This window comes from Oncorhynchus clarkii, chromosome 12 (genome assembly GCF_045791955.1).
Source record: "Oncorhynchus clarkii lewisi isolate Uvic-CL-2024 chromosome 12, UVic_Ocla_1.0, whole genome shotgun sequence".
Classification (NCBI taxonomy): Eukaryota; Metazoa; Chordata; class Actinopteri; order Salmoniformes; family Salmonidae; genus Oncorhynchus; species Oncorhynchus clarkii.
In genome coordinates, this window is record NC_092158.1 from 27,053,556 (window position 1) to 27,155,547 (window position 101,992).

At 40.4% G+C, this 101,992-nt stretch overlaps 2 protein-coding genes across 2 annotated transcripts; both read right to left on the minus strand.

Annotated features, from left to right (window-relative positions):
- Positions 1 to 19,044: 19,044 nt before the first annotated feature.
- Positions 19,045 to 20,743, minus strand: LOC139421952 (wnt 11, family member 2). The gene is made up of 5 exons (XM_071173090.1): positions 20,670 to 20,743; positions 20,258 to 20,493; positions 19,862 to 20,139; positions 19,364 to 19,656; positions 19,045 to 19,219 (listed from the first exon to the last, which is right to left on the minus strand). The coding sequence occupies exons 1-5, from the start codon at positions 20,741 to 20,743 to the stop codon at positions 19,045 to 19,047; spliced, it is 1,056 nt and encodes a 351-aa protein (XP_071029191.1).
- Positions 20,744 to 28,411: 7,668 nt separating this feature from the next.
- Positions 28,412 to 96,406, minus strand: LOC139422954 (ectodysplasin-A-like). Its single transcript, XM_071174468.1, has 8 exons — positions 96,005 to 96,406; positions 54,012 to 54,120; positions 35,340 to 35,375; positions 30,640 to 30,825; positions 30,514 to 30,536; positions 30,379 to 30,430; positions 29,987 to 30,117; positions 28,412 to 29,428 (listed from the first exon to the last, which is right to left on the minus strand). The coding sequence occupies exons 1-8, from the start codon at positions 96,302 to 96,304 to the stop codon at positions 29,168 to 29,170; spliced, it is 1,098 nt and encodes a 365-aa protein (XP_071030569.1). The 5' UTR covers positions 96,305 to 96,406; the 3' UTR covers positions 28,412 to 29,167.
- Between the last annotated feature and the right edge of the window lie 5,586 nt (positions 96,407 to 101,992).

The window sequence follows — 101,992 nt, forward strand, 5'->3', positions numbered from 1 at the left end:
TGCGCATGCTCTGAGGGCGCGGCTGGGGATGCCATCTGGGCCTGCAGCCCTGCAGCCTTGCGAGGGTTAACACGTTTAAATGTCTTACTCACCCCGGCTGCAGTGAAGGAGAAGGAGAAGTGGAAACGTCTAGGAGCAACAACAGTGGTAGGCCACACAAGCTCACAGAACGGGACCGAGTGCTGAAGCGCGTAGTGCGTAAAAAAAAATGCCTGTCTTCGGTTGAAACACTCACTACAGAGTTCCAAACTGCCTCTGGAAGCAACTTCAGCACAAGAGCTGTCCGCAGGGAGCTCCATAAAATGGGTTTTCATGGCCGAGCAGCCACACACAAGCCTAAGACCACCATGCACAATGCCAAGCGTCCGGTAGAGTAATGCAAAGCTCGCCGCCATTGGACTCTGGAGCAGTGGAAACGCGTTCTCTGGAGTGATGAATCACACTTTGCCATCTGGCAGTCCAACGGACTAATTTGTGTTTGGCAGAGGCCAGGACAATGCTACCTGCCCGAATGCATAGTGTCAAATGTAACGTTTGGTGGATGAGAAATCTTTACAGCATACAATAATATTCTAGACGATTTTGTGCTTCAAACTTTCTGCCAACAGTTTGGGGAATGCTCTTTCCTGTTTCAGCATGACAATGCCCCTGTGCACAAAGCGAGGTCCATACAGAAATGGCTTGTTGAAGTCGGTGTGGAAGAACTTGACTGGCCTGCACAGAGCCCTGACCTCAACCCCATCAAACACCGTTGGGATGAATTGGAACGATGACTGCGAGCCAGGCCTAATCGCCCAACATCAGTGCCTAACCTCACTAATGCTCTTGTGGCTGCATGGAACCAAATCCCTGCAGAAATGTTCCAACATCTAATGAAAAAGCTTTCCCAGAAGAGTGCAGGCTGTTATAGCAGCAAATGGGGGACCAACTCAATAATGCCCATGATTCTGGAATGAGATGTTCGAAGAGCAGGTGTCCGCATACTTTTGTTCATGTAGCGTATTTTGCATGATGCTTCCTTGACTAAACTACTGACGTTACACGAAATTCAAAGCCAGTGAGGCACATTTCAGGCTATGACAAAATTCAACGTTTTTGCTTATCGTTTCATACACATCTATGTGCTTTTACGAGAAAAAAATAAACATGAAGGCTATGAGGATTATATGTTTATATATGCATCGTAACAAGAAATCGATGACAATGGTGGTCCTGTCAACTTGTTGTATTTTTTTCCCTACCACTGACTTATTGGTGGCTTGTCTGCTAAAACAGTTGTCTCATAGATCAATGGTGGTGACTTCTAATCCCATTCGGGCAGAAATCAATTTTTTAAATTCTTTATTTACAATATTCATCCCGTGCCCACACACACGTCTAATTTGGAAGTGAAAGCATACCTACCTATCTTGATTATTGTCCAGTTATATGGTCAAGTGCTGCAAAGAAGGACTTAGTTAAGCTGCAGCTGGCATTAACAGTGGAACATTTTGCTCTTCATCGTAATCAGAGTGCTAACATCAGTACTATGCATCCCAGTCTTTCTTGGCTAAGAGACTGCCTCGCTTGTTTTTGTAAGAAACATTAAACGTGTTGGAAATTCCAAATTGTTTGCATAGTCAACTTACACGCATCAGTGACACACACACTTACTCCAACAGACATTCCACCAGGGGTATATAATAATAATACAGGGACATGAATGCATGGAACTACCTTCCATTGCATTCAGCAAATCTGATTCCAAAAAGAAATAAAGCAACACCTCATGGCCTCTTCCCCATGTGACCTACTTTTTGTGTGTATGTATTGACATGTATGTGAAACTGATAGATGTGCACACACACACTACATGTTAATGTTTTTACATTTGTAAAGTAATGTATTTTTCATTATGTGTCGGACCCCGGGAGACTAGCTATTGGCGTCGTCTAAGGGGGATTCTAGTAAGTCAAATCAAATTAGAGCAATGAGAAAAATGATGGATGTGGTTGAGTGTTTTACTCAACACAGAGTAAAAATGACAATCATACTAAACTCTGGATATTAACACCAACACTGGGGTTCTTGTAAAAAAATATTTAACTAAGCAAGTCAATTAAGAGCAAATTCTTATTTACAATGACAGTCTACTGGAGATTATCTGCCTTGTTCAGGGGAAGAACGACAGATTTTCACCTTGTCAGCTTGGGGATACAATCCAGCAATCTTTTGGTTACTGGCCCAATGCTTTAACCACTAGGCTACCTGCCACCCCCACTGAGTGTTAGTTTTTTCAATCGCTTTGGTGCCATTTCACAAGTATGTGGTGAATTTAGTACAAAACTCGAAACAGGTAACACTTGTAATACAGCAAGTTTTACGTTCAAAACCTTTTATTGGGCATTAAATTTTGTTGAGACATCTTTCACCAAACAACCTGTTACGAACCCCTTTGGCCCTGCAGTCTAGGGGGGATGGAAACGAGACCCGTAACATATTTAATGCAAATCATAAGTGAAAAGGAACAGTGAGAACTAAAATAAATCCAGACAACTTCAACCTACCGTCAAACACTTCAGGTTTATTTTAAACACAGGGTAATGGGGTGTGGGAAAAAAGGGTCTGAGCTGGACCCAAGGAAATAAATAATAAATATCCAAAAACCCCTAAGCTAGTCTAGCCTGCTTCACGAACAGCTCGCTAACTAGCCAATAAAATACAGTGGGTGGGCCACCCAGTTCTAACTAGGGTACTTAGACAAAGTCTTCCTACGGGTAATGTATGCCCATGGGCAACTTGGCTTTGCACCCCCTTTTCCCACCAATAAACAAACAGTCATACACCACAACAATACCTACTCACAGGATAAAGGACAAAGTGAGATGTATCAATCCAGAGAGACGAGAGAGATGTATCTCGAGAGAGAACGTTTGGGAAAACAACTGACTGGGTTTTTAAACCAAGGAAAATGGGATGTGATTGGGTAAGGGAAAAAGGAGCAGGTGTGTCTTCTGATTGGCGACTGCCACCTGTGACTAGGGCAGAAGGAGAGAAAACAAATAAACACAGCATACCTGTATCTGTAAGACTCCCACCCTTAAAAGAGCAACCCTATAAGGATTGCGACCAAAGTATTTACAACAAATCCCAACAAGATTAACAAGCAAAGTCAACCTTACGAAACATACAAAAATAATTTTTAAACACGAGACAAAGCATCTGCCAATACATTTTCAGAACCCTCTTTGTGGCGGATCTCCAAATTATAATTTTGCACAATTATGCGTTGTGCACAATTTTGCACAACGCATAAGGCGCTGGTTCTGGTTGTACATACCCTTAGAAACACTAAAGGGTTATGGTCAGTGTATACTATCATTGGTAGGGCACCGGAACCAATATATACTTCAAAGTATTGCCGATCTAACAACAAAGCTAGAGCTTCTTGTTCGATGGTTGCATAGTTAGCCTGACATTTGTTACACTTTCGAGAAAAATAACAAACAGGATGATCCACTCCACTCTTGTCCTGCTGCAGTAGAACAGCACCAGCACCTCTGGCACTAGCATATACCTCAAGTTTAAACGGTCATTCAAAATCCGGAGCAGCAAGTACAGGGGTATTACATAAGAGGACCACTCAAAGGATCTAGCTGGACTGAGCAAATCGGTCAATGGAGCAACTACCGCAGATACATTTTTACAGAAACTACTGTAGTAGCCAACCATCCCTAAAAAGCGGCGTAGCTCTCGTTTGGTGGTAGGTGCGGAGAATGCAGTTATAGCCAAGACCTTGGCATCAACAGGGCGCACCTGTCCATGGCCAACCTTTTTGCCGAGATAGGTAACAGTGGCCTTCCCAAACTCGCACTTTGCCAAGTGCAGGATTAGAGAAGCAGCTGCCAAACGTTCACATACTACCCTTAGAGAGTTAACATGATCTGACCACTCAGACGAATAAATCACTAGATCATCAAGATAGGCACTATAATCGGGAACGCCAGCTAATACGGAGTTAACCAGTCGTTGCAAAGTGGCTGGTGCATTCCACATCCCAAAAGCCATGACAGAGTATTGTAGGAAGTTGTCTGGGGTAACAAAGGCAGAAATCTCAGAAGCACGTGAGGTTAACGGAACCTGCCAGTAACCTTTTAAAAGATCTAACTTAGTTACATACTTAACAGCACCAACAGTGTCGATACTGTTGTCCAGTCTGGGTAACGGGAACGAATCTGGCATTGTGACAGAATTTACCTTTCGATAATCCGTACATAACCTGGATGTACCATCAGGTTTAGGAACCAGAATGCAAGGAGAACTCCAAGGGCTTGAACTTGGCGTAGCCAGGTCATTCTCCAACAAATATCTTACCTCATCCCTCATTATCTTCCTCTTAGAAGCGTTGACACGATATGGTTGTTGCTTGATAGGGGCAGCATTTCCAACATTAATGTCATGTTCCAACACGTTTGTGCGAGTAGGAACGTCATTAAAGAGACATGGAAAACTGTGTAGAAGCCTCACAATATCGTCGGCCTGTCCATCCGTTAAATGAACCAGACCTGACCGGAGAGACAGCAGCATTTCTGAGTTGGGCAATCTAACGTACTGCTGCTGAGTATTGCGCAACTCTAATCCATCTCCATCAACATCATTAATATGACAGCCCACTATCATAGCAGCAAAAGCAGAGGAGACAGTAGTACCTGCCGCTGTTTTTGAACTATCTAACTGGGTGATGGGTCGGGTCTGGTATGCTTTCAACATGTTAATGTGGCAAAAACTAGATTGGCGTTTTCTATCAGGAGTTTGAAGCACAATCAGTTTCACGTAATTTATTTTCAATTAAATAAGGACCAGAGAAAGGAGCTGACAGTGAAGATCCTGGAACAGACAATAACACCAGCACTTGGTCACCCGGCTGTAGTCGACGAGAAACAGCCTGTTTATCATAGTGTCTTTTCATACTCCTCAGCGAGGAAGACAGAGCTTCCTTTGCGAGAGCACAGGCTTGGTGTAGGCGCTCACGAAAGCGACTAACGTAGTCCAACACATTCTAATCTCCCACACACACACAACTATTGGGACAAAAACTGTTCCTTAAGGACTTTCATTGGTTCTTTCACTGTGTGACCAAACACTAATTCAGCCGGACTGAACCCTAGGGACTCCTGCACAGTTTCACGAGCAGCAAACAAAACTAGAGGAACTCCCTCATCCCAATCTTTCTCAGATTCCAAACAATATTTACGTAGCATAGACTTCAGTGTCTGATGCCAACGTTCAAGCATTGAGACTCTGGGTGATATGCGCTTGCCACACGGTGCGTAACACCTGCTTGAAGAGCTTTGATAGGAAATTGGTACCCTAATCAGTGTGTACCACCTTAGGTAACCCGAATGTCGTGAAGAATTTAATTAAGGCTTTACTCACTACCGGAGCTGTAGTCCTTCGCAGAGGAATGGCCTCGGGGTATCTTGTTGCCATACACATAACCATTAACAGAAACTGGTTACCCGATTTTGTCTTCGGTAATGGTCCAACACAAGCTCATTGGAGAGAGAGTGGTCACTTTTGTCCAATACGGGTACCACCTTTCCTCCGGCAATATCGTTACCCATTATAAAGGTCACACCTTTTACTGGCAACATAGGACGTACCCCCACTCTGAATATTCCACTGATTAACTCAGAGTGTACATTCAAAGTTCAATGGCACTGGGACAAAACCCATTTCAATACCCTGTACTAACACACTGGAACCACAGTAGGTATTGTCGGAGAAGGGTAACTGTCACGTTTCTTCAAAATCGAACCCAGAAGCAGACCAGGACAAGGAGAGTAGGAAGAAGGTGAGTATTTATTTACAAGTGAATGTGAATGGGTAGATATATCCAGGTGGCGTAGCGGGCAGCGGTGGTGAGTTGATGGGAGTAAATAGGTGGATCCAATGGGGAAGCGGAATCCTCCGACGACCAGGCGGGAATGGGGTAAATGATCCGGGTGAGTAACTGAAGACAGAACAAACGGAGGTAAGTTTAAGGCAAGCAATACGTAAAAAACAACAAAACAAATTCTATCCAACTTGAGGCTGATACTATGGCACAACATACTGTTCATGGCTAACGATCCGGCAGGGAATGGATGTCAGGTCCGGGCTTATGAAGAGGAGAGATGATGATCAGGACCAGGTGTGCAGATAGCTGATGGGATACAGGTGCGGGTAATCAGAACTCCCAACTGGCTACATTGCCCGGCAACCAGACAGGGTGTGTTCCAGGATGCCGGAAAAAACACTCCAGGACAGAACACAGGCAAAAAACAGACTCAGGAAACGGGATTCGTGACAGTAACACATCAGACAATGTAAACGACTGCGCCGCACCAGTATCTCTAAGAATTTTAACCGGACTCTGTAACGCTTAGTGGATCAAAACGGGGCCATGTGGCTGGAGCTTTAGCCCCTCCCTCGTTCTACATGGGTAGTAGGCTCAGGCAGCTGTAACACAAGCGCTTGCTCTTCCAACAAAACATTTAACACCAGTTGTTTAACCTCAGCTTTAACTAAACTCTGCGGAATAGATACAGAATAATGGTCGGCCAAGGTCAGTAAATCAACTCTACGACATTTGTCAAAACCCTCCCACATAGGGTTATCCAAAAAGGATTTCAAATCAAAAGTAGCCATTTTGAACTACCACTAAAACACAAGAGCCAACAAATAGCAAACGCGAATGCTACATCAGCTATTCCCAGCTGTGACGCTCAACACTGAACTAGACCACCACAATAATTTGCACGAGCGGCATGGGTATCTGTAAAGCCAGATCCCGGATGAGCCCCCAGTTCTGTTACGAACCCCTTTGGCCCTGCAGTCTAGGGGGGATGGAAACGAGACCCATAACATATCTCATGCAAATCATAACAGTGAAAAGGAACAGTGAGAACTAAAATAAATCCACAGACAACTTAAACCTACCGTCAAACACTTCAGGTTTATTTTAAACACACGGTAATGGGGTGTGGGAAAAAGGGGCTGAGCTGGACCCAAGGATAGAAATAATACATATCCAAAAAACACCCCAAGCTAGTCTAGCCTGCTTCACGAACAGCTAGCTAACTAGCCACTAAAATATAGTGGGTGGTCCGCCCAGTTCTAGTGGGTGGTCCGCCCAGGGTCTTCCTACGGGTAATGTATGCCCATGGGCAACTTGGCTTTGTACCCCCTTTTCCCACCAACAAACAAACAGTCATACACCACAACACATACTCACAGGATAACAGACAAAGTGAAATGTAGGCACAGAGAGAGAGAGAGAGAGAGAGAGAGAGATAATTTACTGTGACATCTTTCACAATCATTAATACAAAATATAGATGTATTGTTGTTTAGATATAATTGCAACATAGGTGTACTTTAAACAAATTAATTGAATGAAAGAAACATAATGTTTAGCAGGCACTAGTTTGCATCAAGCCTGTCTTGAGCATTTGGCCATAGTTTCTCAATAACATTGAAGTAAATGTCCTCATTGTTGCATTTGAGGATATTTTTGTTGCATTGTGAATCTAAGCCTGACGTCGCATACTTCATTCATGTCCTAAGAGGGGGTTGCAAGCTCATGGGGATGGAAATCATACACCTTCCACCTGTATTGTAATCATGTATTGTATTTAAACGTATTGTACTGTACTTATTTATTGTAGTGGTTCTGGGTGGCACAGTTAGTAAGTATATGGCACTAGTGACACTGGAATTGTGGGTTCAATTCCCACTGTGGTAACATATGAAAATTTATTGACTTACTTTGGATAAATGGTATATGTTACTGTGCTGACAAATTACATTTTAGTAAAGTAGTGTGAAACCCCCCATCAAAAAGACAGCAGCAAATTCATTTTGGATACATGTTTACTGTATATTAGGGATGCATTTGTTACATACAGTACATCTCTGATCTTGTCAATGTCAGATTTTTCAAAACTTACTTTGGCGTAAAATCATAATAGTACATTTAAGCAATAAGGCCCTAGGGACACTTCTTACGCACGGCGCAACGAGGGGTTCCTAGATATAGCCCTTAGCCGTGGTATATTGGCAATATACCACAAACACCCGAGGTGCCTTATTGATATTATAAACTGGTTACCAACGTAATTAGAGTAGTAAAAATAATGCTTTGTCATACCAGTGACATGGTCTGATAAACCACGGCTTCCAGTCATTCACCATTCAGGGCTCAAACCACTCAGCTGATGATGTCTGATATACCAAGGCTATCAGCCAATCAGCATTCAGGGCTCGAATCACTCGGTTTATAATACAGTATATATCATACTTCATATGTTTATACTTTACAAACATACATTTTCATTACAGTTTCTTTCAATCACTATGGTGCAATTTTCACAACAAGTATGTGTTACATTTTCAATACTCTAAGCACATAAATCAAAATAGATAATCAAAATGGCTCATGTTTCAAAACTCTTAGCACATTTTCAATTGACTGAGTACAACAAACAAATTCACAAAGTTAGTTGTTCACTGCACCAAATCACTCTTTCAATTTGGATACATTTTCAATCTAAGTATCTGCTTTTCAAAATGCAATATTCACTTTACTTTTGATATGATCTTCTTGTCATTTGTAAAAAATACAATTAACTATCATTTTTTTAAACTGCTCAAAACGGATAACTACTGAACCAAAACTATGTAGTGCCTCGTTAACTTATAGGTTTGATCATTTCCGAACAACGTAAAATTCAATATTTTAACTCATAAATATATACATTTAACATCCATTTATGTTGGAAGGTAAAACCAAATCATATATGGATGTGGCTGTAAATACTACATCATCATTTTCCATCAGCCAGTGTGCTTCAATAGGACAAAGTGGAAAGAGACTCTATGTGCTACCTTTTGGAATTGTAGTGTAGTGTACAATGCACTGCTGAAATACCTGGGTTGTATTTAAGCAATAAGGCCCGAGGGGGTGTGGTATATGGCCGATATGCCACGGCTAAGTGCTGGACGCAACGCAGAGTGCCTGGACACATGCCTAGGCCGTGGTATATTAGCCATATACCACAAACCCCTGAGGTGCCTTATGCTATTATAAACTGACTATACTGACTTAATTAGAGCAATAAATATACACGTTTTGTCATACACGTGATATACGGTCTGATACAGCCAATCAGCATTCAGGACTCGAACCACCCAGTTTATAAATAACAATATATTCCACTTATTATCTGAATTTCAAGTGAGACAGGCGATACTTTAGAAAAGGTGATCTTGTACGATGTTGGATTGGCAGAAATGGAAAACAACACTGTGCCACATTTTTACAGTTGCCAACTGTTTTACAATACACCTATTTCTGATGATTTCTCCTACATATGTACTGTAAAAGGTTAATGAAACTGTAAGACTGACATACAGTGCATTCGGATCAATTGAATTTACCACAGGTGGACTCCAATCAAGTTGTAGAAACATCTCAAGGATGATCAATGGATCAATTTTGAGTCTCATAGCCAAGGGTCTAATATTTATAATATTTATTTAAATAAGGTATTTCTGTCTTTAAAAACCTGTTTTCACTTTGTCATTATGGGGTATTGCATGTAGTTTGGTGATCATTTAATTAAATTTTTTATTGAAACCATTTTCGAATAAGGCTGTAACGTAACAAAAAGTGTAAAAAGGGGAGGGGTCTGAATACTTTCCGAACGCACTGTATTTCTCAACATGCTCACAACCTGACATTAGATACAAATTAAAGAAAATTGTGCATGTCAAGTTATAGTCAAATACCGTATGGAAAATAATATTTATCATATACTATTCTTTCAATTCACCACTTAAAACAGTTGACATTTGTATCTTGTATTTTTTGCTATTGAATTAAATGGTAGTTTTAGCCCTAGAGTTGATCTAAGTCAAATAATAAAAAATCCCCATCAAAATCCGTCAGTTTACAGTTGTTAAATCGATTTGGTACTATTTTCACAAGTATGTGGTACAATTTCACAACTCAAAACAGATAATCAAAATGCTGTTTTTTCAAAACTTTAAGGCACATTTTCAATTGACTAAGTACAACACACAAAATCACACAGTAACTTTTTCACAAAACCTAATCATTGTTTCATCTAGAAATACCTTCATATAAAGTAATTGCCTTCCACAATGACAATGTAAAAATCTGTTGTTCTGCCCAAGAACAAGGCAGTTAACCCACTGTTTCTAGGCTGTCGTTGAAATGTGTTCTTAACTGACTTGACTAGTTACAAATGAAACCACATTTGGTCACCATATACTGTAAAAGGGTGTCTGTGAACTCTTGCAATTAATTTCAACATGGAGAAAGAAATCAAAGAGCTTGTAGACAAGGGGCCTGTCAGAGAGGGAGGTAGATGGCAAGGAACTGTTGTGTCTAATGAGGTACTGGCAATTGTTGTTGACCATGTGGTTAACAAAGGCCTTACCATGGTAGAGTAGTTCACTCCAATCTGAAAATATCAACTGAAAAAATAACTTACCAAAATATATTTTAGAGGGTGATGCTGCTGTGAACCATACAGTGGTGATAAATCTTGGTGGGCCAAACAAAATATTTTTTTTAGATGCATGCCGGCAAAGACACTACACAACATAACACAACACAATACTAAAAAATACATGAATTGCACTATAACGGTGACAAACGGTGCTGTAAGAATATTTAAAAGATAAATACACAACACAGAGGACGTGAGGTCAAGAGTACTAAATGTCAATAGAGTACTAACGGTCAATAGGGAATTATCAATGGAAATCATTTTCAGTTCAACATCTGTTAGGAATGTCAGTCCTGAACTCATGTGTGGCATGTTCTCATTGGTCCAACCTGAAATAGGATACTTGTTATTTAGCCATTGGCCCAATTATTCTAATTGGTCAACCATAGGCTAGGGCTGGGTTATAAACTACATCCTGTCCCTTTGTTCACTGGAGAGAATCACTGAAGACAGGGGAGCATGAACATCTACCATCTACCTACCTGCATGATTTGTCCTCTTTGAATAAACCAATTTTCCTTCCCCTGATTTGCTTTGGGGTCTGTGTTATTGAAGAGTAACATCAACTGCTGACAGTGCCCACAAACTGTTAGGGCCTACATAGAGCTGTCCCATCAGCAGATATTTATTTTCAGCACCATGGAGGGAATCCTTACCACCGCTACACCTGGCTATCAGGAGAGCCTTGTCTGGCAGCGAAACTGTTCATTCAGCCTCATTTACTGCCTTTAAAAAACATAGCTGATATGTATGACTTGCTTAAACAAATGTGGTTTTTCACTGACAATTGAGATGTACAAACTATGGCATAAGGGAACGATGAGTGGATAAGAGACAATCCATAATTTCGATTAAGACAATAATGAGCGAGCTAAGACAGTCATAGTCAATATAACTATCTGTTCAGCACTTCTTAATTGTACAGTGACAGAATTCAGAACATGGGCCGTTCCCTCAGTATTCTCCCTGTACACCAACTCACAACAGTAGAATAAATAAAGGGGGCATATAAGCAGACAATGAAAACTCTTACAATATTCAATGATGAGATTTCTCTAAAACAGGCTATAGGCTACATGTGCACCACCAAGTCAGAACAGTAGGCTAAGTTATGAGGGGGAAAGGGACCAAATTATTAGGGTGATCACATGGGCTACTAACAGCTTACTACACAACATACACTTAGTATTACTTTCTTAGCTCCCTGGCATTTTTTGACTCCTTGTTGTGCTGTGCTCACTTGAACAGGAAGGTGGCGCGGCGATCTTTTGTGGGCAAATTTTGTCATCAAACTTTGTCCTCACAGCCTGTCATTCTCTGGATATATGGTGCTTTCAAGACAACTGGTAACTCGGAAAAGAACCAGGTCAAATCATGACGTCAGTAATCTTCAGGTTGGAGCTCTAGAATGAGCCCCGAGTTCACGACTTGGAATTCCAAGTTGGATGACCGTTCAAAACGTATTTTCCCAGTCGGAGCTAGTTTTTTTTCTAGAGTTCCCAGTTGTCTTGAACTCACAGAAGTCTGAGATTACCCAGTTCCAAGTATCCAGTTGTTTTGAATGTGGCAGAAGTCATGCTGGATAGACAGCATGGCCAATATATTCAACCTTTCTTGGCCCATGTGAATGTTCATCCATTTAAGCTTGGAAAAGAGACCCTTAAACCCAAACTTGGACCACATACCCTCTCCACCAAATAGCAGGCAGGGGAAGCAAAATAGTGATTGCTTTGCAACGCTTTCAGTTAGCCACTGATTCCTTCCAAACCACTCATTGTTTAATTTCCAACCATTTATCTATAATTTCTCTTCATATGATAGGGATTGAAATTAATTTGCAGGTAGTTTGTTGATGTGATTCATGATGATGTTCGCTTGTTTGGCTTGCTAGCTAAGATTTTAAAAGTTTGAAGTTGACATGATCAGTCCAATGTAAGCTACGGTAGATATAACATGATTTGACATCATTTTATCTGTGGACAGTGACCTTGAGCCTTCTTGAAGCGGCTTCTATCTGTCCGAAACTCGGCGCCGTCCAAGTGCCTGGACAACGTGCAGCTATCTCTGAAGATAGTGTGGTAGGATGTAGGCCATTACTTGGATCCTACAACGCTGCACACCTCATTGTGTTTCTTAATGAAATTGAGTTGGCCTGTTGAGTATTTATTTTCAGCATGCAGGTGGAAGGTGTACAATCACCATCCCCATGAGCGTGCCACCTTCCTTCTGGCCATGGATGAGGCATGCGACAACATCAATGCAGACCAATGTCAAGCTTGGATTCGCCATGCGGAAAGGTTTTTCCCGCGGTGCATGAACAATGAGGACATTCACTGTGATGTGGATGAGAATTTATGGGTGAATGCTCAAGACAGGCTGGATGCAAACCTGTGCTAAATGTTATGTTTTATTTTCATTCATTTAATTTCTTGCATTTGATTACAGACAGTACACCTTTGTTTTTTTTGCATGAATAATTGTAAAGGATGTCTTCATTGATCACACCTTTGACTACACATTGGATAGATATTACAGATATCATACATTTTCTGTCAGTTTTGTTGGGTAATGTAAGTGTATTGCCTAATGTGAAAACTGTGTAATCTATTGTAATTGACTGCACTGTAGCAAATTACTTCCAGCACTTCGAAGGGCGATTTGAAACACGTATCTTGCATTGTTTGCTATTGGATTAACTTAAAGGAGGATTATTTAAGATACTGTTTGAAGAGTTAGGGTTTTAGATGTTTTCGGGAGATGGACAGGGGCTCTGCTGTCATAGCTTCAGAGGGAATCTGGTTCCACCATTTGGGTGCCAGGACAGAAAAGAGCTTGGACAGGGATGAGTGGGGGGTGGGAGGGCCATGAGACTTGAGGTGGCAGAACGGAGTGCTCGGGTTGGGGTGTAGGGTTTAAGCATAGCCTGAAGGTAGGGAAGGGCAGTTCATCTTGCTATTCCGTAGGTAAGCACCATGGTCTTGTAGAGGATGCGAGCTTTGACTTGAGGCCAGTTGAGTTTGCGGAGGAGCGGGGTGACATGAGAAAACTTGGGAAGGTTGAAAACCAGACGGGCTGCTGCATTCTGGATAAGTTGCAGGGGTTTAATGGCACAAGCGGGGAGCCCAGCCAACAGCGAGTTGCAGTGGTCCGTCTTGTCGAGGTTGAGCTTGAGGTGGTAGGCTGACATCCAAGTAGAGATATCTGCCAGGCACGCAGAAATACGTGTTGCCATCTGGGAAGGAGAAAAGTAGGTAATTTGTGCCTACCCAAAAAAGGGGTTAAATATGTGTATAAAAAACAAATAATTTTTCCTGAGCTTTCTTATATCTCCTAGATATAGGACAAACACTTCAAAACCTTGTTTCTTATGATATTTCTTTTACTGTCTTTTTTGCCATTTATGCATGTGTTATTCAATGAGTTTTTCTGGGCCAAACTCAATATTTTACCAATAGCTTAGACTTTTTAAAATGAAAATGACTAAATGGTGAGCCTATCATTATCTGATGTATTGGTAACTAAATGAAATGTTCTCATGGTATTTCACGGAAAGCATTGATTTTGCAAAAATGACTCAGTGGTGAAAAATGTGTGAAACGCCAATGAATGCACAATCAAAAGTTCTGAACATAAGATAGGGGGCATTCCAAGTGTTATCAGTTTAGAGTTTTGTACTTATAGTTTTGAAAATATACCACTTACAGTACATCAGAAAAATGCACAAAAGTAATTGAAAAAAACTGTATGTAGTTCTCAAAATTTGTAGTAGACAAACCAGTTGGAAATCTCTAGGTTTACCAAACAGTTAAGTTATTATCAATTAAGAGCAGTCGGATGAATTAATAGTAAAATGCATGTTAGGAGTTTTGTACTAAGTGTTGTGAAAATGTACCGCATACTTGAAAATTGCATCTAGCAATTGAAAATAATAGAAAAAAAAGTTAACTCCTGAATTATGTTACCCCCCCAAAAAATCTAAACTAGGTAAAACTGGTCAATTTGCTGTGTACCTTCCAATATAATGCTGGGTCACTCATACTCCCTTCTATTCTCCTACTCTCTGCTCCATAACATCACTGAAAATACTCCCATATACAGTAGGTACAGTTTAAAACATTCTCTCATCTGTCCTTTTAAACTCAAACTTCTGATGTCAAAGTTTAAACACTGAGGTAAACACTAATGCTCAGGCACTATTTAAAATAAAATAAAATACGGTCACACTTTATTTGTATAGTCCCATATAGCTGATTTACAGATGGCCATACTATCAACAAACTATATGTTGATAAGCAACTGCATGCTAAGGTTACGGTTAGTGGTAGGGTTAGGTTTAGAAGAAAGGTTAAGATTGGGATTAGTGTTAAGTTTAGGGTTATGATAAGAGTTAAGGTTAGGGTTAGTGCTAAGGTTAATGGATATATGGTTGACAGATATTTGACATCTAAAAACCACAATCTACTTGGGACTATCCAAATTAAGTGTTACCAAAATTACAAATAAAAGCTTATTCAGATTCATAAGGGTTCTATGTAGAACACATCTTGCATTCCAAAGAATCATCAAAGAACCCTTTCTTACAAAAATAGTTATTCAAATGAAAAGAGTGTAGGGCTAGACTAGAGTGTAGGGTTAGGAGATAAACTGAATTTAAATCTCAAATTGTGTTAATGGTAACTATATCTACCGCACTCTTCAAACAAAGATAAAAAAGGTATGGTCTCTGTATATCAATTTCTGTCCTCTGGGAGGAAATAAGGGATTCAGAGTGCACCATTTCCTTAAACATTAGACCATAAACAAAGCTCTAAGAGGGCAATTCATCTACTGGTTCCATGGCTTATGTTTTGTTTTGGTCCTCTGGATGTCCCATGGAGATGAAATAAGTTTTTTTTAACAGTCAATGTGTCATGGAATAGTGAAGTCCATCACAGAAAATGTGCAACATGTCCTTCTCACCCCCCCCCCCACATAGAGTAAGCAGAGCTAATTAGGCTGTATGTCTGCCCTATAGCTCCCCTACTGCAGTCTATAGAATTCTATTGAATTTGAACCAAAAATTGCATGCTGTTTTGCTTTTGACATCTACAAATGTAACACTCAAAAATAACAATGTTTTTATGCAATTAGCTCCACAACAAGGCAGGCTGAAACATGAGTGTATTTCGGAGGCAACAAGAACTGAACCACCTGTTTTTTTGTAATTAGTTTCCATGGCTGCACGGGAGGGTTTTAAAACATGTGAAAGACTAACAGCCCTAATGTAAATAGTTGTATAGTGGAGCTATGTGTTGCCACCATCAATCATATCCAAAATTCTCCAACACAGACAGAAACCTTTATATTTAGTGACCACTGACCAATTCCATATCATTTTGTTTTACAGTTTTTATGCAGTTTTCTTGTTTATAATATTAATCAATTTTTACCACCAATAATGATGAGGATATAATGGTATGTGCCCATATGTATGTGGATCATGACCCTTTAAAGAGGCAATCAGCAGTTTAGAAATGCATCCATAGCTCCTATAGAGATCTATGGATGCAAGGACTGATCAAAATTATAGTTTTAATAACAATGTTTTGAGACAATATAGTGTTTGTTTACATTTACTTTGTTTACAAACTTTGGAGTAAAACAAGATTACATTTTGGGTTCTGATGTGGTACGACAGTTAAACTAAGCTCATGAGGCATTTATAAGTTATATTCTTAAGCAATTAATAAGTTTAAAAAATGGATCTTAGCAACTGCAAATTACCCCTTTAAAATGATCACCAGTTGAATCCCTTTTGGACTGAACACAGTTGGGAGGGCTTGTGTGCATTCCAAGCATATTCACACCAGGTTCTGAATCAACATGGGGGACGTTTACAGTTGGATGTCAACTCTTTAGTTATCTCAAACACTGGAACTCCATGCTTCAGGCACATTTAGAAAAAGTGTCTGTGGAATTGACTGAAACGTCATTAAGTTGCTTTAAATATTTCAGAAATTGAAGTACCACGATTGAACTTTTAGCTAACTGAGGATGGTATAAACAGTGTGAGCCTTAAGTTCAGTGGAATTAATGAAAGTGTGGATTTGTTATTGTGTCAAGTTACTACAGCCTCTGCTGCATAAATAGTACAGTTACTATTGCTTTGCCCAAAGAAAAATGAGGTCTACAAGTTTGGCAGCACCTGCCACAGGCAGTCTCATATGATACACAGATGGTTAAAACTTAACAGGACACATTGTGTGTCGTTTTTTAAATAAAATAAATATACAATTGCACTTATCTATAGTTCAAGTCGGAGATGAACATACACCTTAGCCAAATACATTTCAACTTAGTTTTTCACAATTCCTGATATTTAATCCTAGTAAAAATTCCCTGTCTTACGTCATTTAGGATCACCACTTAATTTTAAGAATGTGAAATGTCAGAATAATAGTAGAGAGAATGATTTATTTCAGTTTTTATTTCTTTCATTACATTCCCAGTGGGTCAGAAGTTTACATACACTCAACTAGTATTTGGTAGCATTGCCTTTAAATAGTTTAACTTGGGTAAAATGTTTTGGGTAGCCTTCCACAAGCTCCCCACAATAAGTTGTGTGAATTTTGGCCCATTCCTCCTGACAGAGCTGGTGTAACTGAATCAGGTTTGCAGGCCTCCTTGCTCGCACACCTTTTTCAGTTCTGCCCACACATTTTCTATGGAATTGAGGTCAGGGCTTTGTTATGGCCACTCCAATACCTTGACTTTGTTGTCCTTGAGCCATTTTGCCACAACTTTGGAAGTATTCTTGGGGTCATTGTCCAGTTGGAAGACCCATTTGCAACCAAACATAAAAAACTTCCTGACCGATGTCTTTAGATGTGCTTCAATATATCCACAGAATTTTACTTCCTCATGATGCCATCTATTTTGTGAAGTATCCCCCTTTTTCATCCAAACAGAAACGACGGTCATTATGGCCGTTGTTTCATCAACCAGATGACATTTCACCAGAAAGTACGATCGTTGTCCCCATGTGCAGTTGCAAACCGTAGTCTGGCTTTGTTATGGCGGTTTTGGAGCAGTGGCTTCTTCCTTGCTGAGCGGTCTTTCAGTTTATGTCGATATAGGACTCGTTTTAGTGTGGATATAGATACTTTGTACCTGTTTCCTCCAGCATCTTCACAAGGTCCTTTGCTGTTGTTCAGGAATTGATTTGCACTTTTCGCACTAAAGTACGTTCATCTCTAGGAGACAGAACGTGTCTCCTTCCTGAGAGGTATGATGGCTGCTTGGTCCCATGGCGTTTATACCTGTGTACTATTGTTTGTACAGATGAACGTGGTACCTTCAGGCGTTTGGAAATTTCTCACAAGGATGAACCAGACTTGTGGGGGTCTACAATTTTTTTTCTGAGGTCTTGGCTGATTTCTTTTGATTTTCCTGTGATGTTAAGCAAAGAGGCACTGAGTTTGAAGGTAGGCCTTGAAATACATCCACATGTACACTTCCAATTGACTCAAATTATGCCTATTAGGCTATCAGAAGCTTCTAAAGCCATGACGTCATTTTCATTCTAAAGCCATGACGCCATCACAATTTTCCAAGTTGTTTAAAGCTGTGGCACAGTCAACTTAGTGTATGTAAATTTCTGACCCACTGGAATTGTGATACAGTGAATTATAAGTGAAATAATCTGTCTGTAAAGAATTGTTGGAAAAATTACTTGCGTCATGCACAAAGTAGATTTCCTAACCAATTTGCCAAAACTATAGTTTGTTAACAAGAAATCTGTGGAGTGGTTGAAAAATGATTTTTTAATGACTCCAACCTAAGTGTATGTAAACGTCCGACTTCAACTGTACATCAACATGCCCAATATAATCATAAACAACTAAAAATACAACTCAAACTGTTGATAATATGTGCTGCATGCCTATGATCAGAATATCCCTAAACTGAGTAGTATGGCATTAACCCTGTGTGACTAAAATGGACATAGGATCAATCAGCTATTCTGCCTCTTATTTGCAATTTCGTTAACGTGTAAGATGTACATTTTTTAAAAGATTTTCATTATCAGTTGGAAATCTTAAAGCTGACTGGCCAATTCGCATTTGGGGAAGCTTCTGGGAAGTCTTTGTTGTGATTCAGTTACTTTGTCATCTATTCAACTTGTCCTATTGAGGAACATTTTACTAATCAAACTCAAATAGCCTACAGCTCCAAATCAATCACATTTGCTCTTCAAGTAACACAATCTTCTTCACAGTAGTGCCCTCCAGTCTCTTTAAAACAGCTAACGGAGTCCAGATCATCTGCTTATCTTTGGTAGTGTCTGTGAGTTGCTCTTCTTGTTTTTCATTGCACTTAGCCTGTAGGCTATGTAGTAGCACAGAGGCACACAGGAGTTAGGTCAGGTGACTGCTGGTTCTGCACGACTCGACAAGATGATGGTGGTGAAAATAGTGCTTCATGTTCACTCACATGTCTCTGGGAAAGTTCATTTGCATATATATCTCTCCACTGTCCTTTCGCACCTCTTGCAGGTGACATAGCAGCACCAGTGGTACTTGCACTGGCATCTCTCCACAATCCTCTCAGTGTAGGCATTGTAGCCACGACCACAGCACATGAGATTGCAACTCCCACTGTCATTGGATGTCTTATTGCATTGTCTGGAGACAAAAAAAATGTGTTCCAATCAATAAACAACAATATAAAACTCTTATGAATGAGGATCAACATTAGACCTTCAAGGTGTCAAAGGTAGAGTAAAAATCACAATTTCCACTGAAACATTGAGAGAAACACAAACATACCTGTCCTGTGTGCCGAGTGAGCCATGCTTCTCATTGTGTGTGCAGTAATCCGGAGAGCTGACCAGGTAGACCAACTCACTCTCTCTCACTGGTCGAACGTTCAACTCTCTGGGGACCAACTGCTTCCTTGTCCCAACATGACGATGGATCACCTTCGTGGCAGACAGGTACTTGGATTTGAGATCCATGGCAATGTGGTTAATATCATGGAGGCCCTTCCAACATGTTTTGACAGAGCAGGACCCGGACACCCCGTGGCATTTGCATTTTGTCTCTTGAGCATCAATAAGTGCCTGAAAGTATAGCAGAAATTATATTAGGATATAAAAATGTGTTGCCACGCTTTGCAGATGTTAATAATATAATATGTTGTTTATGATGTAAAAAAAACTGTCAAAAAGCCAATGCCACTATTAAAAACAATGACACAATAACTCGTGCGTAATTACCCATGCATCAATATGTATATTTCATGTCAATGTGAGATTAGATCATTACCTGTCTTCCAACTGCATTGTTGTGCAAGTGCATGAGTCTGAACGCCTGAGAGCCAGATCTGCTGTTTCTCATCGGTGCATCAGAAAAGGCAGATCCCATTTGGAGACCGTAGCGCAGGTTATCACCGCATCCTCCCCATATGAAGTCGGGCCCGGCCTGTTCAGCAGGGGCTGGGGCGCACGAGCAACTGGGGAGCTCTCCAGACGAGCAGGCTCTGGCAATGGAGTGACTCACTAAAGCAGCCGCTAGCGAAAACACAAATGCGGACTCCCTGGTGCCTGCAATAGAGCACAGCCAACAGATAAATCAATGCAAATCACAACCAATCACAGAAGTTTACAGGCCACATGATATACTCCAATTTCTAAGATACTTTTTAAAGTGTCTTTAGCCTACCTTTTGCCAAATCTGGTGTAAAACGAGGGGCTTTTTCAACAGATGAACAGTTCCATCGCATGTCATTGAAGGTGTTCTGACAGGTATTTTTGGTCAACTTGGCGGCTTGGACAATACTGTGCATCAGCTCGAGGTTTCTCCGGCAAAGTTGCGATTGATCAGGTGCCAACCAATCTAGTAGCTTGCAATGATGAGTTTGATTCCAGCCTACAGAGCTCCCCTTTACAGTAAGTCCACTGCAAAGGTAAAAACAACAACATTGAATGAGGTAATCAGCTATTTCATATGGTAATCAGCTATTTCATATAGCATAGGCCTATTAAAAGAACAAAAATATGTCAGTAAACAAAGTAGCATAGGCATCTGAATAGACCCATAGCTACATACAAATAAAATAGTAAGGAATACTTACAGCCAATATATAGCAGCACAACAGTTCGCGTTCACAATAAATGTCACTAGAAATAAATCCATGCCGCATTTCATTGTAAAAAAGAAATAGTAAATCCTCTGCCTAAAATAAAAGTATAGCTCCAAACGATTCCTTGAGTATCCAGTGATTGTTTTCAGTTTGCCTCTGCGGTCTGGAATGGGGTCAGGCGGTATGGCCCTCCTATAGCCTATGCTGCAAGCCACTGGTGGTGTGATCTCAACTCCAGGGAGTCTTATGTCGCCGCCACGATAGCCACGCCTCATTCAATTGGCGATTTGTGAATGACAAAGGCTGAAGAACATACGCACACCTAGGTACTTTTTGCAGGTGCTGGAGTTGTAAGTGAATTTTTGGAAAATAAAAAGGAAAACGCCGCACACCGCTGCTCATGCTCCCAGGTGATTCATTTTGTGAATGAACCATGGAATGAACACAGGCACACGGATCCAACTCGAATTATGGAGATGGAATTGTTACATAGGCCTATTAGAAGTCCGATGCATCCTATGCGTTTCAAAAGATTTCCATTAATGTGCCATTAATCATGATTGATTAAAAGAGAGCCATGCAAAGTGTTAGACATGTAGGCTAAAGCGGGATACATTCATGAATTGATATTCAACACTTAAATTAACTAGCCCTGAAGTCATTTGAAGAGTTCCTTTGAAAAATAATCTGCAACATTGTAATCTAATCTAAATCAATGTGTGACAATCCGACACTGATAACATCTCCAATCTCTGCCAGTACAATAACTTCCACAATTTTACAATATTTAAACTCGGCTCTCTGTGTTCAAAGGATATGTGGAGGCCTAATTTTGTGCAGTCCAATACGTATGAGAACGTTTGATAATTTGACATCTCTAAATAGCGGGAATCCCTGACCGATGTCAGTATTACGTGCACGTATAAGTGTCATTACAACGTTTTACATTGGACTTTAAACAAACGTTCAAGATTGACTTCTTCACAAATGAAGGTTAGGTCTGCTCGTAAAGTGTGTGATTCTCGCTTAGGTTGCGAGAGGACTTGGATTCAAATCCCGGACGAGCTCAGTTTTTGAATGTCCCATGTATCCACCAAAATGTTCATCAATAAATTAAAGTAGTAGATTAGAGAGGCAGGCATAATGGTATCGAAAACAGTTATGTTTTAGCTCAACTAATCCAATTAACAAGGCCCATTATCAAGGTAGGCTACTGAATTCTAACCTCCAAAACAGAACATCTTACACTTAAAAGTTTGATGCTATCAGTTTTTCAAGTGTGTGTGTTTGTGTGTGATATACACACTACTCCCCTGATAGAATCACACTATAGCCTCTGGACTTAAAGTCTACCCAACAAATCCTTATCAACAAAGAAAACAGGGAACCAGAAACAGGGATTTCAGTGGCATGGTCAAATAAGGCAGTATAAATGGTTAATTATCTGCATGTGGTATGAGCAAAGGATTAGTGGTTGAAAGAGGGTTTCTTAGTGAGAGGATTATTTAAACTTGTGTTTATCTAACCCCTATTATATTCCCTCCCTGAGAGATGCTGGATTTTCTCTTAGAAGTAGTCTTATGGTAAGACTTTGCCAGAACACCTTATTAGTGTCTTGATTACTGTCAATGGGAACACGGTAGGGGATAATGTTAAAAGTGTTTTTGAAAGGGGACTTGCCACTGCTAATTTCACTATTATTGCTTTTCCATTTTAATTAATCTATTCAACACATGTGGTCCCACAAATAATCAGCAAAGGATGGCGATTCAGTATTGTGCATGTATTGTAATATGTTAATGTTTAGCCTTGGTATACACCATCTCTTCCCCTGAGTAGCCTTTTTTAGAACCTTCTGGCAGATCCACAATTCCTGTTACAGCTAAAACAAGATAAATGCCCTGTACTTCCGTGGTGAGATGACTGATTTTCTTACACCAGCAAGGCCACAGATTTCTGCCACTGTGTCCTGGGGGTTTTCTGGCGGCAGGTAGCCTAGTGATTAAGAGTATTGGCCCAGTAACCGGAAGGTTGTTGGATAAAATCCTCTGAGCAGACCAGGTGAAACATCTGTCAATGTGCCCTATAAGTCCCTCTGGATAAGAATGTCTAAATGACTAACGTGAATGTCATCACGCTTATATTGTAGCGTCAGTATGTCCTCTGTTTTTGTTGAATCAGTTCAATGCTTTTCTTTATGCTTTTTGAAGTTGCCTAGAGGTTACAATTATTCTAATCTTTGGCTGATTGCTTCTTCCCTTGTTGCATCTCATATTACACTTGGTTGGTTAACTTCAAGTCCTGTGTCTCATTATGAAAACAAAATATTCACTGTCAAAACTTATATACTTATATTATTGCTTGACAAAAATGAAATGCATTTTCTCTCCAGTGGGGCCTGTGAGCTACTTTTAGTTTAATATTGTCTTGCTCTCACCTAGCCTATGTAATTCTGAAATGTAGTGGAGTTTATTTGCCACAGCCACTCCCCACCCCCCCGGAACATTCTCTCTGCTGTGAAAACCATTCTACCCCAAAGCAAATCCTTCCTTTTGTTGGATATCCAGCTTTAGATTGGGTGTTAGGCTTGAGAAGTGAGAAATCATTCATGTTTATGAAAGGTGCATTTTTGGGTGTGAGCTGGCATGCAAAGGTTGGCCCTTCCTGTTTCTCCTTTTCTTCCTCTGATAATGCTTATTCATGGGTTCTACAGTTAAACATTTCACCAAAGGAATGGAAGTATACACACACAAAATGACAAATAGTGTGTATTGGGTGTTGGAGAGGCAGACGTTTGAAGTCTTTGCTGAAAGGGTATTGCGTCTTGTGAGTGATGAAATAGGATCGCATAGGTCTTATAGGCTATGCATCTTTACAACTGATAACAGAAAACATGCATTGATTTTAATTTCATTACATTTCTTTCAAAATTACCTGAATTGACCCCAAAAATGTAGTCTTCTTATATGTTGGTTCTCCCTATATCACATGACAGCTCCAAAGTTAATAGTGAGTATTAATCATTATTGCATTTTTATCAAATATTCTCTCATAGCCTAGAGATGGTACTCAAATAAATGCTCCTACGCCACAAATGTATTGATTAAACTTCAGTTATGAGTCCTTTCTGTTGCTAAAATGTTCTGAATATGATTTCTTACCAAAAGGGGGCACTGCACATCAACACAACGTGGATCCATAGCTGTCGCTAGACCTTTTATTTCCAAACATTAGGCCGACATTAAAATGTTGTACTTCTACGCATTGTTCTTCCTTTACTGCTTAATTCACCATGTGAACAGCTCCTTCACTGTCCTTGATCTACAGACAAGTAAATGGAGGCCCCAGCCCAGTCTAGCTCGGTGGAAAGACAAGATAGGTTTGATTTTCTTGTACTGGTGGAGCAAGATGATGCCATGGAATCCACATCTACTGTCTCAATCAGATACTGATTGGATCATATTGACAGGTGACAAAAACCACATGTTAATGCAAGGTGTAACCAGGCCTTTACATACAGCTTGTTGCTAGCTGGGCCCTTTTTAGGGTTTAGCATTTTAGCTAACCGTATCCCCTTTCCTATCCCTAATATAATTATCCTAACCTGCCATGTTAAATCTCCTAACTTCAGGTCGAAGCTGTATTCTACCTAGTCAGAACCCCTTTTTAGGTACACGTGTACCCAGAGGACTTGTAATGATGGACATTGATATTATACTATGTAATGGTAGGCCAATAATATTGTCTTATTTTCATAACTACATTTATGAAGGTGAATACCTGTATGGTGGGTAAAGCTGGTTGATTGTGGTTACGCTTACACTGTCACTCTTAGTATGTCTATGGCCCCCATGGGTTGAAAGCAAATAGCATTTTAGCCTGCATCAAACCTGCAAACAGAAGCTTGCAGCAAGCTACATACAGTATATTTGCTCTATTTTCAAAAGAGGCAATATATACCTCAGTATGTCAGTACTGTAGAAGACTATGGTTTTAATGGAACTTTTGGCTGCCATATGCATTGTTTAAAACAAAAAATCATATAACAAGTGTGAATTTAATACAATTTAATATTATAAATCAATTCAATTTACAAAAACAGAATTATATTTTCTATACATATTTACAATCACAAGAGAGTATACAAATGTACATTATATTCAACAAAGCAGGGAAACAAATATACCCTCATTTACCTACAAACAATCCAAATAATGCATATTCCAACACAAACCACAATGTACACTTCAACTAAACAACGTTTGAATTAAGGGACATATAGCTACCAGAGTTCGGGCCAATTCTATCTTGACCCAACTTGACAAAGGCATTGAATTTAATCGCAAAGCATGAATTGGAGAATGAACCATTCTAAGTACTGAATTGAACCACTACTACTACGTAATACTACAACACCATGGCTCACTGTCCTTTTTGGGCATGTTTGTAAACTGTAAGTTGTAATGTTTTATAACAACTCTTATTGAGGAAATTAGGCTACTGGATAATGTAGAATTACCATAATAACTGCAAAGTAATATGTTGGAACTTCCTTTGGTAAATGGTTTTATATATGAAGAGTTTCGCTCCCAAAACGCTATATCCACTAATTTTTAACATTTGTACTTTTTCATCAGAAGTGATTGCTTATTGCTTCAGGTGTGTGTGAAATATACCTGTTCTCAGGTTTTTTATTAATAGATTTTAGATTCAAATGTTTTTTTTTGTGTGCAAAATGCTATATATACATTGTTTAGCCAAAATGGAATGTTCATATCTTGTACATTTGACTGTGATATGTGGTTGTCTCACCTCGCCATCTTAAGATGAATGCACTATTTGTGAATTGCTCAGGATAATTCCATCCGCTAATGACTAAAATGTCAAATATGAATATTTTACATACAGATCTCATATAAAGCTTGCCAGCGCGTAGTCCAAAAAACTGGAAATGAGTTACATCTGGTTCAGTCAGCCATTCCTACGGGGAAAATTAATGGGGAAAGAATAATGTTTTGGAATGAACACTGAAAAGAAGGTCTGAGGTTAACACAGGCTTGGGAGATCTTATACATTTTGTTCTATGAGATAATGTCAGTCACATGACCATTAGGAATTATGAAGCCTTTATGTGCTTTTTTAAATGACAAAAATGCTTAAAAATTCACGAAAAGTGACATTAGCTGATGAAGATGATCCCATAGAACAAAACATATAAGATATCATAAGCCTGTGTTTACTACAGACCTTATTTTCAGTGTTTATCCAAAAACCCTACAAAAACTCAATTCATTTCTCCATAGGCTTTGTCCAATGAGTCATCGCGGAGTTAGTGCCTACAAAAAGACGCCATTACTATTGCTCTCTATTCCTGTATTGGTTCATAAAAAAAAAAAAATGTTTACATTTAAATATGGATGTCACAAATATATAATGTGTACAGTTCTTTATTATATATGTAGTTATTTGTCATATTTGACTGTGTAAAACCTAGCAGTACTACTTACAGTACCAGTCAAAAGTTTGGACACACCTACTCATTCAAGGGTTTTTCTTTATTTTACTATTTTCTACATTGTAGAATAATTAGTGAAGACATCAGAACTATGAAATAACACATATGGAACCACAAAGTAAGCCAAAAAGTGTTAAACAAATCAAAATCTATTTTATATTTGAGATTCTTCAAATTAGCCACCCTTTGCCTTGATGACAGCTTTAAACACTCTTGGCATTCTCTCAACCAACTTCATGAGGTAGTCACCTGGAATGCATTACAAGTTAGGTGCCTTGTTAAAAGATAATTTGTGGAATTTCTTTCCTTCTTAATGCGTTTGAGCCAATCAGTTGTGCTGTGACAAGGTAGGGGTGGTATACAGAAGATAGCCCTATTTGGTAAAAGACCAAGTTCATATTATGGCAAGAACAGCTCAAATAAGCAAAGAGAAATGACTGTCCATCATTACTTTAAGACATGAAGGTTAGTCAATCTGGACATTTTCAATAACTTTTAAAGTTTCTTCAAGTGCAGTCGCAAAAACCATCAAGCGCTATGATGAAACTGTCTCTCATGGTCGAATTGCTGCAAAGAAACCACTACTAAGGGACACCAACATGAAGAATAGACTTGCTTGGGACGAGAAACACGAGCAATGGACATTAGACCAGTGGAAATCTGTCCTTTGGTCTGATGAGTCCAAATTTGAGATTTTTGGTTCCAACCGTCGTCTTTGTGAGATGCAGAGTAGGTGAACGAATGTCCTCCGCATGTGTGGAAGGGTGGCTACTTAGAAGAATCTAAAATCTAAAATATATTTTCATTTGCTTAACACTTTTTTGTTTATTACGTGATTCCATGTGTTATTTAATAGTTTTGATGTCTTCACTATTATTCTACAATGTAGAAAATAGTAAAAATAAAGAAAAACCCTTGAATGAGTAGGTGTGTCCAAACTTCTGACTATTACTGTACTTCTCTGAGAGTGAGGCGGATATATAGCGTTTTGCAACAAAACATGATTATTTGTCTCTCTGAAATGAAACCATCAAGTGATAGATTTTAAACAAATACATGTCTGTCATCGAACAACCCCATGCCATGATTAGATGGTGAAAACACAACAATCTCTTTCATAAGTTATCTAAACAATAAAAACTAATTTACCAACATTTCTGAAAATGTATATATAGTGTTTTGGAATGAAACTCTTCATCTATTGTTCCTTCCGTAACTGTTTTGAAACCTTTTCAAAACAACTGGACCAGATTCTGCTTTTGTCACCAATTTTCCAGAAGGTTGACTGCATGGTGATCGACCAAACCGTGTAATAATAACAGTACATGCACAGTGCAGAACAGTTTCATAAACATCCAGAAACTGCATGTTGACAGATACTCCGTGCCCTTAAATTATTCCTTAAAGACTAATGTGTTCACTCACATATAAACATGAACATGAGAAGGAGTTATATGCTGAAAAATATTTTGACTGTGTGTGATATTTACAAAAGCTTCAAGCTGCCTATGTATATGGAAAGACAGAATTCTTCTGAGAAAAACTGAAACACAAATGGCCTTCCAGACACAGGACATGACTGGTTCAGCTCCATGGGAATGACAAGTGAATTAGTTATTTCAAACAAACCCAAGCAGAACTAAATAAAGAAAAGAAATATAACCCCATCCAGAAAAGTATTGTGATCATGACCGGTCAACATAGTAAAATGATGAATAGCATTTCAGGTCATGCTATTAGTAATTTTGAAAAATAAAACATATAATCTACAGTATTATTCCAAGTGATTCCATATTTGACAAACAACTTAATTTCAAATAAAAAAGAAACATTCATACTGACCTTATTATTCAAGAGAGAGAGAGAGGGGGGGGGAGAGGGAGAGAGAGAGGGGGGAGAGAGAGGGAGAGAGAGAGAGGGGGGAGAGAGAGGGAGAGAGAGAGGGGGGAGAGAGAGGGGGAGAGACAAGGAGGGAGAGAGAGAGTGAGTGGGAGAGAGGGAAAGATGGAGAGAGGGAGGGAAGGAGGGAGAGAGGGGGAGAGGGAGAGAGAGGGAGAGAGGGAGATAGACGGAGAGAGTGAGGGAGAGGGTGAGAGAGAGAGAGAAAGATAGAGAGAAGGAGGGATAGAGAGGGAGAGAGAGAGAGAGAAGGAGGGAGAGAGAGAGGGAGAGAGAGAGGGAGAGGGAGAGGGAGAGGGAGGGAGAGAGAGAGAGAGAGAGAGAGAGATAGAGGGAGACAGAGAGTGAGAGGGATTTGCCTACAGATCAATAATTTGCTTTAACCAGTGCACATTCTAACAGAGAAATGTTTTTGTTTCAGCTATAAATGTTAATTTCATCAGACAACTGCCACACATTGTATTTCTATATTGTTTTCAAAAAACGTTTACAGTATGTACCTATGTTGTCTAACTAACAGACAGTTCTTTCAGTGGAGACATGACTGACTCCTGTCAACCTTGGTTTCTCAAGCATGTCATGACCAGGGAAACCAAGTTATTATCTATAAATGCACAATTCTAAAAGTAAAGTCTAATGTATTTATTTCTTCAAACAACTCCTCCCTTTCTTAATGCTAAGACACGTTGGGTGCATATTTGTCCATCATCACCTCCGAAGGTCATAGTCATCATCGCTCTGTGGAAGGAATCTTCCATTAAGAGATAACAGGCAGCGGTTAATATCAATACACCAGGTCATCCCACTATTATAAGGGAGGGTGGGGCTTATCAGCTCAGTAGTAGCCTGAAGGGGCGGGCCTGGCCCAGGCTGAGGGCAGATACTTTAGTACTGTACATGATGTCATCTCTGGAGTAGGTGGGCATCCTCATCTCCTATTGGTTGATATGTGATAGGTGGTGGTGATGGTTGCAGAGGAAGAGTAGAGTGGGAGGAGCCTCCCCCAGGCCATAAGTGGATATGCTGGTAGAGGGGTGGGTCGTGGCTTGACACACAGGTTGGTAGGCCTGCCACTTCAGGAGTGGCTGGCCGGGGGGGCATCCCCGAGGCGGATGCTCCCCAAGAAGGTGGTGTGGTTGGTCATGCTGATGGAGGTGTCCTCGTACACCATCTTGATGGAGATCTTCTGCCGGGCACGCAACAGACACACCCCAGCCGTGTAGCAGGTGTTGAACTTGCGCTGTCCCGTCTCAATGCTCCGCGTACAGCGCAGGAACGGCGTCTTGTCCACCATCACCTCATAGCTAGCAATGTCAGTGAAGTTGAGGTAGTAAACCTGGTAGGCAAAGTTATGTGTGGACAAACATGCCATAAATATTATTTTAAATTCTGAGGAAATAACACAAATATTAGAATACAGATAATTAACTACTAGACTACTTATTTAACTGAATTTATTTCCAATCATGAGATATAGCAGGCAAATGGGGCAAAAATTAGCACAACATATGATTCACTTTGTACAATGTGGCTCAGTTTGAAGGGCATGCAATACATTCACTTCACTCATCCAGACATTTCCCTCTGCAGCCAAAAGCACAGTTAAAATCAACCATGTGTGTTCTGAGAAATGTAGCCTATAGTAATCCAGATAATTGCTATTTAATACAAGTAATTTCATGGGGAAATCTAATTTGGATTTCTGTCAATAATAAAGCTTAGACTCATTGCTCAAGGATTATAAATTATGCCTAGTATAGTCAGCCTTACCATAGCCAATTTAGATGTTTTGACCTTACTAACCTTTGAGATATCATAATTCACTGGGACTGCAGAAAGAAAGGATGAGTGACATGCAGGCAACAGGAAGAGTTAGGCCCAAGACCGTACTCACTTCTACCTGACTATAGATGAAGTAGGTGCCATCTACCAACACCTCCAGCTCCCCAGATCTCGAGTGCATCTTGAACACCTTGTGATGCATGGATATCATTTTCCAGTTTCTCAGTACGCCTTCTGAAAGATCTCAGCGTGAGAAAAGGGCAGTCACTCAACATCCGTCATTGCCATACAATTATAGACAGGCAAAAAATAAACTGCAGTAAATACAATGTGTATGTGTATGTCTCCTGCAGCGAATTAATGTCTTAACTTATTCCGATCTAGTCTTAGAGAAACTAATAACAAATAATAGACTTCTTGAAAAGTATTTCTGACTGTAAATGTGCGTTTAATGCGTTTAATTCAGTGATGTGAGGAAGAGAGGATCTAAAATTTAACTCTTACCTTCCTTGACCTGTATTGTTGTTTCCTGGCCTTGGAGATGTACCACAGCCAGCTGTAACAAAACAAGAAAGAATACATTTGTGGAAAAGTGGACATACATAAAAAAAACATTAAAAAATGAAAAGAGTAACACACCTGGCTATCTCTGACTCTGCCCCCTGTAGATTAGAAAACAATTACTGTGTCAGTTTTTTGAATGAAAGATTGAACAACACAAATAAATCAGGATTTGGGCCAAATGGAATGAAAGTGAGGGGGTACCTGAGGGTCCTTGAAGACCAGGGGGTCCCTGTGGCCCTGGGGGTCCAGCAGGGCCTGGAGGTCCGGGTGGTCCTGAGGGGCCCATGGCGTTGTTCCCAGGGATGCCTGGAATGCCAGGAATACCAGGTGGCCCCTGTGGCCCTGGAGGGCCTAGGGGGCCAGGTGCACCCGGAGGGCCCTTCTTACCTAAAAAGTAAAATCTGAATTAGTGGGTACTATGACATGAAAGAAAATACAAATAACCTCATCAGCACTGCACCATCACCTGTAGCAATGGAAGCGTTCACTTAAAGGAAAAATCCACCCAAAACCACTCATTCCTTTAATTTACAGGGTTAAATAACACTAATAAACTCAGCAAAAAAGAAATGTCCTCTCACTGTCAACTGCGTTTATTTTCATCAAACTTAACATGTGTAAATATTTGTATGAACATAACAAGATTCAATAACTGAGACATAAACTGAACAAGTTCCACAGACGTGACTAACAGAAATGGAATAATGTGTCCCTGGACAAAGGGGGGTCAAAATTAAAAGTAACAGTCAGTATCTGGTGTGTTTGGACCATGATAGTTTGTTGGTGATGTAGACACCAAGGAAATTGAAGCTCTCAACTTGCTCCACTACAGCCCCGTCGATGAGAATGGGGGTGGGCTCGGTCTTCCTTTTTCTGTAGTCCACAATCATTGCATCATCTGTGGATCTGTTGGGGTGGTATGAAAATTGGAGTGTGTCTAGGGTTTCTGGGATAATGGTGTTGATGTGAGCCATGGCCAGCCTTTCAAAGCACTTCATGGCTACAGATGTGAGTACTACGGGTCGGTAGTCATTTAGGCAGTTTAGCTTGGTGTTCTTGGGCACAGGAACTATTGTGGTCTGCTTGAAACATGTTGGTATTACAGACTCGGTCAGGGAGAGGTTGAAAATGACAGTGAAGACACTTGCCAGTTGGTCAGCGCATGCTGGGAGTACAGGTCCTGGTAATCCTTCTGACCCTGCAGCCTTGTGAATGTTGGCCTGTTTAAACATCTTACTCACATCAGCTACGGAGAGCGTGATCACACAATCGTCCGGAACAGCTGATGCTTGCATGCATGCTTCAGTGTTGCTTGCCTCAAAGCGAAAATAGAAGTAATTTAGCTCGTCTCGTAGGCTCGTGTCATTGGGCAGCTCGCGTCACTGGGCAGCTCGCGGCTGTGCTTCCCTTTGTAGTCCGTAATAGTTTGCAAGCCCTGCCACATCCGATGAGTGTTGGAGCCTGTGTAGTACGATTCAATCTTAGTCCTGTACTGACGCTTTGCCTGTTTGATGGTTTGTCGAAGGGCATTTGTCGGAGGGATTTCTTATAAGCATCCCGCTCATTGAAAGAGGCAGCTCTCCCCTTTAGCTCATAGCGGATGTTGCCTGTAATCCATGGCTGGTTGGGGTATGTACGTACGGTCACTGTGGGGACGATGTCCTCGATGCACTTATTGATGAAGCCAGTGACTCAATGCCATCGGAAGAATCCCGGAACATATTCCAGTCTGTGCTAGCAAAACAATCCTATAGCTTAGCATCTGCGTCATCTGACCACTTCCTTATTGAGCGAGTCACTGGTACTTCCTGCTTTAGTCATAGCTTGTAAGCAGGAATCAGGAGGATAGATTTATGGTCAGATTTGCGAAATGGAGGGCGAGGGACAGCTTTGTACGTGTCTCTGTGTGTGGTATAAAGGTGGTGTAAAGTTTTTTTCCCCTCTGGTTGCACATTTGACATGCTGGTAGAAATGAGGTAAAACGGATTTAAGTTTGCCTGCATTAAAGTCCCCGCCCACTAGGAGCGCCACCTCTGGATGAGCATTTTCTTGTTTGCTTATGGCCTTATACAGCTCGTTGAGTGTGGTCTTAGTGCCAGAGTCAGTTTGTGGTGATAAATAGAAGGCTACGAAAAATATAGATGAAAACTCTGTTTATAAATAGTGTGGTCTACAGATCATTATGAGATACTCTACCTCAGGCGAGAAAAACCTCAAGAATTCCTTAATATTAGATTTCGTACACCAGCTGTTATTTACAAATAGACATTGACCACCACCCCTTGTCTTACCGGAGGCAGCTGTTCTATCTTGCAGATGGACCGAAAACCCAGACAGCTGTATGTTATCCATGTCGTTGTTCAGCCACGACTCAGTGAAACATAAGATATTACAGTTTTAATGTCCCTTTGGTAGGATAGTCTTGATCAGAGCTCATCCATTTTGTTGTCCAATGATTGCACGTTGGCTAATAGGACTGATGGTAGAGGGGGATTACTCACTCGCCGTTCAGATCCTTACAAGGCACCTCAACCCATGTCCCCGATATCTCCGTCTCTTCTTCATGCGAATGACGGGGATTTGGGCCTTATTGGGTGTCTAAAGTAAATCTTTCACGTCAGACTAGTTAAAGAAAAAAATATTTGTCCAGTACGAGGTAAGCAATCGCTGTCCTGATATCCAGAAGCTCTTTTTGGTCATAAGAGACGGTGTCGGAAACATTATGTACAAAATAAGTTACAAATAACTCTTCCGAGATGTGAGATAATTAACTTGCTCTCTGTAATATCGCACAGTTTTGGATTCGTTACATTATGTACTTTAGAGGACAATAGTCACATTTCTCGACATATACACTGACTTTGAGAAGAGATTGCATGACGATTAGCTTAGCAATCGCGTGACGCAGCATGACAACGTGAACGCGATTGGTCGACAGTCTGCTGGGTGGGGCGTTATATGTTTCATTCTTTGGATTCCTATCTCCTTTCTCTAATATATCTGGCAATGGCACCATGCAATGTACCCTGGACTGGAGAGGCAGACAAATTGGAAAAATGTGCTAGATCCTCCGTTAAGTTACACATTTCTTGAGGTAAGAATATTGCAAAAATATGATCAATGGCTCAGTCGAGAGAAGACATCTTCCCGAGTTATGACATTGGCCAGTATTGAAATCTGATATTTATGATAAACATTTTCGCGATCTAAAAGTCGGATTCCTATTAACCTGTCTGGGAACGGGGTTCCGCTAGCGGAACAACCCTCGCCAACAGCCAATGAAATTGCAGGGCGCCAAATTCAATCACAGAAATCTCATAAATCAAATTTCTCAAACATACAAGTATTAGGCACAATTTTAAAGATAAAATTCTCGTTAATCCAGCCACAGTGTCTGATTTGAAAAAGGCTTTACAGCGAAAACTCCACAAACGATTATGTTAGGTCACCACCAAGTCATAGAAAAAGACAGCAATTTTCCAGCCAAAGAGAGTTAGATTTTTCCAGCCAAAGAGAGTTAGCAGAAATATAGATAAAATTAATCACTAACCTTTGATGATCTTCATCAGATGACACTCATAGGACTTCATGTTACACAATACATGTATGTTTTGTTCGATAAAGTTAATATTTATATCCAAAAATCTCATTTTACATTGGCGTGTTATGTTCAGTAGTTCCAAAACATGTAGTGATTTTGCAGAGAGCCACATCAATTCACAGAAATACTCATAATAACCATTGATAATAGATACAACTATTATATATGGAACTTTAGATAAACTTCTCCTTAATGCAACCGCTGTGTCAGATTTAAAAAAAACTTTTACGGAAAAAGCATAATCTGAGTATGGCGCTCAAGCCAAACAGATATCCACCATGTTGGAGTCAACATTAGTCAGAAATAGCATTATAAATATTCACTTACCTTTGATGATCTTCATCAGAATGCACTCCCAGGAATCCCAGTTCCACAATGAATGTTTGATTTGTTCGATAAAGTTCATAATTTATGTCCAAACACCTCCTTTTGTTCGCGCGTTTAGTAAACAAATTGAAACTCACGAGGAGCGGGCAATTCCAGAGGAAATGTTGGACGAAAATTCAAAAAAGTTATATTACTGGTCGTAGAAACATATCAAACGATGTATAGAATCAATCTTTAGGATGTTTTTTATCATAAATGTTCAATAATGTCCCAACCGGAGAATTCCATTGTCTGTAGAAAAGCAATGGAACGAGAGGTAACTTTCTCATGACCGCGCGTCACGAGGCCGTGGCTCTCTGCCAGACCTCTGACTCATTCCCCTCTCATTCAGCCCCCCTTCATAGTAGAAGCATCAAATAACGTTCTAAAGACTGTTGACATCTAGTGGAAGCCTTAGGAAGTGCAAGATTACCAATATCCCACTGTATCTTCAATAGGGGATGAGTTGAAAAACTACAAGCCTCAGATTTCCCACTTCCTGTTTGGATTTTTTCTCAGGTTTTTGCCTGCCATATGAGTTCTGTTATACTCACATACATCATTCAAACAGTTTTAGAAATGTCAGTGCTTTCTATCCAATACTACTAATAATATGCATATATTAGCATCTGGGACTGAGTAGGAGGCAGTTTACTCTGGGCACGCTTTTCATCCAAAAGTGAAAATGTTGCCCCCTAGCCCAAACAGGTTTTAACTTCCAGTGTATTGAGAGCGACTATATCACAGTGCTACATCATACTGGCCGGATTTCTGCCTGCTTGAAAGCCAATAACTCAGATACACATGAAAACATGAAATGACACAGTGACTGGATAGAACATCACTCAGAGATACACAAAAAGCAATATAACATTCAAAATGGGTGAACCTTTCCTTTAAGGATAGATGTAGGAATGTATTTATTTTACTGTACCTTTTTTCCTTTCTTTTCGTTTGTTTCCATGTGATTCTGATGTGATTCCATCCATGTGAAAGAGAGAGAACATACAGATAAAGAGAGTCAAACAAGAATAGGGGGATGCAGATGCAGGACATTACAGCTTAAAACACTCCACCCCTGGCACAAGATGTATGCCACTTCTGATCAGTTCTCAAAGCTATGTATTTACGGTTTTCCATCTCATCTTTCCCCTAGTCTGGATTGCAGAATTACAGATAACCCATGAGTCATATAATAGTGCAGAAGCATGTGGAGTAAATGATTGGAGTTAGTTTGAGGATGTTTGTGGCTAACACAAGCTGAACCCAAATGCTATGAAAAGAATCAGCATGCTATTGACCTGAATTCAATAAACTCAACAAATATGATTTTAAAATAGTCAGTTCATGAAATTAGAGGGCTTCGTTTTGAGAGGACACACAGTATGTCTAACCCTTGTAGATGTATCAAGATAATATCTCGGGACATATACAGATTTTCTCATTTTGGACATTTTGTGAATGCACAAAAGTTTGTAATTCCCACTTTAAAATGTTTCTCTTTAATAAGTGATATAAAATCTGGAACACATTAAGAGTGAAACATCTGAAATGCCAAACCCTTTGTGAAAAGTCTAGAGCAGGAGGTGGTCTGGGAGTAATTATCATTTAAAGACTCAGGAATTTTACTGATTTGAGGAAAATGTCTCTGAAGGTCGTTTTCATTGTTTATACTGCTGTATGTTGCAGTAGCTTTGGCTATGTCAAACAACACAAACAGAGAGTTTGAGTTGACCATTGCTTGAGAAGCTTCTCTCCCAAATGTTGACATGGAATGAAAAGCAGCTAAGAGCATTGTGTGTTGCATGAGTCATAAGAACAACTTTTAAGAAAGCAAAACTGGGGAAATCTCACATTCCAAAAGTTACATAAATATTTATTTCAGAGATGTTAAAAAATCCCAATCACTGTGTCCATGAAAGCCATGAGGGCCCTGAGCTGAAACACTTGTTATCAGTGAGAGATGGTGTGGCGCTGTGCCCACTGCTGTGCTCTGTGCTCTATTTGGACCCATTTCTTTGTATAAAGTGTGTTAGGGTTTCCTGAAAACAACTTCCTTAACCACAGCTTTCTGCCAGGTACTACAAGCATGGGACTTGCTGAGCACAATGTAATTAAAGTCAGGACTCCAAAAACAACAAGACTTGGATATTACTGGACCCGAGTCAGAGTCTGGGATGGACATTGAAAGTAAAATTCCCTGTAATGAGTGCACAGCACATGTCATTTATTTGAGTTGAATTGCATGAATGGACCCATCCAAAGCGCTACAATTATACAATTGGAAAATAATATCCTAACATCCTTGTTCCACTCAATAAACAACATCTGTACAGCAAAAAAAGTGAAAATACGTAAGAAGACTGTCAATCACACTGTAAGACCTGTGATATGCACTTTTATATGTCTGTTTGAATTGGCTTAGAAGTTGTTTTTTCAATAAATGTCATCATTTTGCTGTTTTAATTACCATTGTTTCTTAATGTTTTCTGGTTGTCTTCTCACGCAACATATATATTTTTCTCAAAACATAAGAGATCAAAAGTAAGAAGAACAATTTGCTTAAGACGCTAGATTAAATGTTGTATTTATTCCAGATGACTTTCATTTCAAATGAGTTAAATAGTTTCTTTGATGTGCAAAGTAAACATGTATTGCATGGCTAACTATGGATCTGAATGGCGAACAACTTTACATTGAAGATGGAAAGATGAGTCTGAGAGCACATGAAACAGACTCCAAAACATTCCAATTCACTGGATCTTCCTTTGTTTTGTCAATGTGCATACAGGACCAACTGTGCTAAAATGTGAAAGACTTTACATGCAGGAACTATATTGTATAAACAAGATAGAAGTGCTCCTCAAATTAAAGGAAACTGTCCACCTACAACAACACCCACTCACTAATCAATCTGTCTAAAACCCTAGCAGAAAATCTTGGAATCTGTCATAGCCAGAAAACAGCCAAAGGGAGCATTACTCATTAAACAACTTACTAATCGGTTGGATAAGTGATAACAACACTTTTCACTTTGTTTTCATTGGCAGACGTCTAGGAACAGACTGTTTTACCGGAAAGAAGAATTGAAAGCTAGATGTAGGATCTTAAATTTGATCACTCTTTCGTTGCGGAAGGCTTCTTAAGTTTGTAATTTCCACTTTAAAATGTCATACTTGATTTGCCCTAACGCAAAATGTATCAACCCCTAAGAAAAATGTCAATTTATTATAATACACATAATATTTCACATTTCCTGTTGCTGCAGGATTATTTTTCTGCTGTAGCAATCTGGCTCAAATTAAGATCTCTCATCTGTAATAGATCAAAATGCCTTCAGCAAACTCTGCATACAGATAGTTTGGAAAACAAACTCCATGTCGCTTAATCATCAATCAGATATAAGATTCAAAAGATTAGAAAAGAATAAGACTTATTTGTACTTTGTATTTTTATATAATTACCAAAGCATCCATGTCCATATGTTAAAAATAACAAAATTATTGATATTTTCACTGAGGAGTTCTGTGTATTTACACATTGTAATGTGTGTATAATATATGAGTTAACACTCCTTTGCTCTGTTTGGATGAAACATGCAATGGTTGGAGAGTGAGACAGAATCATTGAAATCTCCATTTCTGACTTAACCGAATAAACACTTGTCTAAGATAGTTATGATGACATTGCGCCTTGAACAAATCCAGTTTGACAAGAGATTTGTACAGATATAACAAACATTTAAACACACTCTCCCCTCCATCCCAAGTGTGTCTGCTTACTCTCATGGTCGTACTGTATCAGTCAACATGGACAGCTTTGTTACCAGTAGATAGATAGTTACGGTAATGCATAAGCCCTTCTACTCTGCAGCCATAAGTATGTTTTATGTTCAGGTTGTCAGTCACAAAATGTTGGCACCAAAGGTCAGCATGTCCACAGCCTTGGACACACCCTGCCTGCCTTGACAATAGACGAGAGGTACATGTTGATGGGGAAACCGTGGTCATTTCTCCATCATACATTTTCCCCAGCAACAAGCATATTCTTGTTGAGTGAAAATAAGAACATGATGACAAAAAAAAAAAAAAATATATATATATATATATATATATACAGTGGGGCAAAAAAGTATTTAGTCAGCCACCAATTGTGCAAGTTCTCCCACTTAAAAAGATGAGAGAGGCCTGTAATTTTCATCATAGGTACACTTCAACTATGACAGACAAAATGAGAAAAAGAAATCCAGACAATCACATTGTAGGATTTTTAATGCATTTATTTGCAAATTATGGTGGAAAATAAGTATTTGGTCACCTACAAACAAGCAAGATTTCTGGCTCTCACAGACCTGTAACTTCTTCTTTAAGAGGCTCCTCTGTCCTCCACTCGTTACCTGTATTAATGGCACCTGTTTGAACTTATTATCAGTATAAAAGACACCTGTCCACAACCTCAAACAGTCACACTCCAAACTCCACCATGGCCAAGACCAAAGAGCTGTCAAAGGACACCAGAAACAAAATTGTAGACCTGCACCAGGCTGGGAAGACTGAATCTGCAATAGGTAAGCAGCTTGGTTTGAAGAAATCGACTGTGGGAGCAATTATTAGGAAATGGAAGACATACAAGACCACTGATAATCTCCCTCGATCTTGGGCTCCACACAAATTCTCACCCCGTGGGGTCAAAATGATCACAAGAACGGTGAGCAAAAATCCCAGAACCACACGGGGGGACCTAGTGAATGATCTTCAGTAACACACTACGCCTCCAGGGACTCAAATCCTGCAGTGCCAGACATGTCCACCTGCTTAAGCCAGTACATGTCCAGGCCCGTCTGAAGTTTGCTAGAGAGCATTTGGATGATCCAGATGAAGATTGGGAGAATGTCAAATGGTCAGATGAACTTTTTGGTAAAAACTCAACTCGTCGTGTTTGGAAGACAAAAATGCTGAGTTGCATCCAAAGAACACCATACCTACTGTGAAGCATGGGGGTGGAAACATCATGCTTTGGGGCTGTTTTTCTGCAAAGGGACCAGGACGACTGATCCGTGTAAAGGGAAGAATCCTTCTATCAGCAAGGGCATTGAAGATGAAACGTGGCTCGGTCTTTCAGCATGACAATGATCCCAAACACACCGCCCGGGCAACGAAGGAGTGGCTTCGTAAGAAGCATTTCAAGGTCCTGGAGTGGCCTAGCCAGTCTCCAGATCTCAACCCCATAGAAAATCTTTGGAGGGAGTTGAAAGTCTGTGTTGCCCAGCAACAGCCCCAAAACATCACTGCTCTAGAGGAGATCTGCATGGAGGAATGGGCCAAAATACCAGCAACAGTGTGTGAAAACCTTGTGAAGACTTACAGAAAACGTTTGACCTCTGTCATTGCCAACAAAGGGTATATAACAAAGTATTGAGATAAACTTTTGTTATTGACTAAATACTTATTTTCCACCATAATTTGCAAATAAATTCATTAAAAATCCTACAATGTGATTGTCTGGATTTTTTTCTCATTTTGTCTGTCATAGTTGAAGTGTGCCTATGATGAAAATTACAGGCCTCTCATCTTTTTAAGTGGGAGAACTTGCACAATTGGTGGCTGACTAAATACTTTTTTGCCCCACTGTATATATACAGTGGGGCAAAAAAGTATTTAGTCAGCCACCAATTGTGCAAATATATATATATTATTGTCACATACACCAGACATATTTTTACAGGGTCAGCCATAGTAGCACTGCACCCCTTAAGCAAATTAGGGTTAAATGCCTTGCTCAAGGGTACATCAACAGAGTTTTCACCTTGTCGGCTCCTGTATTCAAACCAGTGACCTTTCGGTTACTGGCCCAATGCTCTAACCACTCATTCCAACTAGCAAGGTCAGTCCTCCTCCCACCCAGGTCCTGGCCCAGATGAGCTCCATTACACACACACACACCACACACACACACACACACACACACACACACACACACACACACACACACACACACACACACACACACACACACACACACACACACACACACACACACACACACACACACACACACACACACACACAATGCTCATTACTCAGCTGTTTTTACAAGAGGTGTCCCCACTTAGGCACATGGCTCAGCACAGCCTCCAGAGGTGCACCAGGAATTTAATGGTTGGGGATATGGTTAATAAATACTGGTAAATGTTTTATGGAGAGGCAGGGGAACAGAACAACAACAAGAGAGAACAAGGCTGTCCCCAGTGTGACACAGCTCTAACAGCCATACACTCTTGATAATTGATTTCTGAAAATAATCCCCCATATTCCATCTATAAACAGATTGTGACAAAAAAAAGTGGTACAATGCTTTAATGAATGGAACAAATTAGCATCAAAGAGGACCAACATTGAAAACACATTTTCACAACACGTACTACAAAAACACATCTGCTGTGAAATGGCTTGCAAAGGCAAACTGCATATTTATGAAGGCAAAGTGCATCTGACATGAAAGAGAAATTATTATTTTGGCAAATGCTTCAGTACCAGCTCCTTTGGCTTGATAGTGCATGGGGCCCATTTAAGTCCTCTCACAGGGCCAGCTGATATACTTCCATCATTAACACATCCAGTCATGGCTCAACAGCTGAGGACTGTTGTATCCCACACTTTAGTGTTAACTGTTAACAGTCAAAAGATTACAGATGGTCCCTCGGTCGGTCTACCATTTGGAATCAATACAAAACATTTGCACTGGGGTAACCTCTGTTATTTTGGATACATGTGACAAACACTGTTCTACATAGCACTGTGCACAGTCTGGCATATGTCAGACATCAAGTCATACTGCCGAAAGCATACTTAGCTATGATGTTTGTTAGCATGTGTTAAACAAACAAATTGCAATACATTCAATTATAGATACATACCAGTCTCTCTGTCATTCAATCACTTTGTCATTAGTGAATTGAAATCTAGCAGTGAGGGAACAGAATCCAGATATTATGGCGATCAAACGGAGAACATAGAGGGAGTCAATGTGTGAAAACACTCAGTGTGTCAAACACTTTGGGTTGGGAGTGTTCATTCCTGCTCAAAGCCACTTCTGCAAAATAGCCTAATTAAAAACAAGGATACTTAATCTCTTGTATTGGCTAGAACTTAGAGAAAACATTTCTGCTTTGTTTCTTCTGTACTAACTGAAAGTACATACATGCACTACCACATGGCAACATGCCTATTACCCCCAAAAATCTAATAAAAAAGGCACAACACAAACCTAAAATATCTGACTGTCAAGAAGCCCTCACCAGTTGTCCAAATGGAATAGGATCTGCTTTGTGTAACCTCATACTGCATCGGTCCTGCACAGTGCAGCTCTAACCCCTGAGCGCAGACTGTGATTCATGGCAGGGGATTATAATACATGCTCTTTTTTTCTTTTAATCAAAATAAAAGGACAGACCTGCCAAGAAGCAGGTGGGGGAAATTGTTAACATGCATTCCTTAGGCCTGAGAATGTCGCTATTTGCTTTAAAGCTCAGCCTTAATTGAATAAGCTTGTAATGTCGAGCTAAACTCACATATCCATTTTCTAATTCAACCATACTCAGCTTGTTCGATAACATCATTTGTCTTTTTAGCTAATTTGGAAAGACCTTTAGACCGGGGCTGCTTGGTCTTTAAAAGTAATGGACAAGAAATGTTTAAATCAAATTGAATTATAAAAACAAACAGCTGTTATTCTAGAGCCAATGGTCACATCTGAAAATTTGCTCTCCTCTCTCCTGCTCTACTTGAAGGGGAAAAACATCATTATATAATCCAGTGAGCTGGTGCTCCCAGTCCTGCCAAAGGCCTTCTCATGTTATGCTGTCTGAGAAGAGGAGTGGCCCAGGGGAACCTAACACAAGCAGAGAGAGGATGGGTGGGGGTAACAAGAAGATGAGCCAATTGGCCAATCTGTCGTCTCTCTGGCTAATTTGATTTAAAAAGAGTGAAGTTAGCCAGCAGCTTCATTGTTGCAATTTGAACAAGTCTCACAGTAGGAGGCCGGATCAGTTGCGACCCATTAACAAGCAGTATTGAAATGACACTGCCTTAGTTCCTTGAATACCTTTAAAGATATGTCGTTGTAATTGACCTTTGTGGATTTGTGAGGCACGATATGTACTCCGCACATGATATATTGTATGTGCAGCAGTCTTATGGCTCGGGAGTAGAAGCTGTTAAGGAGCCTTTTGGACCTAGACTTAGTGCTCCGGTACTGCTTGACGTGCGGTAACAGAGACAACAGTCTATGACTTTTGAGCCTATATCTGACACCGCCTAGTATACTCCAGGCTGCATCACATCCGGCCATGATTGGAAGTCTCATAGGGCTGCGCACAATAGGCCCAGCGTCGCCCGGGGTAGGCCGTCATTGTAAATAAGAATTTGTTCTTAACTGGCTTGCCTAGTTAAATGAAGGTTCAATAAAATAAATAAAATATAGATCTTGGATGGCAGGAAGCTTGACCCCAGTGATGTACTGGGCTGCATGCACTACCCCCTGTAGCGCATTATGGTCGGATGCTGAGCAATTGCCATACCAGGCGGTGATGCAACAGGTCAGGATGCTATGAGGATTATGAGGATCTGGGCATCCATGCCAAATCTTTTCAGTCTCCTGAGGGGGAAAAGGCTCTTCACAACTTTGATGGTGTTTTTGGACCATGATAGTTTGTTGGTGATGTGGACACCAAGGAACTTAAAACTCTCAACCCGCTCCACTACAGCCCAGTCGATGTGAATGGGGGCGTGTTCGGCCTTCATTTTCATGTAGTCCACGATCATCTCCTTTGTCTTGCTCTGGTTGAGGGAGAGGTTGTTGTCAGTCTCTGACCTCCCTATAGGCTGTCTCATCACTGTCGGTGATCAGGCCTACCACCGTTGTGTCGTCAGCAAACTTAATGATGATGTTGGAGTTGTGCTTGATTACACAGTCGTGGGTGAAAAGGGAGAAAGGAGGGGACTAAGCACGCACCCCTGAAGGGCCCCCGTGTTGAGGATCAGTGTGGCAGATGTGTTGTTGCCTACCCTTACCACCTGGGGGCAGCCCGTCAGGAAGACCAGAATCCAGTTGCAGAGGGAGGTGTTTAGTCCCAGGGTCCTTAGCTTAATGTTGAGCTTTGTGGGCACTATGGTGTTGAATGCTGAGCTGTGGTCAATGAACAGCATTCTCACATAGGTGCTCCTTTTGTCCAGGTGGGAAAGGCCAGTGTAGAGTGCAATTGAGACTGCATCATCTGTGGATCTGTTGGGGCAGTATGCGAATTGGAGTGGGTCTAGGGTTTCCGCGAAGATGGTGTTGATTTGAGCCATGACCAACCTTTCAAAGCACTTCACGGCTACCAATGTGAGGGCTATGGGGCGGTAGTCATTTAGACAGGTTACATTCACTTTCTTGGGCACAGGGACTGTGGTGGTCTGCTTGAAACATGTAGGTATTACAGACTCGGTCAGGGAGAGGTTGAAAATGTCAGACACTTGCCAGTTGGTCCACCCATGCTCTGAGTACACGTCCTGGTAATCCGTCTGGCCCCGCAGCCTTGTGAATGTTGACCTCTTTAAAGGTCTTGCTCACATCAGCTACGGAGAGCGTGATCACACAGTCTTCCAGAACAGCTGGTGCTCTTGTGCATGATTCAGTGTTGCTTGCCTCAAAGTGAGCATAAAGGCATTTAACCCGTCTGGTAGGCCTGCGTCACTGGGCAGCTCGAAGCTGGGGTTCCGATGAGCGTCAAAGCCGGTGTAGTAGGATTCAATCTTAGTCCTGAACAGACGCTTTGCCTGTTTGATGGTTTGTCTGAGGGCATAGAGGGATTTCTTATAAGCGGCCGGAGTAGTGTCTAGCCTTTAGCGCGATGCGGATGTTGCCTGTAATCCATGGCTTCTGTTTGGGATATGTACATACGGTCACTGTGGGGATGAAGTCGTCGGCGCACTTATTGACGAAGCCGGTGACTGAGGTGGTATGCTCCTCAATGCCATTGGATGAATCCCGGAACATATTCTCATCTGTGTTAGCAAAACAGTCCTGTAGCGTTTCATCCGCGTCATCTGAACACTTCCGTATTGAGAGAGTCACTGATACTTCCTGCTTTAGTTTTTACTTGTAAGGAGGAATCAGGAGGATAGAATTATGGTACATTTAAAAAAAATAGAGGGCGAGAGAGAGCTTTGGACGTGTCTTTATGTGTGGATTAAAGGTGGTCTAGATTTTTTTCTCCTTTGGTTGCACATGTGACATGCTGGTAGAAATGAGGTAAAACAGATTTAAGTTTGCCTGCATTGAAGTCCCCGGCCACTATGAGTGCCACTTCTGGATGAACATTTTGTTGTTTGCTTATGGCCTTATACAGCTTGTTGAGTGCTGTCTTAGTGCCAGATTCAGTTTGTTGTGGTAAATAGAAGGCTATGAAAAATATAGATGAAAACTCTTTTGGGAGATAGTGTGGTCTACAGCTTATCATGAGGTACTCTACCTCAGGTGAGCAATACCTCGAGACTACCTTAATAGGGCCCATGAGTGGTTCAGCAGTCTAATGCACTGCATCTCAATGCTAGAGGCGTCACTACAGATCCTGGTTCGATTCCAGGCTGTATCACAACCGGCCATGAATGGGAGTCCCACAGGGCGGCGCACAATTGGCCCAGCTTCGTCCAGGTTTGGGTTTGGCCAGGGTAAGCTGTCATTGTAAATAAGAATTTGTTCTTAACTGAATTGCCTAGTTAAATAAAGCGCACCAGCTGTTATTGACAAACAGACACACACCCCCACCCCTCGTTTTACCAGACGTAGCTGTTCTGTCCTGCCGATGCACGGAAAACCAAACAAATGTATATTTTCCATGTCGTCGTTCAGCCACGACTCGGTGAAACATAAGATACTACAGTTTTTAATGTCTCGTTGGTAGGATAGTCTTGAACTGAGCTCATCCAGTGATTGCACGTTGGCTAATAGAATGGATACTAGAGGCGGGTTACACACTCACTGACAAATTCTCACAAGGCACCCTGATCTCCGCCCCCTGTATTTCATTATTTTCTTCATGCTAATGAAAAGGATTTGGGTCTTGTCTGAGAGCAACATTGTATCCTTTGTGTCCATCTCATTAAATAAAAAATATTTGTCCAGTTCGAGGTGAGTAATCTCTGTTCTGATATCCAGAAGCTCTTTTCGGTCATAAGAGACGGTAGCGTCAACATTATGTACAAAATAAATGAGAAACAATGTGAAAAAACACACAAAATAGCACAATTGGTTAAAGAGCCCGTAAAACGGCAGCCATCCCCTCCGGTACCATTCTTCCATATAACAGTAGAACTATGACTGCACCAAAACAGACAAAAAATTATTTGACATAATAAGCCTCTGATTTAGTAAGGCTGCAGTCTTTCCCCTTAGATCCATGAAACTCTGTACCTGTCCGTGTTTAAAGATATCCCCTATAAAACTGACAAATCCATTTTGCGGTGAGACAGAGAAGAGGCATATCCAGGGTACGAAGCATACAGTGCCTTGCGAAAGTATTCGGCCCCCTTGAACTTTGCGACCTTTTGCCACATTTCAGGCTTCAAATATAAAGATATAAAACTGTATTTTTTTGTGAAGAATCAACAACAAGTGGGACACAATCATGAAGTGGAACGACATTTATTGGATATTTCAAACTGTTTTAACAAATCAAAAACTGAAAAATTCAGCGTGCAAAATTATTCAGCCCCTTTACTTTCAATGCAGCAAACTCTCTCCAGAAGTTCAGTGAGGATCTCTGAATGATCCAATGTTGACCTAAATGACTAATGATGATAAATACAATCCACCTGTGTGTAATCAAGTCTCCGTATAAATGCACCTGCACTGTGATAGTCTCAGAGGTCCGTTAAAAGCGCAGAGAGCATCATGAAGAACAAGGAACACACCAGGCAGGTCCGAGATACTGTTGTGAAGAAGTTTAAAGCCGGATTTGGATACAAAAAGATTTCTCAAGCTTTAAACATCCCAAGTAGCACTGTGCAAGCGATAATATTGAAATGGAAGGAGTATCATACCACTGCAAATCTACCAAGACCTGGCTGTCCCTCTAAACTTTCAGCTCATACAAGGAGAAGACTGATCAGAGATGCAGCCAAGAGACCCATGATCACTCTGGATGAACTGCAGAGATCTACAGCTGAGGTGGGAGACTCTGTCCATAGGACAACAATCAAACAAATATATTGCACAAATCTGGCTTTTATGGAAGAGTGGCAAGAAGAAAGCCATTTCTTAAAGATATCCATAAAAAGTGTCGTTTAAAGTTTGCCACAAGCCACCTGGGAGGCACACCAAACATGTGGAAGAAGGTGCTCTGGTCAGATGAAACCAAAATTGAACTTTTTGGCAACAATGCAAAACGTTATGTTTGGCGTAAAAGCAACACAGCTGAACACACCATCCCCACTGTCAAACATAGTGGTGGCAGCATCATGGTTTGGGCCTGCTTTTCTTCAGCAGGGACAGGGAAGATGGTTAAAATTGATGGGAAGATGGATGGAGCCAAATACAGGACCATTCTGGAAGAAAACCTGATGGAGTCTGCAAAAGACCTGAGACTGGGACGGAGATTTGTCTTCCAACAAGACAATGATCCAAAACATGAAGCAAAATCTACAATGGAATGGTTCAAAAATAAACATATCCAGGTGTTAGAATGGCCAAGTCAAAGTCCAGACCTGAATCCAATCAAGAATCTGTGGAAAGAACTGAAAACTGCTGTTCACAAATGCTCTCCATCCAACCTCACTGAGCTCGAGCTGTTTTGCAAGGAGGAATGGGAAAAAAATTCAGTCTCTCGATGTGCAAAACTGATAGAGACATACCCCAAGCGACTTACAGCTGTAATCGCAGCAAAAGGTGGCGCTACAAAGTATTAACTTAAGGGGGCTGAATAATTTTGCACGCCCAATTTGTCCGTTTTTGATTTGTTAAAAAAGTTTGAAATATCCAATAAATGTCGTTCCACTTCATGATTGTGTCCCACTTGTTGTTGATTCTTCACAAAAAAATACAGTTTTATATCTTTATGTTTGAAGCCTGAAATGTGGCAAAAGGTCGCAAAGTTCAAGGGGGCCGAATACTTTCGCAAGGCACTGTATGTAGGGCTAACAAACTCTGAAGACTCACATATGTATGTATACACATGTCATTCTGATAGTCCCCATGCTGAGTGTTCCAGTTTACACTATGGCACACAGAGCATACAAGGACAAGGCTTTCATGACTCACTCTCACAATCCATTTCCAATATAACCACAAACTCTACACTCCAGAAAGAATGAATAAATACCTTGGAATAAAAATTCTGTTCAACTGGATTAGATTCGAGTGTGAAGCAAAGACAGATGGGTTTTGCGGTGTGAACACATCTCTGTGAATAAATTCAGTGACATATGTAGGTGATAAGAAGGAGGAACTTCATGACAGGTGAACATAAAGCTCTTCCTTTCAACAGCAGCAGTCATCTGTGTCAGGGCATGTCTCGCAGCGATCCCACTTCTACCGGTTACAACACTGACCCCGTACTCTTTGACAGATGAAAAATCCCAATCATTTTGTGCTTGTAAAGATTAACGCCACCCTCAATACATTGTTAAATCTCCCCAGGGAGGAAGTACAGAAGGAGTAGGTTCCCTCCCTTCCTCCTACATTGTCTCCTAAACCCAAGGTGGTAGAGATCAAAACAGATAAGGTGTCACAGAAGGTTTGTTCACCGCACAAGCGTATCGTCTGGTTCTAAGGCAGGCGGAAGTGCCCTAAGCCTGAGCAGTGTGATAATACACGAACCGTCTAGTGTATTTTCAGTCCAGTGAAAATATTCATTTGCAGTTGCTGTTGCCCTCCATATTGCCTATTCTTGTCACATTCTTTTGGGGGCTCTTTTGGAGAGGCCTTTCCTTCCATATAGTACCTGTTCCCTTTCCAATACTTTTTCTTTGGATGTTTGTAGGGGAGTCACTCTTCAATGCTGATCTTGGGAATGCGTGTAGTTCAAAACCAGGCAGGCATTTCTGAGGCAGCCAAAGACCCGGTAATTTCTGGGCTCTGCCAACACCTCTCTTGCAATACTCTGTGCTCTGGCACACTTCACATGGCATGCAGCACCTTTGTGCTTGTGTGGATCTTTATCACCAGTGGAAACCTTTCCTGGCACCAATCTAACATACTACTTTCTAACTCCTAATATCCTATTCCCTAATTGTTCTTGGTGACTGACACCTCATCAGTGACCATCAGGGGAGATCCTCAGCATTACAGGAAAGAGTCACCCATTTTTATGTTATATATACACTGAACAAAAATATAATTACAACATGCAAGAATGTCAAATATATATGATCCCACAGGTGAAGAAGCCGGATGTGTAGGGCCTAGGCTGGTGTGGTTACACGTGGTCTGCAGTTGTGAGGCCAGTTGGACGTACTGCCAAATTCTCTAAAACAACATTGGAGGCAGCTTATGGTAAGAAATTAACATTAAATTATCTGGAAACAGCTCTGGTGGACATTCCTGCAGTCAGCATGCCAATTGCACGCTCCCTCAAAACTTGAGACATCCGTGGCATTGTGTTGTGTGACAAAACTGCACATTTTAAAGTGGTGCACCTGTGTAATAATCATGCTGTTTAATCAACTTCTTGATATGCCACATCTGTCAGGTGGATGGATTATCTTGGCAAAGGAGAAATATTCACTATCAGTAATGTAAACAAATTTGTGCACACAATTTGATAGAAATAAGCTATGGAACATTTGTGGGATTTTTTATTTCAGCTCATGAAACATGGGACCTTTACATGTTGCATTTATATTTTTGTTCAGTGTAGTTTTTGTGCATCTCTTATATGCATATTTTATCTCAGAGATAAGATAAAAAATACAGTAACATTCAAAATGGGTGAATCTTTCCTTTAAGCCAAAAGAGCAGCTCTCCAGCTGGGATCACAGCACCACTTCTTCCCTACAGTACCTCTCCAATGAAAACACTGGACCTGCACCATATTTACATGTAAATACATCCTCAGAGCAGAAAGCAGCAGCGTCCAAAACACATGTCAATCATCTCCTCAGCCTCCCCTGACTGGAGGTAATCCGAGGAAAGGAACAATGCCTCACCAGATCCTGATTCTGGCAGGATCATACCAACCTTATTGTGTGAAGCTGAAATATGTAGACTCACTTCAACTGATATCTAAGCAGCAGCAGTAGCCCACAATGGAAAGAGAGAGCGAGGGAGAGAGAGAGACTTAAACCCTCTAATGACAGAGCGCCCAAACAAATTACTGCATTGTAAATGTTCCAATGCAATGCATGTCAGGCTTTGAACTGAATACCACATCAAAAATCCAGTGCTCGCTCCTTTCAAACCAAGAAATCAGGAGAACAGCCGCAAAAATGTAATTACTTATGTTCTGGTTTTATACCAACAACATAGAAGTGGGGAACAGCGTCTCCCTCCCAAAGTGCATAGATCCAGCCTCTGTAAATGCAACTAAACGGCCCGCCCAGTGAAGGAAAGGCGCCTTGTGTAATTTTTTAAACAGGAGAAAGAGTGACATGTACTCTGAATGACCTAAAATTATAAACCCAATTGTGATGATCGTCCAAATAATCTCTTTCACAACCTAAAGACATGCCATATATAAGTAACCAGACATTTGAAACACTTTAAGGGTTTATGAGAATGCACATTAATTTATTGAATGTAATATGTGTTTAGCCATGTCCTTCAGTACTGCCGATGTTTGCCTGTAATGAGAGAGAAATGCATGTTAGAGTTCACGCCAACATTAATTTGGTTTTGGATGCGCCAGCCATTTGTTTGCAGTGCTGTGTTACTCAGTCTTAGTATGCTTCAAGTGCACATGTTTTGGTGATGTAATCGCTAGGTTAAAGGTAAAAAATTGTTTGCAAACATACTGGTAATCCTCGTTGAATGAAGAGGTGAATCCTTTGTTCCTGCTGCATCAGGAGGTGTCTCAAACACAGCTGTGTTCAGGAGCGCTACTTATCCTGTGTTACTGAGATCTGTAATGTGGTTGAATTCGAAGGGAGGACAAATGTTACCCTGCTTTATGCAGGGTCCTACACCATTGACTGAAGTGTGAATATATTTAGTAATATATTGATTATTGTCAGAATATGTTTATTGTTAATTCATGCCTGTATTTGAACATGCTTTCGACATGCTTTCGGGACCAAGGATTTCGACTCTGTCAATCACATTATCCTTATCGACAGACTCAACAGCCTTGGTTTCTCAAATGACTGCCTCGCCTGGTTCACCAACTACTTCGCAAACAGAGTTCAGTGTGTCAAATCGGAGAGCCTGTTGTCCGGATCTCTGGCAGTCTCTATGGGGGTACCACAGGGTTCAATTCTCGGGCCAACTCTTTTCTCTGCATATATCAATGATGTTGCTCTTGCTACGAGTGATTCCCTGATCCACCTCTACGCAGACGACACCATTCTGTATACATCTGGCTCTTCTTTGGACACTGTGCTAACTATCCTCCAAACAAGCTTCAACGCCATACTACACTCCTTCCGTGGCCTCCAACTGTTCTTAAACGCTAGTAAAACCAAATGCATGCTTTTCAACCTTTTCGCTGCCCACACCCGCCCGCCCGACTAGCATGACTACTCTGGACAGTTCTGACTTAGAATATGTGGACAACTACAAATACCTAGGTGTTTAGCTAGACTGTAAACTCTCCTTCCAGACTCATATTAAACATCTCCAATCAAAAATTAAATCTAGAATCGGCTTCCTATTTCGCAACAAAGCCTCCTTCACTCACGCCGCCAAACATACCTTCGTAAAACTGACTATCCTACCGATCCTCAACTTCGGCGATGTCATTTACAAAATAGCTTCCAATACTCTACTCAGCAATCTGGATGCAGTCTATCACAGTGCCATCCGTTTTGTCACCAAAGCCCCTTATACCACCCACCACTGCGACCTGTATGCTCAAGTCGGCTGGCCCTCGCTACATATTCGTCGCCAGACCCACTGGCTCCAGGTCATCTATAAGTCTATGCTAGGAAAGCTCACTGGTCACGATAACAACACGCGTTCCAGCAGGTATATCTCACTGGTCGTCCCCAAAGCCAACACCTCCTTTGGCCGCCTTTCCTTCCAGTTCTCTGCTGCCAATGACTGGAATGAATTGCAAAAATCACTGAAGCTGGAGACTTATATTTCCCTCACTAACATTAAACATCAGCTATCTGAGCAGCTAACCGATCGCTGCAGCTGTACATAGCCCATCTGTAAATAGCCCAACCAATCTACCTACCTCATCCCCATATTGTTTTTATTTACTTTTCTGCTCTTTTGCACACCAGTATTTCTACTTGCACATCATCATCTGCTCATCTATCACTCCAGTGTTAATTTGCTAAACTGTAATTACCTAGATACTATGGCCTATTTATTGCCTTACCTCCTCAAGCCATTTGCATACACTGTATAAAGACTTTCTTTTTTTCTATTGTGTTATTGACTGTACACTTGTTTATTCCATGTGTACCTCCGTGTTGTTGTTTGTGTCGCAATGCTTTGCTTTATCTTGGCCAGGTCGCAGTTGTAAATGGGAACTTGTTCTCAACTAGCTTACCTGGTTAAATAAAGGTGAAATAAAACAATAAAAATGCTAATTGATGATTGGTTAATAATGGTACGGTCCGTAGTGAAGGTTCCAGGTAGGCTATTTCAGCCTTGTAATTTCTGTCTAGGCCAGGCAAGGGACTGGTTGTGGACGGGTATTATTAAGGTCGGAGTTGTTTGAGTGCAAATGTTTTGGGAGTTATCCCCAGTTTATGTTCCTGTTGCAACTTCCATCTTTGTTACTTTCTTTTGTAAATAGTTGTAAAGTTTTTGGTGGCTTATTTTCCTGTTTGCTAGTAAAAGCCTCACCCGGGAAAGAAAAGTAAAGAACTGCTGTTGCCTCCTCACTGTAAAATCCTACCGCATGGTCTCTCACTCATCTTGGTATAGTAGGTCTACTATTGAAATACATAAATTAAGCTGTCAACTGTGTCAGAAATTCATAGGTTTCAGATTTCTTCCAAATGTTTTCAGGTTTTCGCTCTCACCATTTTTAAAAAATAGAAAAGCAACATAATTGGATATTCTATGTCCAAATCAGGAAATGTAGATTTTTGAGTGTAGTTACCCTTTAATTCAAGTGCACAGGCACTAGCACTGTTGTTGGTTAGTGGTGTTTCTGTATTGCACATGAGATGGAGTTTGCAAAACCAATGTCCACTGGATTGATGCAAATAATCAGGATATCTTTCTGCCAGGTAGGCATAGGCTACTTTATAGCTAGTTAACATTTAATTGAGAAGGATTTTGGGAAAGCCTTTCCATCTAGGCTACCAGAAGACGATAGGCCGATCATTAGCATCACTATATTTTTCCTGTTCCTTAATTGTTTGAAACCTGGATGTTTTACTTCATATTATGAGGCATGTCTTACCTTTGTTCAAAATAGCCACACCAAAAACTGAACATTGAAATAAATATTTTATAAACAGTTCCTCATATGCAGTCTCCTGTTCTCTTGGCTTTCAAATCAACTTTCTTTCAATGTCTAGGAGGTCAAAGGCATTATGCTAGTCATATGTGGCTTGTTCTATCATAATCAGTCACATTGACCCCTAAACACATTTGAAGATATATACACTGTTGGAAAGAGGAGATTTTAAGCTTCAAAACAATGTATAATTTGAGTATTAACTGTTCCAATAGAGCGCAGCATAGCTAGTTACAACGGAGGTCTCCCTGATGAACTATTTAAAGAAAACCACCCTCAAAGTTTGTAGAAGACTTATATTGTTATTTAACATCACTTGAAACTGGCTGGCTACTAATTTAACAGTTTGACAAGAAAATATGCTAGCTAGCTGGTTAATATGATTAAAATGAGTTTGTGGGTATGCTAGCCAGCTAAACAGCTAGTTAGCTAGCTTGTCAGTAGACTAGGCTGTTAGCTAGCCATTGACTCGTTTTGATAGATGGTTGTTCTTATCATGTTACATTTAAACGTGTACTTAATCTATGATTTAGGAAATTTAAATTAATTAGCTTGGCTAGAAAACATGTTCTAGTGAATTCTCTTTTAGGCCTACCACTGTGTGAAATGTGAAGAAATAATAGTTGATCAACATTTTATGCTAAACATTATGATATATATCATCAGCCTTCTTAATTGATAAGGCTTAAAACTCCACTACACTACTTTGATACGCATCAGTGGGGATTAAGAAGTGAATATACGCCATGTACACTGAAATGAAACAGGGTTACGGTGTATACCTGCATATAGTTTCCACTATACCACTGCCCACCATGAACCATACAGCATACTGGGTTCAGGCCTGCTCTATCCCTGCTGTCTTGAGTCTTTTACCTGGAGGTAAAACTTTGACGTACACCCATCCGTCCAGTCATTTAACAAATTAGAACATGAAAGTTTAAGGCATTCTTTGAATGTAATGAAATTGTTGTTCCAAGAAAGAATCCATACCTGAATCAAGTCGTTTATTCTGCTGGCTCCTTTTGGTGCGATGGACAGCATTGTCTCTGTCTTCTTTGAGGTGAGAGCTTTCGTCACTGTTCCCCAGAGGCAACCTATTCTGTTGGTCAGTGAAGGATACAAGGAAAAGTGTTATAAAATTGAAATAGAACTGTTGTTTGCATTGGAGTCTTTATCATTTCAACTAGCAAGTCATGAGAACTTGCATAAAATATACGAAACGTGTTCATATTATCTCATAACATTCATGGAAATCACAGGCAATGTGTGCAAAAGAAGTAAAAGTTTATTTCAAATCAGGACGGATTAGATTTGTCTGTTTTTTTGGTGTTTGTTGACACAGGATTGAATTACTTGGCTTTGTTCACTTTGAGTATTTATGAGACCTGCACTTATGGAACATAAATTAGACCAAACTGCAACGCGATAAGCAGAGTTCCTCTCCACAGATACTAAGAAGAGGGGATAGGAAGAATGGGAGAGGGAGAAAGTGTGCAAAAGATGAACATTTCAGATGCATGCCCAACTCCAGGGGAAACCATGTGAAAACATGATTCCATTGACGGAAGGCATTAGGCTTGGGTACAAGATGCAGAAAACCAAACCCAGGCAGTCTCTGTCTGTTGGATAGTAGACAATCCTATGTTGAGCTCATAACGCTGCCCTTGGCAGAGCAGGCCGCTCGTTGCCGAAGATCCTACTTGAGATGTGGTATTGATTACTCATTGAAAATAGCACATTTTATGACAATAGAAAGCAGCAGCCATCAATTCCAAAAGTCCACCAATAAATGTTACTCTTGACTGGGTTTAAACATGGGTTGTCTGCATTCCACAAGATTGTTAGACTGCTTATATAAAGCCTGGGTGAACAGTTATAGTGAGTTTTGCCCCAATACATTACAGGACAATAATAGCTCATTTTCACTAGTTCCGTATTCCATAAACATGTCTTCAAACTACTGTTTCAAAAGCCCTACATAAATGAGTGACGCTGATTAAGGCAATAACGTACATGTGCAAGAGAGACTAGGGCTTGCCAAACGTGAACAATGAGCATTACCCATCCGTCACATGACTCCCAGCCAAAAGTTTCATTTTATGGCCCCTCTGCATTCCTTTGGGGTGATAGTCCCCTTCCACCAACTATCATTAAAATCTTCAGAGTTGAGTCTCATATGCTGGTGTACGCGTGTCAGCGTTTATAGAGTAGTCTCAGTTCTATATGGATATTGCACTGATATTAGGGTACTTACTACCTACATGACATACTTTACTCTAAAACATTGGAGTTCAGGACAGGAATGTTACACGAGAACTGTAACCAATGGACTACATTCCTTGTACCTCAAATACAATGTAACAACAATGGATTTATTCAGCAGTACTGAGGATGTACGGTCATACTGTAGCTGAGTGATACCAACAACAGGCATGCTTCTGTGGATGCTTTGCTCGCTGCATGCCGGCTTAAAAATGCTAGAGTTTGTGCTTAACTCTGCACCTGGCCAACATTAAAACCGGGCAGGACAATAAAGGGTGAAAGCAGTGCTGGGAGTTTATTTTGTTTATCAGCGGGGCCTTTGATATCCCAGCCAGCCCGTAAAGGGAGAGGACAGCCAAAACTTTAGTTACCCTGACAGGCACTCATTATAGTCTGTAGAGCCTGAGACAAGACCTATGAACCGCAGCTTTGTGTCAACTTGACTCTCACCAAGTACTTTTCCATTGAGGTATTATAACAACCAAATAGATGTAGTTTATACAGTATGCTGTTGCTTACCTTTATGATACAAATGCTATCTACATTACAAAAAGTTATAAATATGAAGAGTAAATGTGTACCTTACAATCTAACAAGAGGCTTCCATCCAATTATTACAGAGGAGATCCTCAGTCCCAAAAAAATGACAAGTATGGGATGACAAACACTATGATGTAATCTCATTTGATTCACCCCAACAGAAGATCACTACATCCTGACAATTACTGAGCATGTCAATCAAATATATGCTGAATGAAACAAGATATCTGCAAACACAGCCTATGGCGAAAAAGAACACAATGTTGTTGGACAAAATAATAACAATTATTTTATTTTATTTTTCAATTATTGAACAACCAAACAATACAACACAGCAAGAGTAAGTACTACAAAAAAAGCTTATTCAGCCCTCCCCACCCCTCCCCCCAATTTTTTTATTTTTATTAAAACAATTACAAATTACAAAAAAAAAATAATAATAATACTAATAATGACTAAATAAGGCAAAAGACAAGAGAGACCAACACATTCACAAAGCAATATAAACAGTACATTACGGAGAGACAATATTAACATCTACAAGCACATATCACCAACCCCAATGGAAGTATTTCCATATAGTCCAGGAAGGGTTGCCATACAAAGTAGTAGTTGAATTTATTTCTTAAAGCATAGGTCATCTTCTTAATAGGAATACACTTATTCATTTCAGAGAGCCATCTTGGAATTTGGAGAGGGGAATTTGATTTCCATGTCAATGCAACACATTTTCTTGCGATTTCTGTAAATTTGATATTGAAGTTATTCCTCAAACTCACATTTTAAGTTACCCAGAAAAGTTAAAGTTACTCAGAAGGCATATTTCAGGGTCAAGTGGGAAAGGTACCTCCATAATTATATAGTACACTGCCAAGTAGAATGCAAAAAAATGCCTTCTGTTGTTCCACATCTGAAACACATTTCTGATATTTCAGGGTTATATCTATGTAGCCTCTGAGGTGTCAGATAGAGTTGGTCGAGGAAAGTGTAATGTATAAGTCTGTATCTAGAGTTGATTGTCACTGACACACTATCTTGGCATAGGTCCGACCATAGCCCCTCATCAATTGTAATATTCAAATCAGATTCCCATTGCTCTCTTGACTTATGTACATCTGGTTTTGGTCATTGTTGCATTAGCAATGAGTACACTCTGGATATAAATCTATATGAGTCACAGTTATTATGGAGTAGTTGTTCAATACTTGATAGATGTAGAAAAGTAATGTCTCCAAGACTGCTTCTGAGAAAGTTTCATAACTGTAAATAACAAAATAAACTATTATTAGATAACTGGTATATATACTTTCAGCTCAAATGACATAAGCACCTGATCTACAGTGGGGGGGAAAAAGTATTTAGTCAGCCACCAACTGTGCAAGTTCTTCCACTTAAAAAGATGAGAGAGGCCTGTAATTTTCATCATAGGTACACTTCAACTATGACAGACAAAATGAGAAAAAAAAATCCAGAAAATCACATTGTAGGATTTTTAATGAATTTATTTGCAAATTATGGTGGAAAATAAGTATTTGGTCACCTACAAACAAGCAAGATTTCTGGCTCTCACAGACCTGTAACTTCTTCTTTAAGAGGCTCCTCTGTCCTCCACTCGTTACATGTATTAATGGCACCTGTTTGAACTTGTTATCAGTATAAAAGACACCTGTCCACAACCTCAAACAGTCACACTCCAAACTCCACTATGGCCAAGACCAAAGAGCTGTCAAAGGACACCAGAAACAAAATTGTAGACCTGCACCAGGCTGGGAAGACTGAATCTGCAATAGGTAAGCAGCTTGGTTTGAAGAAATCAACTGTGGGAGCAATTATTAGGAAATGGAAGACATACAAGACCACTGATAATCTCCCTCGATCTGGGGCTCTACGCAAGATCTCACCCCGTGGGGTCAAAATGATTACAAGAACAGTGAGCAAAAATCCCAGAACCACACGGGGAGACCTAGTGAATGACCTGCAGAGAGCTGGGACCAAAGAAAAAAATCCTACCATCAGTAACACACTACACCGCCAGGGACTCAAATCCTGCAGTGCCAGACATGTCCCCCTGCTTAAGCCAGTACATGTCCAGGCCCGTCTGAAGTTTGCTAGATAGCATTTGGTTGATCCAGAAGAAGATTGGGAGAATGTCATATGGTCAGATGAAACCAAAATATAACTTTTTGGTAAAAACTCAACTTGTCGTGTTTGGAGGAGAAAGAATGCTGAGTTGCATCCAAAGAACACCATACCTACTGTGAAGCATGGGGGTGGAAACATCATGCTTTGGGGATGTTTTTCTGCAAAGGGACCAGGATGACTGATGGGGCCATGTATCATGAGATTTTGAGTGAAAACCTCCTTCCATCAGCAAGGGCATTGAAGATGAAACGTGGCTGGGTCTTTCAGCATGACAATGATCCCAAACACACCGCCCGGGCAACGAAGGAGTGGCTTCGTAAGAAGCATTTCAAGGTCCTGGAGTGGCCTAGCCAGTCTCCAGATCTCAACCCCATAGAAAATCTTTGGAGAGAGTTGAAAGTCCGTGTTGCCCAGCAACAGCCCCAAAACATCACTGCTCTAGAGGAGATCTGCATGGAGGAATGGGCCAAAATACCAGCAACAGTGTGTGAAAATCTTGTGAAGACTTACAGAGAACGTTTGACCTCTGTCATTGCCAACTAAGGGTATATAACAAAGTATTGAGATAAACTTTTGTTATTGACCAAATACTTATTTTCCACAATAATTTGCAAATAAATTCATTAAAAATCCTACAATGTGACTTTCTGGATTTTTTTCTCATTTTGTCTGTCATAGTTGAAGTGTACCTATGATGAAAATGACAGGCCTCTCTCATCTTTTTAAGTGGGAGAACTTGCACAATATGTGGCTGACTAAATACTTTTTTGCCCCACTGTATATAACAATGTTCTAAATTATATAAGCACCCCATCTATATAACAATGTTCTAAATTATATAAGCACCCCATCTATATAACAATGTTCTAAATGCGTTATTCACTTCTGATGCCACTGTTGAATTGTTTTGCTATTCAAGATCATTGGCAGGAGTCTGTTTTGCCACAGAGGTGTTTTAGGTGAGAAGTCTTGTTTCAGACCAAATAACTTACTAAATTGATGGTACAGCGATTGCTTATTTTTGTTGATATAGTCTTGGTCACTTGTAGAGAATATTACTCCCAACCTTTTCATTAAGAGGAAACGTTTCCAAGAAAGGAATAGTTCAGTTTCAAATAATTACAAAAACAAAATACAACCACGTCCAAGATACTGATGTCATGCTTCCAGACAAACTAAACACCTTCTTTGCCTGCTTTGAGGATAATACAGTGCCACCGTCGCGGCTCGCTAACAAAGTCTGCGCCACCCCTCTCCTTCTCAGTGGCTGACGTGAGAAAAACTTTTAAACATGTTAACCCTTGCAAGGCTGCTGGCCCAGACGGCATCCCTAGCCACGTCCTCAGAGCATGCGCAGACCAGCTTGCTGGTGTGTTTACGGACATATTTAATCGCTACCTATCCCAGTCTGTTGTCCTCAGATGCTTCAAGATGGCTAACATTGTTTCTGTACCCAAGAAGGCAAAGATAACTGAACTAAATTACTACTGCCCGTAAGCACTCACTTATGTCATCATGAAGTGCTTTGAGATAATAGTCAAGGATCATAACACCTCAACCTTACCGGCCACCCTAGACCCACTTCAGTTTGCATTCCGCCCCAACAGGTCCACAGATGACGCAATCACCATTACACTGCACCTATCCCATCTGGACAAAAATATTACCTATTGAAGAATGCTGTTCATTGACTACAGCTCAGCATTCAACACCATAGTACCCTCCAAGCTCATCATCAAGCTGGAGGCCCTGGGTCTCAACCCCTCCCTGTGCAACTGGGTCCTGAACTTTTTGACAGGCCGCCCCCAGGTGGTGAAGGTAGAAAACAACATCTCCACTTCACTGACCCTCAACACTGGGGCCACATAAGGGTGTGTGCTCAGCCCTCTCCTGTACCCCATGTTCACCCACGACTGTGTGGCCATGCACACCTCCAACTCAATCATCAAGTTTGCAGATGACATAAGAGTAGTGGGCTTGATCACCAATAACGACGAGACAGCCTACAGGGAGGAGGTAAGGACACGGAGTGTGGTGTCAGGAAAATAACCTCTCACTCAACTTCAATAAAACAAAAGAGATGATCGTGGACTTCAGGAAACAGCAGAGGGAGCACCCCCCTATCCACACCCCCTATCCACATCGAAGGGTCAGCAGTAGAGAAAGTGGAAAGTTTTAAGTTCCTCGGCGTACACATCACGGACAAACTGAAATGGTGAAGAAGGCCCAACAGCGCTTCTTCAACCTCAAGAGGCCGAAGAAATTTGGCTTGTCACCCAAAACCCTGAGGAAATTTTACAGATGCACAATTGAGAGCATCCTGTTGGGCTGTATCACAGCCTGGTACGGCAACTGCACCATCCTCAACCGCAAGGCTCTCCAGAGGGTGGTGCGGTCTTCACAACGCATCACCGGGGGCAAACTACCTGCCCTCCATGACACCTACAGCACCCGATGTCACAAGAACTACAAAACGATCATCAAGGACAACAACCCCCCCAAGCCTCTGCCTGTTCACACCGCTATCATCCAGAAGGCAAGGTCAGTACAGGTGCATCAAAGCTGGGACCGAGAGATTGACAAACAACTTCTATTTCAAGGCCATCAGACTGCTAAACTGCAATCACTAACTCAGAGAGGCTGCTGCCCACATTGAGACACGATCACTGGAGTCACTTTAAACAATGCCACGTTAAATAATTCCACTTTAATAAGGTTTACATATCTTACATTACTCATTTCACATGTATATACTGTATTTTATACCATCTACTGCACCTTGCCTATGCCGCTCGGCCATCGCTCATCCATATATTTATATGTACATATTCTCATTCACCCCTTGAGATTTGTGAGTATTAGGTAGTTGTTGGGAATTGTTAGATTATTTGTTAGATATTACTGCACTGTTGGAACTAGAAGCACAAGCATTTCCCTACACTCGCTTTAACATCTGCAAACCATGTGTATGTGACCAATAACATTTGATTTGATTTGATTTGAATTTGCACTGCCCAGTAATACATGTTGTTAGACAAGATTATTAATGAAAAGTAATTTGAGGTCTTAAAAATGATCACACAAGCATTGTATACATTGAAATTAGAGTAAAACTTCAACCTAAATAAATGGACTTAACTTGACTAATAGGTTGTTACATCAATCTAATTTCAACATAATCATCAGAACTATGTACTGTATACATTGAAATTGTGTTGAAAATTCCACATATTGTTATAATTATTTTGATCATCCTATACTCATTGGTGTTAATTAGGTACACCCATGCACCGGGTCAGACACCCCTTTGCCTCCAGAACAGCCTGAGTTCTTTGGGGCATGGATTCTACAAGGTGTGGTGTTCAAACATTGCTAAATTGGTGTCAAGGGACCTAACGTGTGCCGGGAAAACATTCCCCACACAATTACACAACCGCCACCAGCCTGTACTGTTGACACCAGGCAGGATGGGGCCATGGACTCATGCTGCTTACGCCAAATCCTGACTCTGCCATCAGCATGACGCAACAGGAACTGGGATTCATTGGACCAAGAAATGTTTTTCCACTCCTCAATTGTCCAGTGTTGGTTGGTGATCGCATGCCCACGGGAGCCGCTTCTTCTTGTTTTTAGCTGATAGGAGTGGAACCCGGTGTGGTCGTCTGCTGCAATAGCCCATCCGCAAGAAGGACCGATGAGTTGTGCATTCTGAGATGCCATTCTGCACACAACTGTTGTAGTGTACCATTATTTGCCTGTTTGTGGTCCACCCAGGGTGCGAATTACAGGGGAGTCAGGTGGGGCACAGCTCCCCTGAATGAGACGTTAGCTCCCCAGTAGCAGCGGGTAAAATCAATGGGGAAAATAGCAACCTCTGTCCAGTGAAGTCCACAAAGCATATTGCATGTACAGTAACAGACAGTTTCATGACCTACAGTGCCTTGCGAAAGTATTCGGCCCCCTTGAACTTTGCAACCTTTTGCCACATTTCAGACTTCAAACATAAAGATATAAAACTGTATTTTTTTGTGAAGAATCAACAACAAGTGGGACACAATCATGAAGTGGAACGACATTTATTGGATATTTAAAACTTTTTTAACAAATCAAAAACTGAAATATTGGGCGTGCAAAATTATTCAGCCCCTTTACTTTCAGTGCAGCAAACTCTCTCCAGAAGTTCAGTGAGGATCTCTGAATGATCCAATGTTGACCTAAATGACTAATGATGATAAATACAATCCACCTGTGTGTAATCAAGTCTCCGTATAAATGCACCTGCACTGTGATAGTCTCAGAGGTCCGTTAAAAGCGCAGAGAGCATCATGAAGAACAAGGAACACACCAGGCAGGTCCGAGATACTGTTGTGAAGAAGTTTAAAGCCGGATTTGGATACAAAAAGATTTCCCAAGCTTTAAACATCCCAAGGAGCACTGTGCAAGCGATAATATTGAAATGGAAGGAGTATCATACCACTGCAAATCTACCAAGACCTGGCTGTCCCTCTAAACTTTCAGCTCATACAAGGAGAAGACTGATCAGAGATGCAGCCAAGAGGCCCATGATCACTCTGGATGAACTGCAGAGATCTACAGCTGAGGTGGGAGACTCTGTCCATAGGACAACAATCAAACAAGTATATTGCACAAATCTGGCTTTTATGGAAGAGTGGCAAGAAGAAAGCCATTTCTTAAAGATATCCATAAAAAGTGTCGTTTAAAGTTTGCCACAAGCCACCTGGGAGACACACCAAACATGTGGAAGAAGGTGCTCTGGTCAGATGAAACCAAAATTGAACTTTTTGGCAACAATGCAAAACGTTATGTTTGGCGTAAAAGCAACACAGCTGAACACACCATCCCCACTGTCAAACATAGTGGTGGCAGCATCATGGTTTGGGCCTGCTTTTCTTCAGCAGTTTTACAGTTTTATATCTTTATGTTTGAAGCCTGAAATGTGGCAAAAGGTCGCAAAGTTCAAGGGGGCCGAATACTTTCGCAAGGCACTGTATAGCATGGTCAAGCAAGTTAATGTTTCCAATATTTTCGGACGACAAAATAACTATTGATTTAGAACCACAGAGAGTTACCGCGAGTCACAAAGAAAACAGGTGCTGCCTCTACTATTCCAGTACCATTTCAACTTTGACATATCAACATCATAAAATCACCTCTGCTTAGTCTAATACACTGACAACTAAAAGATACCAAAAACTATTTAGTCCAATCAATGTAAGCTAAATATGTTGTGGCTGTCCATGGTTCTGATTTCTGTGTGTGTGTGTGTGTGTGCGTGCATGTTTGTGCAAGCAGAAAACATATGCTGACTCACCCTACTTGTATAGAAACGCCAATACCATCCTTCTCTCTTTCATGTTGACGAAACTGTCCACCACTCTGTCATACAGTAAACACTTTTATTTTTTGTTGTCCTAGGCTACTTGGCTAAAAGCCTAACTTCCATTCATGGGAAACGTTAGCTAGTTAACATTAGCCTTATACATCTAGCTACATATTGAACTTCCATCCTTTAATGCCAGGGGCACAACAATGTATGAATTAATGCTTGGATCAGAATCGTCGTTGGCCAATACGGAGAATTAAGTAAAACCACAAGTCCAAATTCCTATCTCCATCCATGGCTAATTTAGTAAAGGGACAATTTTTGCCAGCTGGCTAGCTAGCCCGCAGAGGACAACAACAAAACCAGATGCAACAATTCAAGTTTTTCTGTCAATGACGTATGCTTACAATGGGATTTGATAGGAGTGAAACCAAATCCAAGCTGGGTTCCCTTTACACTTTTTTTTAGAGCGCCAGGACCATTCACAGTTGAGCTTACTCAGTTTAGCTTAATGCTGATTGGCTAATTTTGTACACTTTTTTTATCAAGGGAGGCCAAATGCTCGCTGGATTCCCTTGCCTTCAATGCTACTGGCGGCGACAATGTCATACTCGTTTGGACCAGACAGCATCAGATAGATGGCCTACACGTAAAGAGACAGAGGGGCGCTGTTTCACTTGCTCTAATTCTTTCTCGTGTGAGATACATTCAGCCACTTGCGAATTTAAGGAAAATTATGAAACACAGAGAGACGAAAGATAAATAATTGTATGTTTTGTTGTTGGTCAATTGTTTTGAGAAGCCTGATTTTCCTTGGCATCCATGAATACACACCACTGTAGCACCCCTAAAAGCAACAAAAGTCCAACATTGGGTGGGGGTGGAGGGGGTGTCTAAATAATGCTAATTTAACCATTCTCCTATTTGTTTAAAATGTATTGGAAAATATGTTTTACTGTGGTAAATATGAAAATAAAAGCTTCCATATGAAATTAACACACCCACCTCTCTGTCATGGCTTAAAACATTAATTTCTATGTTTCAGTGCTGTCCACTCCAGGCAGGTCACTCGTGATACAAGTCAGTTTTCGACGTCCATCCATGTCTAAGGACGTTAGGAGACGGCATGAAAACCGGCCAGTAGGGACAACAATGAGCACTGTTACCTTCAAGTAGGTTTTGGTTTTCTAGGGCATTGTGAATGTGGATGGTGGATGGGTGTAAGCATCTGCCTCTGATTCCAGAGGCAAAAGTTGCATGTTCAAATCCAGCAATAGAAATATGTTTTTGTAATGGTTAGCTTTAATGCCTAACCTTAATAATTCTGAGTTAATGCCTAAACTTAACCTTAAACACTTAGAAATTTGACGTTTGGAACTACTTTGATATTTTTTTTTAAACATGGATGGGCGTCTAATTCTGAGAGAGACTGTGAGAGCTGGTTGGTCCACACAGTAGTGCTGAATTTCGGCCTCAGCTGAGCTCCTTTACTCATAGATTTTCCTTTGTACTTCCTCGTTTTTGCCATTTGTTTGCCATGCATCCTTGATATATTTCAATGCATTAGATGTATTTGTTCATTTATCATTGTTTGCTTTTGTCAGTCAGCTGTTTAGAGCGCTCATTGCTTTGTTTTCCAGGTGCGCACGGGTACTGGTGTTCTCCGCGCCATCCGTGGCCAGAAGTAGTAGACCATTTATGTAGCTTTATTATTTATTATTTTTTCCTGGATCAGCTGATGATGGTCGACAATATCACTAGACAACTAGCCTACTGCTAGACAGTAATGCGCATCCAATCCATCCAACAAGTATACGTTAATGACAGTAAGCCTATAAGATGACTCTTTCGGTTAGAAGAGGTTAACGTTCGGTTAAAAGCATTCGATTTTGCAATGCAATAGGCCTACATTGTTTTGGATTTGTGTGCCCATGAGAACTGTTTTCATGACGAAACGTAATGAAGTGTTACGTGGCATAGTTACACTTACAGTGCATTTTCAGAGATCTCCAAGATCCATAAAGGGTTTAAGTTCAATGTTCTAATTCAATTGTTAAATGCTTAATAATGACAAATAATACTCTCATAAATGTAATTAACGTAAGGAAAGAAAGGTAGTGTTTTATGTTGCACAATCTGTGAAGACTCCAAGCATTAACTCCTGAATTATGGACAACTCATGAACTAGGGTGTAAAACATGCTTTGATTCAATTAATGTATTATATTGAATGTAGGCTACCTGTAGGCTACCTGTTCTCTGTGTATTCTGCAAAATTGTCTCGGCTGAGAGGGTAAGCTACTGGCAGAGGTGGCCTAGTGTAGGGTAAACGCAAGTAAACACCGTTTATCCACCTTTTTCTGAAAAAATGCATTGAAAGTATAGGGAGTGTAATTTGTTTTTGCCGCATCAGGCAATCAGAGTTTACCCATCTATTTTCTTACCACCACATCACTGGCTGCCTATTTGAAGTTCATGGTAATACACATTGCAGCTTAGTCTAGTAAATTCACCATGTGTTAGGGTGACCATCCCGTTTTCAACGGAATAGTTTCAGCCCCTTTTCATGGGTCCCAACTTTTCAGGCTACAAAAAAGATACATTTGTCAGCAAGACATATCAATTCATGTAGGCCTAATCAATGGCAATTGCTGATTGTCATTAAGAACACTTTTTGGTGTTTTGTAACAGATGTCTATTTCCATTCATCAAATGGCACGAGTATACATGCAGTTTGGATGCTGAAATTATTTTGGACTGGACGAACATGCACCGGTAGCCTACTTTTTGAAGTGATCTGTATGACAATCATGACAGGTTGTGTTTATGCCACATTAAAAGGTAAGTAATACATTTTTACCTTTTAAATGACGTCTTTATTATTAGGCTAATAAAAATTGCACACGCTAACCCCCCCAAATGTCACTATTCTTGCCATTCTCCCTCGACCTCTCTCATCAACAAGCTGTTTTCGTCCACAGGACTGCAGCTAACTGGATGTTTTTTGTTTGTCGCACATTTCTCTGTAAACCTTAGACACTGTCATGTGTAAAAAGCCCAAGAGGCCGACCATTTCTGAGATACTGGAACCGGCGCTCCTAGCACCGACAGTCACGCCCTGACCGTAGATTGCTTTGTATGTTTCTATTTTTAGTTTGGTCAGGGTGTGATGTGGGTGGGTATTCTATGTTGTATGTCTAGGTGTTGTGTTTCTATGTTTAGGCCTGGTATGGTTCCCAATCAGAGGCAGCTGGTTATCGTTGTCTCTGATTGAGAACCATACTTAGGCAGCCTGTTTTCCCACTATGGGTGTGGGTAGTTGTTTTCTGTCTCTGTCCCAGACAGGACTGTTTCGTTTGTTCTGTTTTGTTATTTTTGTTCTAGTGTTCAGTGTAATTAAAAGATCATGAACACGTACCACGTTGCACCTTGGTCCTCTCCTTCTTTCACCAACGACAGCCGTTACACCGACGATCATACCACGCTCAAAGTCGCTTAGGTCACTCGTTTTGCCCATTCTAATGTTTAATCGATCAATAACTGAATGCCTCGATGCCTGTCTGCCTGCTTTATTTTTTTGTGAAAAAAAATGGTTCTCAAACTGGCCACTGAGTGTATATTGGGTTGAATTTTAGGTTTAATTAGACATGTTATTTGACCTTGTTTCAATGTTGATAGTAAAATGTTTGTTTGAATCAACATCATTGTTTCAGTGTCATGCTAACAACCTAAATAAAGAGGTAGATTGAGATAAAATGTGAAGCCACAGCCCAACGACTCCTACTGGTATATGAGGGGTAATGCACTTCAGTGAGAACAAGTCTACTATCCAGATGCCTACCTCTATGTACGCTGCTTAGCTTTGGAAACAAGTTCTTTTTAATTTCAGCTGAGCTATCATGTCAAAATATTCAGACATTGATCAGCTTCTATACTCATTTGAGTAGACTACCTAAATAACATTGAATAGTTGAAAGTAACTCTAACTTTTCTTAAACAAGCTGTGTGTGAAAGTAAATTCGGAGTGAGGTTGGCTTTATGTAGGCTCTATTAACATCTGATTTGCCCAAAGCACACCATTTCAACGAAGCTAGCTACATACAATATACCCTAATTCGTCTATGATTGACTGGATCTTTTGAAGTTTAGAAGTAGTTACCTTAAACTCTATAAATAGGATGCCAAATGCATGGTATTAATAACACACTTTTATCTTTGGATATTGTCTTGTATATGATTCAACAGAATTTCAACCACCCAATACATTGAATATAGGATGAGGAATTTTCAACGCCATTTCAACGTATACAGAGTTCTGATGATTATGTTGAAATTAGATTGTCTTAACCTGACAAACAGGTTGTTATGTCAATGTATTTAAATACAAGTTTTACCCTAATTTCAATGCTTACAACTCTGGTTGAAATTGGTGAAAACAGTACTGGTTAATTACTTTTTTAAAATCCAATGAATTTTCCCTGTTGATTCCACGTCACAATACATTGACAAATTACACTGAAACAACGTTGATTCCACCAGTGTGTCCAGTGGGAGCGTTCCTTAAAGCATTTTTTAAAGGTATTGGGTTTCATACTTACAGGATTAACAATTAAAGTCTCAACAATTGGCAGGAGAACATGCTCTCCGAGCAGATATGGTCTTTTAGTGGGATGGGTAAAACTAACAATCTGCTAGGTAAACTGTGTTCACAGTACTCTACAGTGGTTGCCATATTTATGGTGCACAAAGACATGTGAAATCTATATGTGATGGCCCATGGCATGACAATTACAAATATGTGCTTAGAGTTCTATCATGAAACCCTCCCAGAAGAAATCCAGACCAGAAAGAATATGCTAAACATGATAATACTGTACTCATAGCAGTGGAGGCTCATCAGAGGAGCAAGGGGAGGACCACCCTCCTCTGTGAATTTCATAAAAATCTAAATAGTGAAAATTTAAAAAAGTGATCCTATTAGATAAAACGATTCTAAATATATTCACATCACCAAATAATAGATTAAAACACAGTTTTGCAATGAAGGTCTACATTAGCCTCAGCAGCACTCTGTAGTGTAGCCCCGTGGTGTAGCCGGAAGACAGCTAGCCTCCTAGCTCCTACCTCTGGGAACATTGACTTCAATACAAAACATAGGAGTCTCATGGTTCTCACCCCTTCCATAGACTTTCACAGTAATTATGACAACTTCCGGAGGATGTCCTCCAACCTATCAGAGCTCGTGCAGTATGTTGTCCACCCAATCAAAGGATTAGATAATGAATTTAGTACTGAAAGCATAAGCTACAGCTAGCTAGCACTGCATAAAATGTGGTGAGTAGTTGCATCAAAGAGGGTGAAAGACAATAGATGAACAGTTTTTTTTTTTAAATGAAGGAGAAGAGCGAGCTAGCTATATTTGGTTGTATTTTTTTTTTAAACTTTCACTTTCACTTAGCTAGCAAATGCAGCTAGCTAGTTTAGCCTACTCAAACGCCCTGCTCAAACAGAGAGGGATGCTAGCTGGCTATGGCTATCCAACACTGGAACTCATCCAAGTCAACGTAAGCTTTTGGTTTTATTAATTTATTGCCACTGGGACACACTGGTGTAACTGCTAAACTGATTTCTGACTGTACAATGTACTGCATGATTGTAGCGGGTTTACTAACGTGTTAGTTCTAGTAGTTCTAGTTGACAACGATGTAGGCTGTGTGTAGCGGTTAGCTGTCATGATATGAAGGTTTGGCTTGGAAAGTTTTTTTTGCCTGGTCACAGACAGCACTCAAGTCCACAAGCGAAGGGTAAAGGTGAGAGGAGGAGAGCGTGTAGATAGTTGGAAGAAGGAATTATATATACATTGAGCAAAGTGATCATGCTGTTTGAATGTGGCTGCTATGAAAGTGAACTGTTTTGCGTGTGATCAGGGGTGAATTGAATATGAATGACAGTCATCCAATATGCTGTAATATAAATAAGGCCATACTCCTAAAAAAAATAATCTATTGTACAGTACTGTACATGTTCCAATATAAGCCTCTACTTTGATTCTACCTTGTAGTATGTCAAATGTGCACACAGGTTGGAAAAGGATCAAATTAGGTAACATCTGCAGCTTGGAGATAACAGTGATTCATTAGACAGGTCAAACAGCATGAGATGTGGGGAGAAGAGAGACTGTGTTTATTTTTTATTTACCCTTTATTTAACTAGGCAAGTCAGTTAAGAACAAATTATTATTTACAATGACAGCTCTAAGAACAGTGTGTTAATTGCCTTGTTCAGGAGCAGAAGACAGATTTTTACCTTGTCAGCTCAGGGATTTGATTTTGTAACCTTTCTGTTACTGGCCCAACGCTCTAACCACTAGGCTACCTGCCGCCCCAGGCGGTGTGTAAAGCAACAAGAGAACAGATACTAAGTAAATCAGACAGGAGACAAGATAGAAGGTAGCAGAGAGAGAGAGAGAATGAGAGAGAGGTTCCCTGGGGAGCAAGGGGAACACATCCAATATTAGAGGAACCAAGTGGGGGCTGGGGCGGATGGTGGAGTATCACCACTACCGGAACAGATGCTGACCTGCCAAATGCTAACCTAATGCGCCGGGGCTCTGAAAGGCTGGAGAGACGCGCTGTCTAGACTATGCAACATGAGTCTGCCGTGAGACATGGAGCATTTCTATACAGGTGGCGTTTCCAGGTGCGTTTTAAATTGCACCTTTTATACTGATGGCGGACATTGCCATCTCATTCATCACACTGTAATAGGGAAGATCAGAGTACAGACCTTTCACCCTGTTTCTAGTAGTGCAGGGACTGGGACCGGGATGATGTACTCAACTGAACTCCACACAGTCAAGAGACCAGGAAGGTATATAATGCATGGGCCCTCCCACCAGGCCATTTTGTACACAAAATAACCACTTCCAAAAAAGGTTTGTCACAAATTGTTTATCACAAATCAGACTAATTCAAATCAGGGACACATATGTTGATTAGAATAACATACTTTGTTTAGCACTTGTTTGCATATCATGCCTGATACTGGGACAAGCTCTGTAGGCATGTTTCCAATGTGCTATAACCTCAGTTTTGTGTCTGGCAACATGTAACCTATCAAACAAATGTAGGCCCGCTAAGCATACTTGGGCAAGGAAGACTGCATACATCGTTTCAGTAGAACAATGGTTATAACAACTTTAATTAGTGTGATATTCTTGCCCGCACGAACTGGATTGAAAGACATTGAATTATGCCTCGATCATAAGGTTACAACAAGTCCACATCTGGAGCCTGAGGTCACATCAACATGCACTTGGGTCTGAGGCTTGATTTAAAGGCTCCTATGTCAGATATGTGTTCTGCTTAGGGGCCAAGCCCAAGAGGGAGCCCATAGCCAGTCAGACACACACGCTAACCTCTGAGGGGGCGGGAGAGACAGTGGGTAGAAAAACACAAGAGATTTGACTTATTCCTCATCACTGCTGCAAACAGACCACCCAGTGTCTTGCCCTTGACGAAAGGCCAATGCTGTTCTATTCTGTGTGGAGTTGAGTTTGAAAAATGTATTTCCTCTCTCTGTCTAAACAGCATGTACTGTTGCTGAGGGGTCAGTCTGAATGATTATGCGACATTGGAGTGGAAGAGTATGTACTGTACATATGCAGTGTTTTCCCTAGGATTTGTTTCAGCAGTGATGGCAAAGGGTAGTGGGGGGAGGGGGTGCATTGCAACTAGTGTTAGTGCAATGCCATACTAGCTGTTCACGTAGACTTCCAGTCATTGAGGAAACAACTATCCATTTAGAACTATATACACTATCGTTCAAAAGTTTTGGGTCACTTAGAAATGTCCTTGTTTTTGAAACAAAAGCAATTGTTTTGTCCATTAAAATAACATCAAATTGATCAGAAATACAGTGTAGACATTTTTAATGTTGTAAATGACTATTGTAGCTGGAAACGGTTGATTTTTTATGGAATATCTACATAGACGTACAGAGGCCCATTATCAACAACCATTGCTCCTGTGTTCCAATGGCATGTTGTGTTAACTAATCCAAGTTTATAATTTTAAAGGCTAATTGATCATTAGAAAACCCTTTTGCAATTACGTTAGCACAGCTGAAAACTGTTGTCTGATTAAAGAAGCAATAAAACTGTCCTTTAGACTAGCTGAGTATCTGTAGCATCAGCATTTGTGGGTTCGATTACAGGCTCAAAATGGCCAGAAACAAATAACTTTCTTCTGAAACTCGTCAGTCTATTCTTGTTCTGAGAATTGAAGGCTATTCCATGCGAGAAATTGCCAAGAAACTGAAGATCTCGTACAACGCCGTGTACTACTCCCCTCACAGAACAGCTAAAACTGGCTCTAACCAGAATAGAAAGAGGAGTGGGAGGCCCCAGTGCACAACTGAGCAAGAGGACAAGTACATTAGAGTGTCTAGTTTGAGAAACAGACGCCTTTTATTTTTATTGGCCAGTCTGAGATATGGCTTTTTCTTTGCAACTCTGCCTAGAAGGCCAGCATCCCGGAGTCGCATCTTAAACTTTTGAATGGTAGTGTGTGTGTATATATATATATATATATATATATATGTGTGTGTGCCAGATCACACACAACACTGCATCAGACTGCGTTAGATTTTTAGCAACGATGACAACAATTTCGCTGCGATGGGCCCCCGCAGCTAATGAATATAGGGGAAACACTAATATAGGAAAAAACTAAACTCATTCCAAAATCGTCCTAAATTCGGTCCTGCAGTGACATGTCAAGCATTTTTGGCACAGCGGGTAGTGCTATCACTTTTGGGAACGCTTTTGGGAAAGAGGAGCCATGGGTGGAACAGTAGAGCCTGAGGCTACTGCTTTATTGATTCATATTCAGTCTGTGTGCGTGCCATGCTGGTCCACAGATTTTTAGTTATCAGATACATGTTGGATACTAGCTCTACTCATCCATAATACATGGAAATTGAAGACAACTATATTTTGCCAAAGTTACAGTATATGTATGAAAGGTGGTTTGATATTGCTGGAAAAGGATCAAGAAGGATCTCGTTTTCGGCAATGCTGGTGTTTAATCAAATGTTTGGACACCTCAAGATGATTCTGATGAGAGGTATTTGGATAGGTAGAAGGCCTAGCATATGGTTGGTAGTTTGAGTTAAATTAAAATATGTTTCTGTGGGCACTGTGGCCAATGTGTTTAGGAGTTCTGGATCACTGGGACTGAGAGGGAGAGTGATTACCCTGGATGTGTGGGCATGTTTCACAGTAGCTTCCTCTGCCTTCATATTTATTTGTACTTGTCGTACAAACCCAAGCATGCCTTCATGATGAGTAGTGTTTTTACTTCATGAAAAATGTAGTTAGTCATTATGCTGTGAACAGCCCATAAAAACACCCGCAATGAATGTGTGGAACATTTCATGACCTTCCACAAGAATTATTTAAAGAATAAACACAACTACTATTGTTTATACTGCACATAATGTATTGTATATAGAGAGAATATAGGCATAAATTACTGTTGTAAAGAAGGGGAATAAAACATGTCTTGAAGAGCACTGCCTTACATGAACCAGTCAGCAGACACCATTCTCAGAGGCCCATGTTTGAACTGGGCACTGGGTCCATGTTAGACCAAATGTGTGAGTGTTAACAGTATTCAACCTTGTCCAAGTGCTCTCAATCATAGGAACTCATTGCTGGAACACTATTGCTCATGTCATTTCAAACATGTCAAATTAATGGGGGTGAACATAAATCACTTGACATGTTTAGTAGCTACTTGTTAATAGCTAACAGTTAAACTACAACCAATATGTGCAGCAGCCCTATTGGCAAACTACAATTAAAGATCAGAATTGATTCATACATAGTTTTAACCCATACCTTTGGAGTGTGTGCAGACGTCTGAACACCATGAGGGATGTGTAGGGTGGAGGAGGGGGGAGTGACTCATGAAGGGAGACACATCAGGGGTTTCACTGAGATATATTTGTATTCAGAGACTCACTCATCGTAACCATGACGTTAGTAGCTACAGTACACTGTAGAGGTCAACTGATTATGATTTTTCAATGCCAATACCGATTATTGGAGGACCAAAAAAGCCGATAACGATTAATCGGCCGATTTTTTAAATGTATTTATTTGTAATAAGGACAATTACAACAATACTGAATGAACACTTATTTTAACTTAATATAATACATCAATAAAATCAATTTAGCCTCAAGTAAATAATGAAACATGTTCAATTTGGTTTAAATAATGCAAAAACAAAGTGTTGGAGAAGAATTTAAAAGTGCAATATGTGCTATATAAGAAAGCTAACGTTTCAGTTCCTTGCTCAGAGCATGAGAACATATGAAAGCTGGTGGTTCCTTTTAATATGAGTCTTCAATATTCCCAGGTAAGACGTTTTAGGTTGTAATTATTATAGGACTATTTCCCTCTATACCATTTTGTATTTCATTAACCTTTGACTATTAGATGTTCTTATAGGCACTTTAGTATTGCCAGTGTAACAGTATAGCTTCCGCCCCTCTCCTCGCTCCACCCTGGGCTCGAACCAGCCACCATCGAAGCAGCGTTACCCATGCAGAGCAAGGGGAACAACTACTAGAAGGCTCAGAGCGAGTGACGTTTGAAACGCTATTAGCGCGCGCTAACTAGCTAGCCATTTCACTTCGGTTACACCAGCCTCATCTCGGGAGTTGATAGGCTTGAAGTCATAAACAGCGCAATGCTTGACGCACAAGGAAGAGCTACTAGCAAAACACACGAAAGTGCTGTTTGAATGAATGTTTACACACCTGCTTCTGCCTACCACCGCTCAGTCAGATACTTAGATACTTGTATGCTCAGTCAGATTATATGCAACGCAGGACACGCTAGATAATATCTAGTAATATCATCAACCATGTGTAGTTAACTAGTGATTATGAATGATTGTTTTTTATAAGATAAGGTTAATGCTAGCTAGCAACTTACATTGGCTTACTGCATTCGCGTAACAGGCAGTCTCCTTGTGGAGTGCAACGAGAGAGAGGCAGGTCGTTATTGCGTTGGACTAGTTAACTGTAAGGTTGCAAGATTGGATCCCCCGAGCTGACAAGGTGAAAATCTGCCGCTGCCCCTGAACAAGGCAGTTAACCCACCGTTCCTAGGCCGTCATTGAAAATAAGAATGTGTTCTTAACTGACTTGCCTAGTGAAATAAAAACATTTTTTTGATTTAAAAAAAAAAGAAATCTGCAAATCGGCGACCAAAAATACAGATTTCCGATTGTTATAAAAACTTGAAATTGGCCCTAATTAATCGGCCGTGCCGATTAATCGGTCGACCTCTAGTACACTGCCTCAAAAAGGATTCCCTGGTGTGGAGGGTGCTCATGATGTTTGTAAAGAACACTTCCATGGAGAACGGGGGAGTAAGCCCATCAATGACTGAGTGAATAAGTGACTGTGGTTGAGGAGATTGCCTCTTTATATATTAATTCCAGGACACAAACCAGTGCAACATATTCTGCTTTTGTGTGTCATTATGTCATTTCAGATCTACAGGCAACCAACCAGATCCACTGATGTGTCAGAAACTGCCATGGTACAGCCCAGACAAGCCTTACTGATTGTCTCTGGCACCAATAAATCAGAATTAAACTCATGTTTACAAGCCTTTTGGAAATTGAACAGTGTAAGCACAATGAAAAAGTCACACATGCAGAACATTACAGCCTTTGTACGTAGGAGTCAACAGACTTCAGTATTCATTACCTCTTTAGCTATAATATAGGAATGCTGACATCAGAATATAATGAACAATTGTGCTGACTGGAAGCTCAAGTGGGGTCTACCATCTACATTAGTAAAGAGCACTGTTTGCCTCATTTACAGTTTTGCACAAACTGAATACAACAACGTGTTGGGGATTGGGAGCTATACATTGTATAGTACTTTTCACTAGATTGAAGAATGCACAAAGTCAATTGATCCACATTGTATCTTCAAAACAATTCAGACCATCCATAATGCATCAGTGACAAAGCAATTGAAAAAGTTTGAATTGACAATCAGAGGAGATCTGGCCTTCTCTTTCTTAAAGGGAATTCCCCAGACTACTTTAATCATAAATACTGTCAGAATCTTGCATCACATCAGTGTTATTGTGATACAGGCAGAAGGTAGCCTAGTGGTTAAGAACGTTGGGCCAGTAACTGAAAGGTTGCTGGTTTGAATCACAGAGCTAGCTGGGTGAAAATTATGTTGATGTGGCTTTGAGCAAGGTGCTTAACCTTAATTTCAACTGTAAGTCGCTCTGGATAAAAGTGTCTTCTAAATATGTCAAATGTAATGATTCCTTAAATCTGGTCAGATTTACACAGAGATATTGAAAGAAGAGGTTTGGACATTGTCCTCCTCTCATTCAGATCATGCACTGATTTCAGCTATTTTAATAGTATGCAGATTCCTGTTCGCCAAGTTGGGAAAATGCAGCAATAATGATGAGTCCAGGGGACAATTGAGATATACAGTATGTGAACAATTATGTGATCATGATGCCACACTTGACATGGTCTAAGAAGATCCTGGCTTCCTTTTTTAACATTATATTCATAATCCACCCTTTAACCTTGAGTGTATGAGAGTTCTTATCCAGCAAATCATATCCATTTCCCAGGGACTAAGAGAAGAGAATCTGGTGGTGGTGTGTGCTCAGAGATGTCATGCCCACAGGGTGCACAGGGCCACGTGCCCCCTCAGGTTAACTAACAAAGTAAAACAAAAAAAAACGGTTAAATTAAAAAAATATATAAAACAAATAATTACTAAACTTCATTTTTTTGCCCATGTTTTGTCATAATTATTTATAAAAAATATCTGTCAGCTGTATTTTGAGGAGGGGGCACACTGACTAGACAAGGCAAAGAGTACCTCTGCTATTCTCCCTAGTAAGTGGTTCCTTCTGAGATGCATGGATCCCGTCAGTAGAGGAGATTGTAGAGCAGAGATGGAAGAGGATCCCTATTTTTTTCTGTTTCAATGGAATTCAATGAGCTAAGTAGACCAGACCCAGCTGGTATCACATTGGTGTCTATGGGGGTGCAACCCCCTTAAGTAGACCGGAGCGGACCATTTTTTTCAATGGTAAACGGCCTGAATCGACTATATTCACAGAGTACCCACCATCTTCAGTTTAGAGGGACACACACGGCGTAGCTGCCGGTTTTGGACAGGACTCACAGGAGGTATGTTTGAAAATGAATTTGATCACCAAGAAGCACTATCAGGCTATCAAGTTTGAGTAGCTAGCTTGTCTATCCTGGCTGGCATCACTGACGTTGCAGAAACCCCCGCAGCCCACGCAAGGTGGGGGGGCCCCACCCCATATCATGTCACACCTACAGTATGTCTAAATTTGATACATTTTTTAAAGAAATACATTTGACAGGAACTCTCCTTTTTAATTTACACATGTAGCAAGTGAACTATTTGTGTTGTCCAGTCTGCATGGTAGTAGGTGAGAGAGACAGACAACATAGTTGTCATGCATCTAATTACCTATTTCTAAGCGGTGCCAGTGGTAGCAGCCTCAGCCTCCGCACCTAATTGGCTATCAAGTTCAGAAATGTGTGCGTTGTTCAAGATGGATAAACAAAAGGCAAGACAAAGGTGCACAAAAACAACTGATCAAGTGCGTGTCAAATCTCGACCGACGAAACACCTAACAGGTGGAAGCTAGGAGGCCTACTTTTGCAGCAGCTAGCACTAGCAGCCTCCCATTCCTGACAGAGACCACACTGCTCGGGCCCGGCAATGATAGTGGCCTTGCTCCTCCTCATCTTCCTACCCTTAAGAATAGTGACAGTTCCTCTAGTGAGAGTGCAGGACCTCGTTCTTCTCCTCTCCCAGAAAACCAGCAGTGCTCATGAGAGCGACCCCCCTTCTGTGAACACTGGTAAGCTTACGAGTGATGAGACGGATAGCCCCAACAGCGTGGAGTACGAGTTCCAATGTGTAATATATATATTACCAGTCAAAAGTTTGGACACACCTACTATTTCTTTATTTGTCCTATTTTCTACATTGTAGAATAATAGTGAAGACATTAACTATGGAATAACACCTATGAACTCATATAGCAACCAAAAAAGTGTTAAACAAATTCAAATATATTTGAGATTCTTCAAATAGCCACCTTTTACTTTGATGACAGCTTTGCACACTCTTGGCATTCTCTCAACCAGCTTCATGAGGTAGACACCTGGAATGCATTTCAATTAACAGGTGTGCCTTGCTAAAAGTTCATTTGTGGAATTTCTTTCCTTCTTAATGTGTTTGAGCCAATCAGTTGTGTTGTGACAAGGTAGGGGAGGTATACAGAAGATAGCCCTATTTGGTCATAGGACAAATCTATATTATGGCAAGAACAAGTGCAGTCGCACTTACCAATGCTTTGATGAAACTCGCTCCCATGAGGACCGCCACAGGATAGGAAGACCCAGAGTTACCTCTGCTGCAGAGCATAAGTTCATTAGAGTTAACTGCACCTCAGATTGCAGCCCAAATAAATGCTTCACAGAGTTCAAGTAACAGACACATCAACTGTTCAGAGGAGACTGCGTGAATCAGGCCTTCATGGTCTGCAAAGAAACCTCTACTATAGGACACCAATAATAAGAAGAGACTTGCTTGGGCCAAGAAACATGAGAAATGGACATTAGACTGGTGGAAATCTGTCCTTTGGTCTGATGGGTCCCAATTTGATATTTTTGGTTCCAAAATCCGTGTCTTTGTGAGACGCAGAGTAGGTGAACGGATGATCTCCACATGTGAGTTCCCACTGTGAAGCATGGAGGAGGAGGTGTGATGGTGTGGGGGTGCTTTGCTGGTGACACTGTCAGTGAGTTATTTAGAACTCAAGCCACACTTAACCAGTATGGCTACCATGGCATTCTGCAGCGATACGCCATCCCATCTGGTTTGCGCTTAGTGGGACTATCAGTGACCCAATACACCTCCAGGGTGTGTAAGGGCTATTTGACCAAGAAGGAGAGTGATGGAGTGTTGCATCAGATGACCTGGCCTCCACAATCACCCGACCTCAACCAAATTGAGATGGTTTGGGATGAGTTTGAACGCAGAGTTAAGGAAAAGCAGCCAACAAGTGCTTAGCATATGTGGGAACTCCTTCAAGACTGTAGGAAAAGTATTCCAGGTGAAGCTTGTTGAGAGAATGCCCAGAGTGTGCAAAGCTGTCATCAAGGCAGAGTGGCTATTTTTAGAATATAAAATACAAAATATTTATTTATTTATTTTATAGTTTTTTATGTCTTCACTATTATTCTACAATTTGGAAAATAGTAAAAATAAACCAAAACCCTTGAATGAGTAGGTGTGTCCAAACTTTTGACTGGTACTATATATATATATATATTTTGCCGGTAAAAATATATATATATAACCAGCTAAATACTGTATATAGCTAGAAAACTCTAGTAAACTAATCCCTAGTAAGCTATTGTTTTGACGGAGGACTTATTGTATTATTTGGCATTAATAGACTGGTTTTACACAGCACAAACTTTCCATCCAAGCTGCGAGAGAGCTCGATGACGGCAAAGGTAGGCTATAGGCCTAAAGGACAGTTGTATATTTTGAAAAAATCTATTGGTTACTGTATATTACATTTACAATCAGCAACATTTTTTTAATGTATTTTTTTTATTTAACTAGGCAAGTCAGTTAAGAACAAATTCTTATTTTCAATGACGGCCTAGGAACAGTGGGTTAACTGCCTTGTTCAGGGGCAGAACGGCAGATTTTTACACTGTCAGCTCAGGGATTCAATCTTGCAACCTTTCGGTTACTAGTCCAACGCTCTAACCACTAAGCTACCTGCCGTTTTAATTTCCCACTTTAATTACTGAACAAGTAAACACATTATTGACGCCATCCAGCATTCTAAATAGCAGGATTGTGACACCGTTGGGTTACAGCTTCGTGAAAAACAACGTTAGGCTTAACATGAGAAAATGTTGACCAAATAAAAAATAACCCATTAAAGCAAAGCTATAGGCTAGCACAAGCACTATCACCACATAATCTGATAGGCAGCCGTGTAGAATTTCAGAACCATGGACAGCGATCGGTTGTCTATACATTGTGAGTGGCAGACACATTCAAAACATTTCTTTTTTTTGGGGGGGGGGGGGGACAAATCCACCTTAGCAGGGGTCCAGAGAAACTGAGCTTCGCCAGAGGCACGCATGTCTGCTGGCAAGGCTGGTAGACTTTACAAAAGCAAGCAATTACTAAATAACACTCATTGCTTTCAATATTTTACCCAGATTTTAGCAGAGATGCAAGGAAGCGTATTTAGTTTATTTAAAAAAAGAACCATCAGTGAGGAGGATATCGACAGCTCAAGAAGTATGCTTAGATATTCACATAGAATTAAGCGTGATGATTATGTCTCTAGCAGGTTCATAGCCCCCCCCCCCCCCCCCCCCCGCCAGCCATCATCACCTACTTTATGCCCCTCAGATTTTTGGGGTGCATGACGCCTCAATATGTTCTGAGTGGCATGATGACGGTGACCCACGCTGGATGAGATGTTACAGCTAGAGCACTTGTCTCGTACCAGACGTGAACATGTTCTCACCTCATAAGCCCAGTGTTAGCCCAGATAAAGTCCAATGGAGGAAAGAGAGACTTGTCTGTCCACAGAGCTCCAGATGTTGCACCAGTCTGCAGCCCTGGCCAGATGGGACACAGCTGTACTATATTGAAGCAACGCTAGCCTACATCACAGCACTGACACTAGACCTGAACCTGACATAGCAAACCAACCTCACCCATTACATGCAATCTACAGACCTCATACAGACTAACCCACTCCGAACTGCGCTCCTTCTCCTCAACCATTTTCAGAATAACAACAAAGTATTGCCAGCTTTGCCTCTATAAAATACTAATATACAGTAGGAGTAGGAATAGGGTATAAAATACCAATGTCAGAGAACAGTATTCGACAATCCAGAATTGTATGGGACATTACCCATGATGATGATTTATTTTAAAATATCACTCATCATGACAGAGTTGAATGATAGTCAGCCCTGGAGTTCAACGGGGAGGGCAATCCATCTGAACCCATAATCAGGATTGTTTAATACTGCCATCTGTGCAAATAAGTGTGTGTAGTAAAACATTTACAGCTGTACAAGTGTTTTCACCCCAACTACTGCCATCTGGTCCTACACATCAATTTTTGACAGTGTTTTCACTGAAAGATCACAGAACATGAAACATGAAGAATGATGCGCAACGAGATAAGAAAATGACAACAGAATTAGATATTTATTAATATCTTATTGATATGAAGTAATAGGTGATCAGGCCATCTGTGACACAACAATTCTTAACAAAACGAAGGCCGGTTATATCATCCATCTCTAGTCTATTGAGCAGGTTGACGTTTATTGTCATGAGTTTTGCCCTGGAGACAGAACTGAGTGGTTTACGCTAGATGGGCCAGCTGCAAAGTAAAAATTGGCTATGTTGCAAACATTAATGAGAAAAAACAACATTTTTTACATTTAAAGTTAGGGTTTGGCATTAGGGCTGGCAGTGTGGTTACGGTTAAGGTTAGGGTTAGGTTTTATGACTTTGTGGCTGTGCCAGCTAGTGACCACTCTGCAGAGCGGCCTCCAGTACATGAGTCATCTCAATAAACGCCAATGCGTCAACAGCATGAGAGGAGTCTTTTAGGCAATGAACAATGATTGCCCAATAGTCACTCGGTCGGAAACAACAAGAATCAATGAATACATCTTTGTCCTTCACAAACCAAAAAGCTTTGGTAAAAACATGAATTTACTTCAAAAGAGATTCAAAAGTCAAACAATACACTTTGAGTAGTAAACTATCCTACACAAAGAGAATCATGGAGAGCCAAAACGCTCTATGAGTAAACATTTTGGCATTCCTACCCAAAATAACAGCTATTCATCACCAAGGTCTGTGCAACACAGGGTTGGTGGATGGGGTTCAGTACCCTACATTGTATCTTCAGCAGTGTGATAATTCAAAGACTACACTGTCTGCACCACCGGCCGATGTGGAGGAACTGCACACTCACTTGTCGTCGCAGTAGCAAAAGCCACAGCTTTGAAAAACTCATCTGTATGTGTTTGTGACTCTCTTGCGGATTTGCCCTCTTTACAAGAAACAGGATTTGGTTACACTTAGTAAACACACTTCATGTTGTGCCACGACAAGTTTTGAAAGCGGTCTGTTTTTTTTTCATAGGAAATTAATCTTTGATTAAAAGCATGTGGGGCATTAGCCTGCACTGGGTTGAGACCCAGCTGTGCTTTCTTCAAACCAATATAATTAGCCTTATATGAAATGTAAAAGCTGCAACTAACCATGAGAAAAGCTCAAAAGGGGAGAAAATAGTCTCAACAATTGCATACAAAATTCACTGGATCAAACCTCTGATGAAAATGTTAAAAAACATGAACCAGCTGTTACATATTAGTTTGAGGTCTTCACAGTAACTGAACTACACACTGTAAATATTTTGGATATGGTACATTGTGATTCAGAGGAACAAACAAAATTCACAATGATTCTCAATCTTTTCCGTTCAGTTCGTTATGGCCAGTTTCAAATAGTTTTCATTGGGAAGTCTTAAATTGTGACTTCATGAAAGTTGTGACTAGCCTGGTTATCACTATACAATCTGTGGCCATCAGATGGAAACCAAAGAACTTGTCAATATAAAATATTTTCACCGTTTTTTTTATTGTTATAATGTAATCTGATGGAAAGAGAACATCCAGTGCAGCTTTGGGAATCAGTGTTACTATGGAGACAACTCTGGTCATGTCAACACACTCCAAGAAGACTTCAAACAAAGACAGGGCCCTTTCAGCAAGACTTATGAGAAGAAACATCTTTAAGTGCTGGGTTTTCCTCTGTCTGAACACAACAAACAGTATATAGCCTCTTTAAACAATAGCCAAGATGCCTGTCATATGACTCATTGGTTTCTCTCTTTAAACTATAAAAATTAATATTGAAAAAATATTATTCTTACTACTCCCAAGCTCAAATTGTTCCCACAAAAGGTCAGAAACAAGAAATCCCTTTTTGACTAAGCAATAGAATGAATCTCAAATAACTGAGAGATTGGGAATCAGCTGCACTGTTCTAGAGATGGTTTGATAAGATATTTTGAATGTGTGCTGCAGGACCCATACATATGGGGGAAGTTCATAAAAAACACTCCATAAAGTGGATAAGTAATAAATCGAATCAAATAGACATGCTATACTCTAGGCTGTAGCCAGCCAATTAATGTATTACATGCAAAATCAAATATGAATTAGTACATAAGGCCAGAAATAATAAACTAAGATAGTGTCACTGACTTAAAGAATACATGAAAATACCAGGGGGAAAAGCATGTTCTCTTTCAGCTTTTACCTTGAGGCTCCAAACATACAGTTCAACACCCCCACATTCTTGACCTCTCAGGAGAAAAGCTAATGTAAGTCTGAGGCCCTCAGTTTTCTCATTTTCTTCACTAATCCCAAGTCATTTGGTCCTCCTCATGCAGACTCTTAATATGTCTTGGCCGTGTGATGGCCGTGGATGTCCGCAATGGTATAAGTTCATAGTTACCACTCTTGTCATGGTGAAATAGCATGAAGGGAGAAACATCTGAAGCTGCAGCATTATAGCAACAGGTTGGCAAACTGAATCAATGGTAAAACACGGTCACCGGCTGTAACTTTTTAATAAATCCCAATATACTGTATAAGAAAAACTCATTTCAGCTGCTATATTACAATCCAACATGCAAGGCACACCTTCATAAGCTACCTGCAAACAGGGAACTGATTTACCATACAATTCTAGAACAATTGTTAGAATGGCATTCGTGTTGAAGGGTAGCCTACATTGGCGATGCATGGTGAGTCAGTTTGAGAAAGATAAAACAGAAAGTAGCATATATTTTTTTATATCTTGTGCCTTTGCTTTTCTTGAAATAAAAACGCTACTTTAACGGAACATCTGTATGTAATATAGAAAATAATCAAATGATTATTGTAGTTAATTCTACATCAATTAGGAAATTCAAGAAATGAAACAGATCATAATTCATATCAAGTCAGATAATTTATCCCAGCACCTCATAAAGCCAGCATCAAACATAGCAAAGTCACAACATTGTGTAATGACGAGGCCACCTTGTTTCAGGGAATACAGAATGTGTGGTCTACAACAATTACAGGACTTGCACGTATGTACAACTACATGCAATTAAATCCAAACAAATCTAGGAACCTTCAAATGATTTACACATACTGCACATGTGTCCATTAATTTGAATGTAGCCACAGGTGCAGATGTAGATTTGATCAAAACTCCCAACAATATCAAAAGTAAATGATTGACAACTCAGAAATGCAGTTCAAAAGATGGCCACTGAATATGCCCTCCACTATGCGAATGCTGTATATGTCTCTCGTACTTTCTTTATCTCTGTCTTTTTCAGCAAAGCCCTTGTACTTCATCCTTCAGTGGATATTACAAATCAAAAAGGGAACCCCCTCATCCCTGTAAGTGAGTTTTATAGCTCTCTAAAATTGGACTAAATCACAAAGAAAGACAAACTGGGATGTGTTCGCTAAAGCATAAGTCATACAAGGCTTTCCAACATTACACATTTTTTTTTTCCATAAGCCAAGCTGCACTGAAACTGACATCAAACACTTTGCATATCAACAAAGGGCCTGGGACGTTTCACACACGCCTTATCTCATCTAGTCCCAGTAATGTCTCACAGCTGCTTTCAGTAAGGCAGTCACGAAGGCCTTTGGATGTTGCTCTGCGAGAAACTAAGATACTGGATCTTCACAAATGATACAGTCATAATCAGCTGTCTCTATGGCATCAAAAGACAAAAGAGGGAAAGAGAGATAAAATTAGTGGAAAACAAACTTTTCTCAAAAGAAGAGATTCATTTATGGATGTTTACTTTTGGGATGTAGAACGTCATGAGACAATTTACTCATAACACAGACACTATGCACGTGATGTTGTTGAGTCCTTCATCAACTTTAGTTATTGAAAGAGCAGACAGCTCAGTTATCTGTGCCATTTGGCTTTCCCAAATCACTCTCAACAGATAACCTCGCAGAACACGATTCTGGATATGACACACTCTTCTGAAATATTTTAGGAGACAGTCTAACAGTATATCTGGTTGTTTCAAAGAAAAGACTGGAATGTTTTAACATCTTTAACACATGATCATGCTTTTTGTTGCCCCAACGTTCTTAGTTAGAGATTTTACAGGGTCCATAAAAAGTAACCCTCCCCCTCCAAAATACACATTCTTTTGAAGGCTTTTAAGGATTAAAAATAGATGTATGAGAGCCTGAAGGACATGGGCTTTCATTTATAAAACAATCATGCTCAAATCTGAGCATTAAGTGAGCATAGGCCATCATCACACAAGGTTCCAGATTGCTACATTTGAACATGAACTCATGATCAAATCTAAATTCAAAACTCTTCTCGTGCATGATGATCTCCTGTGGTGAACAAGTGGCATTGCTTGACATGATCTCATACCCTATGTACACTATACTACCTTGACAACACAAACTAGGTCCAGGAGAGACACTTGTGTAGTGTAGAGACGGATACAAATCTCTCTTTAAGAGATGTCTCCCACACTACCTCTGGGGGGAGACATCTACACCATGAGTGGTGTACTGTGTAAAGACAACAGCTCTCTCACGCCCTGCAAGAATTACCTTAATTACCTTAATACCAGCAGACAACATTTTTGCTCTGTTACCCAAATAAAAAATGTAAGGCTTTTAAAATAGAGTCCTCAGACCCCTTGACTTTTCCCACATTTTGTTAAGTTACAGCATTTTATAAACATGTATTTAAAACATGTTTTACTCATCAATCCACACACAATACCCCATAATGACAAAGCGAAAACAGCTTTTAATAGTTTTTTGCAAATGTATTAAAAACCAAAAGTAGGAATAACTTATTTATTCAGACCTTTTGTTATGAGACTTGAAATTGAGCTCAGGTGCATCATGTTTCCATCATCATCACTGTCTTGATTGGAGTCCGCCTGTGGTAAATTCAATTGATTGGACACGATTTGGAAAGGCACACACCTGTCTATATAAGGTCTCACAGTTGATGGTGCATGTCTGAGCAAAAACCAAGCCATGAGGTCGAAGGAATGATCTGTAGAGCTCCGAGACTGGATTGTGTCGAGGCACAGATCTGGGGAAGGATACCAAAACAATTATGCAGCATTGAATGTCTCCACGAACACAGTGGACTCCATCATTCTTAATTGGAAGATGTTTGGAACCACCAAGACTCTTACTAGAGCTGGCCACCCTGCCAAACTGAGCAATCGGTGGAGAAGGGCCTTGGTCAGGGAGGTGAACAACAACCTGATGGCCACTCTGACAGAGTTCCTCTGTGGAGATGGGAGAACCTTCCAGAAGGACAACCATTTCTGCAGCACTCCACCAATCAGGCCTTTATGGTATAGTGGCCAGACGGAAGCCAATCCACAGTAAAAGACAGACACATGGCTGCCCACTTGGAGTTTGCCAAAAGGCACCTAAAGACTCTCAGACCATGAGAAACAAGATTCTTTGGTGTGATAAAAATAAGATTGTACACTTTGAGTGATCCTTGATATAAACCTGCTCCAGGACCTCAGACTGGGGTGAAGGTTCACCCTCCAACAGGACAACAACCCTAAGCACATAGCTAAGACAACGCAGGAGTAGCTTTGGGACAAGTCTCTGAATGTCCTTGAGTGGCCCAACCAGAGCCCGGACTTGAATTCGATCAAACATCTCTGGAGAGACCTGCAAATAGCTGTGCAGCAACGCTCCCCATCCAACCTGGCAGAGCATGAGAGGATCTGCAGAGAAGAATGGGAGAAATTCCTCAAATACAGGTGTGCCAAGCTTGTAGCGTCATACCCAAGAAGACTTTGAGGCGGTAATCGCTGCCAAAGGTGGTGTAAAGCTCGCCCCCATTGGGCTCTGGAGCAGTGGAAAGGCATTCTCTGGAGTGATGAATCCCGTTTCACAATCTGGGAGTCCGACGGACGAATCTGGGTTTGGCGGATGCCAAGAGAACGCTACCTGCCAGAGGGATTAGTGAAACTGTAAAGTTTGGTAGAGGAATAATGGTCTGGGGCTGTTTTTCATGTTTTGGGCTAGGCCCCTTAGTTCCAGTGAAGGAAAATCTTAACGCTACAGCATATAATGACATTCTAGGCAATTGGTTTGTTGAGATCGATGTGGGAGAACTTGACTGGCCTGCAGAGCCCTGACCTCAACCCCATTGATCACCATTGGGATGAATTGGAAGGCCAACTGCAAGCCAGGCCTAATCACGCAACATCAGTGCCCAATCTCACTAATGCTCTTGTGGCTGAATGGAAGCATGTTCCATCATCTAGTGGAACGCCTTCCCAGAAGAATGGAGGCTGTTTTAGCAACAAAGGGGGAACCAACTCCATATTAATGGCCATAATTTTGGAATGAGATGTTCGATGAGCTGGTGTCTACATACTTTTTGTCATGTAGTGTATCTACCCATTTGTGTATCATTGCATTAATCTAATGTGGTCTCGAAGCATTTTGTATTATTTTGTATGTAAATCTGAGACACTCCATTTAGTGTGATATGTTACGGTTCATATGGTATGTATTCATTTGTGGATGTTCATCACCCATTTTGCATGATATGTTACGAATTGCAATTCTTTCAACATGTTACAAATTCGCAAAATGTATGATATGTTACGAATTCCAATTTGTTGTGGCTAACATACGGAGCTTCCAGACCGCATTGCCAGATCAAGCATAAATGGTCTTTTAGGGAAAGGGTTAGCTAACATGCTACTTGCAAAGTAGCTGAAAAGTAGTAAGTAGAGGCAAAGTTGCTAATTAGATAAAATGCTAAATTTGTCCATGATGAGATTCAAACACGCAACTTTTGGGTTGCTAGACATTTACGTTATACGCAAACCCATCTACCCCGACCAACCAACCACCCTCCTTTAATTTTTGCCTTAAGTAACCTTCCGTCTTATGTAACCATACCAAACGTAACATACTCATTTGCGTGTCCTGGATTTACGTTTACTATGTTCGTTATTGTCTATGAGATCAGTCTGATTAATCAAGTCTGCAACACTATATGCAATATGGTTTAGATGAGAAGCTCCTGTATAGTTTGATTTGCTAATAGTTGCACTCACACAAGTTAGGAATGAGGCTTTGGCCACACCACATCCAAGGCCGGTGTAAACAGAAAAGTTGGTAATCTGATGTTAAAGAGAGATGGCTCTTACTAGACCTATTTTACTCATGTAAATCCACCCTAAAGTCTCTATCAGTCAGCTGAGCTAACACAATCATGCTCAGATCAGTACCTATCGTGAATCCCCACAATATGTCCAGCTAGATGCACTGTAGGCCTACATCTTTCTGTACCAAAGTATGCACAGAAACCAATCAATTGACATTGCGTCTAAAAAAACTGTAGCTCTGAACACACAGATTCTTGCAAGGCACGTGAGTGGGTTTAAATAAATCTCAACAAAGAAAATCCCAACAAATATGCCAACAACTTGGTGCTAGACAGTTGTGGAAAAAGTAGTAAATTGTCATACTTGAGTAAAAGTAAAGACACCTTAATAGAAAATGACTCAAGAAAAAGTGAAAGTCATCCAGTAACATACTACTTGAGTAAAAGTCTAAAAGTATTTCATTTAAAAAAATACTTAAGTATCATACGTAAATGGAATTGCTAAGAATTATTTGAAATTCCTTATAATAAGCAAACCAGGCTGCACAATTAGTATTTTTTTAATTGACAGATAGCCAGGGGCACACTCCAACACTCAGACATAATTTACAAACGAAGCATTTGTGTTTAGTGAGTCCGCCAGGTCAGAGGCAGTAGGGATGACCAGGGATGTTCTCTTGATAAGTGTATGAATTGGACCATTTCCCTGTCAAAATGTAACGAGTACTTTTTGGGTGTCAGGGAAAATGTATGGAGTAAAAAGTACATTATTTTCTTTGTTGTGAAGTAAAAGGAAAAGTTGCCAAAAATATAAATAGTAAATTACAGATACCCCAAAAAACAACTTAAGTAGTACTTTAAAGTATTTTTACTTAAGTACTTTACACTACTGGTGCTAGGTAGCTAAAATTGCCACATCTTGCTTTGAGTGGCTCTTAGCCAAATTCGGAAAGCTTGTTCAATTCCCCATGCTGGGTTTTCTATTTGAACCTTCTAACCAAGGCTTTGGAGCACCTGTCAGCAATTTGGCAAATATGTTTTTCCACCTGCTACCTCGTTTTTCTCCCTTTGTTCCTCCAAGTGCTCACCCGACCCTTCCTCCTGGCACAGTTTCTGTGTGTTGTGGCTTTAAAACAATTCCAATTTGGGACAGCCAGAAAACCACATGAAACATGTTTCGTAAATGTGGACCCACATCTGCTCTGCAGCAAGGTTGACAACTTGCTTTCACTTCTCCTCTATTTTTCATAGTCTCTTTCAAAACTCAAACCAATATAGAATGTGAATATGATGACTGGGCTGATACATAGGCCTATATTATTTATTTGATTGATATAATAGCAGTGTTCATGATTACAATTTCTACTTCAGTACATTGTTATTACATGTATGCAAATTATTAATTGAAGATTAAACTATTGCAGTATTTGTTGGGCCATTTAATGTTTCCCATTAAATTAACATCAATGGGTAATGCAATTAATACATCAACAGACATTACAGTGTAATTAAGGTTGATATTACATGCTATACAGTGCTGAAGGCTGGATGTACTGTAGGTCCAGCAATGGGCACAGGAAGTTGCTATGATCACTATCTGAGTGAGGTTTAGGGAGGGTAGAAGGGAAGAAATGCAGGAAGATGTTGGATTCTGAAATTAATTATTTGTGATGGATGAGAACAAATTTGTTTTGATCAATCTCCTCGATATGCTTCTTAGTAATGTTAAGAATTTGGGATGCTCATATACATGAAGGTCCAGAAATATAAGTCCTTGAAGATATATATATTTTTTTACAAGAACAATATTATGCACAATCACTTTCTAAACTCTTTCTGCTCAGACTTTTGTTCAAATTGAATTAGGCACAGACCTCAAGTCAGTATGAGGCCATAATGTTATGGGTATTCATTTATAATGCGCTGTCCTGAGATTATTTTGAAGGATGTGTTCTAGTTAGTAAACAAATTGGTTCACCCACAAAAAAATAGAAAATCCAGAATGGCATGTTATGGCTCTTCTAAACTCAAGCAAATGTAATCCTGCCTTTTGTAAAAACTCTCTCATAAAGTGGCTGTGCCGTGGTCTTCCGTCACAGGACAGAGAGACAACAGTTTCACAAGAATTCCTCTCAAGTAATTGCACAAACTACTTCACCAAAGATGTCTGGGCTTACCCACACAAATTGAACTTCACAGAGAAGAGCAATAATAAAACATCCATGGTTGGTCTGAAAATACAAGTTGAAAAATAAAGGACTAATTGTGGTTAGCCAAAAACCACAAAAATGACTATACTTTTCAACTGTTGATAATATGACAAATTGACAATACATGATTGATAGTTGAATGAGTTACTGTCTTGTTTAGTACTCTTGCTTCCTAAAATGAAATGTAACTCCCTCTTGGCTGGTCTCCCGGCAGGCGCCAAAGCTCATGTAGAATGCGGATACACCTTGGTCTCCAACTGTTCTGAGTCATGGTGGTCCATAGCCCTCCATAGCCTTCCAGGACTACTAGGAAATTAAAGTAAAAAGGCAGAACTGCCTAATACTATCTGAGCTACTATCATGATGAAATTATGAAGCCTGATCTTATGTAACAACTGGGATACTGAGTGAAAAGATCACTGGTGCATGCAGGCCTCTTTGATAATCTACAATATGGCTCAATAGACATTTAGTATGTTCAATATACACAACTCAAGTTACATGACCTCTACGTTTATATGACAAACGTGTGGAGTCACAGATGATATAACTGGGAATTGAGGCTACTTTGAAGACACATATTTTTGTGAACCTCAAACCAACGCTGTTTTGAGTTTCAGAGTGGAGGCGTAAGAAAAAATTGTGTGATTACTGATCTCTCAGAGTTCTCTTTGAAATAAACCACTCTAAAGTAAGTGAGCACCATATTTCTGCAAAAGCTGACTAAAGACTATATAATAGGTAACATCATATGGACATACAGTACTGTGTGTCAAAGTCACTTCAAAGCAGTGATTAACCTTACAGATTAGTGGTGAAAACAACAATTTTGGCACATAAGTAAATGCATATTGTTAAACTGTTAGTTCACCGCTATACGATTGCTCAATATTTGTCTCCCTCAAAAATAGTTGCATGTGATTTGGAACACACAGTTGGTGAACACGTACAGTACCAGTCAAAAGTTTGGAAAAACGTACTCATTCAAGGGGTTTTCTTTATTTTTACTATTTTCTACATTAAAGAATATTAGTGAAGACATCAACACTATGAAATAACACATATGGAATCATGTAGTAAAAAAAGTGTTAAACAAATCAAAGTATATTGTATATTTGAGATTCTTCAAAGTACCCACCCTTTGCCTTGATGACAGCATTGCACACTCTTGGCGTTCTCTTAACCAGCTTCATGAGGAATACTTTTCCAACAGTCTTGAAGGAGTTCCCACATATGCTGAGCACTTGATGGCTGCCCTTTCTTTCACTCTGCGGTCCAACTCATCCCAACTCATCCCAAACCATCTCAATTGGGTTGAGGTCGGGTGATTGTGGAGGCCAGTTCATCTGATGCAGCACTCCATCACTCTCCTTGGTCAAATAGCCCTTACACACCCTGGAGGTGTGTTTTGGGTCATTGTCCTATTGAAAAACAAATGATAGTCCCACTAAGCGCAACAAAGCACCCCCACACCATCACAGCACCTCCTCCATGCTTCACGGTGGGAACCACACATGCGGAGATCATCCGTTCACCTATTCCGCATCTCACAAAGACACAGCTGTTGGAACAAAAAATCTCAAATTTGGACTCATCAGACCAAAGGACAGATTTCCACCAGTCTAATGTCCGTTACTCGTGTTTCTTGGCCCAAGCAAGTCTCTTCTTCTTATTGGTGTCCTTTAGTAGTGGTTTCTTTGCAGCAATTCGACCATGAAGGCCTGATTCACGCAGTCTTCTCTGAACAGTTGATGTTGAGATGTGTCTGTTACTTGAACTGTGTGAAGCATTTATTTGGGCTGCAATCTGAGGTGCAGTTAACTCTAATGAATGTATGCTCTGCAGCAGAGGTAACTATGGGTCTTCCTTTCCTGTGGTGGTACTAATGAGAGACAGTTTCATCATAGCGCTTGATGGTTTTTGCGACTGCACTTGAAGAAACTTTTAAAGTTCTTGACATTTTCCTGATTGACTGACCTTCACGTCTTAAAGTAATGATGGACTGTCATTTCTCTTTGCTTATTTGAGCTGTTCTTGCCATAATATGGACTTGGTCTTTTACCAAATAGGGCTATCTTCTGTATATCACCCCTACCTTGTCACAACACAACTGATTGGCTCAAATGCATTAAGAAGGAAAGAAATTCCACAAATTGACTTTTAACAAGGCACACCTGTTAATTAAAATGCATTACAGCTGTCATCAAGGCAAAGGGTGGCTACTTAGAAGAATCTCAAATATATTTGTTTAACACTTTTGTGGTTATTACATGATTCCATGTGTGTTATTTCATAGTTTTCATAGTCTTCACTATTTTTCCACAATGTAGAACATAGTAAAAATAAATAAAAACCCTGGAATTTGTAGGTATGTCCAAACCTTTGACTGGTACTGTACCCTGAGTGTACAAAATGAGAGGAACATTGATATCGATATATCAGAACAGCCTCAATTCGTCGGGGCATGGACTCTAGAAGGTGTCGAAAGCGTTCCACAGGGATGCTGGTTGACTCCAATGTTTCCCACAGTTGTGTTATGTTGGCTGGATGTCCTTTGAGCGGTGGACCATTCTTGAAACTGTTGAGCGTGAAAAACCCAGCAGCGTTGCAGTTCTTGACACACTCAATCTGGTGCGCCTGGCATCTACTACCATACCCCGTTCAAAGGTACTTCAATCTTTTGTCTTGCCCATTCACCCTCTGAATGGCACATATACACAATCCATCTCAATTGTCTGAAGGCTTAAAAATCTTTCTTTAACCCGTCTCCTCCTCTTCATCTACACTGATTTCATTGGATTTTACAGGTGACATCAATAAGGGAGCGATCATAGCTTTCACCTGGATTAATCTGGTCAGTCTATGTCATGAAAAGAGCTTGCGTTAGCTCCCAAAGCTAATGCCATTGCCTAGACAGGCTCTGTTGGCTAACACAATCTTGAGTCGTGACTCAGGTTAGAAACTAATTGGTCACACTAATTAGCTGCTCCAAACAATGAAAATGTGTTATTTTGTCCAGTCTCATGCAAGAGGTAAATCCCTTTATGATGTAAAAAGCTTTCACCTTCAAAATAATACTCAACAGGAAACCCTTTTAGGCTTTTTGACGTTTTACTCTTTAGTTAGCAGTAACTGTCCCTCCTCTGTTTTCTAAACATACCGAAAGACATAACATGTTTTGTTTGTATGAATAGCTTCCCATAAGAAAGAGAATAACATCTGTGTAGCCACTAGCTAAACCCTCAAGATAATCTAAAGTGAAGCAGGTGCATATCATGGCAAACATCATCCACAATTAGGGACATTCAAACATTCTTTCCTAACTCCCTTGCAAACATAACAAAATTAGCAACAGTCTTGACACCTGTCCCCAGTAACAAATATGTCCCGAGGCCCACTTGTTCCTTTGAAAGCATTCCAAATAAATCAATTAAAACCTACAGCTAAAGTAAACACATTTTTCTTGACCACACATCTACAGTTCATCATCAGGGGATGATCTAATTGAGGGGAGGGAGGTGGTGTGTCATGTGGTGGTATGTGTGTGTGTGTGTTAAATGTATGTGTGTTTAAATGTGTGTTTACTTATGTTTTATTAGCTTGAGTGGTGGGTATTACAATAGATTATGTAAAATTACACAGGGCCCATCCATAACTCTAACATATATAACTACAGCCCTCAGATTGAACCCTGACCACATACCCTCTGGATGGTTCTTTGGTTCAGGTTTTTGCTTAAATCTATGGTAATAAGGACTCAATGCAATTGACAATACAGACAAATACAAACGCAAACAATAAACACATCCATAAACGTAATTCCAAATATGTTGCCTAAATCAACTCTAAAAGGTCTCTCACGGGGCGGCAGGGTAGTCTAGTAGTTAGAGCGTTGGACTAGTAACCGGAAGGTTGCAAGTTCAAATCCCCGAGCTGGCAAGGTACAAATCTGTCGTTCTGCCCCTGAACAGGCAGTTAACCCACTGTTCCTAGGCCGTCATTGAAAATAAGAATTTGTTCTTAACTGACTTGCCTAGTTAAATAAAGGTGAAAATAAAAAAAAATATGTCTGCATCTAAATTAACATCTACTGCCATATGTACATTCTCCCACAATGCTCCATTTTAATGGAGTTGAGTAATTGAGTGGATGTAATTACTTGCGTTGCACAACGTTGCTTTTAAGGTATTTTAAGGTAATATCCTGTAAGAAATCTCATACTGCAACAGAGCACAAAGTCTGATTTAATAGTGATGTTGAGGGTTGGAACCGGATATTTGTGTGGAGCTAACTGTGCTAGTTAGAGATTTCACACTGAGCTCTGGAGGCAAGCCACAATGCCTGGGGAAGTTGAAATGACGAAGCAAGGGGCCGTATACCAGCTATAGTTCATTCACAATCTCATTTGGGCTTTTTTAGGTATTTTTCTCAATATAAACCCCTATGAACAAATCATCCATAGGCCTACAACAAACATAGTGACTGAACTTAAAAGCTAAGGATTTGTTTGATAAGTCTACTAGGGGATTAAAATAGAAAGAAAATTGCAACCACTAGTGCTGTGTAGTACATTCACAGCTGGTAGCAAGGTCAAAGACAACAACTTGGATTCTGGAGAACTCAGAGCAACATGATCACAACCAAATCATTCAACTTTTCATCTCATCTGATTATAATGTCGATGAGGGCCAGATGGATTTTTTTTATTTTACCTTTATTTAACCAGGCAAGTCAGTTAAGAACAAATTCTTATTTTCAATGACGGCCTAGGAACAGTGGGTTAACTGCCTGTTCAGGGGCAGAACGACAGATTTGTACCTTGTCAGCTCGGGGGTTTGAACTAGGCTACCCTGCTGATCTTAACATTGTCAAGTTATGTGTCATTTAATTGATCTGAAATTGAAAGGCATCCACTGACTGTCGTCTTCCTACCATATGTTTCTGTGCAGTAGTACTTTTCACATGGCTTACCATGCTCCTGTAAAATAATATTTCAAACCACGCATGTTTGGCATCTTACACACTATAGCCTCAGACAAGTGGGAGCTCTGTGCCATTATGTCAATTCACAGGCTAAAAGAATAGCTGACAAGAGAACTGTAGCGCCTTTTATGATTTGATTCCAGTAACATCGTCAATGGCCCCAGGTGTTTTCTGCCCTCATGACGAAATTGTAGGCGATTATAATATGCCAACAATGCAGTAAAATGTGTGAGTGGCTTGTTAATACATGGAGGGGATGGGTGTAATCTTACTGTGCCACATGCTGATGGCATGCAGTATTCTCGTAGGTGTCTGCTCGTCTCAACATGCACCACCAGGTCACTCAAACCATACACTCACTTTTCAAATCCTCGCCAAACCACTTTGGAAAAAGTACTTTCACCAAAAGTATTATTAAGCATTATCAATCTCAAGTAACAATAGAGAATTGGGCACCACGACTGTGAAATTATGATTTGTATTACTATAAGCATACTGCCAACCTGCAACGAGACTGTATCATAATCAAATAAAGCCTAAGTAGTTCTCATTTGAGAACCATGGACCAATATACTATTCTGTCTCAACAAGGACTAATGAAAGTTTCTAACTGACTACAGTCAATAGCCTAATCATCATACACATTCACGATAGACATTGGCAGTTGTTTCAACATCCCACAAGTGAAAAATATGTTAACCATGTGATCATTCCAGGCACTTTATACAAAGCACACCCTGGTAGGAAAATATCTCTGCATTAGGTCCCCCACGTTCTAGACATCATACCGTATATCAACAGTAGGCTAACCATGTATGCGCACCCTGGAGCCAGTTGTTCATCTGGTCAGTTAGGTTAAATATTGAGAATAAGCAACTGAAATGCCTGAAAGGTCTTACAAAGATGTTTAAAGACCAAAAGTGATGTCCATATTGAACTTACAAATACAGTTATTTGTAATAATAAATTATCCATAATCTGTATAAAATAATTTGGTGTATAAGGCTTCACTTTGGTCCCTGATGTGTATTTCAATGCATTCTTACAAAATGTAAATATGTGTTTAGTGTTAAACTATTTCAGGGGCGATAATTATCCTACCTGTAGATCAGCTGGGTAGCTGATATCCAACAGCTGGAATACTGGAGAATATCGGTCATTCATATCAGTTGCGGCCGGTGACAGTGTCTCCTCTCTGTTCTTCTGGAGAATCTCGCGTTTCACTTCGGATCTCAGGTCCAAATAACAGAAAAGCGTAACTAGATGCAATGAAAGGGATAAGACGAAGAATCCCAGAAAGATTTTACAGTTCTTACACTGTTTCCTGCAAATGCAGGTAGACTCTTTTAAGTCACTGTCCTCTAAATTTGCTAACTTTTCAGACAGCGATTTGGGTGCCATGTCTAAATACTCTTTCAGTCGTTGCTATTTCAGCATACTCGGCTTTTGTCTATGATGCTATGTCCCTAACCTGAGCTGACTGATATTCAAACGATAGCACAGTGACAGTTATCTCCATCTACATCTAGTCAGGGGGACGGTACGGTAACCCACACACTGATACTGTAAAATAAAGTGATCCCGTTTGTTAGATCCGCCCCTCCGTCTCTCATTGGCTATTACACGCCACTACGTTGGAAAAAAGGTAATTGCTATGCGTGGTCCTTGAGACGTCCCTACCCCATTGAAGTTGAATTGTAAAATGGTTAAGCCAAGGGTTTAGGCTAGGGTTATGGTAAAGATAGGGGTTAAGGTTAGGGTTTAGGGTAGGGACGTCCCAAGGATCCCGGATTGTACTAACTCATTGAAAAACTGGAAGATCAAACTTTAATGATGAATGGTGACCTTGTCCTGTAGCCAAAACAGAAGAACATACATCTTTCTGCATGCTTCGGAGCCAGACATACACACACATGATAAGACAAGCAATCTACACACGTGCACATGGATGTTGTATTGTAAATATGTGGTGGGGGAGTGGTGGCCTGAAGGAACATACTGAATGTGTTGGGTAAGGTGTTATGAAATGTAATGTTATGTAGTATTTTAAACTATATGTAACTGTCTTATGTTGCTGGACCCCAGGAAGAGTAGCTGCTGCCTTGGCAGCAGTTAATGGGGATCCATAATAAATACAAATATTGAATATAATGTAACCTGTCTTGAATATAATGCAACCTGTTAGAGGTCAATATTCTGGCTTATCTGAGACCACACATAACCTAAGTGTATTTCAGAGACACACATTCTGAATGCTTAGCCATGCACCATAAATTACAAGTGTCACTATGTACAGTAACCGGGATCTTCTGGACAAAAGCTTTCACCTAAAAATGAGTAAGGGATGCTTTTATACATTTCCCATGTCTGCCACTAATTAGGGTCCCCTGAGAAACATCAACCAAAATGATGGTTCTTATGCTGTAACACTATTTGGGGGTATCAATAACCTTGGAGTCATGCTATGTCAATTCTTTTGGTGACATTTCTTTTCTGGGCGCATGCCCACAGCTCCATTGCTTACTCACTGGTCATGCCCCCCAACATTATTACAATATCAATAGCTGAAGACACATGAGGCCTTCTGAAAGCACATAGAGCTGACATCTTTAAAGTGTTAATATAAAAGTCATTATGGCGTTATAGTAACATGTGTAGAGCAATATATTTTCATTCCCTCAAGCCTGTCAGTTAAAAGGACAGGAATTGTGAAATTCACATGTCAAAGAACTTTGAATAAACATACACGCATGATCAAGTTCTGTTTTCTGCCAACAAATTCAGCCATTTTTCCACTATGACTGATGGCCAGTGCCCATTGTCGCATGAAGCACATCCTGTCATCAGCCATGATAATCTATGACCTAATCCATCTACTAAGACCACCCTATGGGATGGGGATATACATTTTGGTTCTGTGACAGTGCACTGTTTATGTCTCATAATGAGATCATGTGGGATACAGTTGGATATAGTGACGATGATGCATCATGTGAAAATGGCAATGGAAAACCATGATGGCTCCCTATTCATTTCCTCTTCTAAACACGGTCATTTGTGTAAAATACACATTCATATTTTCCTTAGTTACACATTTAAACCCACTATAAACAAATGCGGTGCAGTGTGAGTTTCTTCATGATTTACCAAATCCGCCCATTCAAGTCAACTCAGACATTTTGTTCACAGCTGTTTGGTTATAATTATATGCTGTTTAAACCATGTCTAATGAATCCCTCTCTCTCTCTCACACTCTGCCTGTCACACTGTCAGGTCCACAGGAGTATCTCAGTGGGCCTGTGGAGGTGGGGGGGGATTGAACCGGGACTGGTATTCCACTTTCCAGCGCTGAAACCCCTTCCATGTCAGAGCTATCCGTAATCCTCAAAGTGTTAGACTCCCTTTGAAACAGCAGGATCTGTCAGCTCTTGGCATGGGGAGAGAGAGCGGTGCTGCCCAGCTCACTCCTGTCTAGGCATCTGTCACAGAACACTTGGCTGCAATACTTCAAATATTATTGACGGTGTTTGGCTATAAATTGGAAAAATATGATTAAAACAGGAGAGTGTAATAATTTCCTCATGCCCACTAAAAAGATCAACGTAGTATATTATGGGGCCTCCCTTAAGCCCCACCCCCTCATCCATCTGATGATTTCACAGTGAAAAGCATTAAAGCAAATACAATGGCACAATGACAAGGGCCTCAAGCATACAGTACTGTAGTACCTGGATCCCTTTTTAGTTGTTGTTTGTTTGAAGGATTTGATGAATAGCTGCATACACTACCAGTAACATTAGCCTGTTGATGTCGGACTAGTCACTTCTTATTTGAGTGCCTGAGAGCCTCTGGCCTCTCACTGGAAAGGACCGTGTTCAAAATGACAGTCAACCACAAGCTCTTCACATGCACAGTAATGGTCTAAAACATTGGCTGTGACCTACAGTGGGGCAAAAAAGTATTTAGTCAGCCACCAATTGTGCAAGTTCTCCCACTTAAAAAGATGAGAGAGGCCTGTAATTTTCATCATAGGTACACTTCAACTATGACAGACAAAATGAGAAAAAAATTCCAGAAAATCACATTGTAGGATTTTTAATGAATTTATTTGCAAATTATGGTGGAAAATAAGTATTTGGTCAATAACAAAGTTTATCTCAATACTTTGTCATATACCCTTTGTTGGCAATGACAGAGGTCAAACGTTTTCTGTAAGTCTTCACAAGGTTTTCACACACTGTTGCTGGTATTTTGGCCCATTCCTCCATGCAGATCTCCTCTAGAGCAGTGATGTTTTGGGGCTGTTGCTGGGCAACACAGACTTTCAACTCCCTCCAAAGATTTTCTATGGGGTTGAGATCTGGAGACTGGGTAGGCCACTCCAGGACCTTGAAATGCTTCTTACGAAGCCACTCCTTCGTTGCCGGTGCGGTGTGTTTTGGATCATTGTCGTGCTGAAAGACCCAGCCACGTTTCATCTTCAATGCCCTTGCTGATGGAAGGAGGTTTTCACTCAAAATCTCACGATACATGGCCCCATTCATTCTTTCCAGTCGTCCTGGTCCCTTTGCAGAAAAACAGCCCCAAAGCATGATGTTTCCACCCCCATGCTTCACAGTAGGTATGGTGTTCTTTGGATGCAACTCAGCATTCTTTCTCCTCCAAACACGACGAGTTGAGTTTTAACCAAAAAGTTATATTTTGGTTTCATCTGACCATATGACATTCTCCCAATCTTCTTCTGGATCATCCAAATGCTCTCTAGCAAACTTCAGACGGGCCTGGACATGTACTGGCTTAAGCAGGGGGACACGTCTGGCACTGCAGGATTTGAGTCCCTGGCGGCGTAGTGTGTTACTGATGGTAGGCTTTGTTACTTTGGTCCCAGCTCTCTGCAGGTCATTCACTAGGTCCCCCCGTGTGGTTCTGGGATTTTTGCTCACTGTTCTTGTGATCATTTTGACCCCCACGGGGTGAGATCTTGCGTGGAGCCCCAGATCGAGGGAGATTATCAGTGGTCTTGTATGTCTTCCATTTCCTAATAATTGCTCCCACAGTTGATTTCTTCAAACCAAGCTGCTTACCTATTGCAGATTCAGTCTTCCCAGCCTGGTGCAGGTCTACAATTTTGTTTCTGGTGTCTTTTGACAGCTCTTTGGTCTTGGCCATAGTGGAGTTTGGAGTGTGACTGTTTGAGGTTGTGGACAGGTGTCTTTTATACTGATAACAAGTTCAAACAGGTGCCATTAATACAGGTAACGAGTGGAGGACAGAGGAGCCTCTTAAAGAAGAAGTTACAGGTCTGTGAGAGCCAGAAATCTTGCTTGTTTGTAGGTGACCAAATACTTATTTTCCACCATAATTTGCAAATAAATTCATAAAAAATCCTACAATGTGATTTTCTGATTTTTTTTCTCATTTTGTCTGTCATAGTTGAAGTGTACCTATGATGAAAATTACAGGCCTCTCTCATCTTTTTAAGTGGGAGAACTTGCACAATTGGTGGCTGACTAAATACTTTCCCCAACCCACTGTATATCCTTCCTCGTTGATGTAATCTCTCAGGTCATAAGGTAACATTATGTGTTGACCTTCTGAGTTTATTTGACCAACACATGCCACTGGCCATAGATATATTGTTGGTAAGCCTGGAAAGCTACAGGAAAGCTTTAGGATCTCCTGGTTTCTGTTTTGTCAATGTTTCAGCACAATAGGCAGTAAGTGACTCCATCTGGTTTTCCAAGTCTAGGTCTGTTGTGGATTGGTAGGCAATCCCAGGAGCCTGCAGACACCAAGGCCCCCAAAGGTAAGGAGTGCCCATCACTGTCATAAAAGAGTAAAGCAGTGATTCCAGCACTGTTGTTTTTATGCATAGCAGAACAGACATGAACATACATAGAATCCCAGACAACCCCTGTCTATCACCCACTAACATTCAGTGGTGATATGTAAATACAGGCAAAACAATCACTGACCCATATTCATTCTTTTCAAGTAAGAAAATCTCCAGCATTAACTAGATGATGTTCATGTTTCTACATAGGGATACATGTCTACAGACATGGCAGTGGTGGGTGGGAAGGTCATAGGTAATACATTGACAAAATAAAACAGTTTGTGGGGAACATACCTTAAATCATGGATCCTTTGTCTCCATCCCAGAACCAAGTGGGGCTGTCCCTATATCTTTCATGGACCATGTCTGTTCCTTAAAGTATTCACTTTAGAAAGGACTCTCTGTAGAAGCACCATTCCAAGAGCAATAAAACAAGCTTCATATAAATATGTCTTTTATCACTTTCCAGCATTGGGAATGGATCATGCTTTTAGAGGAGCTTTATGAGATCCAATGTTCAGAATGAGATTTGAACATCAATACAACAGAGAACTGGGAAACTGCCCTTTTCTGATGTGAAGATTTGCTGTGATCCATTATTTTTTCTCAACATCTGACAGGCGTCAACAGAACAGCAGATGTATTAGAGAGACCAGGCCCTCATACTGCACTGTTTGAAGAGAAATATAACAACATTATTGCAAAAATCAATCAGACACAAGCACTGTCAGAGTGGATATACTGTACACTGTAGTACCACCAAATAATGTTGTCTACCTCAGCAGATAATATGCATAATTCACAAGGACATGAATAGGCCACTCACAAGGTAATCATTTCAAATCATTTCAAAAGGTGTACCATTTATGAAACACTTGACCATGCTAATGTGGTTTCTCACTCCAGTGTTCAAAGAGAAACTAAAATAAGAACATACTTACACACAGAGTAGACTTTTTTTGTTTTCTAAGGCAATTTGCTTATCAAGGCATACTGTCACACATCACATTTGAAATGTGATTGTGATAATCCAATGTGCAGTAGTTGGTGTCTATTTGTTGATGTTCCAGGAATTTGACTGATCATATAACAGCAGGAAGTTAAATCATATGGCTTAATAGTAATCAGTATAAAACCTTCTCACTGACATTGATGCAGAAATAGTATGGTGCTGCAGACAGTTTTCTCACAAATATACAGCATACTGATTTTCTCACACTTCTCACTTAACAATAGCTCTCTCTACTGGTAAA

Coding starts and splice junctions, on each gene's coding strand:
- LOC139421952 (XM_071173090.1), bottom strand. CDS start 20,743: ATGAAATGCGGCATGGATTTATTTCTAGTGACATTTATTGTGAACGCG. Junction 20,494..20,669: donor TGTGCTGCTATATATTGGCT/GTAAGTATTCCT, acceptor TTACCTTTGCAG/TGGACTTACTGTAAAGGGGA. Junction 20,140..20,257: donor TACACCAGATTTGGCAAAAG/GTAGGCTAAAGA, acceptor GCTCTATTGCAG/GCACCAGGGAGTCCGCATTT.
- LOC139422954 (XM_071174468.1), bottom strand. CDS start 96,304: ATGGCACCCAAATCGCTGTCTGAAAAGTTAGCAAATTTAGAGGACAGT. Junction 35,376..54,011: donor GAATAAACGACTTGATTCAG/GTATGGATTCTT, acceptor GAATCACATCAG/AATCACATGGAAACAAACGA. Junction 29,429..29,986: donor TCATCTATAGTCAGGTAGAA/GTGAGTACGGTC, acceptor TTTGCCTACCAG/GTTTACTACCTCAACTTCAC.